The sequence below is a fragment of the Choloepus didactylus genome, chromosome 6, assembly GCF_015220235.1.
Source record: "Choloepus didactylus isolate mChoDid1 chromosome 6, mChoDid1.pri, whole genome shotgun sequence".
In the NCBI taxonomy this organism is placed as follows: Eukaryota; Metazoa; Chordata; class Mammalia; order Pilosa; family Megalonychidae; genus Choloepus; species Choloepus didactylus.
In genome coordinates, this window is record NC_051312.1 from 92167382 (window position 1) to 92311560 (window position 144179).

At 38.0% G+C, this 144179-nt stretch overlaps 3 protein-coding genes, 1 long non-coding RNA gene and 1 other non-coding gene across 11 annotated transcripts in view; 2 read left to right on the forward strand and 3 right to left on the reverse strand.

Moving 5' to 3' along the window:
• Positions 1 to 1332: 1332 nt before the first annotated feature.
• On the reverse strand, positions 1333 to 1434 carry LOC119538986. Its single transcript, XR_005217761.1, has one exon. It is a non-coding gene; the product is annotated as a U6 spliceosomal RNA (small nuclear RNA).
• Positions 1435 to 37543: 36109 nt separating this feature from the next.
• On the forward strand, positions 37544 to 90747 carry AQP11 (aquaporin 11). 2 transcript variants are annotated; one of them, XM_037840808.1, is made up of 3 exons: positions 37544 to 38466; positions 50360 to 50476; positions 89723 to 90747. In XM_037840808.1, the coding sequence occupies exons 1-3, from the start codon at positions 37848 to 37850 to the stop codon at positions 89758 to 89760; spliced, it is 774 nt and encodes a 257-aa protein (XP_037696736.1). In that variant the 5' UTR covers positions 37544 to 37847; the 3' UTR covers positions 89761 to 90747. The 2 variants fall into 2 exon arrangements, with proteins under 2 accessions (XP_037696736.1, XP_037696734.1); XM_037840806.1 differs by lacking the exon at positions 89723 to 90747 and adding an exon at positions 54872 to 59558.
• Positions 60941 to 93218, reverse strand: CLNS1A (chloride nucleotide-sensitive channel 1A). The gene is made up of 7 exons (XM_037840809.1): positions 93024 to 93218; positions 74084 to 74220; positions 69695 to 69799; positions 68889 to 68996; positions 67570 to 67743; positions 64096 to 64185; positions 60941 to 61725 (listed from the first exon to the last, which is right to left on the reverse strand). The coding sequence occupies exons 1-6, from the start codon at positions 93146 to 93148 to the stop codon at positions 64118 to 64120; spliced, it is 717 nt and encodes a 238-aa protein (XP_037696737.1). The 5' UTR covers positions 93149 to 93218; the 3' UTR covers positions 60941 to 61725; positions 64096 to 64117.
• A 160-nt stretch (positions 93219 to 93378) lies between these two features.
• On the forward strand, positions 93379 to 99345 carry LOC119538075. The gene is made up of 3 exons (XR_005217507.1): positions 93379 to 93746; positions 95289 to 95402; positions 99160 to 99345. It is a non-coding gene; the product is annotated as an uncharacterized LOC119538075 (long non-coding RNA).
• A 37445-nt stretch (positions 99346 to 136790) lies between these two features.
• The window catches only part of RSF1 (remodeling and spacing factor 1), a 215829-nt gene continuing 208440 nt past the window's right edge, over positions 136791 to 144179 (reverse strand). For all 6 annotated transcript variants that reach the window (XM_037840801.1, XM_037840800.1, XM_037840802.1 and 3 more), the window contains one exon: positions 136791 to 144179. This exon is cut by the window's right edge and continues 167 nt beyond it. In XM_037840801.1, the coding sequence (XP_037696729.1) occupies positions 143781 to 144179 (399 nt within the window). In that variant the 3' untranslated portion in view covers positions 136791 to 143780.

Genomic DNA, 144179 nt, shown 5'->3' on the forward strand with positions numbered 1-144179 from the left:
TTTCTCTGGATAGTAGGTAGGGGTGGTGGGAATGTTGTTCATCCTTTCAAGCTTGTCACTAATTAGATGAGGAGGCATTTGGCTACCTTAAGAGAGTCATAGTTACTCCATCGTGTGGGCACAGCTACTCCATGAAGGGAGTCATAGTTACTCCATCATGTGGGCACAGTTGACTGCCCATGTGGCTAATTTCAGTTTCCAGACCCTCAGGAGGTGGAGCAGATAACATGTGACCCAAAGCCCCTACCCTAAATCATATTGTTGTAGCTCAAAGCCCTTTACCTAAAACATAAAACACAGTATTACTATCTGGCTGGCCCAGGGCCCTCAGGCAAACATGACCCCTCTATCAGGTATGACATTCCGAAAGCTTAGAAACTACCTCCCAGAAATGGAGGGTTAAGGTTAAAACCCTCTCAGACAAGGTTAAATTCTTTACTACACAATAGGTAAGAATTGAAGACAAAATAATGAAGTTGCCCTCTCCTAGTATTTACTAGTGAGTAAGTAACCTTTGTAAAGTTACTTAACTTTTCTGGATCTGAAATTTTCTTATCTTTGAAATAGGGACAGTAACATTCATCTTTAGTATTGCTGTAAGACCAAATGAAAAAATACATGTAAAGTTGCTGGCAAATTGTGGGCATTTGACAAATATGAGTTCCTCGTTCTCTTTCCATCTTTCCTGATCCTTCTCCCTTTTTCTCTATTTCTAAGTTCTTTCCACTTAAAATACTCAACTTGATGTTTTCTCTTCACTTTCCTCAGTATGTTCCCCATTGTTCTTTCAGTTTCCTGGTTCAACTTTTTCACTGCTTCACCCACCCACCCCGCACACAGGGGTGTGTACACACACATGTGGATTGACCCTTATCCCCGGCCTGGTAAGCTTTTCTACCTTATCTGAACACTGTCCATTGTCCCTCCACTTTAACATTTGTGCTGTTGTGGGTATTGCAATACAAAACACCTCCCAGTGGATTTTACTGAGCAGTTTTCCCATTACTAACAGTATTCTATGATCCTGTCAGCTGCTGCTCTCAGCTTTTGCATGTCCCTTATCGCTGACCCTTTTTAGTCTTTTTCTTTTTTTTTTTTTTGACTTTTTTTTTACATTTTTTATTGTGAAATGTAACATATATACAGAAAAGTGATAACTTTCAAAGTTCAATTTAACAAGTAGAGAGCAATTTTCAAAATATATTATGGGTTGCAATTCTACAATTGTAGTTATTGCCTTATTGTGGAACATAACATATATGCAGAAAGGTGATAGCTTTCAAAGTACAATTTAATGAGTAGCTACAGAACAAATTTCAAAAAACGTTATGGTAAAATATGGAACGTTTCATGAATTTGTGTGTCATCCTTGCTCAGGGGCCATGCTGATCTTTGTATCATTCCAATTTTAGTATATGTCCCACCAAAGTGAGCACATCCCTGACCCTTTCACTGTGACCGAGGGTTGACCTCACACACACGTCTCACCCCATCCCTGACCTCGTTTCCCACCACTCTCCCCCTTGCTCACCCTGCTCTCCCTCTGGCCTCCCTTTTGCTGCTCCCTTTTCCTGAAAGGTTCCCCCAGATAGCCACATGGTTTGCCACTTCCACAAATTTCCACTCAAATATCACTTTAAAGAGAACTTCCTCAACACTTTATAACTATATATAACCGTATAAAATAACACAAACACACAAAATTCCAGTCATCCTCTACTGCCTTTACCCTGCTTGGTTTTAGTTTATAGCATTTCTTACCATCTGTCATATTATATATTTATTGTTTATTTTCTGACCCCCTGTCCCATGTAGACTCTAAGTACCCTGAAGTCAGGGACTTTATCTGTCCCTAGAACCTAGAACAGTGCCTGGCACAGAATAGGCATTCAATTAATATTTGTTGGGAAAATGAACACACTCTCCAGGTAAGGGAACCAAACCCATCTCTATTTTGACCAAGGGAAATTTTCTGGAACACTAGTTCCCACTTTTGGAAAAGCCACTGGGAAACTTCTGGAAAATGTATATTTCAGGACCCCATCCACAGAGGTCTGAGGTAGGTCAATATGTCAGCATCTTAAAGGACACCCCACGTGAGTCCAGTGCAGGGGTGCTGTCTGAGGCCTCTTTTGAAAAACAGTGCTCTGGGGGAATGGGTTAGCCTAGGCAGGAGTTCACTAGCAGGGCTGCCCTTAGGGCAGGGATTCTCAGCCTCTGTACTGTTGACCTTTTGGGATAATCCTTTGTTGCGGGGGACTGTCCTGTGCATTACAGGATGTTCCACAGCACCCTTGCCTTTACCCACCAGATGCCAGCAGTACCACCCCACAAATTGCAACAACAAAAAGACACTCCAAACAATGTCAAATGTCCCCTGGGGGCAAACAACCCCATCTCCCCTCAATTGAGAACCACTGTCCTCGGGTGTGTGAGGCCTTCATTAAATATGTGTGTGTGTGTGTGTGTGTGTGTGTTATGGAACTGTGTATATAAACAATATGGTTTAAAATATATTATAAATTCATGAGCTAATGTTAGGTATAGCAGTGTATTGATAGAGATTTATAATAATGGGCCAAGAAGGGGAATTTATATATTTGTTTATTGTCTGGTCAGTGAATGTGAAGAGTCTTTGTAGTATAGTGTCCAGGAATCATTTCTTCCTGTTTGGGGGTCCAGGAACCATCTCTTTATGTTCCTTCTTGTCAAACATACAATTCCAGGCTAATTTCATATCTCCCACTCGTGAAAAAGTAGCAACGCTGTTCTGACACACAATGCCATGACTCTTTGGATCATGTTTGCATTGAAACAATGCAGATCTTCTTGCCTCTGCTGATTTCTAAAACCATTTAGTCATGATACCTTGACACTGCATCCTCCATCATGCTGCCCATGCTTCCAATCATGAAGTTGTAGTTGTGCTTCATTGATGATGATCACAAATGCAGGTTTTACCTAGAGTCTGTTGAGACACGTAGATGATCATTCGTTTCCTGGTCACATTAAATTACCGTTTGGGATTTCATAGCATAAACACATAAACACATCTTCCAACCACATTTTCTCTTGCACTCTGTTTTTTTAATTCATTTTTATTGAGATATATTCACACACCATGCAGTCATACAAAACAAAGCGCACATTCAGTTGTCCACAGCACTACCACACAGCTGTGCATCCATCACCAAAATTAATTTTTGACATTTTCATTACCACACACACAAAAACAACAAGAATAAAAACCAAAGTGTAGAAGAACAACCAAAGCAAAAAAGAACACTGGGTGCCCTTCTTTCTTCTCCACCCCCCCCACCCCCATTTTTCTACTCCTCCATCCATAAACTGGACAAAGGGGAGTGTGATCCATATGGCTTTCCCAATCACATGGTCACCCCTCATATACTACATTTTTATACAATTGTCTACAAGATTCATGGGTTTTGGGTTGTAGTTTGATAGTTTCAGGTATTTACTGCTAGCTATTCCAATTCATTAGAACCTAAAAAGGGTTGTCTATATTGTGCATAAGAGTGCCCACAAGAGTGACCTCTCGGCTCCTCTTGGAATCTCTCTGCCACTGAAGCCTATTTAATTTCCTTTCACATCCCCCCTTTGGTCAAGAAGATGTTCTCCATCACATGATGCCGGGTTTAGATTCCTCTCCGGCAGCCACATTCCACGCTGCCAGGGAGATTCACTCCCCAGGGCATCAGATCCCACGTAGTGGGGAGGGCAGTGATTTCACCTGCCAAGTTGGCTTAGCTAGAGAGAGAGGGCCACATCTGAGCAACAAAGAGGCATTTGGGAGGAGGCTCCTAGGCACAATTATAGGGAGGCCTAGCCTCTCCCTTGCAGCAACAGTCTTGCCAAGGTCAAGTCCCGTGGTAGAGGGCTCAGCCCATCAAACTGCCAGTGTGACCACATCAGCAACCATCGAGGTGGGGAAGCCCAACACCCCCGCATTTTCCACCAGCTCCTCAAGGGGGATCTGCATATTTTTTTCATTTTTTTTTTAAATTAACTCTTTTTTTAAAAATTAACTATATAAAAAAATTTTTTTAAAGATATACAATAAAAAAAATTTCAAAGAAACATAACAAGGGAGCAAGAAAAAGACAACTAACCCAAAACAACTACTTTAGCAACATTTCTGTGAACTTCTTCCTACCATACCCACCAGAAATCTACAAACCATGGACATTCCTGGGCATTCCCAGAACGCCAAACTCACCTACAATAGCCTATCTGTTCCTACTGGGCCATCTTTCCCCTTTCATTAATCGCTCTCCATCGCTAGCTCCCCCACACTCCACACCATAAACCATCTATTTTAGGAGTGTGTTGTTTAACCTCCAGGTGTTTGTGAATTTTCTAAGTCTCTGATGGTTATTGACTTCTTTTTTTTTTTTTTTATTTTGAAATAAATTCAAAGTTACATGAATAGTTGCAAAAACAATACTAGCTCCATACACAGAATTCCATCATACCCTGACACCCCTCCCCCGATAGCTCAATTCACCAACTTTAACATGCTGTCACATCACTATTTCTTTCCCTCCCTATCATCCATCATATATTTCTCTGTCTTCTGAATATATGAGAGTTAGCTGCACACATCCTTGAACATACACTATAATTCACGTATGTACTTCCCATGAACAAGAACATTCTTTTATGTAATTCCATTAAGCACAGCTAAGAAGTATAAGAGATTCAACAATGATACAATGCTTACATTCTATATTTCCTTTTCTTTATGTCTCAACTGTGTCCCTTCGAGCCACCTGTCCTCCACCCTCCAATCCCATCCAAGTTCATCCTTAGCATTCAATTGTCTAGTTAGACTGTGTTTTTTTTTTTTTTCTTTTTTCAATTGTGGAAACATATATACAGCCTAAATCTTACTATTCCACCCCTTTCCTAGCCTTCCATTAGTGGGATTAATCACATTTAGAATGATGTTATGCTCTTTCCCACCATCCATTACTAGAAATTTCCCCTCACCTCAAACAGCAACCCTACACTCCTTTCTTAACTTCCCATTTCCCCTTCCCCCTTTTCTCTTAACCCAAACTCTACTTTTCATCTCTATGGTTATATTCTCTGATAATTTCTTTGTGTTTACTGTGGGGCTTAAAATTAACCTCTTAAATCCCTATCAATCTTGTTTTTCTTTGATACCACCTTCACTTCAATAGGGCACGTAAACTATGTTCCTATGCTCCTTCATTCCCCCACCTTTATATAGTTGTCTAAAATTACATATTTTACATTGAGTTCAAAACCATTGATTTGTCCTTAGAGTTTGTGTATTTTTTATCATGTAGGAAGTAAATAGTGGAGTTATAGTTAAAAAATTATTGGCTTCTATTTGTATTCCATTGTGTTTGGAGAATGTTCTTTGAGTATATTCAATTTTTTTTTTTTAATTTCTTGAGGCTTGTTTTATGTCCCAGCTTATGGTCCCTTCTGGGGAAAGATCTGTGATCACTAGAGAAAAATGAGTGTCCTGGTGATTTGGGATGTAAGGTACTATATATGTCTGTTAAAATTCTCTATATCTCTTTCTCCTTTCTTTGTCTCTCTGTTGGTAGGGCTTCCTTTAGTATCTGAAGTAGGGCAGGTCTTTTATTGGCAAAGTCTCTCAGCATTTGTTTGTCTGTGAAAAATTTAAGCTCTCCCTCAAATTTGAAGGAGAGTTTTGCTGGATAAAGTATTCTTGGCTGGAAATTTTTCTCTCTCAGAGTTTTAAATATGTCATGCCACTGCCTTCTCGCCTCCATAGTGGCCACTGAGTAGTCACTACTTAGTCTTATATTGTTTCCTTTGTATGTGGTGAATTGCTTTTCTCTTGCTGCTTTCAGAACTTGCTCCTTCTCTTCAGTATTTGAGAGTCTGATCAGAATATGTCTTGGGGTGGGTTTATTTGGATTTATTCTATTTGGAGTTCGCTAGGCATTTATGCTTTGTGTGTTTATATTGTGTAGAAGGTTGGGGAAGTTTTCCCCAACAATTTCTTTGAATACTTTCTAGACCTTTACCCGTCTCTTCCCCTTCTGGGACACCAATGAATCTTAAGGGACATTTTATTTTATCTGTCATATCCCTGAGATCCATTGTGATTTTTTTCAATTTTTTTCTCCATTCTTTCTTTTGTTCTTTCATTTTCTGTTCTGTGGATTTCTAGGACACTGAGATGTTGTTCAGCTTCCTCTAGTCTTGTATTGTGAATATCCAGAGTCTTTCTAATTTGGCCAACAGTTTCATTTCCATAAGATTTTCTATTTTTTTATTTACTCTTGCAATGTCTTCTTTATGCTCTTCTAGGGTCTTTTTTTATGGTGCTTATATCATGGGCCATGGTCCTCTTGATGTCCTTTAAATCTTTTGCCATGTTTTTGTTCTTTGATTGTAGTTCTTTAATTAATTTTGTGAGGTATAATGTTTCTTCCGAAATCTTGATTTGTGTGTTTGGAGCTGGATTCTCCGTATCATCTGGTTTTATCATATGCATTAAGATTTTCTGTTGTTTTTGGCCTCTTGGCATTTGTTTTGCTTGATAGGGTTCTTTCAAGTTGTATCAAAAAAAAAAGTATATCAATCTAATTTTTCAGAGACACAGTTTGGTGACGTACACTTTCTCTAAGTAACCAGCAGATGGCATCTGTGAGCCACCTACATCCCTCCAGTCAGTTCTCAACCTTTTTTCCCGTGTAGTGTGGGGAAATGATTCTTGTGTGTTCAGTTGGAGAGCTCAGCCTGGGCGCGCCGCTGGAGTCGCCCACCCTGAATGTGGGGTGCACACACAGGTGGTCAGGGAGGAAGGGCAGCTCTCTCTCAGTGTCCCATAAACCACTGGACTTGGCGTAGCGCCCCTGGGTTCTCCGAGCGGATCTCCCCTCCCAGCTGCGACCCTCCCTCAGCCGAGCGAGATGCCGTGCTATGTCATCAGTGTGTGCCGTCCCTCTAGGGAAGCCCTGGGCCACTTGGCTGTGCCGCGGGGCTCTCAGCTCGTTTCAGAATGCAGAATGTGTGAGGCTGTCTTTACTGCAACACCCTGTGGGCTGAGAGCAGCTGAGGTTTTCTCCACAGAGAGAGAGCGAGAGACAGAATATTTCCCCCGATTCTCCCAAGGTCAGTTGTCACCAAAAGCCTCTGTCTGCTTGTTGAGGATTCACTGTCTGTATTGAGCAGTTATTATTAAAAGCTCACTTGGAGCTGGGCTGAGAAAGTGCATGGCACGGCTTCCGTGGGTGGGGGGGCTCCCGGCTCTAGGTTCTCGGCTCTCAGCGCGGGTCCGCAATTTTACTTACAGATTTTATGCTGTGATCTCGGGCATTCCTCCCAATTCATGTCGGTGGAAGTTGAGTGTACTGTCACGTTTGTCTCCCCGCTACCATTCCAGGTTATTTACTGGTTTTTTGTTCATTTATGAATTGTTCTGGGGGAGACTAAGTCATCCACTTCTTTCTATGCCACCATCTTCTCAGAATCCGGTTATTGACTTCTAATTGTATTCCATTGTGGTCAGAGAATGTGCTTTGAATACTCTCATTTTTTTTTAATTTATTAAGGCTTGTTTTATGTCCCAGCATATGGTCTATTCTGGAGAAAGTTCTGTGATCACTAGAGAAGAATGTGTATCCTGGTGATTTGGGATGTAATGTTCTATATATGTCTGTTAAATCCAATTCATTTATCAGATTGTTCAGGTTTTCAATTTCCTTATTGATCTTCTGTCTGGTTGATCTATCTATAGGAGAGAGTGATGTGTTGAAGTCTCCCACAATTATTGTGGAACCATCCATTGCTTCCTTTAGTTTTGCCAGTGTTTGTCTCATGTATTTTGTGGCACCTTGATTGGGTGCATAAACATTTATGATTGTTATTTCTTCTTGTTGAATTGCCCTTTTTACTAGTATGTAGTGGCCTTCTTTGTCTCTCATAACATCCTTGCATTTAAAGTCTGTTTTATCTGAGATTAATATTGCTACTCCTGCTTTCTTTTGGCTGTATCTTGCATGAAATATTTTTTTCCATCCTTTCACTTTCAATTTTTGTGTCCCTGTTTCTAAGATGAGTCTCTTGCATGCAACATATTGATGGTTCATATTTTTTGATACATTCTGCCAATGTATATCTTTTAACTGGGGAGTTTAATCCATTTACATTCAATGTTATTACTTTGTGGGCATTTCTTGAATCAGCCATCCTATCCTCTGGTTTATGTTTGTCAGATATAGTTTTTCCCTCTCTCTCTTATTGTCCTTTAATGAACCAATATTGAATCTCTTTAGTACTGAAGCTTTCTCTATATCTCTCTCTCCTTTCTTTGTTTGTCTGTCAGTAGGGCTCCCTTTAGCATCTGAAGTAGGGAAGGTCTTTTATTAGCAAAATCTCTCAGCATTTGTTTGTCTGTGAAAAATTTAAGCTCTCCCTCAAATTTGAAGGAGAGCTTTGCTGGATAAAGTATTCTTGGTTGGAAATTTTTCTCTCTCAGAATTTTAAATTTGTCATGCCACTGCCTTCTCGCATCCATGGTGGCCGCTGAGTAGTCACTACTTAGACTTATGTTGTTTCCTTTGTATGTGGTGAATTGCTTTTCTCTTGCTGCTTTCAGAACTTGCTCCTTCTCTTCAGTATTTGACAGTGTGATCAGAATATGTCTTGGAATGGGTTTATTTGGATTTATTCTATTTGGAATTCACTGGGCATTTATGCTTTGTGTATTTATATTGTGTAGAAGGTTTGGAAAGTTGTCCCCAACAATTTCTTTGAATACTCTTTCTAGACTTATACCCTTCTCTTCCCCTTCTGAGGCACCAAAGAGTCTTATATTTGGATGTTTTATTTTATCTATCATATCCCTGAGGTCCGTTCCAATTTTTTCAATTTTTTCCCCATTCTTTCTTTTGTTCTTTCATTTTCTGTTCTGTGGTCCTCAAGGTAACTGATTCATTGTTCAGCTTCCTCTAGTCTTGTACTACGAGTATCCAGAATCTTTTTAATTTAGTCAGCAGTTTCTTTTATTTCCATAAGACCATATATTTTTTTGTTTACTCTTGCAATTTCTTCTTTATGCTCTTCTAGGATCTTCTTCATGTCCTTTATATCTTTTGCCATGCTCTCGTTGCTTGTCTTTAGTTCTTTGATTAATTGCTCCAAGTACTGTGCCTCCTCTAATCTTTAGATTTGGGTGTTTGGGTTTGGGTTATCCATATCGTCTGTTTTTTTCATATGCTTTAAAATTTTCTGTTGCTTTTGGCCTCTTGGCATTTGCTTTATTTGATAGCGTTCTTTTAGGATATGCAGGATTATTCAAAGACTAATCTCTGATTTGTTAGATCTACAGCTTGGTGGCATATACTTTCTCTAACTAACCTGCAGATGAGATCCACAAGTCACCTATTCCCCTCAAGTCAGTTCTCCCCAATTTTGTCTTTGTGGTGTGTGGGGATCTGATTCTTGTGGGGTCCAATTGGTGCACCAAGTTTGGGTGAGTTGTTGGTGCTGTCCGCTGTGAATATGGGGCGTGTGTCTGAGCGATTAGGGAAGGAGGGCAGCTTTAATAATCAAACCTCCCAGGTGTTCCTGGAGATTTAAGACTGTTGAAAGAGTCTAAGCCTTCATTTCAGTCTCACCACAGATTGTCTCTGCTGCTGACCCACAAGTCCTTGGTATTGGCATATGGTCCCTGGGATTTCCGAGTGGGTCCCTCTTCCAAGCTGTGCCCTTCTAGGGCCTCTGCTGAAGGAAGGTTGTGCTACATCACAAGTGCACACCATCCTTCAAGGGAAGTTCTGGGCCGCCGGGCCATGTAGGTGCATTCCCAGCCTGCTGTAAGGATGGCTGTATGGGGCGTGTTAATTTCCCTCTTTTTGCACAGCTCTGCCTTCTCAGCTCTGGGACAATTAGCTGTGGGTGCGCGAAAGGCTATTGTCCATGCCCGATGTTGTGACGTGTGTGCGTATTGCTAGAAACAGTTCCTGTCACACTGGGTTTTTTGGCGTGGCTCTGGGCTGTGGCACCAGCGCGGGCAGGAGTGTTCTCAGCCCACCAGGAAGATGGCTGCAAGGAGCATGGTTATTTTCCCCTTTTGGCTCACCTCTGCCTTCCTCGCACCGAGACAATTAGCAGTGGGTGTGTGAAAGGCTATCTTCCATGCCAGATATTTAGGCATTCGCACAGCCCGTTCCTGCCGCACTTCACTGTGTAGTTCTCACTGCCGTATCTGCAGCCACTTTTGGGGTTTTTAAAAAAGAACTAGCCTGCCTCCAAGCACCAACCCACATTTTCCCCACATCTCAGTGTGGCTACCAGGTATTCAGCAAGCTTACTGACTCATTTCAGAACACAGACTCCCAGTTTCACCAAGTGCATGGTCCTTGTGGATTTAGCAGAACTTGCCCAGCTGGTGCATCACTGGAACTGGTGTTCTGGGTCATTTTTTGGCTTTTATCTAGTATTTTTCACAGAGGTGTTTTTTTGCCCTGTCTCTCCTAGCCGCCATCTTAGGTTCTCCACCTATCTTGCACTCTTTAAGTAGCAATCACTGCATTCTTAGAATGTGATCTCTTTCAATGTTGATCATAGCTCTTCCTTCCATCAGTGAAGAGAATAGATGAGTGGCCCATTGGCATAAGGAATGTTCATTGTCTGTCAAGACTTAAAGCCAACCCGAGGGAGCACAAAATCACCAAATTGATTGGAGGCAAGAGATCAGTCCATTTGAAGGGTCTATTGATGTTGCCAAGCAGCAGTTTCAAAAGCTTTCAGAGGAGCTAAGTGCAATGATGCTTGGATGACTGTCTGACAAGAGGCGTGGACCTTGCAGAGGGAGTGAGGTGACTGCCCTGGATGCCAGCAGTAGGGGTCATACAGGGTGGAAGATGCCTGCCCCTACAATTGTCACCCTTGGGTACTATAAATAGGAGGTGCCATCATGGTCAGAACACAGAAGAGTAAGAGTCAATGCACCCATGACTACCATAGGACTGTACAACACAAACAGTGAACCCTAATGTAAAATAAGTACTATAGTTAATAGTTTGATTATAATAATATTCTTTTAACAACTTCTATATTTTAAAAAATGTATGAAAAAGAGTCAATGCGTAGGCCCACATGTTCAGCTCAAGCCCAAAGTTCAGCTCATCCTGTACCTGATTGAGCCACACAAAATCTGTGTCAGTACCATCCTGGTGGACCAGTATCACATGATCCTTCAAAAGAAATATTGCACTGGCCAGCAGAAGGTCCACTCACCAGGTCATTTTTTTGGCTCTTGGATACCCCCATAGGCACAAGTCTGAGAGCTCCTCGGGACATCTTGTTGACCTATCCAATGAGAAGAAGGTTGGAGAGCACCTGAAGGGGAGAAAGTGGATCCAGGGCCTATGTGAGTCCTGGTCTGGAGAACACTACTGGCCCTGGCCTGTCCTGGCCAACAAAGAGGAACTTAGAAAATTTCAAGGAAGGCCTTTTAAAGCAGGGTAGAATGTTGGCAGGGCCCTCTGGCCCAGGTCAAGGCAGTAATTCATCAAAGAAAAGATGAATGAATCAATTGCTTCTTTTTTTTTTTTTTTCCAATTGCTTCTCAAAGTGATTTTCTATAGGAGAACAAGGTTCTCCTATGGGCCCTCTGTATTAGACTATTCCTGGAAATAGATCGATTATTATGTGCTAACCAGTGATAACACATATAAAATAAATCTACAGAAACTTATTTTTCATTCTTGCTGCTGCTATTCCTTAGTACTTAATTGTGGAGGCCCAGGGCCCACCTCCCCTCCATAGTGATTTCACATAGCCACCTCCTTGACCAGGACAGATGTCAAAAGTCATCAGATCTCCACAGGAAGGAAAAAAATGTGTTGTTAACAAAGCACTGAAACTCCCCTCTCCTGATCACTATTGATAATAATCTCCACATCTTTGTGTCACAAGACACTGACAAAACTCTGTTCTTACACCCTCCTTGTCCTAACCCTTAGAAACCACCTTCTGGCACCCCCTGCTTTTGCGGAATGCTAACTTCCATGTTTCCTGGCCCGTGGCCGCTGTGGAACCATGACTCCCTTATTAAACTCATGTCTGACTTTGTGCCTGGCATGTTCTTGGTCCTAGGGCTAAGCTGGGTTGTGACAATTGGCAAGCACAGCCAGCTGGATCTAAGAGCTGCTGGCCATAGCAGGCATGAATTCTATAGGAAGGGAGAGTCCATGGTGGGGGGGGGGTGTCCCAAATTGTCCCATATGATCCATGTGGGGAGGGGTGGCTGCCCTTCTAGGTGAATGGGGACTGCCACAAGAGTATGAGGATGCCCTGAAAACTCCGGCGGAGTTGCAAAGTGCTTTTCAACAGATAGCACACCGCTGTTTAAAAGAGAAAGGAAAACTAGAGAGAGAGATGTGCCTTGCCCTGGCTGAAATGAAGGACTCTCCGACTGCTTGCTCTGAGTGGATGATCAGCTAGAGGCTCTGGCATGCAGATATGCAGGAGTCAAAGCCTGTAAGTTGCCTTGTGCTCCAGTCCAGAGAATTTTAGCTACTTCCAGGATAGAACCCCAAAGCATGGGACCCCATAGACTCCTCCTTGGAAGAGAAAGGAGAGGAAGAATGGGAACCTTTTGGCTGAATTAAAAAAAAAAAAAAAAAAACTGGAAATATTTTGGTTAAGAGCCTATGAGAAAAACATTTATTTCTATAACACAATCTGACCTCAATATGATTTAAAATCAAGAAAGAAATGGCTCTATGGAAAGTGTTACCAGACCAAGGTGGTGGATTCTCTTGCCCAATGTGCTCAAATGACCAATTTCTGAGACACTGGGACTTCAAAGAGAGAAAGAGTTTTATTGCTAGGCGTGAAGCAGGAGAGCAGATGGCCTGTCAGTCCAAAATTTGTCTCCCCAAACTGCAACAATTCTGATAGTTTTGTATTATCAAAAGATGGGCAGGTTTTAGGATAATGAGTACAATGGCCCCAGATGATGTAATTAGAAGTGATCTAATTATTGCAGATTCATTACATGCTTAGTCACAGAATGTGTGTAAGAAAATAGCAGCCTTAATATGATGATGGGCATGATTTTTAGTATTCTAATGAGGTATAGGTGACTTGTAGTTAAAGTCTAAGCTACTGCACATGTCAGGCAGGCCAATTTTGGTTAGATCCAGCTTCAGTTATCCGGATAACTTTGGACTTGGGATGGGTTCATTCTGGGCTGACCCAAGACCCTTCATTAATAAACATTAGGGGCTGACTTTGGTGATCATAAAAATTTAAAGTAAAAAAACCTGGATAAATGGGTACAAGTGAAGTTTCCTCACAAGGTTTTTACAATCAAAAGGGCACAAGATAAAGGCTATACAATCATTATCAGAGATCAAAGCAGCTGGATTATGGTTCAGGTTTCAGATATTTCCCTCTGTCTATTCTAATATACCAGAAAGTAAAAAGGAATATCTATATGATGATTCAGGAATCATAATCAGTCCTCAAATCCCAACTTCTTGGTTACAATAGAACAAGGTATGAACTTGGCAGGTGAAATCACTGCCCTCCCCCCTACATGGGATCAGACACCCAGGGAGTGAATCTCCTTGGCAATGTGGAATATGACTCTCAGGGAGGAATCGAGACCCAGCATTGTGGGATGGAGAAAATTTTCTTGACCTAAAGGGGGATGTGAAAGGAAACAAAATAAGCTTCAGTAGCAGAAAGATTCCAAAAGGAGCCGTGAGGTCACTCTGGTGGGCACTCTTACACACAATATAGACAACCCTTTTTAGGTTCTAATGAATTGGGGTAGCTGGTGGTGGATACCTGAAACTATCAAACTACAACCCAGAACCCATGAATCTTGAAGATGATTGCATAATAATGTAGTTTATGAGGGGTGACAATGTGAATGGGAAAGCCATATGGACCACACTCCCCTTTGTCCAGTGTATGGATGGATGAGTAGAAAAATGGGGGTGGGGGAAGGCACCCAGTGTTCTTTTTTACCTTAATTGCTCTTTTTTCATTTTAATTTTTATTATGGTTGTTTTTGTGTGTGTGGTAATTAAAATGTTCAAAAATTAATTTTGGTGATGAATGCACAACTATATAATGGCACTGTGAACAACTGTATACCTTGTACTCATGGTATGTGAATATATCTCAATAAAATTGAATTTTAAAAAAAGAACATGGTATTAGAATTGTTCTGAAAAAGGGTAAAAATGGGATGAAATGATGTATATTCAATCCTCTATTTGCCCCTCTCAAAAGTATTTCTGTTTCTTGTGACTAACTTTCTATTTGGGTCTTATCTGCCTGTTCAATGTATTGTTGTCTTGGTCTGCTTGTTTAATGTACATTCTTATACCTCTGGATGGTAATAACAAATTAACAAAAATTCTTAAAGAGCTCTATTTGAATTGCTTAAAAATAAATAAATGCTTTTATATACATATTAGTACCCTGGAGTCCCAAAAGAAAAAACAAACAAACAAACAAACAAACAAACAAAAACCGGAGGCGGGGCAAGATGGCAGACTGGTGAGCTGTATGTTTTAGTTACTCCTCCAGGAAAGTAGGTAGAAAGCCAGGAACTGCGTGGACTGGACACCACAGAGCAATCTGACTTTGGGCATACTTCATACAACACTCATGAAAACGTGGAACTGCTGAGATCAGCGAAATCTGTAAGTTTTTGCGGCCAGGGGACCCGCGCCCCTCCCTGCCAGGCTCAGTCCCGGGGGAGGAGGGGCTGTCAGCTCCGGGAAGGAGAAGGGAGAACTGCAGTGGCAGCTCTTATCAGAAACTCATTCTACTGATCCAAACTCCAAACATAGATAGACTGAGACCAGACACCAGAGAATCTGAGAGCAGCCAGCCCAGCAGAGAGGAGACAGGCATAGAAAAAAAACAACACAAAAAACTCCAAAATAAAAGCGGAAGATTTTTGGAGTTCTGGTGAACATAGAAAGGGGAAGGGCCCTGAGGCGCATATGCAAATCCCGAAGAAAAGCTGATCTCTCTGCCCTGTGGACCTTTCCTTAATGGCCCTGGTTGCTTTGTCTCTTAGCATTTCAATAACCCATTAGATCTCTGAGGAGGGCCCGTTTTTTTTTTCGTTTTTTTTTTTTTAATCCTTTTTTCTTTTTCTAAAACAATTACTCTAAGAAGCCCAATACAGAAAGCTTCAAAGACTTGCTATTTGGGCAGGTCAAGTCAAGAGCAGAACTAGGAGAGCTCTGAGACAAAACGCAATAATCCAGTGGCTGAGAAAATTCACTAAACACCACAACTTCCCAAGAAAAGGGGGGTGTCCACTCACAGCCATCATCCTGGTGAACAGGAAACACTCCTCCCCATCGCCAGCCCCATAGCCCAGAACTGCCCCAGACAACCCAGTGTGATGGAAGTGCTTCAAATAACAGGCACACTCCACAAAACTGGGCATGGACATTAGCCTTCCCTGCAACCTCAGCTGATTGTCCCAGAGTTGGGAAGGTAGAGCAGTGTGAATTAACAAAGCCCCTTCAGCCATCATTTCAGCAGACTGGGAGCCTCCCTACACAGCCCAGCAGCCCAGAACTGCCCTGGGGGGCACTCACCTGTGACATAGCACAGTCATCCCTCAACAGAGGACCTGGGGTGCATGGCCTGGAAGAGGGGCCCACTTGCAAGTCTCAGGAGCCATACGCCAATACCAAGGACTTGTGGGTCAGTGGCAGAGACAAACTGTGGCAGGACTGAACTGAAGGATTAGACTATTGCAGCAGCTTTAAAACTCTAGGATCACCAGGGAGATTTGATTGTTAGAGCCACCCCCCCTCCCTGACTGCCCAGAAACACGCCCCATATACAGGGCAGGCAACACCAACTACACACGCAAGCTTGGTACACCAATTGGACCCCACAAGACTCACTCCCCCACTCACCAAAAAGGCTAAGCAGGGGAGAACTGGCTTGTGGAGAACAGGTGGCTCGTGGACGCCACCTGCTGGTTAGTTAGAGAAAGTGTACTCCACGAAGCTGTAGATCTGAGAAATTAGAGATAAGGACTTCAATTGGTCTACAAATCCTAAAAGAACCCTATCAAGTTCAGCAAATGCCATGAGGCCAAAAACAACAGAAAATTATAAAGCATATGAAAAAACCAGACGATATGGATAACCCAAGCCAAGCACCCAAATCAAAAGACCAGAAGAGACACAGCACCTAGAGCAGCTACTCAAAGAACTAAAGATGAACAATGAGACCATAGTACGGGAGATAAAGGAAATCAAGAAGACCCTAGAAGAGCATAAAGAAGACATTGCAAGACTAAATAAAAAAATGGATGATCTTATGGAAATTAAAGAAACTGTTGACCAAATTAAAAAGATTCTGGACACTCATAGTACAAGACTAGAGGAAGTTGAACAACGAATCAGTGACCTCGAAGATGACAGAATGGAAAATGAAAGCATAAAAGAAAGAATGGGGAAAAAAATTGAAAAAATCGAAATGGACCTCAGGGATATGATAGATAATATGAAACGTCCAAATATAAGGCTCATTGGTGTCCCAGAAGGGGAAGAAAAGGGTAAAGGTCTAGGAAGAGTATTCAAAGAAATTGTTGGGGAAAACTTCCCAAATCTTCTAAACAACATAAATACACAAATCATAAATGCTCAGCGAACTCCAAATAGAATAAATCCAAATAAACCCACTCCGAGACATATACTGATCACACTATCAAACACAGAAGAGAAGGAGCAAGTTCTGAAAGCAGCAAGAGAAAAGCAATTCACCACATACAAAGGAAACAGCATAAGACTAAGTAGTGACTACTCAGCAGCCACCATGGAGGCAAGAAGGCAGTGGCACGATATATTAAAAATTCTGAGTGAGAAAAATTTCCAGCCAAGAATACTTTATCCAGCAAAGCTCTCCTTCAAATTTGAGGGAGAGCTTAAATTTTTCACAGATGCTGAGAGAATTTGCTAACAAGAGACCTGCCCTACTGGAGATACTCAAGGGAGCCCTACAGACAGAGAAACAAAGAAAGGACAGAGACTTGGAGAAAGGTTCAGTACTAAAGAGATTCGGTATGGGTACAATAAAGGATATTAATAGACAGAGGGGAAAAATATGACAAACATAAACCAAAGGATAAGATGGCTGATTCAAGAAATGCCTTCACGGTTATAACGTTGAATGTAAATGGATTAAACTCCCCAATTAAAAGATATAGATTCGAAGAATGGATCAAAAAAAAATGAGCCATCCATATGTTGCATACAAAAGACTCATCTTAGACACAGGGACACAAAGAAACTGAAAGTGAAAGGATGGAAAACATTATTTCATGCAAGCTACAGCTAAAAGAATGCAGGTGTAGCAATATTAATCTCAGATAAAATAGAGTTTAAATGCAGGGATGTTTTGAGAGACAAAGAAGGCCACTACATACTAATAAAAGGGGCAATTCAGCAAGAAGAAATAACAATCGTAAATGTCTATGCACCCAATCAAGGTGCCACAAAATACATGAGAGAAACACTGGCAAAACTAAAGGAAGCAATTGATGTTTCCACAATAATTCTGGGAGACTTCAACACATCACTCTCTCCTATAGATAGATCAACCAGACAGAAGACCAATAAGGAAATTGAAAACCTAAACAATCTGATAAATGAATTAGATTTAACAGACATCTACAGGACATTACATCCCAAATCACCAGGATACACATACTTTTCTAGTGCTCACGGAACTTTCTCCAGAATAGATCATATGCTGGGACATAAAACAAGCCTCAATAAATTTAAAAAGATTGAAATTATTCAAAGCACATTCTCTGACCACAATGGAATACAATTAGAAGTCAATAACCATCAGAGACTTAGAAAATTCACAAATACCTGGAGGTTAAACAACACACTCCTAAACAATCAGTGGGTTAAAGAAGAAATAGCAAGAGAAATTGCTAAATATATAGAGACGAATGAAAATGAGAACAGAACATACCAAAACCTATGGGATGCAGCAAAAGCAGTGCTAAGGGGGAAATTTATAGCACTAAACGCATATATTAAAAAGGAAGAAAGAGCCAAAATCAAAGAACTAATGGATCAACTGAAGAAGCTAGAAAATGAACAGCAAACCAATCCTAAACCAAATACAAGAAAAGAAATAACAAGGATTAAAGCAGAAATAAATGACATAGAGAACAAAAAAACAATAGAGAGGATAAATATCACCAAAAGTTGGTTCTTTGAGAAGATCAACAAGATTGACAAGCCCCTAGCTAGACTGACAAAATCAAAAAGAGAGAAGACCCATATAAACAAAATAATGAATGAAAAAGGTGACATAACTGCAGATCCTGAAGAAATTAAAAAAATTATAAGAGGATACTATGAACAACTGTATGGCAACAAACTGGATAATGTAGAGGAAATGGACAATTTCCTGGAAACATATGAACAACCTAGACTGACCAGAGAAGAAATAGAAGACCTCAACCAACCCATCACAAGCAAAGAGATCCAATCAGTCATCAAAAATCTTCCCACAAATAAATGCCCAGGGCCAGATGGCTTCACAGGGGAATTCTACCAAACTTTCCAGAAAGAACTGACACCAATCTTACTCAAACTCTTTCAAAACATTGAAGAAAATGGAACACTACCTAACTCATTTTATGAAGCTAACATCAATCTAATACCAAAACCAGGCAAAGATGTTACAAAAAAGGAAAACTACCGGCCAATCTCCCTAATGAATATAGATGCAAAAATCCTCAACAAAATACTTGCAAATCGAATCCAAAGACACATTAAAAAAATCATACACCATGACCAAGTGGGGTTTATTCCAGGCATGCAAGCATGGTTCAACATAAGAAAATCAATCAATGTATTACAACACATTAACAAGTCAAAAGGGAAAAATCAATTGATCATCTCAATAGATGCTGAAAAAGCATTTGACAAAATCCAACATCCCTTTTTGATAAAAACACTTCAAAAGGTAGGAATTGAAGGAAACTTCCTCAACATGATAAAGAGCATATATGAAAAACCCACAGCCAGCATAGTACTCAATGGAGAGAGACTGAAAGCCTTCCCTCTAAGATCAGGAACAAGAAAAGGATGCCCGCTATCACCACTGTTATTCAACATTGTGCTGGAAGTGCTAGCCAGGGCAATCCGGCAAGACAAAGAAATAAAAGCATCCAAATTGGAAAAGAAGAAGTAAAACTGTCATTGTTTGCAGATGATATGATCTTATATCTAGAAAACCCTGAGAAATCGACGATACAGCTACTAGAGCTAATAAGCAAATTTAGCAAAGTAGCGGGATACAAGGTTAATGCACATAAGTCAGTAATGTTTCTATATGCTAGAAATGAACAAACTGAAGAGACACTCAAGAAAAAGATACCATTTTCAATAGCAACTAAAAGAATCAAGTACCTAGGAATAAACTTAACCAAAGATGTAAAAGACCTATACAAAGAAAACTACATAACTCTACTAAAAGAAATAGAAGGGGACCTTAAAAGATGGAAAAATATTCCATGTTCATGGATAGGAAGACTAAATGTCATTAAGATGTCAATTCTACCCAAACTCATCTACAGATTCAATGCAATCCCAATCAAAATTCCAACAACCTACTTTGCAGACTTGGAAAAGCTAGTTATCAAATTTATTTGGAAAGGGAAGATGCCTCGAATTGCTAAAGACACGCTAAAAAAGAAAAACGAAGTGGGAGGACTTACACTCCCTGACTTTGAAGCTTATTATAAAGCCACAGTTGCCAAAACAGCATGGTACTGGCACAAAGATAGACATATAGATCAATGGAATCGAATTGAGAATTCGGAGATAGACCCTCAGATCTATGGCCGACTCATCTTTGATAAGGCCCCCAAAGTCACCGAACTGAGCCATAATGGTCTTTTCAACAAATGGGGCTGGGAGAGTTGGATATCCATATCCAAAAGAATGAAAGAGGACCCCTACCTCACCCCCTACACAAAAATTAACTCAAAATGGACCAAAGATCTCAATATAAAAGAAAGTACCATAAAACTCCTAGAAGATATTGTAGGAAAACATCTTCAAGACCTTGTATTAGGAGGCCACTTCCTAGACTTTACACCCAAAGCACAAGCAACAAAAGAGAAAATAGATAAATGGGCACTCCTCAAGCTTAGAAGTTTCTGCACCTCAAAGGAATTTCTCAAAAAGGTAAAGAGGCAGCCAACTCAATGGGAAAAAATTTTTGGAAACCATGTATCTGACAAAAGACTGATATCTTGCATATACAAAGAAATCCTACAACTCAATGACAATAGTACAGACAGCCCAATTATAAAATGGGCAAAAGATATGAAAAGACAGTTCTCTGAAGAGGAAATACAAATGGCCAAGAAACACATGAAAATATGTTCAGCTTCACTAGCTATTAGAGAGATGCAAATTAAGACCACAATGAGATACCATCTAACACCGGTTAGAATGGCTGCCATTAAACAAACAGGAAACTACAAATGCTGGAGGGGATGTGGAGAAATTGGAACTCTTATTCACTGTTGGTGGGACTGTATAATGGTTCAGCCACTCTGGAAGTCAGTCTGGCAGTTCCTTAGAAAACTAGATATAGAGTTACCATTCGACCCAGCGATTGCACTTCTCGGTATATACCCGGAAGATCGGAAAGCAGTGACACGAACAGATATCTGCACGCCAATGTTCATAGCAGCATTATTCACAATTGCCAAAAGATGGAAACAACCCAAATGTCCTTCAACAGATGAGTGGATAAATAAAATGTGGTATATACACACGATGGAATACTACACGGCAGTAAGAAGGAACGATCTCGTGAAACATATGACAACATGGATGAACCTTGAAGACATAATGCTGAGCGAAATAAGCCAGGCACAAAAAGAGAAATATTATATGCTGCCACTAATGTGAACTTTGAAAAATGTAAAACAAATGGTTTATATTGTAGAATGTAGGGGAACTAGCAGTAGAGAGCAATTAAGGAAGGGGGAACAATAATCCAAGAAGAACAGATAAGCTATTTAGCGTTCTGGGGATGCCCAGAAATGACTATGGTCTGTTAATTTCTGATGGATGTAGTAGGAACAAGTTCACTGAAATGTTGCTATATTATGTAACTTTCTTGGGGTAAAGTAGGAACATGTTGGAAGTTAAGCAGTTATCTTAGGTTAGTTGTCTTTTTCTTACTCCCTTGTTATGGTCTCTTTGAAATGTTCTTTTATTGTATGTTTATTTTCTTTTTAACTTTTTTTTTCATACAGTTGATTTAAAAAAGAAGGGAAAGTTAAAAAAAAAAAAAAAAAGGAAAAAAAAAAGATGCAGTGCCCCCTTGAGGAGCCTGTGGAGAATGCAGGGGTATTTGCCTACCCCACCTCCATGGTTGCTAACATGACCACAGACATAGGGGACTGGTGGTTTGATGGGTTGAGCCCTCTACCACAGGTTTTACCCTTGGGAAGACGGTTGCTGCAAAGGAGAGGCTAGGCCTCCCTATATTTGTGCCTAAGAGCCTCCTCCCGAATGCCTCTTTGTTGCTCAGACATGGCCCTCTCTCTCTGGCTAAGCCAACTTGAAAGGTGAAATCACTGCCCTCCCCCCTACGTGGGATCAGACACCCAGGGGAGTGAATCTCCCTGGCAACGTGGAATATGACTCCCGGGGAGGAATGTAGACCTGGCATCGTGGGATGGAGAACATCTTCTTGACCAAAAGGGGGATGTGAAAGGAAATGAAATAAGCTTCAGTGGCAGAGAGAATCCAAAAGAAGCCGAGAGGTCACTCTGGTGGGCACTCTTACGCACACTTTAGACAACCCTTTTTAGGTTCTAAAGAATTGGGGTAGCTGGTGGTGGATACCTGAAACTATCAAACTACAACCCAGAACCCATGAATCTCGAAGACAGTTGTATAAAAATGTAGCTTATGAGGGGTGACAAGGGGATTGGGAAAGCCATAAGGACCACACTCCACTTTGTCTAGTTTATGGATGGATGAGTAGAAAAATAGGGGAAGGAAACAAACAGACAAAGGTACCCAGTGTTCTTTTTTACTTCAATTGCTCTTTTTCACTCTAATTATTATTCTTGTTATTCTTGTGTGTGTGCTAATGAAGGTGTCAGGGATTGATTTGGGTGATGAATGTACAACTATGTAATGGTACTGTGAACAATCGAAAGTACGATTTGTTTTGTATGACTGCGTGGTATATGAATATATCTCAATAAAATGAAGATTTAAAAAAAAAAAAAAAACCCTCTTTGCAGCAGGTTTAAAGCTTCAGTTCTATAAGTACTGTAAAGAAACCTGGACATTGAAAACAAACTGCCCCTGGAATTTCCCTATGGCAGCAGGGCATAGGGCATAGAAACTCCCAAATCCCACCTTCCTGATTCAAAACTTTCAAATCCAAGTTCAACAGGATAAGTCTCTTTCTTTCTGTCTCACCTATCCCTGCCCTCAAGACCTAAGCACCTAAGGCAGCTATGGGGGAAGGGCTGGGTGCAGAAAGATGGGGGAGGAGTAGTTTAAAAAATTAAAAAAATGATTTTTTTTTAACTGGGTCTGGAAATCAGAAAAGGTAGGCATAGAAAAATGCTGCGTAATAGGTCATGTTTGTTAACTTTTTTTTTTAGTATCTCCCTAGGAAAATCATGCCTGCCTTCATTTGCCTTCTCCTGGAGAGGCCCACAATGGACTTTTACTGTGCTTCCCCAAGGCTATGTACATAGCCTGACCATCTGCCATGGTCTGTGGCCAAGGACTTGGCTAAGTGGTAAAGTCCCACTAACCAGTAACTTTCTTTAAGGTACAATGTTTCCCGACACTGCAAATACCAAAGCAACAAATGGCTTTATTGGGATCATTGTGGTATTGGAGACCTTTGTTCCTCACTTAGCACAAATGTTAAAACTTTTGTGTGTCTTGACTAGGAAAGGCTATCCTTGGGTGTGGAGCACCTCCCAACAGGCTGCATTTAAAAAGGCAAAAAGGGCAACAGCACAGGCACAAGCACTGGGAGGGCGTAGATCCAGACCTGCCCTGTGAGTTGGATGTAGCCAGCACTAATATTGGCTCTGGGTGGGGCTGTGGCAGAGGCAACATTCTAAACGAATGCCCCTTGGCTTTGGTCACCATTATGGAAAGGGGCAGAACTGAGATACAGCTCCCTGGAAAAGCAATTGTGTGCTGCATATAATACCTTATTGCAAGTGGAGGGACTGATGCAAAAATGCCCAGTCACCTTGAAAACGGCCAGCCCTATTCAGGGGTAGATAACCGACATGGCTTCCATGCTCTGGCAGTGCCCAGCTGAGCACACTGACCACATGGAAAGCTTACCTGCTACAGTGCAGCATATTCAATACAAGTCCTCTGAATGCAGACAAGCATGAGATTCTCAGATTAGTGTCCTATATAGAGGATTCAACAGCTAAAGTTGCTGCACCTGAGGTAGCTATTGAACTAACAAGACTTGTGGAAAGACATTTGGGACACCTGCCAACAATAAAAGGTACTTGTTGCCAGCAGCTAGTGGACATCATTGAAGAGTGCCCTTCTTGCTCCCTGTGTCAACCATGTAGGCTCCCACACCAGACGGGACACAAGAACTACATTGGCCCCCTTCTGTTCTCGAGGTATGGTTTTACTGCCATGGACATGGCTACAGAACTTTTGTTAGCTTTTCTGGTGGGGAAGGCAAACCAGTGGGCCACCATCAGCTGTTTGGAATGAGTGTGCACTCTGTATGGCATATCTACACAAATAGACAGTGATCCCTTTCACTGAACAAATGACCCAAGCATGGGCTATCGACTATAAAATCTCTACAACAAAAGGTTTTATCAGGCCCTAACCCACCTAAATTCCACACCTAGAGTTGCAGCCCCAGCTCCTATTGAAATACTAACTCGTGGGACCAATGCAAGCATGGAGAATCCAAGTTAAAGGGCCAGCCACTTTACAGCCTAAGGGGGGAAATCGTAATAATTTGTTGTTGCCTGTGCCTCAGACCATACAAAACAGGAAAAACAAGGTTAACTGGACTTGGCACTGGCTTATGCTGCCCCATTGGTTAGGAATCCTAAGTCCCTGGGGAATAGGAGTGTTCTGGTTTGCTAATGCTGACATTATGCAAAATACCAGAAATGAATTGGCTTTTATAAAGGGGGTTTATTTGGTTACAAGGTTACAGTCTTAAGGCCATAAAGTGTCCAAGGTAAGGCATCTACAATAGGGTACCTTCACTGGAGAAAGGCCATTGGCATCCGGAAAACCTCTGTCAGCTGGAAAGGCACATGGCTGGTGTCTGCTCTGGAGTTCTGGTTTCAAAATGGCTTTCTCCCATGACGTTCCTCTCTAGTTGTCTGCTTGCTCCTGGGTTGTGTTTTCCAGAATGTCTCTGTAAGCTGCAGCTCCTCCAAAATGTCACTCTCAGTTGCTCTCCAAAATGTCACTCACAGCTGCTCTGTATCTGGGTCTGTGTGGCTCTTTTTAAAGTACTCCAGTGATCCAATAAAGACACACCCTGTATGGGAGGGGCAACACCTCCACAGCAATAATCCAATGAAATGTCTCACCCACAGGTGATTGAGTCACATCTCCATGGAAACACTGAACCAATAGGTTCCAACCTAATCAACCCTAATTCGTCTGCCTCTACCAGATTGATTCAAAGATAATGGCATTTTGGGGGACATAATACATCCAACTTGGCACAAGGAGTTACCCAAAATATTGTATTAAGACCTAAATGCCTGTTAAAATCTTTATCACCAATCCAGGGCCTCCTATTCCCTTGCGAACTTTATGCATCACTATGTGGGCCCTTCTTATGCCCAGATTAACAATTAATCTAATGGTAGAAAACTCTCAAGATTTGCAGAGGGAGAATATATAGTATTTAAAACCTCTCCATAATGTTCCTCTGCCTGGTACCTTGTTATCAACCAATGGAACTCTACCATGCATATTGTTAAATCAGCAGAAATTACCCCTTATAGTTCCCCATGTACATTTTTCTTTTCACCTAGAAAACATCTTCCTGCAGTGGGCCTCAGAAGTAACTCATGCCCACAGCTGAACCCAGTGTTGGGTTTGCATGGACTTGCTACATTTAGGTGCTTCTGGCCTTCCTTGGATGTGACCCCTGCGAATTGGACTGTGTATAACATCCTACTGGCCTGGCAGAATACAGCAATTATTAGTAGACCTCTTGTCTAAATGGTTTAATTCCCTTTCTTGGCTATGGTGGCATCTCTGTGAATTTGTCATCTCTGGTGGTGGTGATGGGGACTTCTAGTGTTCTGTTGTCTATGGATGCAAAGTTTGTCCTATGGTCAATGCAGTCTGCCACATGGGGGTGGATTGTGGGGGCCCAGGGCCCAGGCCCCCTCCCCTCCATAGTGATTTCATGTAAGCTGCCTACTTACTTGGGACAGAGGTTAAAAGTCATCAGGCCTCCCCAGGGGAGGAAAAAGTATATTCTTAACAAAGCATTGAAATTCCCCTCTCCTGATCACTGTTGACCTTCCTTGTCCTAACCATTAGAAACCACCCCCTGGCACCCTCTGCTTTTTTGCTATTGTTGTTATTGTTTTTAGTTTGTTGGTTTGGTTTGGTTTGGCTTGGTTTGGTTTGGTTAGGTTTAACAAGAATTTATTGGCTTACATTTTTGAAGTTGGAAGAAGTCCAAAATTGAGATATTGGCAAGGCCTTCTTTCTCCTGGAGTCTGTATATTCTGGTGCTGGCTACCAGCAATGTTTAGGATTCCTTGGCTTGTGTCTTTGCCACCCATCACACAGAGATATCCCTCTTTTTATCTGCTCTTCCAGTTTCCACTAATGTTGGGCTTCTCCCTTTGGCCTTCTCCAACTTCTGGCTTCCAGGTTCTTCTCTTTATAAGGCCTCCAGTAATATGGTGTAAGACCCATTCTCATTCAGTTGAGCCAACCTTACTGTTCTGATTTGCTAATGCTGCCGGAATGCAAAACACCAGAGATGGATTGGCTTTTATAAAAGGGGGTTTATTTGGTTACACAGTTACAGTCTTAAGGCCATAAAGTGTCCAAGGTAAAGCATCAGCAATCGGATACCTTCACTGGAGGATGGCCAATGATGTCCGGAAAACCTCTGTTAGCTGGGAAGTACGTGGCTGGAGTCTGCTCCAAAGTTCTGGGTTCAAAATGGCTTTCTCCCAGGACATTCCTCGCTGGGCTTCAGCTTCTCTTCAAAATGTCACTCACAGTTGCTCTTGGGGCATTTGTCCTCTCTTAGCTTCTCCAGAGCAAAAGTCTGCTTTCAAAGGCTGTCTCCAAAATGTCTCTGTAAACTGCAGTTCCTCTCTCAGCTCCTGTGCATTCTTCAAAGTGTCCTTCTTGGCTGTAGCAAGCTCACTCCTTCTTGTCTGAACTTATACAGTGCTCCAGTGAACTAATCAAGGCCCATGCTGAATGGGCAGGGCCACACCACCATGGAAATTATCCAGTGAAAGATCTCGCCCACAGTTGAGTGATCACATCTCCACGGAAACGTCCAATCAAAAGTCTCCAACCCAATTGTCCTAGTTTGCTAATGCTGCAGAATGCAAAACACCAGAGATGGACAGGCTTTTATAAAACGGGAGTTTATTTCACTACACAGTTACAGTCTTAAGGTCACAAAGCATCCAAGGTAACACCTCAGCAATTGGGTACCTTCACCGGAGGACGGCCAGTGGTGTCTGGAAAACCTCTGTTAGCTAGGAAGGCAGCTGGCGTCTGCTCCAAAGCTCTGGCCTCAAAACTGCTTTCTCCCAGGACGTTCCTCTCTAGCAAGCTTGCTCCTCTTCAAAACATCACTCCCAGCTGCACTCTCTTTTCTCTCTTTGAGTCAGCTCATTTATATAGCTCCACCGATCAAGGCCCACCCCGAATGGGTGGGGCCACGCCTCCATGGGAACATCTCATCAAAATTATCTCCCACAGCTGGGTGGGGCACACTCCAAGCAAATCTAACCAACACCAAAAACGTCTGCCCCACACAAGACCACAAAGATAATGGCATTTGGGGGACACAATACATTCAAACTGGCACACCAATCAACACCAATACTTTTCCTGCCCACACAAGACTGCATCAAAGATAATGGCGTTTTGGGGGACATAATACATCCAAACCAGCACACTTACCTAAAAATATCTTCTTCAAGAGGTCTTATTTATAATGGGTTCATGCTCACAGGAAAGCAGATTAAGATTAAGAATATGCCTAAATTGGGGTACATAATTCAAGGTTCCACACATGGCATTGAACTTTTATCTGAAAGCAAAATCAAATCTCTCCCATGTACTCAGGTCATCAGCAGCAGAACTTATTTCAGGCCCATTTTGTCTGACCACAATATCAAACCTCTTTCTACAGTGTCTTATTCTAAAACTGATAATGAATCTGCAAGTAAAGAGGGACACACAATGACTTTTTATTAAGTGAAACAAACTCTGTTTCATTGGAATGTATTTTTAAAAGAAACTATGTCACCCAATAATAATCAATAAACAATTCTCTTATTTAAAGAGAAACCATTCCAACAGGAAGATCTCAAACCAAAGTAAGAGTCTCAAATGGTTAGTAAATTGCATTGACTTAAAAAGGCCATTAAGATATTTCCAAAGGGGAAGTAACAATAATTGGTTGACAATTAGGTTTCCTAAATACAAAGAAGGGTCATTAAAAGCAGAGAATGATTATAGATTGATTATTATACCACACTTGTCTATTTCTGATAGGTTATCTCTACTGGACAAAAACCAGCTTATTTTTAATTATTGTTTAAACTGCAACTTTTGCACTTATATTCCATTTTTCAGGAAAGCCTGTGCCGGTTTGTATATTTATGTCCTCCAGAAAAAGCCATATTCTTTAATGCATTCTTGTGGGGGCAGACATATTAATGTGGATTGGGTTGGAACCTACTGGTTCAGTGTCCATGGAGATGTGACTCACCCAACTGTAGGTGATAACTCTGGATAATTCCCATGAAGGCGTGGCCCTGCCCATTCAGCGTGGGCCTTGTTTTAGTTTACTGGAGCACTATATAAGCTCAGACAGAAGGAGCTCATAGTGAGCTGGAGCTGAGACAGACATTTTGAAGATGGCCATTGGAAGCTGGTGCAGACATTTTGGAGAATGCCATTTTTGAAATGCAACCTGGGAGCAAGCAGACTCTAGCCAAGTGCCTTCCCAGCCAACAGAGGTTTTCCCGATGCCAATGGCCTTACTCCAGTGAAGGTACTCTTTGTTGATGAACACTTTATGGCCTTAAAACTGTAACTTTGTAACCAAATAAACTCCCTTTTATAAAAGCCAATCCATTTCTGGTATTTTGCATTCTGGCAGCATTAGCAAACTAGAACAAAGCCCCACTTTTCTTTTTAACTGTTTAGAAAGTCCCTGTCACTTCTTGGAAAAGGGGGTCTCTCCCAGCAACAGCACTTTAGGTAGCCAATTTATTTTACTTAACAATACCTAATGTGAACTCTGAGTTTTCTAAGAAAAATGGTCCTTGTTTTAAGCAAACCTGGCATGTGATAATATATGTTTACACACAGATACACACACATAGGCACACAATCATTTTTAACAGCTGAAGGGAATTTAGAGATATCCTGGCCAACCCCTTACTTTTAGAGCTGAAGAAATTGAGGTCCAAAGTTGAGAAGTGATTTGCTTAAGGTCCCATAGATAGTGGTAGAATTTAATCTGGATCTCTGACTTCTAAAATCTAAACTTAAAATAAGTCAGTTTGCCATTCAGACTTACGGGGTGAGACAGAGGGTGGGGAGATGATTATTAGCTTTACTAAAAAAAAAATTATGTATGAAACCAAATCAAATTGTTTTAGATAACTATTTCTCATTTGATTTCCAAAAATTCAACTAAACACACATTTTCAGAAACATAGCTCACATGTAAAAGCTAAGAACACATGTAAACAGAACTGTATAAAAACCACCTTCCATTCCCATCCCACATCAGTAAACATTATGATTTAATAAATGATCAATAAGAAATTCAATAAACCAGCAGACTAAAAATCTACAGTGCTAAGAAACATTTAATAACATAATGTGATCTCAAGCAAAACAAAAAAATCTCTCAACACAGAGATTGGCATCACTTTAACAATTTCATCAGAAAGTGATTTTTATAAGCATTTCTTTCTGTGCTTATCTTTTTATAGATTCAATCAGCACCAACTCCACAGAAATCATGTATAGAGATTCCATGGCAACCGCCAAATTCTGCCCAAACACATGCACCAAATCGACATGCTTAAATCACTGTAACTCACGCCACTTAAGGGCACGCTCTGCTTTTGCAGAGCACTAACTTCCATCTTCCCTGGCCCGCTGCTGCTGTGGAATTATAACTCCTGTAAGTAAGCCCTGTTAAACTATGTCTAACTCCGTGCCTGGCGTGTTCTTGGTCCTAGGGCTAAGCTGCATTGTATTAATCTATCATCCCTTCCATGAATCTTGGAATTTCTGCTTCTGGTTTCATCTGATTTTGGTACTTATCATTTAGGGTGGGAGTTCTAAATCTGAAATCCAAGAAAGGGCTTCAAAGGATCTATGTACGAATAGAAATTATTTGCCAACTTTTTGACATATGTTTCCTGGGGCACGGGTCCAAGACATTGCCCCAGGGGTCCAAGGCCCCTAACAGGTTAAAAACCATAGTTTTAGGGATGATAGCATAATACTCACCTATCCTAATACTCATCATAGTTAATCATTGTTTAAAGTTAGCCTGTCTCTCAATAGTTTAAACTCCAAAAGGTCAGGGATAGTATTTATTCATTACCATATTCCAGTGCCTAGCATAGTAGCTGGCACCTAATTGATGCTCAGTAAATATTTGTTGAATGAATGAAGATTTCGTGAGGATCAGAGCATGCTAATTAGTCATTCTGCCCATTTCTTCATTGAACAAAGCTTGTGCTGCTGTTCTGGTGCGTCTTGATAGATCAAGTTAGATTCTGTTCACCAGTGGGAGAGAAGGGAAGAATTAATCCTACTAAAACCCACAGATCTCATGACACTAATGTTTAACATAGAAGAGCCAGTCATGATACAGACTGTAAAAGAAGGTGAGTAAAGACAGAGTAGTTTGTTGACTATCAAAAAAGGAACAGTGAACAGGAAGTTAGGTGGAGTGAAATTCAGAAGGAGGTAGCTCCTCTGGTTAGAATTCAGAGTTGATAATCCTGGCAAGGATCCAGGTTCACCCAGTTAGATTCAAAACTGGATATGTAGATGTGGGTTCAAAGCCACCAAACACCAACCTTATTATTAGAGACAAATGGAAGTTGAAAAACGAGTTGGTTGGGGTTTGTATTTCTAATGGATTAGGTATAAAGAAAAAGATCTTCTGGCTTCTGTGTACTGAATTCGATTTATGTTTTATTTTTAAAAAGTCTATGCTTTAACTCAGGCTATTAAATTTCATTTGATATATACAAATACGTATTTACATATTTTATAGATTTTTATATTTTTTACTTTACATGTAATAGATTTTAAAGAGATACCTTAAAGGTAAGTCCCCTCATTTTGTAGCTCACAGCCTATTCCCCAGGGATGACAATCACAAATAATTTTTTGGCTCTGCCTCCACTCATTCTGCAGAACACCAGACTTCCTTACTTTCTCCCAAATAGTTTATGAAGTCCTGCAGAACACCTGCGGAACAGTCTTTGTTGCCACCATTTTCCACCAACCTGCTCCAGCTATGGCTCTCAGTAGAGACATGTCTGTTTTTGCTGAGGCTTAGAGGAGCAGATATGCCTCTGGTACCTGCCTGAGGAACTCTGCAGTTGCTGGTGTGCATAGGTGCCTGCCCCAAGGACTGAGGTCCTATGCAGAGACCTATTTTTCCTTAATGGTTGCTGAGGTCTTCACCATCTCTTATCATTGACCACTGGCTTCTTTCACTTAGCAATATACATTTAAGATTCATCTATGTCTTTGCATAGCTTGACAACTCATCCCTTTTTGTAGCTGAATAGTATTCTATTGTATGGATGTTTCTATTTAGTTTGATATTTTTAGGGAATCTTGATTTTATTTTGAAATAATTTCAAACTTACAAGTCACTTGCAACAATAAAACAAAACCCACATACAGAACTCCAACATCCCCACCACCTAGATACACAGTTACACCAACTTTTAACATTTTACCACATCTGCTATGTCACTCTATCTACAATCAATCTGTCTGTTTCCTAAACATTTGAGAGTAGGTTATATACATCATGCTCCTTGAACACTTAATACTTCTATGTATATTTCCTAACAAGAATATTCACTTATGCAACCTAAGTACAGTTATCAAGTTCAATAAATTTAACAATGATATAAAACATAAAATCTATATTTCATTTTTTGTCAATTATCTTAACAATGTCCTTTTGAGCATTTTCTCCTCCATTATTAGATCTAGTCCTCCAGATCATGTATTGCCTTTCATTGTCATTGTCATTTACTCTCTCTCTCTCTTTTTTTAATTGTGGAAACATATGCAACATAAAATTTTCCATCTCAATCACGTCCAATCATACAATTCTGGCTCCCACCATCCAATTCAGTGGCATCTATCACATCCACAATGTAGTGCTATCCTCATCACCATCCATTACCATAAACTTTTCCATCACCCCAAACAGAAACCCTGAACCCTTTATACATCAATTCCCCATTCCCCCTACTCACTTGCCCCTGGTAACCTGTACTCTACTTTCTGTCTCTATGAATTTGCATATTCTAATTATTTAATATATGTGGAATTGTACAATACCTGCTTTATGTGTCCAAGTTATTTCACATAATATGATGTTTTCAAGGTTCCTCCATGTCGTAGCATGTAACAGAACTTCATCCCCTTTTATGGCTGAATGATATTCCATGGTATGCATATACCACATTTTGTTTATCCATTATGTGTTGATGGACATTTGGGTTGCTTCCAGATTTTGGCTATTGTGAATAATGCTGCTATGAACATTGGTGTACAAATATCTGTTTGAGTCCCTGCTTTCAATTCTTTGGGGTATATACCTGGAAGTGGCATTGCTGGGTCATATGGTAGTTCTATATCTGGCTTTCTGAGGAACTGCCAAATTGTTTTCCAAAGTGGCTCCACCATTTTACATTCCTACCAACAATGTACTAGGGTTCCTATTTCTCTGCATCCTTTCCAAAATTGTTCTTTTCTTCTCTTTTCTCTTTTTAACAATAGCCATTTTAGTGGGTGTGAAGCATATCTCATTGTGATTTTTGTTTGCATTTCCCTAATGGCTAATGATGTTGAGCATCTTTTCATGTGCATATTGGCCATTTGTATATCTTTGGAGAAATATCTCTTGAAGTCCTTCACCCATTTTAAAATGGATTGTTTGTCTTTTTGTTATTGAGTTGTAAGAGTTCTTTATAGATTCTGGATATTAAAGTCATTATCAGATATATAGTTTCCAAATATCTTCTCCCATTCTGTAGTTTGTATTTTCCTTTCTTGATAATGCTCTTTAATCCACAAAAATTTTAAATTTTGATGAAGTCCAATTTCTCTTTTTTTTTTTTTTTTTGGCAATCATGATTCTGGTGTCATATCTAAGAGTCTATTGTCTAATACCGGTCTTGAAGATACTTCCATAACTTTTCTTCTAAGAGTTTTATAATTTTAGCTCTTATATTTAGGCTATTGATCCATTTTGAGTTAATCTTTGTATGTGGTATGAGGTAGGGGTCCAATTTCATTCTTTTGCATATGGCTATCCAGTCTTCCCAGCCCCATTTGGTGAAGAGACTGTTCTTTCCTCCTTTGAATGGATTTGTCTCCCTTGTCAAAATTCAATTGACCATAGATGTATGGGTTTATTTCTGAACTCTCAATTCTATTCCAGTGGTCTACCTATCTGTCTTTGGGCCAGTACCACACTGTTTTGATTCCTGTAACTTTGTAATACATTTTGAAATTGGAAAGTATGAATCCTCCAACTTAATTCTTCTTTTTCAGGATGGTTTTGGCTATTTGGGGTCCCTTGCCATTTCACATGAATTTGATAATTAGCTTTTCCATTTCTGCAAAGGTGTTGGAATTTTAATTGGAATGTTGCTAAACCTGTAAATCACTTTGGGTAATATTTTCATCTTGAAGTTATTAAGTCTTCCAATCCATGAGTATGAACTATCTTTCCATTTAGTTAGGTCTGCTTTCATTTTTTTCAGGAATGATTTGTAGTTTTCTACATACAAGTCCTTTACATCCTTGACTAAATGTATTCTTATACATTTGATTGTTTTCATTGTTATTGTAAATGGAATTGTTTTATTTCCTTTTCAGATTATTCATTGTTGATTCTTTTTTATCTCCTACTTGTAGCCCTTTCTTCTTCTTTTTTTTTTTTTTAATTTTATTTTGAAATAAATTCAAACTTACAGGTACAGTTGCAAAAACAATACAAACCCCAAACACAGAACTCCCTCCCGACCCCCCTCCCCTGATACCCCAATCCACCAACTTTAACATCCTGTCACACCACCATTTCTTTCTTTCCCTCCCTCCCTCCCTCCTTCCCTCCCTATCATCCATCATCTATTGCTCTCTCTTCTAGAACATATGAGAGCAGGCTGTACACATCCTTGAACAAATGATACAATTCACATATACATTTCCCATGAACAAGAACATTCTTTTATGCAATCCCATTAAGCGCAGCTAAGAAGTTCAAGAAATTCAACCTTGATACAAAGCTTACATTCTATATTTCCTTTTTTTTTTTTTTCTTATGTCCCAACTGTGTCCCTTTGAGCCTCCTCTCCTCCATCCTCAGATCTCATCCAGAATCATCCCTGGCATTTAATTGTCATTGTCTATTTAGACTGTCTTTTTTTTTTTTCCCCACTTGTGGAAACATATATACAGCCTAAATCTTCCCATTCCTACCCCTTCCTAGCATTCCATTAGTGAGATTAATCACATTTAGAATGTTGCAATGTTATCACCTTCCCACCATCCATTACTAGAAATTTCCCTTTACCCCAAACAGAAACCCTACACTCATTTATTAACTCCCATTGCCCCTTCCCCCACTTCTGATAACTCATACTCCACTTTTCATCTCTATGGTCATATTCTCTGATACTTTCTTTGTGTTTACCGTGGGGCTTAAATTTAACCTCTTAAGTCTATAACAATCTTATTTTTCTTTGATATCAACTTAACTTCAATAGGACACATAAACTATGTTCCTTTACTCCTCCATTCCCCCACCTTTATGTAGTTCTTGTCAAAAATTACTTATTTTACATTGAGTCCAAAACCACTGATTTATCATTACAGTTTATGTATTTTAGATCCTGTAGGAAGTAAATAGTGGAGTTACAAATCAAAAATACAGTAGTATTGGTATTTATATCTACCATGTGATCTTTATTGGAAATCTTTATTTCTTCATGTGGTTTCAGTCAGTTGTTTAGTGTCCCTTCCTTTCAGCCTGCTCAATTCCCTTTAGAATTTCTTATAGGACTGACCTACTGGTGATGAAGTCCCTCAGCTTTTGATTATCTGGGAATGTTTTCATCTCCCCCTCATTTTTACCCTCCAGGTGTTTGTGAGTTTTCTAAGTCTCTGATGGTTATTGACTTCTATTTGTATTCCATTGTGGTCAGAGAATGTACTTTGAATAAATTCAATTTTATTTTTAAATTTATTGAGGCTTGTTTTATGTCCCAGCATATGGTCTATTCTGGAGAAAGATCCATGATCACTAGAGAAGAATGTGTGTCCTGGTGATTTGGGATGTAATGTTCTATATATGTCTGTTAAATTTCTCTATATCTCTCTCTCCTTTCTTTGTTTCTCTGTCAGTAGGGCTCTCTTTAGTATCTGAAGTAGGGCAGGTCTTTTATTCGCAAAATCTCTCAGCATTTGTTTGTCTGTGAAAAATTTAAGCTGTCTCTCAAATTTGAAGGGGAGTTTTGCTGGATAAAGTATTCTCAGGTGGAAATTTTTCTCTCTCAGTATTTTACATATGTCATGCCACTGCCTTCTCGCCTCCATGGTGGCCACTGAGTAGTCACTACTTAGTCTTCTGTTGTTTCCTTTGTATGTGGTGAAATTGCTTTTCTCTTGCTGCTTTCAGAACTTGCTCCTTCTCTTCAGTATTTGAGAGTCTGATCAGAATATGTCTGTAGCGACTAGAAGAAAAGTGGCAGACACACAGCCACTTGCAGGGAAGCCGGACGTTTATCTTCCCCATGTATATAAGTTATTCTTCCAAATGAAAACACTGGCTTTTTAAATTGTGCTAAAATATAAATAATAAAATCATTTAAACCATTTTAAAGTGTAAAATTCTGTGACATTATGTACGCTGGCAATGTTGCATAAACACCACTATTTCCAAAACACTTTCATCATCCAAAATAGAAATTCATACCTATTAAGCAACTCCCCATTCCTCCCACACCCCACCCTCTGCTAACTACTATTCTGCTTTCTATGAGTTTACATATTCTAGTTATTTCATGTAAGTGAGGTCAACAATATTTGTCTTTTTGTGTCTTGCTTATTTTACTCAACGTGATATAAAGATATTTTTTGGAGAATGGGAATTTTGAGGTCTGGATTTGCAGATGCAGTTCCATCACCCATATCAAAAAAACATTTATTCCTTCTTATGCTAAAGGAAAAGTTGGTGGTTTCCTTCCCACAGAGGTCTTGACCCATGATGTCACCCTGAAGAGACTTTAATGATTTTATGCTTCTGAAGATAAAAGATTGATTTATTTGATGTGAAATACTAGATGGCCAGTAATTAATTAAATTTGTTTTGGTCTTGTCTTTAATTGAAACATTGTCCAAATTCCCTTTAATGACCTTGTACATTATAATAATATTAACATTTATCAAAGTCTAAAAGACTAGTTTTCTTTCTACATGGCTTTTGCTAGTAAGAGTGAACTATCAGCAGAGCGGTAAACAAAATTTATTCATTTTAACTAATCATCAAATGACTTCTAGTAAAGGGGAGAAATGAAAGGGTTATACTTACGGAATTAATTTAAAAGGAACCTCTTCAAACCACAGTTTTAATTTACTCTAATTTCTTGCTGGTCAGGCACCAACACAGGAAAGAGAAAAAAAGTCTTCCTTTCTCTACATGGTATGTTTTATGTATGTGAAAGAATTGTGTTTTTTTTTGTTTTTCTACTTCAGAGAATGTCTACTGGTACCACAGGAACCTTGAAGTTATTAAAGGAAACTTTTATTAGGTTATAAAAGAGCAAGTTGAGATTGCTAAAGAAAGCTGAGGAGAACCAGCAAGAACTCCTTCCAAATTTGCTATTGAAGCTCTGGGCAATTGTTTCCCCTCGTTTTTTGGTTCGTTTGTTTTGTTTTGTTTTGTTTTGTTTACTACTTATTAATTTATTTTACAAATAATATGTGAATTCACGGCCATTTTTAAAGACACAAATCAGAAGTTTATAAAGCAAAATTTCAAACTTCCCTTCACAGGCCCTGCCTCCACCACTGGTAAAACACACAGCTCCCAGTGTGTATATGCTCTGATTATTTCTCTAGGTATTTACGTGCATATATGTCCACGTTCTCTTCGTTTTTGTTCCTCTCTCCCTCTCCTCCAATCCTATGAGATGTGAACTTGAGATTAACAGAGCCGGGTGGAAGCAGATTGGACTGGAGAGTGCTGTACACAGCGAGCAGCCCCACTAAACCATAACACCATACCACCGGCCAAAACCTCGCTCGGTGCGAGGAATCCCGGACACACTCTGCGACGCTGCACCCAGGGTGGATGAGGACCCTGAATTCGGCATCATCAGACCTGTTGTTTCAACCTTAAACTACCACTTACTGAAAACTTCCTACGTGCTAGCCTCCTACTAAGTTTTCACGCTTTTCAAAACTAGTCGACGACATGGGTATTAAGACCCACAAAAACTCTAAGTAGGCGTTTAGGCAAGTGAAGAAACCAAGGCTCAAAGAGACCCTGTGGCTTGCCCTTCGTCACACAGATTCCTCACTAAACTACCCCCGTCCCCGCGCTGCCTGTCCCTCACCTCTCGTCCTCCCAATCTCAGCCGTCCCGTTAATAAAAACGAGGTGGTTGGCCGAGATAGTTAAGCAGTCTTTCCAGCTCTATGGTTTTACAGTTTCAAATGCAGGAAAGAAGAACTTCGAGCTCCTCGATTCAAAGCAAATGCCAAAAGCCACGGGCGCCCTCCTTCCTGCTCGGCGAGGGAGCAGTGAGCGCCCCGCCCCAGTATCAGGTCCTGGGTTCCCACGGTTCCCGGGTCGCGCCGCCAGCTTGGGCGCGCGGGCTGCGAGACGCGCGTGCGCAATGGGCTGGGGCCGCGCGGTGTCGTTCCGCTTCCTGCCCCATTCTGCGCCTTCTTCCAGAGCTTTAGGGACACCACGGGGAGGCAGGTGTGTGTCTGGCTCTGACTGACCGCTGGCCCCTCTGACGGTGCCCTAGCAGAGGCTTCCTCGCCGCTCCTCGCCTCCCCTCCTCCCCGCTCTGCCCCAATACCCAGGCGGCGAGCTGAGGTGGGAAGGGAGGAGTCCTCCAGCGCGGCGCCCCCGGGGACTCTGACTCCTCTAGAGTCGGCCCGCCCCGAGGGGTGTGAGGAGGAGGCGGGACCATGGACTTTGGACTCAGGACCATAACCGCCCCCTGCCGGGACCCAGCAGACAGCCTTGTCAGGCGGTGATAAAGCCATGTCTGCGCTACTGGGGCCCTGGCCCGAGGTCCGGGACACCGGCACCTCGCTGGGGCTGATGTTGTCGGTCGTGCTGTTCATGGGCCTGGCCCGCGTCATCGCCCGGCAACAGCTGCACAGACCCATCGTCACTGCCTTCGTCTTGGAGTTTCTGGCCACCTTCCAGCTCTGCTGCTGCACCCACGAACTGCAGCTGCTGAGCGAGCAGGACCCGGCGCACCCCACCTGGCCGCTGGCGCTTATTTACTTCTTCTCGCTGGTGCATGGCTTGACTCTGGTGGGCACCGCCAGCAACCCGTGCGGCGTGATGATGCAGATGATGCTGGGGGGAATGTCCCCCGAGACGGGGGCGATGACGCTGTTGGCCCAATTGATTAGTGCCCTGTGCAGCAGGTACTGCATAAGCGCCCTGTGGAGCCTGGGTCTGACCAAGTATCACGTCAGCGAGAGGAGCTACGTTTGCAGGAATCCCATCCACGTCGACTTGCTCAAAGCGGTCATCGTAGAGACCATCTGCTCCTTCATCTTTCACAGCGCCTTGCTGCACTCCCAGGAAGTTGGAACTAAGCTCCGTATCCACTTGCTGGCAGCACTCATCACCTTTTTGGTCTATTCAGGTTTGTTACTCACACACACACAAAAACACTTGGCACATGAGAAGTGGCTCAGTTCTTTACCAAGATACATTTGGAACCACTACACCTCTGTAATGTAAATATTGGTATGTCCCCTTAATTCTATCCATGTTGCAGGCTGTTCTTAACCGATAACGCCAATATAGAGATCCCTTCTTCATTGCTTTTTCTAACACCTAGAGAAGGAGCCGCGTCTGTGTTGAAACTGAGATCTTGTAAGATGTAGGGTTCAAATATCCTACAAAGGGGTTGTTTTAATGGAAGAGAGAAAAGATAACTTATCAGCTACCTCTTTCCTCAAGCCAATACGATATCCTCTTCTGATACTCTCACTGTCACTGAAAAATGATCCTGGGTTTTAAAAGTTCCTTGCAATTAGCACAAGGCGGACAATTGGTCAGTGATGCGAGTTTCAGGAATAGAAGTTTTATAGTTTCATTTCTTAGATTTTATACAAAAATTAGTCATTTTATTTTCTTAATAATCCATTTTCAGTTATAAATGAACTTTAAAATGGCCTATTAAGAAACATGTGTTCTAAAGTTAAACTTGCTTGAAATGAAAGATGCTTTTTAAAAACTAGTAACTTAAGAAACATGTTTATATCTTTTTAAACCATTTGTTTACCTTGACAGATCTCAGATGTAGTGGATAATCTAGATATATTATAAATGGGACAAGGAAATCCCCGAAACAAAAGTTTCATAATAAAATGTGCCATTTTAAATAGTTACAACAAAATAAATTCCTTGGGACTAAATCTGAATTATAAAATAATTTGGAAGCAAGAATCTAATGAATGGAAATGTATACTAACAGTCTATCTTCTGCCCATTAAAAGTGAAAGTAGAAGCAAATCTTAATGGACTCCTAATTGATAGGTTTGAACCCTTCCTCCAGGGTGAAATGAAAGACTTCTCAATTCATTTTTCTTTCTTTAGATCTAGTACTATTCTTTTAGTAGAAACAGATGGAAAGAAATGGTATAGGAGAGACAGAGGGTCTATGCAAAATTTGAGGGGTTGCTGAGTAGTTGCTTATTTAGTTATTAAATTTTGGCATTTTGGCTAAAGCAGAAACATCTCCTGTATTTGAAGAAAATCATCCCAGGCAAAAAGAGTTATGGCTCAATTTAGCTCTGTACTTATACAATTACATTTTAAAAGATTTAAAAAAATAAAGTGTTAGGTACAGTTGGATCTCTTTCTGTACCTATGCCCCTCCTCCCTCTCTTCATTATCCTGAAGTTGGTAATTCTTCTTCTTGTCTGTTTTTATACTTTTAATACATATTTATGATTTCATAAATAACACTGTATATAATACTAGCCAAGTCTTATTTTATAAGTGACAAAATTTTAAGAGAATGGAAGCTAGATGATATTTGAAGTTATAGATAAATATAAGGAAAATTATTGGAAAGAACCATGAAATATCACTGGTCTTTTTTATTCCCCTTACATTACAGACATTGAAATTGTTGAAAGAAGGATTCTAATTATGGAGGCAATGGAAAGAATAAATGGATCACTAGAGCAGTGGTTCTCAAGCTTCTCTCTGCATTAGAATCACCTGCGGAGCTTTTTAAACATACCCAAGCCAAAGCGCAGAGATTAAGATTTAATTGCTCTGGGAGGCATAGGCAGTGTTATATTTTAAAGTTCCCCAATTGATCTCAATGTGAAACCAGTGTTGAGAGCTGAACTGTGCAGTCTAATTCGGTAGCCACTAGCTACATGTGGCTATTTAAATTTAAATGAACCAAAATTAAGTATTCAGTTCCTCAGTTGCAGTAGCTACATTTCAAATGCCAAATAGCTGTATGTGGTTAGTGGCTACTGTATTGGATGGCAATGGAGACTGTTTGCAGGGGCAGAACCAAATAGGCAATAGACTAGTAAATTACTACTAGTTTCAGATTCCTAATTTGTTATGATCTTCCTTTTCATCCATTTTACTACTAAAATAAGGGAAATAAGGAATTAATATTTATTGGGCACCTGTTATGTAGAACATTTGCTAGAAATTTATGTAATCTTTAGAACCCAATGGAGAATACATTATTCTCATTTTAAGGAAAGTGAGATTCAGAAAAATGAAATGACTTGTCCAAGGTCACACAGCTAGAATGTGGTGGATCCATACTCATTTCATTATCAGCAGTTCTACAGTGGGCTCCTCAAAAGTTACAAAAGGTTTCTGTTACCAAATAAATTTTGCAAACACTAGATTAAATAGGTTTTCTAATTTTAAGATTTCATAGAACCTTTACTTTGTTACTATATATTGCGGAACTCCAAGAAGAGGATGTGGAACAGTTTTTCAAATTTGTGTAATCCTTTTGTCTGGAGTATGTAGCAGAAGAGAACATACTTTGGGAAATGCTATAGTATGCCATACCATTCCCCATTAGTTTCTATAGATATGTCATAATTCTGGAACAGAATTGTCCCAAATAGAATGGACTATCTTCAGACTAGTTGAGTGTCTGTCCTATCAGGCAGAGACGAGGGTTTTGTAGGAAAAATTTAAGAATGGATATGGGCCCTGCTCTGATTGGGTGGAAGGGGAGGCTTCGGGATTCTGTCCCCCCATGTAAGCCTCGAACAGCCAGTAGGGACTGGTGGGGGCATCATTCTCAAGGCTCCAGAAAGCAGTTGGGGAATTACAGTAACAGGGTAAGTGCTGAGTGGGAAGGGGGCTGCTTAGAAACAGTTAAGATTTCCTGGTGCCCAGGTTGGCCCCTCCTCTAACCCCTGACAGGCTCTGCTTGGTTCCAGAGGGAGTAGAGTAACCCCAGTGTGGGTCCTTGGTCTGCTCCCAGAGACAGCAGAGTAACCCCATGCACATACTGGAAACATGTAAAACTGGCCCAGTCTTGTCTGGTGATAGACTGAGGAACTCGCTGTCCCAGAACTTGACCTATATACAGAAAGCAAGTCACAGCGCTCTACTACAAAATGCTATGGGAGAGTAATCAAGTGGCTGCCAAGAGCAAGGATTTGCTGGCTGTCGGATATACAGCACAGAACCTGGGACCATGAAGAACTAGGTCCCTAAGGAAGAGAGGACATTTAGCCTGTAAAACGGGAATTCCTAGGGCCAAATGCGCATGCCCAAAACAAGATGCAAGCAGAGAAAGGACTTGAGAGGCCTCTCTACTTTGGCCTGGAGCTATCTAGAAACTGATTGTATGGATAAGTTCTGAAGGAGACTGGGAAAGGTGGTTTTGTTGTTGTTAGCTCCTGGTATTCAAGGAAAGGTTTCTCATAACATTAGCTACATACAAGTTTAAAGAACAGATGCCTCAGAGTCTAAATTCCAGCGATAACACATTAAAATATCAGGTTTCAACAAAAGATTACAAAACATACAAAGAAAGAGGAAGCAATGGCCCAGGCAAGGGAGAATATTAAAGCTTTAGACACCATCAGTGAGAAGGACCAGATCTTGGACATTCCAGACAAAGACTTTGAAAAATGGTTCTAACTATAATCAAAGAACTAAGGACAAAACATGGACAAATAGCTAATGGAAATAGAAAAACAATAGATGGATACACAGATAATATCAACAGAGCATTGGAAATTATGAAAAAGTACTAGAGTTGAAGAACACAGTTACAGAAATTTAAAATTCCCTAGGGGTGTTCAACAGCAGCTTGGAGTTGGCAGGAAAAAGAATCAGTGAACTTGAATATAAGACAACTGAAATCATCCAGTTCAAGGGGCAGAAGGAAGAAAGAATGAAAAAAAATGAACAGAGTATGCACAGCTATGTGATGATACTGTGAGTCAGTGATTGTATATTTAGGATGGTTTGTATGGTTTGTGAATATATCTCAATAAAATTGCATTAAAAATAGGCATAAAAAAATGTGAACAGAGCCTGAGGAACCTGTGGGACACCATCAACCTTACCAATATATGCATTGTGGGAGCCCCAGAAGGATAAAAAAGAGAAAAAGGGGCAGAGAATATCCAAATTCTCTTCAAATTTAATGAAAGACATGAATATACATAGCCACAATGCTCAGCAAACTCCAAACAGGATAAACCCAAATATAACCATGGCCAGTTATACTTAAACTTGATTGCCAAAGAAAACGAATTCTGAAAACTGCAAGAGAGAAGCAATATGTCACATACAAGGAGCCTCAATCTTATTAAGTGCCAATTTCTCATCAGAAACCATGGGGGCAAGAAGGCAGTGAGAAGACATATTTAAGGTGTTGGAAGCAAAAAATTAGCACCCAAGAACTCTATATCCAGGAAAACTGTCTTTTAAAAATAGGAGTGGGATTAAAACATTCCCAGATAAACAAAAGCTGAGGGATCATCACTACTAGACTGACCCTACAAGAAATACTAGGGAGTTCTGCAAGTTGAAGGAAAGGACACTAGACAATAGATTAAAGCCATATGAAGAAATAAAGATTTCTGGTAAAGATGATGACATGGGTAAATATAAATACCAGTAGTATTGTATTTTTGATTTGTGACTCCACTTTATACTTCCTACAGGATCAAAAAGCAAGTGCACAAAAAGTAATGATAAATAAAGGTTTTGGACCCATAAAGTATAAATATGCAATTTGTGACAAGAACTATATAAAGGTGAGGGGGCAGTGGAGTATTGGAACATAGTTTACGTATGCTACTTAAGTTAAGTTAGTATCAAAGCAAATGATTGTTATAGATTAATTAAGATGTTAAATTTAAGTCCCATGCTAACCACAAAGAAAATATCTATGCAAACTCATAGAGACAGAAAGTAGAGTACAGGTTAGCAGGTGTGGAGGGGCAGGGACAATGGGAGTTAATGCAAAATGAGTGTAGAGTTCCTGTTTGGGGTGGTGGAAAAGTTCTAGTAATGGATGATGGTGAGGGTACTGCAACATTGTGAATGTGATTAATCTCAAACTGAATGATATGCTTGGGAGCTGTTGGGATAGGAAGATTTATGTTGCATATGTTTCCACGATTGAAAAAAAAAAGAGAGAGAGAAACTGAAGGGAGAGTGACAAATGCAATACATGATACCCAGCATCTAAGAATGGAGGAGAAAAGGCTCAAAGGGACGTCATTTGGACATAAAAAATTGGAATGTAGAATGTAAGCTTTATATCAATGTTAAATTTCTTAAACTTGATAACTCCATTTAAGGTGATCACGTAAGTGAATACCCCTCTTTGAAGGAAATGTACATGGAAGTGTTCACAGAGTACAACCTGTGCAACCTGCTCTCAAATGTTCAGAAATTACATAGAATGATATGGCAAACGTGGTCAAATGTTAAAATTGATGGATCTGGGTATCTGGGGAGATGAGGTATGTTGGAATTGTCTTTATGGGCTTTATATTATTTTTGTAACTGTTCTGTAAATTTTAAACTGTTTCAAAATAAAAAGTTAAAAAAAAAAGAATGGGTGTTGATGTTGTTACAAACATTGAGACTGGCAGTTTGATGTGCTGAGCCCTCGAGCATGGGATTTGCCCTTATGAAGCTCATTACTACAAAGGAGAGTCTAAACTTGCATGTAATGGTACCTAAGAGTCTCCCCCTGAGTACCTCTTTGTTGCTCAGATGTGGCCCTCTCTCTCTCTAACTGAGCCATCTTGACAGGTGAACTCGCTGCCCTCCCCCCTACGTGGGACCCGACTTCCAGGGGTGTAAATCTCCCTGGCAATGCAGAATATGACTCCCGGGGATGAATGTGGACCCGGCATCGTGGGACTGAGAGTATGTTCTTGACCAAAAGGGGGATGCAAAATGAGACGAAATAGTTTCAGTGGCTGAGAGATTTCAAATGGGAGTCGAGAGGTCACTCTGGTGGACATTCTTATGCACTATATAGATAACACCTCTTAGGTTTTAATGCATTGGAATAGCTAGAAGTAAATACCTGAAACTACCAAACTCCAACCCAGCAGTCTGGACTCCTGAAGACAATTATATAATAATGTAGATTACAAGGGGTGACAGTGTGATTGTGAAGACCTTGTGGATCACACCCCCTTTATCTAGTGTATGGATGAGTAGAAAAATGGGGATAAAAACTAAAGGACAAATGGGGTGGGATGGGGGGATGATTTAGGTGTTCTTTTTTCACTTTTATTTTTTATTCTTGTTCTGGTTCTTTCTGATATAAGGAAAATGTTCAGAGATAGATTGTGGTGATGAACGCATAACTATGTTATCATACTGTGGACAGTGGATTGTATACCATGGATGATTGTATGGTGTGTGAATGTATTTCAATAAAACTGAATTTAAAAAAAAAAAAAAAAAGAATGGATAAGGAAGGAAAGGCAGAGGAAGAGTTGCTCAAGACAGACTTCATTATCAGTTACTTTGATATATATATATATATATATATATTTAACTTCTAAGATACTATTAGTACAGGTTGGACAAAGGTTCCATGCTGAGAGATTTATTTAATTATTTGTAATAAAGGCACTCAGAAGTCAGCAACATGGGTGGTCATATTGAAACAACTGAATAATTTTGAGATTACAGAACATAACTGTCCTGCCAAATAACCACAGGCTCCTAGGATAGCCAGTGACCAAGGAGATGACAACTGTTTGTGTATTTATTGATTTAGCACCCTACACTTTGATGTGCAGATGGAAGCCATTAATGTCAATACCACTTATGGCTGCTTCTAATCCATTAGCTGGGATTTATTGGCTTTCTAATAAAGTTTTAAAAAAATCCACAATTTATTAACGTATTAGAGCTATAAAACTATTAATGCATATTTCAAGAAAACCTTTTTTAATTTAGGTTTTTGGGAAAATTAGTTCAATGTACAGGATAAGAGAACTGCATGCATTTTTTTATGTGTGGTTAGATATTGAAAAATGTTATTTTACACTTCTAAGTCTCCCTGTTTTTGTTTATTGCCATACCCTGTTCATTTCCTTCATAGAATTTTAAATTGTACATTTGTTTTTTGTTATAAGACTCGTCTCCCTCCATGAGTCAGTAAGTTTTATGAGTATAGAGACCAAAGTAAATTTGTTTCATTCATATATAATTTATAACCAGAACTTAGCATGATGTCATGTGGCACAAAGTAAAATACTCAGTAAATATTTATACAATGAGTGAATGAATGACTTAGCAAATATCCTATTTGCTTTAAAAAATCTGAGTGTTCCATATTTTATGTCTAAGGGCTTCCAAAATAAGTCTGAAGAAATTTAGTATTTTCATTTCATTTTTGATACTCTTCTAAGTTGTGAATAATATAGGTAAAATTTTAGGTAAGATTATCTGTTGAAGGAAAAAGGAACTAAGTCCTTTCCATACGTTCTCTTTTAATACAATGATCATATGAGGTAAGTGCTGTTACTGCCAATTTATAAATGAAAAACAGCTTCAAACAAAAGTCTGATTAACTCCAAAACTATTTTACTATGCCAGTATAATAGAGTGGTTGAGAACACAGGTTTGGACTGTACCCTTAGGCTCGAAACTTAGTTTGGGCCTCAGTTTCCTTAACTAAAAAATGTATAATAATGCTATATACCTCCTAAGACTATCATGAGGAACAGAGTAGGGTATTTCAAATTTTTAGCTTAGTACCTGGCACTTAGTAAGTGCTTGGGAAATGGTATTACTGTTATTTTACTTTCCTAATTTCCCACAGGCTCCCAGTATAATAATCATTGCATAATTGATACTCTTGTTGTGTTCATAATTTCTTTTGTGATAAGTTCAGGAAAATATAAGCTGTAACTTTTATGCAGTAATCTGTCCATTTGCAAATAAGTCAAAGGCACTGTTTTTGTACAAAATCCCTAGGTGCTCCCCATAAAATTTGAGAACAATCTAATGTCATTCTTCTACATTTATAAAACAACTAGTCTGGAACAGCTTACTAGCTAGATTAGTTAGTGACAATAGTGTGTAAACAGAATGTAAACCAGCAATGAAAAGTGGAGTATTTTATAAATGCAAACTTTGGGGGTATCTGCCCAACACTCTCCAGTGGGGAGAGACTGGTTCTAAGGAACACAAGCGGCCTTGTCATTAGAGGTATTTTCAGCTGTAGATAATGGTGTTTTATCAGACTTCATCATGGTCTGATGGCTCTGCTTTTGCTGTGACTACATGTTCACCAAGTAACTTTCTGATCATGGAATTGGCTTCCCGGAGGATACTTACCAGGAAATGGGTGCCCTGGAGAGGGAAGCCAGAGTTCTTGTCATTGGAAAGGGTTAGCTCCTACTATAAATTAGTAAATCACCATTCTGGTTTATACATGAGCCTTATGTGATTTTAATTAGTGCCATTCTAGCACAGAGAAATTGAGCCCCTTTAGGAGTGCTGAGAAACACTAGTGCCTAGAATTGCTGGGTTTGGGACTAAGTCTTTGACTGGTAATTCCATCATCCTCATATCGTTCTCTAAGACTCTTTGCAGTCAGCCAGCTGGACCTCTCTGGGCGATTTCTTTTCTTCAATATGCATTATTATGTCTTCTGCCCTTCAAATGTCAATAAATAGTAACTTGTTTTTCAAAGCCATTTTCTGATAGCTCTGTGCCAAACAATCCTTACTTTTTAAGTAATTTATGTTTATTTATACAAGAATATGTTCTTGTAAAAAATTGAAACACTGCCAATAAGACTAAAGTGTCTTTTCACTGCCATCATCCATGGCTATGTCTTCTCTCTGCCTACTGTAACCACCAGGGTAATCCTGTGTGTGTGTGTGTGTGTGTGTGTGTGTGTGTGTGTGTGTGTGTGTGTGTCTTTCCAAACTTTTTGGTGCATTTATTATACACATAGATATTATCTTATAAAAACTACATATTACTATTTTGTGTTCATATTAACATAAAAGATATCACAGCTTATTTATCTTTCTGCAGTTGCCATGTGTGTGTGTATATGTGTGTGTGTGTGGTTGTTCAATTATATATCTTAGAAAATTACCCATGCTAGAATAGATTCCTCTTTGTGCCAGTTTGAATGTATTATGTCCCCCCAAATGCCATTATCTTTGATGTAATCTTGTGTGGGCAGACCTATCAGTGTTAATTAGATTGTAATTCTTTGAGTGTTTCCATGGAGATGCACCCCACCCAACTGTGGGTGATGACTCTGATTGGATAATTTCCATGGAGGTGTTGGCCCACCCATTGGGTGGGTCTGAATTAAATTACTGGAGCACTATGTAAGATCAGACAGAAAGAGCAAGCTACATACAGCCAAGAGGGACACTTTGAAGAAAGCACAGGAACTGCAAATGAGAGACAGTTTGAAGACAACCGTTGAAAGCAGACTCTTGCTCTGGAGAAGCTGAGAGAGGACAAATATCCCAAGTGCAACTAAGAGTGATGTTTTTGAGGAACTGCAGCTTAGAGAGGAACATCCTGGGAGAAAGCCATTTTGAAACCAGAACTTTGGAGCAGGCACCAGCCACGTGCCTTCCCAGCTAACAGAGGTTTTCCGGACCCCATTGGCCATCCTCCGGTGAAGGTACCCAATTGCTGATGTGTTACCTTGGACACTTTATGGCCTTAAAACTGTAACTGTGTAACCAAATAAACCCCCTTTTATAAAAGCCAATCCATTTCTGGTTTTTTGCATTCCGGCAGCATTAGCAAACTAGAACACTCATTACTTCAAAATGCTGCATGGTATTCCAAAGAAACAATGCACTTATTTAGCTATTTCCTTATAGATGGACATTTAGATTTTCCCCAGATCTTTGCTACTGTAAATAAATAGCCTTGTTATGTCTCCTTGTACACAAGTACCAGTGTTTCTCTATAACAGTGGTTCTCAACTGGGGGCAGTTTTGCCCCCAGGGGAAATTTGGCAATGTCTGGAGACGTTTTTGGTTGTTACAATGGGAGGTGGGGATGGGAGAGATGTGTGTGTGCTACTGGCATCTGTTGGGTAGAGGTCAGGGATGCTGCTAAACATCCTACAAAACATAGGACAGCCCCCAACAACAAAGAATTATCCAGTCCAAAATGTCAAAGCCAGTGCCACATGCTTTAGGCATTTTTTAAGACAAACCCACTCTGGGTACCAATTTCTGTGTCAGTAACTATTGCTATGTAACCACCCCCAAATTTATTCTGTGTATTATTAGATGGGCAGTTTCTCTGAGATAACTCATGCAGCTGCATTCGGCTGGACAGTCGGTGCTGAATGTCATCTGGGGTGTCACAGTTCTCCTCCATGTGGCCTAGACCAGCTTACTTATATTCCTAAGGGCATTGTTCCAAGACAGCAAAAAGCAGAAGCTGAATTCTAGGCCTGGACCTAGAATTCACCAGTCATTCCCACCATGTTCAGAATTCACACAGTGTCACTTTTGCTACATTTTATCAGTCAAAGCAAGTCACAAAGCCAGCCCATATTCAAGAAGACTCAGCATCTTGGTGGGGAGGAGCAGCAGTCACACTGAGCAAAATGGATGATGTGAAGATAAAAAGGTAAGGGAGGTGAAGTAGTTTGAGTATTAGGCTGATATAAAACTGATGGAGTCTTTGTTCTTAGGCCTAATGGAAAGTCCTCAGTATATCACAGCCAGGAATACTTAATTATAGGGGCATGCTTAGTCCACTTTCACTGTAAATACCTACGAGTCATAGATCACTTATTGTATATCATAGCTCAGATTATGGTATATTGTAAAGATGTGTGTGTGTGAATCCTTACCTTTCTGCCCATGGTGTCTGGTACACAGGATCTCAGTAATTTTTTGAGGAATATAATCATCAGCTGTCAACCAAAGTATTCTGTTGACCCCTGACAGTAACAGGCTTCCATTCCAGGATTTGACAATTTAGTAATGATTCTGAAAGTTCATGACATGATATTATTTAAAACTGCTGAGACATGAATATGAATCATCCTTTAAGGCTGGTGTGCCAGGAAAAACTCTTAGCCATTGAGTGAGCTTAGTTGATTGCTCAACATCTTTCAACACACTCCACTGTTCTCAGCCTATCAAGAATGAAATCTCATTAGTGAAATCTCATTAAAGGGTCACTTCATTTCCAGTTTTACCTTGCTGCATTTTATGAAGACAGTATGCTATATAGTAGCATATGTCAATGTAAAATTTGAGAAAATCTTGGTATCTATCTCAGGGTGAGTATATGCCCAAGCTTCCACTTCCTATGAATCACCAAAAATGTCACCATCTTAGGGATGTTAATAGGGTGTTTTGAAAGTACTATTGAACAGGCAGTCCAGCCTCCTCTGCCTCAGATCTGCCTTTCCTTATTGCTGGGTGGCCAGAACTGTAAATTTCTAGGCCCCATGTTAGAGACATACCCTAGAGGCAGAGCTGGAACATGAATTCTCGAAAAGTGGTCACTAGTTAAAATGTGTGCTTATCTTTCATGACTATTCACTGTCACTTAAGGGCTCTGTTGACAAGTAAACATACTTGTCAAAGTATGCTTTGCTCCATTTTGCTTTTTATTTTCAATATAAAGGTATGCTTATACTTAAAGAGGATCTGGGATATTGATTCCAGTTTAAATGCATCTTCTTTCATTTCATTATTGTTATTCATTTAAAGTGATGAATGTTAAGAAGGGCAGCCAAATCTCCTGTTTCATAATGCTGTAGAAACAATAATATAGAACATTAACTTTCAATGTACATTTTATAGTATATAGAAAAAGTGCTGGGTTTAAATTCTTAATGTCCTTTTTATGCACATGGCATATTATAATCTATTGCTATATAATATGCCAGGTGATTCTGCACAGGAAAATCTTAGAATAAGAATACTATAATAACTAAAATAAAAGTCACATTTAGTAATCCATGTATTTCCAGTTACAATGTAAGATATATGGTTTGATATCACTCTGCTTAAAATGTATTACAGGAGGAAGTCTAACAGGAGCTGTATTTAATCCAGCTTTGGCACTTTCACTGCATTTCAAGTGTTTTGATGAAGCATTCCCTCGTTTTTTTATAGTATATTGGCTGGCTCCTTCTTTAGGTAAGTCTGTTTTTATTTAATATGTTTGAAAGATTATGAAATCTTAAAATATGATATGGAATGTCACTGTAACATGTCAATTTCCAAAGCAAAAGTAGGCAGAAAAAAAGGAGATGAAAAAGGTAGCTAACATGCTTGAAATAACATTTTGTGTCATATCCTTTAAAACTTTTTATCTTCAAAGAAAGTTATCTGGTGAAGGGTGGTTCAGTTTCAGGATGATACCTGAGATATGAGGATTGAGGAGTGAATACGTCTACTAAAACATATTCCTTTTGCTAAAAGAATGTTTCTTCAAATTTGTGAGCTTCAAATAAAATAGCATTTAGTTTATGTGACTCATTTTGCAGAAGAGCATCTCATGAAACAATGTATACCTGTGATAAGTGTAGTTTTAAAATTATCTAAAAGTTCTATTCCTGTTATTTCTACATGAATCCAATATATAAAACTCTTCTATAAAGATGGGTAATATAATGCAAAAAATTATACAATAAGTATAATAATATGCATTTCTTTATACAAAGTATCAGCATTCCTTGCTTTCCTCAATCATCTGTTTTAAACTTGTGATTATAATTCATGACTAATAAATGAATATGAGGATTCCTGGCCCTCCAATAGTAACTGCTCACCCTTCTTTTTGTTCGGTTAGCATTATCTGTTTAAAAGAAAAAAGGTTCATAAAGGAATATTGGAATAAGAGGGGTGAACAGCCATCACATTTTACTTTTCCCATTCAATTCCTTTCCTTTAACTCACATTTATTATCTGTTTTATCCAATGATAATATCTGTAGGCCTAAACATTGTCAGAGAAAAAGCTACATTTTAAAATGCTAGTAGTGCTTTTTTCTTTTTTTAGTTCTACAGATTGCTGTTAACTTCTTTAAAGAAAAATTTTCTCTATTTTTTATTTTTAAGATGTTAAGAGGTCATTGAAGGCTAATCAGGCAGGTCTATTGGTAGTTCTATATGAAAAATTGTGAAACCAGTATTTATCAGGGTCCATGTTTGTTAATGTGCTTCAGCTACAATTTTAACAGTAGGCCCATGATACTAAGTAATTATTTCATTACCTCAAAGAACATTAAAAAGTAGTCCTTTCCAGAAAATTTTTAAAAGAAAAAAAATCAGAAGTAATGACATTCTCTGTTAAAGGACCAGGAGTTTTTCTTAAAACAATAATTTCCAGCCCAAATAGTGTAAAAGAACTTGGAAGAACACACTGGAAAAAAGTCTCATAAGACAAAAAAGAAATAATAACACCTCCTCTTTCAGGAAACATACAGAACAGAAGGTGTCAGGGTGGGGAACGGTTCTCTTCAGGTTAATATAGTTCATACTGGAAGATAACATATTACTTGTGGCCATCACCAAAATATTTTAAAGAACCATTACCCAAAACAACCCAAACAGCTAAACAAAAAACAAATATACTTTTATTCATTTCTTTGCAAGGAATCTTTTACAAATGGAATTGGGATCAAACCTTCTTGCAATTATGTATGGCCCTATTTAGCCTGTTGAAAATATGCATTCAAAGATTCATTCTTAGTTGGCCTAAGAAGTCCTAGCTTTTTTCCTAAAAAAGGCGCACCATAAAATTTCTGTTTTAGTTTTTGGTTTAAAGAGGCATGTTCCTATACTGCTTTAAGAGGTTTATGAATGAGAAATTATAAAGGTAACCTTTCTATCTGTGGATAAAAGATATATATGTGAATAAATGGCAGTTTTTAGAATACTGAATTCTAGCTTACCATTGAATTTTGTCATAAACTGAAGTGATATTCCCATTGGGAAAAAATGGTCCCAAATGAAAATAAGTCACAATTATTAAATCTAAGGATGGGAAGTAGAGGAAAAATAAGGAATTATATTTCTAAGTAAGAAATGAGGAATCCAAAAAGAAAGAAACAAAAAACCTGCCCAAGTTAAATTAAGCAATGCAATAGAAGTGAGAGGGAGAGAAGTACAATCTTAAAATAGATTCTATCTTCTTTCCCTTACTGACCAAGCAGGAAGCTATCTATATTGGGAATCATGGTCCTTGTTCTCTTTTTCCTTTTCATAGCAGATATAATTATAGTTCCTCAAATGGTCCATGCCATTTCCTGAAATTAAAAATGTTAGAAATGTGACTATTTGAGGGTATACAGAATTAATTCTCTGGTTTATATATTTCATGCAATGAAAATTGGCATATTCTATTTGTTTCTATAAAACTGTAATTCCATTTTTGGAAAAACAATTTTAAATGTAATGTCTTACTTTCCAGCTCTTACTTTATAAGGACAATGACAAAATTAGTGGGTCAGTTAATAGATTGTTTCTGATATTTTTTTCACTTAGAGCCTTTGGTCACAAAACAGATTCATCTTTTAAAAATATGTTAAAGCTATCTAAATGCTAGCCAAACTTTAAGGTTTTCTGTTGTTTCCAAATAAAAGTAAAATAATTTCAAATTTGCATGTGACAAAAACTCATTCTTAATCTGAGTTTAAACTGACCTAGAGCTTTAAACCAACTACATTAAGAAAAAAATTAACCATTGCAGACTTCCCTGTCAAATTAATGATTTAAGCCCTTTTGTCTTACTCCCCTCAGTCCCCATTTCCCACTGAAAAATTAGATAACTGCTACACACTAGATTTGTCTAATGTGACCTCAAAAATGAAGATTTACTAATACGTGATTTTTTTTACAATTGTATATTTAAGATTTAAAATTTGAGTATTGAAATTTTGCTTTAAATGTTGTGCTTGATACATCTCTCAAAGCTATTAACAGTTGAGATTGATGAAAAAAATGTGAGAAGGGAGAAAGTAATCTAATGTATTGTTCTTTTTATTTTTGGTTTTTGTTTTTATAATTAAATTTGGCTTTATGGAGATATTTTCACATACCATACAGTCATCCATGATGTACAATCCAACTGTCCATAGTACCATCATATAGTTCTGCATTCATCACCCCAATCTATTTTTGAACATTTTGCTTACACCAGAAAGAATACGAATAAAGAATAAAAGTAAAAAAGAACACCCAAATCATCCCCCCCATCCCACCTGTTAGGTTCAGAGCCATTCAGGAATCCACACAATGCAGCGAGTCAAAGTTTAAGTATAAAGTTTAAGATTTATTAGAGGAAGAAAGCAGGTGGGAGCCCCTCATAAGCTACATTTTTATACAATTGTCTTCGAGATTCATGGGTTCTGGGTTGTAGTTTGATAGTTTCAGGTATCCACCACCAGCTACCCCAATTCTTTAGAACCTAAAAAGGATTGTCTAAATTGTGCGTAAGAGTGCCCACCAGAGTGACCTCTCGGCTCCTTTTGGAATCTCTCTGCCACTTTCTATCTGAGAGCAGCATTTTTTAATGAAAAAAGGAACCCACGTTGGGTAGGGTGTCTGCTGTGATGTTCTATGCCTCGATTGGGTAAGTGCCTATCTAGTTTTGGGCTGATTAGTTGCTAGAATTCTGAGACAATACTCTTTTTAGGAAAGCAGCTGCGTAATCTAACTAGGGAAAGCAGGCCTTTTTGGTTGTTCGTCTTATGGATATATCTGACCTTGCCTCACCCGCCTTTGAGGGGCTTTGAACAGCCATCATTCTTTAGTTTATGGGGCACCTGTTTTCTGTGAGATAAGCTGTGGGGCCCCTGGGTTAGAAACTCCTACATGTTAGTTTCTTCTTCTGGGATCTAACACCACCCTCTTTCATTTAGTTTTGTCCCCATTTTTCTACTCATCCATCCGTACACTGGATAAAGGGAGTGCAATCCACAAGGTTTTCACAATCACACTGTCACCCCTTGTAAGCTATACTGTTATATAATCGTCTTCAAGAGTCAAGGCTACTGGGTTGGATTTTGATAGTTTTGGGTATTTACTTCTAGCTATTCCAATATATTAAAACCTAAAAAGGGTTTTCAGTGTATTGTTCTTATCTGAACATTCCAAGTAAAAACTCAAGAATGCTTTCAGTTGCTTTCTTCTCTGGGTACTTCCCTGGGGCATGGAGAGATAGTGTTACCATTTTAAAGAAAAGCAAACAGAGACCCAAGTCCAAGGTTTCTCACTTAGCAAGTTGGTAATAGAGCCAGAACTAAAACTACAAATCTTTGGATTTTGTTTATCCTTGGAATTCACTGCTAATAGATCCTACTGGTTTTAATAAGTATGTATGGTTTTTAAGGATTCAGAGTTGAAGAAAAACAATGTGAGAACATATTTTTAAATAGCTGCGTTTTTCACATGGCATTAAGTAGATAGTTCACAGCTTTCCAAATCTCTAGGTATATAATTGCATATAGTTTTAAATTATACCCACTGAGTGATTATGAACTTCCTTAAAGATTGTTTTGTTTTTGTTTTACTATATTTTGTCTTTCAGGTATATTGTTAATGGTTTTGATGTTCAGTCTTTTCCTTCCATGGCTGCATAACAACCATACAATTAATAAAAGGGAATAACTATTCCAAAAGACTCAGACTAAGTTACATGACAGTCAAGCTGGAGGATAAAGATTTTATCACCTCATTTGCAACACACTGGCTGCACTGGATTCACCAATGTTAGCTTCCTTTGAGGAAGCTGCCTTATAGGTTTCATCACTGGGACTTAAATTACTGTGAAACTGAGGTACCTCAGTTTCTCAGTTAAGACTTGTTCTTTTGAGTGATGTATTAAATGCTACTGGAAAAGTCTTATTACACTAAATATAAAAATCAAGTGGTAATTGTTAACTTTGATGAAAGTAATGGGTTTTTCTTTTAAACTGGTTTCTTGCCATTCCCTATGTCTCTTCCACACACGAAGCTGAGTTTGACTTACTGTTTCATGGCTGTTTGTCTTATAGTATAGAAATACTTTTAAAAATTCATGTCTCTATTATGTAGCTTAAGTAAAACGAGAGCATTAATTTGTGAAAATATCCAGCCCCCTAAATTTCACCTGTCAGTATTTAAGTTTGTGACTTCTGATGACATTACAGCCTTTCAAGTGGTGGTTGTTTCCCTGTTCTTCACTGCTGCTTCCTGGCTGTTCTCCTTCACTCCCTCCATCCATTAAACACATGTCATCACACCATGCCATCTGCTACCCAAGTCCTTCTTGTTTCAGTCATCTACCGTACCCGCCCCTCAATTTCCCCTTGTTCTTTTAAGATCTCAGTTCCTATCTCACTCTCACTCCCTGTAACACTACTCCAGTGATATATTTTGGTGATTTCAATACCCATATAGGTGATCTGTCCAATGTCTCATCCTCTCAGTTCCTTGACTGCCTCTTCTTCGATAATTTTGTCTTTTCTTGTGCCTAAGCCAAAACTTTGGTCATATCCTTGAGCTTGTTGTTACCAATAACTGAAACTCTTCTATGATCTCAAACACCTCCTCTTTCTTCCATTTCACTCACTGCAGTGCCCCATCTCCAATGATTCTTTCACCCCATGGGAACTTTTTTCCATTAGTGCACCACTTTTTCATATCTCTCAAACCCCTCAAGTACTTGCTTCTCCTTAAATAGCTTAAATTACTTGACCAGTCATCATGACATGCTTGCAGGCACTCTTAATTTTGTCTCCTCTATCTCTTCATCATTCTCACATGGCTTAACCACAGCTTGATAATAGTCATTTCATGTTGATACATGCAAATCTACTTAATTCTAACTGCAGTTTATCCATTCTATTCATGGACATTTCTAGTTATTCACTATTAAAACAATACTTTGGCAAACATTCTTGGGCATGTCTTCTTGGGCACATGTGTGTTTCTCCAGAGCAGTTGACTTTCAGACTTTTTATTCTGGCCTACTAGCACAGTTTGGTCCAAGTCACCATCTACTCTTGTCCAGAGTACTGCAGTAACTTCCTGTTTCTACTGCCTGAGTAATCCTATTAATCAGATCATGTCACAGCTTCCCATTTCAGACTAAAAGACTTGTATTCCTCCAATTAACTATTACAACTAGCAATTGGTGGTGCAAAATATTAGCATATGAACTAATGTGAATTCTGGGTTATGATGACATCAATCCCATAATTTACAATTGCTTATGAGCTAATTTCTCATTATGAGAAACCACACTGTAGCAGAACTGACTGTACTGGAATGCTAGGACTAGCATAACTACTATACTTTAAGCCATCCTCCATAATGAATACTTTTCCCCATTTCTAAAAGCATACATGAAATTTCTGCAGCCTTTTGTGGAAACATTCTTCAGCTTAACCACAATTCCAGATAATTACTACTACCACATTGTAGGCTCGCAGACCCTAGGCACCTTCTATTTGCAAGTACTCTCTAAATTAGTTTCTTTGCCTTTAGTCCACCTCCCTGCCATTCTACAGATTCTGTATATTCTGAACCAAACAAAAAAGCATAAATCAAGATTGACAATAAGACAATATTATTAAAAATTGTGCTTTTTAAAGACATAAAGTGAAGACAAGTCACAGAATAGGAGATTAGTATGTAGTATATAAAGAACAAATCAGTAACAAAAATTAAATTGGGCAAAAAATGTGAAAGAAGTATGCAAAGGAGGAAGGTGTTCAACCTCACTAGTAATCAGGGAGGTAGAAATTACATTCATAATGAAATATCACTTCATTTGTCAGATTTGGCAAATATTCAGAAGTCTCGTAATACCAAATGTTGGTGAAGATATAGAGAAGCAGGAAATCTCACTCCCTATTTGTAGAAATGTAAATTGACAAAGGAAACAATTTAGCAAAATCTAGTTAAGTTAAAGATTTACCTAAGTATTTTTAATGAACTTTTTTGTTTCAGGATTGGTATAAATGAATGAATGAATGAATGCAGGCTTGTGGTTGCTGATGGAAAATATATTTCTTATGGTAGACCATAATGAAAAGTGTGAAAGCTACTGTGATAGAGAAACACGCGTTACAGTTGTAAGAAGACATGTACAAGAATATTCACTGCAGCAGCGCTTTAATAGTGAATACTGAAAGTTCAAATGCCTTTCACTGGAATGAATAAACTGTGCTATAGAGCTATACAGCTGCCTGCATCAACTTGGATTAAAAAAAAAACTGCTAAGTAGGAAACAAGGTAGCACAAGGAATCAATTAATAAAAGTTTTAAAACATGCAACCCAATACCACAAACTGTTTATAGGATACATACATATGTAGCAAAAGTACAAATGCATACATGGTTATGATAAATACCAAATCTGGGAGAGTGGTTACCTCTAGAGGAAAGGACAGAGACTGGGATCAGGGGGGTACAAAGGAAGACACAATTGTACTTGTATTATTTTATTTCTTAAGCTGGTTTGAGTATGTGAGTATCTGTTACATTACTCTGCTTTTCTTAATATGCCAGTAATATAGCAGAATACAAGTTTTTTTAATAAAGTTAGTTAATTATAACCAACTTTTCCTCAATCACTGTAGCTGTAGAGTTTTGCATTTAAACAATGGATGCTAATTATAAAGTTTTTAACCCAATTCCCTATTCTTCAGGTAAAAAATGTGACGATGAATATTTCAAAGTAGAATGAAAAAAACCTGAGACCTTCTCCTACCCTCGTCTCCCATTTCCTCTTCCAGAGACAACTGATACCAGTTACTTATGTTCTACTAGGGACAATTTATGCCCATACAAACATATGAGTATATACGACCCTCATTCTAACCTCCAGCCCCTTTTCTTTTATAAACACCTCTACATACTGTATTTTTTTTTTTTTTTGGTACAGCTGTACTGTAAATAATCGAACCAAACCTAATGATGGACATTGAGGTTGTTTTCAGACTTTTGTTTTTACAAATTAAGTTGCAATGAATACTCTTGATATATGACTTTTTCTACAAAAAAAAAAATGTACAAATTTATCTCCTTTAAGGGGAATTTCTGGGTCAAAGAATATGTGCATTTTTAATTTTGACAAATATTGTGCCCCACAGTTTTTATAAAAACCTTTCTTAATATTTGTACACAATTCCAACTTAGTAAATATTTTATGGAAAATGTAACAACTTTTTATTTTAAGATTTGCAGTTGCAGTAGAGATCTGTAAATTTTTAGCAAGCCAGCATCCAAACAGCTGTCCTATTTGAGGGTTAATCTGCCACTGTGTGAATCTAGGCAGGGGCCGTGTGCCCTCCTACTACAGAGGTTGAAGGGGCCAGACACTCCTTTTCCTGCCCCTGGCAAATACGACACACAGTGCCAGCTAGGACTTTGAATCTCATGTGTGGTGACTCAAAGACACAGGGGCAATTAAGAAGTCAGTCTGGCTGCAGCACAGCAATCATGACATCCTATGTAAACCACTTCTAGGTCCTAACCTTTTTTCTGAACCTGGTTATACATTTTGTGAACTAACAGATAGCCTTCCAATAAATTCTTTTTCTGGTTAAATTAGCCAGATTTGAATTTATTTTCAACCAGAAGGTGGAATGATACAGGATCATTATTTTATGAACATAAATTGCTGCATCATCCTCATACTATACACTATATAGGATTAGACAGCTGTATTTGGGGGATTATCTATTTGCTTTTCTTCATAATTCTGCCAGCTATTTACTGCTGCCATTGATATGCCTAATGTAACCACCCCTTCTGCCTTTTCTAACCTGTTGCATGTTTGCAAACTAGATACTCAAGTACATTAGACCTTTTTGTAAAGCAGGAACAGAGACTTGCAGTGAAGGCCTGAAAGTTGATGAGAAAAATGGATAGACTACATGATGTCTATTGTAATTGTCCGGTAGATTTCTGAATTTCACGCTTCTCAGATATAGTCTAAGAGATGAGTTAATATTGTATGTGTAGCTTTTTTTGTTATGAAAATTAACATCTATTAAGATGACTGTTTCCTAGGCACTGTTATTCTAAGTGCTTTATACATATTCTTGATTCATAATCTCCAAAATAATAATAGTTACCCTGCATATGCTTTTAGTTATTGCCTTCTTATTCCCAGGTATGTATCTCTATTTTCTTTATTGTTTAAAAATTGAATTAAAACAAACAAAAATTCTGACCCAGTTCAATGCTCTCTGAAAAGCTTTTCATTTCTCATCTGAAATTATGAACACCCAATTAAATATTGGTTTATGCTTGTATTTTAAGTGTGTTGGTTTATGTGTATATGATAAGACAAAGTGAGATGCTCCTTCCTGGAGAGATGGGCTTCTATGGTCACCTGTGCATAATCTCTCAGCTATACCGATACTGAGGAACATCCTAACAGGATCTCAAAAAATATATTCTACAAGTATTTAAACAGGCTTATCTGAAAAGTATAAATGTTTGACAAACTGATCTGAGGGAGGAGGAAATCCACTGGGACCATATTTTAATGAATGCATTTTAAAACGACTGAATGATTTAGAGCAGAGGAACACTAGCCTTAGTTTTTAGAGATATTTTAGATGGCTCACATTTAAGGGGGAAAACTGTCTATGCCTTTTCTTTAAAGTTTTCCTACACTAAGAAGCAACAAACAAACAATTCCAGCAACCCCAAAATTAAGCTCAAATAGAATCAATAAATGCTGGTCACTGTGAATTTCATTTTTTAAAGTATGACCTATTCTTAAAAAATTAAACATACAATTATGACATGACTCAGCAATCCCACTCCTAGGTACAACATACCCAGAAGAATTGAAAACAGAGACTCAAACAGATACTTGTACACACCAATGTTCATAGAACCGTTATTCTCAGCAGCCAGAAAGTGGAAACAACCTAAGTGTTGTCCATTGACAGATGAATGGATAAACAACATGTGGTTATATCCATTCAATGGAGTACTGAATATTTTTCAGCCATAAAAAGGAATGAAGTTTTGATAAGTGCTACAAAATGGATGAACCTTAAAAACATTATGGTAAGTACACAAAGCCAGACACAAAAGGACAAATAATATGTATGATGACACTTATATGGAATATCTAGAATAAGCAAATCCATAGTCAGAAAGTAGACTGAGGTTACCAAGGGATAGCGTGGGGGTGGGGAAGAAGGGAAGTAGGGAATTATTACTTAATAGGTATATAGAGTTTCTGTTCTGGAAAAAAGTTTGGTAATGGATGGTAGAGATGGTAGCACCACACTGTAAATGTAATTAATGCCACTGAATCCTACACTTAAAAATGGCTAAAATGGCAAATGTCATGTTCAATGTTATTACCATAATTTAAAAAAAAAAAAAAAAAAAAAAGACAATTTTCTAGTGGCTCCTATTCCAGGTAGAGAAGCAGAAATCCCTTGAAATGTGCTAAACCTTACCCTACTAAATACTTTCCAGACACTCTGACTATACATTCTATTACTCATTTCATATTCACATCCTCATATACCTCAACAAAAGTGAACAAAAATAAGACCAACAAGATTCTCAACTTGTGCCAGAATTTTTAAGAACAGAGACTTCTCATTAATGGTTTTAGTCAAGAATGAGAGCACAGTAATATAGAAAACTCAGATTTATTTGTTAGGCTATTACAAACACAAAACAATTCTTCTTTGAAGTACTTTGAGTACTTTAACTTGTTTCACTTGTTCTGTTACACAAAATCACCTAAGGGGTTGGAAATTGAAGGATATAACCTAAGAGATTATAACAGAAAAGACGAGAATTTTGTGAGCTAAACATGGTGAAAAAAACAAAAACTAGTCAGAATGACAACACTTGTGTGTTTTAGTGGAAGTATGTGTGGCTGGGATGTTTCTGAAGACTACCTAGAGATGACTGAATTAATTAACCCTGGGCCCCAAATTAGTAAAAGACCCCCATCCCTGTAGAGAATAAACAGAGAGGCTAGGAATCCTCTGAGGTACCTTTCTCTTTTTTTGTCTCTCTTTTTAGATCCCCAAAGGATAAATTCAGCCTCTGTCTTCCACACCTAGTCTACCTCTACCTCCAAGTTGCTGGGTATTTTCACCATGTAGGCCCGCTAGCTTACAAAAGAACCATACAGTGAAGGCAGGAATTATAGGCCTGCTCAGAGAATACACAGACACTGAAAGTTTTAGACTCAATGATAAACTACAAATACCCTCTTGATTAAGTTAATTCACCTTTGTTAATAAAGGTCACAAGTTTCTTCTGCTGGTGACAACTTGCTGTCTCAGTATAGTCTGTCCCAAGAAAGAACTGATTCAGGTGAATTTTGGAGAAGGAAAAAGATTTTCATCAATCCCCACTCCACTGTATAAGAAGAACCAAGTTCTCTTCTACAATAATGGTCCAAATCTGAAAAACAAAAGGTTTACAGTGTTTATAGTAACAGTAATTATTTATTGAATGTCTACCCAGAGAGCTAGGGGACTTAAATATCATTATTTGCAATAATCCTACAAAGGAGTTATTGACCCCATTTTACAGATGAGGAAACTGAAGATCAGAGAGGTAATATGCCTTGCCCAAATGCACACCATCAAAGAGCAGTACAGTGTGATTTCATGTGCCTTCTCCTTTACTCCATATCACACATTGAGAGGTCCTAGTTGGTTAATATAAAATTTCCATTATCTTGAAATTTTTAATGGTTGCTTAAACCTCTAATTATTCCTTAATTCATACAATTTTAAATGATCAAAAATTTACAGACATTGTTTGGAATTCAGGGTCAATTATCCAGATGATGAACGTATATAAACTTTATGAATAAAATCTCTGCCCCTCAGCTCTAGTGTAAATAAACAGAAAACAAACCATCAGCTCATTAGAAAGTCTGTGCCTATTTTACGGTTCTTGCACCATTACAGAATATCCTGAGAATTCTCCCCAGGAAATCAGTAACATTCCATTTGTGTAACCGTTAATGACATAGCAAATGAGTTTCTCAAGATTCTTGTTAGAGTCACTGGTGTTCTTTGAAGAATCTATTTTTCAAGAATTAATATGTGAAAGCCATAAGATCAAAAAATCTGGTTTCTAGTTTCAATAAAACAACTACTAAATAAGTATCAATGAATTGAACAAATCAACATGCTATAAAGAATGAGATTAGCTTTCCCACGAGGTAGAATAGTAAAGTTACTGACTTATGGAACTACGAGAGCTGAAAACTGAAGTTAACAGAGCTCCGGTGATGAATGTGTGATTTTCACTACTTCAGATGAGATACTGCTAACTTTAAAATATAGAGCTACCAGGATAGAAGAGAATGTTGTAGAAATAAAAATGAAATATTTAGGGAAAGAGACATAAATTGCAGAACGCTAAGAGGTTATTTTCTGATAGTTCCACTGACAGGATCTGAGAGGAAAGCAAAGATACAGTGTCTCAATTCATGGGTGGTATAAGAAGCAATGTTATAATAGTCAAACTGGCAATAATTTGGAAGGTAACTGGAACTTAGAAGACTGAGTCTAACGGATATAAAATGGAAGATGAGTACAGGAATTAAAACATGACTGGAAGAAAAACCAATGATTGTTTAGGGTTCAGAACTCAAAATATACCAGAACAGAAGAAAGGGAATTTTGAAATATTTACCATAGCAGAGAATAAAGAGGGATCTCACAACTTAATTGGATGACTGACAATGGTAGAACATTCAAGTAAAATACATAAATCTTGCCATGATATTATTATGTACTTTAATAAAATAAAAGGATGTGAATATAAGTGACATCTCAAAGACTAGGTTGGGAACATAGCTAATATTAAAGAAAATAATGCTTTAAAGAAACATTATAGGAGGGAAGAGGCACAATTTAACAATATAAAAACAATATGATATGATTCATACATCTAAAAAACAGCTGAGATTCTCAAGCTGGTAGAGAACAATATACTTCTCAGAGTGATGAAGCAGAAAATAAATACTTAGGTACAAACTTTAGGCAAAGCTCATGAGAATGTGTGAGAGAAAACTGGCAGTGAGTTCTTATGTGGACCAAGAAAAGATGACAGTAAACAACTTGGGAAATAATGACTTTTGGACAACTGTACCAACTTACTATAGTTTGGTAAATTATCCTTGTACACTAAGGTGTCTGAGACCTCTGTGTCCCCCATTATTTTCCAGAGGAAGGAAATCAACATAAGATTATGATTATAGTTCTTAAACTCAGTTTGGAATGAATTCTACTTTCTCCCTAAAGTGAAAAGCAGTGAGTTGCAGCAAATCTCTGCTTTGTGTTTTTTGATGAATGTGTTAAGGTTTCAAACATCACAAGTGGGAGAAGGTGACTCAAGAGCAGACCAGGACATGATCTCAGGTTCTGCTGCTCCCATCCAAGCCAACCAGGGATCTCTCCATTTTTGAACAAAGGGCTGATATCATTCTTGAAAGTTCACTGAAGATGAGTCTTTGTCTCTTTCTTCTATGGACTCTGAATGCCTAGCATAGTGCTTGTCAGATGGTAGGAGTTCAGGAAATGTTGAACATCACCATGTTTGCAAACATTCATTTCTTAGGAAATTTAGAAAAAGTAAAAACTTGATAGCAATTTAAATTGAAAAACAATTTTCAATTAATTTCAGAAATGGAAAATAACATTTTTCCAAACTGCTAACTACATAGAGCTAGCTCTCTTGATTTATGGGGAAAAAAAATTAATTATATCACATGATTTTCATGTTTAGGGACAAGGGAGAAAATCAGCTACTCACCTTAAAGCAGCATAAGTCATTTTCAGTGATCAACATCTGCATCCTCAAATTGTCCAGCAACGGTTGGTGTAGTATCTACCTCCATACCATCTGAAGAAAAAATTAGTTTCTGATCAACACTATACTAAGCCCTTCAGATTAAGCTGTCAATTTATATTTCAACTAGAAGGAAGCTAGTGCCCTCTGCTGGTAAATGTTATTATTTTCTTCTATCAAGAATAACATGGCACAAACTAAGGAAAATGCTACTTGTGGATTTAGGTCTAGCTAAAATTAGTCTATATATTTACTTCTCAATCTCAAACTAAAAGAACACTAGGTAGGAGCTTTCAAATGCAGTAACATCAATAATTCATTCTTCACAGAACTGCGCTAAATATTTACTGTGAGACTTTTTTAAAGTCCTGTATGAGTCCTGTCCTCATACAGCTTACAAACAACATAATTCAGGAGAAAAAACAATAAAGGTTCTTGCTTAGCTTACCTGTTTTTCTCAACTCATTAAAAAAAAAAAAGTGGGGAAAGGGAGACAAGAAAAATTAGCTGCTTTCTCAATTTCCTCACCTCCCATTTCTCAAACCTCAACTCTTCAACCCACCACAAACTGGCTTCTGCCATTCCCTTGGTTCCCTACCACCTGGACATACACCAGGGCATGCAAATATAACACACATGTCTAAACTGAACCCATCCTTCATGTAAAACCTGCCTGTCTTTCCAAACAGTCCCCATCTTGCTTAAGGGTACCACTCATTTGCCCAAACCAGAAACCCCTAAATTTTGTTGCTTCTATCTCTTAAATCTTTCAATTCCTTTCACCTTCACTGCCACTATCAAATTCAGGACCATCTCTTCTAATTTAATATGCATTTCACTTAACAGTGTTTCTGTTCTTTCCTCCTCCTTCATTATTTTCCCTCTCTAAATAGTTCTTCATATTACAGCCAGTGTCATCTTCTAAAACACTAATCAAACTAAGATCTGGCCCCAGCTCACCATTCCAACTTTATCTGTTGCTGTAATAACCATCCGTTGCACTCAAAGTTTCAGCCATATTGAACTACTTTCAGTTCCCCAAAGCCAAATATCTCTTGAACCTTTGCATGGCTGATCCCTTCTCCTCACCCTGTGTCTCTCCCTGTATGCAAGCCCCCTTTACCTGGGACATTCCTATTCATCTTTCAGATCCATGTATAGATGCCACTTATGCCAGGAAGCTTTGCCTGACTATCCAGGCTGGGTGGAGGACCCACCTCTAAGATTGCACGGTTTCCCAAGCTTCCCCTATATCACTTTGTACTTTAACTGCCTAATTAGTTAATGTATTTTTCTCTCCACTAGAATGTCATTTATATGAAGTCAGTAACCTCACTCTCTTGAGCACTGCTGTATTCTATGCACCTAGCACAGTAGCTCAATAAATACCTCTTACATAAATAAACATCTGAAGCGCTGAAATGCCATTAGTAGACAGTGTGTGTTTAATTGGCAAAATGAGTGATGTAGATACTCAGGACCTCAGAGGATGGGGATGCCATAGGTTGAAGAAGTTTTATATATAGGCAACTCCCAATGTGCTGAAACATGAATACAAAATCCAAACAGCTCACTTTAGCAAGTTTACAAGGTATAAGACACATTACATAAAAAGTGTTGTGATCTTAAAATCATCTGCTAAATCATTAACTCAGGACTTTCACAATTTAAAAACAAAAAAACAAAAAAACCAAAAAACACCATCTATGATGAAAGGCTTTTCAATATCCCAGAACACTCTCCAGTTTATCACAGAGTTTGGTATACCACTAGAAATCACCCGAGCTATCTCATTCTAAAGCCTATGTTTGAGGCTCATCAGCTAGGGCTTAAAATGGAGATAAACCTAAGGGATAATAGTGAGACCCAAGGCTCAAACTTTTCCAAATTCTCCCAGAACTTCAGGACTCCCTTAACAACGTGTTATGATGAGATATTGATCTCATCAGCATTATGAGAGAAAACGGAATGTACCAATGAGAGAAAAATTGTTAAGTCTCTTTACAGAACATCCTTCAGTCACTGAAGTGTAGAATTGTTAAGATATTGTAACAACATAAAAAATACATACACATATTTGCACATATGTTTATATATACATACATATTTATATACATGAAATACATGTAAGATGCAAGAAGCGCTTTCAAAAGTGTCTGGTATATATTATTTATACATACTCATTCATTGAATCCTCTCACCACTTAATAGCTGTGTGACTTCAAATTATGTAGCTTCTCTGCTTCAGCTTCCTCATTTGTAAAATGGGGATCATAATGGCATCTACCACATAGAGTTCTTGGAAGGATTAAGTGAGTAAATATGTGTAATTTGCAAATGCATAAATTAGGTTCTGGAACATAATCAGCACCATCTAAGTATAGTAGGAAAAAGACAGGGAACACTTGAGGCAAAGACAGAGTTGTCTCTTCAGAGTCAGAGTAGAGAGTTGAATTTTATATGGTACGCATCAAGGGTCATTCTTATACAGGGGGTAACATATAGAGGGTTCTCAGAAGATTAGTATGGCACAGTGAACTGGAAGAGGGGCTGATGAGGTGAGAAATCAAGGAGGAGGCTACTATCAAACCAGTAATGAGAAGAAAAGAGCCCAGGTTACGAGGACAGAGGTAGCAATAACAAGGAGATATGAAAGCCATTTCAAAAGAAAATTCCATGGAATTCAGAATTGGACTAGATAGGAAAATAAATGATGAAAGTTGAGTCTAAAAGGTACTTCAAGGTTCTAACAGAAACAGGATACTTAAAATGGGAAGCGTGTCTGATAGGGAAAATAGTCACACACAAGCTTACAAACAAAAAAAACTGGAATATAAACATTTAATGCCACTTGTTCAAGGTCCATAAGTTTGTGACAAGAAGGGAACCCAAGTTGCTTGAATGCCACCTCCTGCCTTGCCCTTTAAATCAGTTGACTATCCTTGTTTTGTATATAATCACTCAGGAATTCATTTTTAAAACGAAAATGATAGTAATGGTATGTGTACATATACACACATAAGCAAACAGGAAAAAAAAGACTCAAAGGCTATGCAACAGAAAATTAACAGTTCTCTCTCTCGCTTTGATTTTTTTTTTTTTTAAGTAGTTATCTCTTGGTTAGAATTCTACTGGTTTTTTTTTTTTCCCCTTTTCTTCCCTGCCTATGCACATTTTCTAAATTTTTGACTATGAACATGGACTATTTTTGTAGTTAAGGAAAAAAGTCACAAAAAGAAACTACATAAGAATTCCCATTCTATATAACTCTACATTTTCCTCCTACACTATAAAACGTTAATTCTAAGATTTCTCTTAGAATTTCCAAGATTTCTCTGTCTTAAGACTTTCCAAAAGAACCTATATATCTCTCCATAACTTCTCTTGTCCAAGTGCCCATCTGACTGTTCACAACTGAAGAGAAAGAAGGACACTCACCTTCATAATCTCTTATTGAGTCTTCTGTCCGGACCCCAGCCATGTTATACTGGCTGCTCACAGACTGAGAAAGCATTCCTTCTAATCTCTCTAATGTGGCTTGGCCTTCTGCTGTTAAATGTGATAGTCCTTCTTCATAGGTGTAAAATGTAGGGATGTCCCCCTGCCCTTGTTCTAAACAAACAAAAAACTTTTTAAGCTATTATAGAACAATTGAAAAAAAAAACAACGGATAATCAAAAATGTGTTTACTGAATATAAGGCACAGTGATAATAGGCTTCTATGAAATACTTTTCAACATTCATTTAACACACATAAACAGGTCATCTGTTGGAGATAGAGATGCAAAGAAAATGTCCCTACCCTCAAAGATGAGAAGGGATTCCAAGAGATAATGAGCCAATAAACAGCAATTCCAAAAGAGTCACATGTCCAGGGATTAGAAGGAAAAGAGGGTGTTCCTGAGGTCAGGGAGTCCTATATTTTCCCAGGGTGGGAATTTTACAGGTTAAACGCAAATTAATTCAATATTAATTTGTATTGAAGGAATTTTTTTCTGATTAACATACATGCTCCTTTTAGAAAATCAGAAATTCTGGAAAATATAAAGAGGAAAAAAGAATAAAAATCTCTCAAAAATCTCAGCAAAGATGAGGATGTATTTAGATACGTGACCAGGAATCCCAGAAATGAGTCTGTCTCAGGCTAGGAAGTGGGTACATATGGAGAAAAAGCTCAGGATACCCAGACTGTTATGTGTGAGACTAGTGGGGAAGGAAAGGGATCAGCAGGCACCTCAAGCTATAAGACTGTCCCAGGCCAGCTGTATTCTGGTCTGGGGAGGCAAGGGGAAATATTCTTAGAGTAAATCAAGTATGGTTCTGGGAAAAAGAAATGACCTTGGCAGTGAGCAGTGAGAAGAAATATGTTAAATAAAGACACAGATGATACAAGTTCTCAAGGGATAGAGAGGGCTTGTTTTCTGGGAGTAACTGCCTTAACATACTCTCCTGCCTACCCACTTCCTTATTTACCATTTTCTTTCCATCCACTTGTCTCTATCTGTTTTTCTCCTCCAATAATCTCTATTTTTTACCCTCAAGCTTGAAAAGCCCATACATTTTCCCATTTGTCTGTTCCAAAGAGTTTAGACATAAGTTGTGCCATTCACTTTTATGAATAACCACACCATATTGGGTGTTTTAGAGAGATATAAAGAACTATATCTCTATCTCTAGTACAAACAGATGCTTAAAATGAAACACATTTTTTAAAAATGAAAATGAAAAGAAGTCTTTAAAAAATCCATTTCACTCACCATGTGCTTCCACATCATACTCTTCTCCATCATAATCATCTGAATCTTCATCCTCAGGATCTGGATGTAAAGCCTGGCATTCACACATTGCAGTGAACATTGCTTCCACTGGACAAGTAAATGAAACTGTAACTAGTATTTTCTCTGATCAATGTACAATAAAAATTTAATAATCATCAGTGCAAATAAATTTAATGGGTAGACAAGAAGTATACTAGAGTCACAGTATTTATAAAACTTGCCAAATTCTAAGTAGGATTGATTGCTACAATACTTGATGGCAATGGACAAGTCACAAAATAAATATTTGAAATATTATGGAGATCTTTTCATGGCTGCTCGAAATATTATGAAATATTATGGAGATCTTTTCATGGCTGCTCGGATTTTCAGAGAAAAATGATCAGAGTCCTGGTGAGATAGCTGGTATCATGGTGAATGAAGCCCCTCTCAACTGTAGGCTCTCCCAGCTATCCTGATATCATCTATTTTGGAATTGCTTTGACTCCTCTGCCACCCATCTGATGAAACCCAAAGCACATAGCATCCAATCAATAAAAACAACCAGAGTCCTACATCCATACATACACCAGGTAGTGTGATGTTTACTATACTCTCATTACATTCACAACCTTTGATATTAATAATTATCTAGTCCTCAATGATATTACAGATGCTAAAATAAAGAAAAAGCAATAGAATGGAAGTAATGGTAAAGGTGAGTGTTTGTGTGCATGTGTGTGTGTCCTGATGGAGGGAATACTTGGTACATAAAGGGAAAAAAATCAACACCACAGAATACTCACATGCTGATTTATCACTAGGCACAAATCTAAACTCAGCAATAGGTTCATCATCATCATCACTGTCTTCCTCTTCTTCATCAGCAACAGATTCTTTTGATTCTTCTTCTAGAGAAGGAATAAAAGTACCTTTTAATGATGTTGTTTGATTTTTTTTTTTAAACAAGCCTCAGAGGATTTCCTTAAGGACACTACTGAAATCTCTAAATACAGCAATTCAATTTTTACTCCCAAGTATAAGAACATAGTTATGCTAGTGATAAAAGAGGCTCTGGATAGTCTCTTGTCTGGTTACACTGTGCTTCACTGAACTCTAGGGACCCCAGGGTACCATCAGGGGCCATGGTGGGTGTGTGGAGAAGCCCAAACAGTCAGGGCTCTAGTAAGGAGAGTTCCACTGTCATCTGTTTTATCTTTCATCTTGAAATAAAGGGTTCGGCAACAGCTTGTAAACCACTGATGTGATTCATCATCAGCAATTTGCAGATGAGAAAACTAAGGTCCATAAAAGTTAACTGACTCAACAGATAAATTAACAAAGGCTGTAGACAAGAAAAAAAGATAAAAGTGTTCAATAAAGCACATGCTGCTGGTGAAAGTTGAAACAGCTTAAAACCATTCTGGAAACCTGCATATCCTACTACCCAGCAATTCCTCATCTAAGCACATATTTTGTAGAAAACTTTCATAGAACATAAGGAGTTTGCACACAAATGGATAGTATATTAAAGTACTGTATATATTTATGATATGAAAATATTTGATATGAAATAGATTTCACAAAGATTTGATGTGAAAATAAAAAAACAAAATTAATGTTCATAAAAAAGAAAATAGGTATTATAACCTGGTCATATTACATACTGTTATAAATAAAGCAGTTAAAAATGAACATGATCTATATGTATCAATATGGATAAATTTTTAAAATATAACTGAATGAAAAAACTAGTCGCAGAATATGATACCAAGCAAATTTTTAAATATGAAAAACTATTACAGGGAGTTTGGAAATGGATGGTAGTGATGACAGCACATTATTGTGAGCATAGACAACAGCACTGAACTGTATAGGTGAATGCAGTCAAAAGGGGAAACTTTAGGATGTGTATGTTACTAGAATAAAAACTGAAGGATAAAATATAGGACTATACAACATGCCCTAGTGTAAATGAAGGACTATAGTTAATAGTACAAGTATAAGAATGTTCTTTCATGAATTGTAACAAATGTATAACACTAATACAAGGTGTTAATGATAGGGAGGTTTATGGGAAAAAAATAAACCTAATGTAAATTATGGATGATAGTTAATACTATTTTAATAATCTTTCATCAAATGTAACAAATGTTAACTACTGTTAAAAAAAAATAGAACAATTATAGACAAAGTGTTATCTACAATTGTAAAAAATGTTCCACACCAATGCAAGGTGTTGGTGGTGGGGTGGGGTATGGGAATCCTTATTTTATGCATGATTGGTCTGTAAACCCACAGTGTCTCTAATAAAAAACATTTAATTAAAAACATTATATTGCTTATGGATAGACACATATTCAGCAAAAGTATAAGAGCATGGACAGGAAAGACAGACCACCTTTAGGATAATGTTTAGCTCTGGAGCCAGAGAACAGGGAATGAAATGGAGAGGGGTACAAAAAAAAGATTTCAACAGTATTCCTATAGAGTAATTATGAAAAAAATGTTAGAATTTATGCTGGATATTGGATAATGGAAAAATTTTTTATTCCTCTCTATGCTTTTCAGTATGTTTGTATTATTTCATAATGGAAAAAAACATATAGGTCAGCAAAACATTTAAATAGATCCCCACAGCATGAAAAAAATGTTCAAAGGTTTATTAATCTTAAAAATATAAATTAAGTGTTTTTATTAAAGTTACCATTTAAAAAAATGTTAATAATTCTCCATGTTGATAAAGATAAGGTGGAAAGGTACACTACTACTGAAAGTGTAAACTGATGCAATTTGACAAAATATGTTACGGGCTTTAAAAATGTTGATTACTTTTAATGAAGTAATTCTACTGACAGGAATCTGTTATTGGGGGGTGGGGAGGTTAGCCACTAAATCTTTTTGTTTTTAAACTTTTTTTTTTAACTTTTATTTTTATAATATAAAAGACATACAAGTTTACTGCAGAATAATTAGAAAATATGGATAAAAGGAAAAAAACCCAAATGGTCACTATTAACAGTTTTAAATAACAAATTAGTAGGACTTTTTCTGTCCTGTGTGCGTTATTATATTGTTAAATTAGACAAAGTATGTACATTCTCTGTATATAAGTAAAATAGTAAAAAAATACTAAATTCTAAATAATTGAATAAAGTATGGTTCGATGCATTTTAAAAAACAAAAATGGTATACTGTTAATTATTTTATAACTGAATGAACATAATTTTTTAAATTATAAAAGTAAATATGCTGCTGTAAAAAAAAAAAATCACTAGATTCAAAGGAAAAATTAAGTCCATGCCCCTCAAGTTTCTCTCTCCAGAAAAAAGCACTATTAACAATTTCTTTTATATTCTCAGGAATCTACTGTAAGGCAATAAATAGAAATGTAATATAGTAGTTTTACAAACAGGAAAAGAAAATACAACCATCACCATCACTTGACATTTCATGCTTGATCATAGTAGTGGCTGCTATCCTTCAGTCTCTTTAAACCTTTCTAATACAATCCCCCTCTTTTTTTTAAAAAATGAAATTGAGGTCAGAGATGAAAATTTCTTAACTAACATAGTCTTTTTATTCAGTGTACTTTTCCCCTTAATTAGTATTTATTCAGACTCTATCTTCCTAGCCTTTTCTCTTGACATGTACCTTTGCCCTATGCCAATGTCCCGGCCTTTCACTCCAGTATTCGGTAATTGACTGACAGGAGTACCTCTCAAGTTTTCCATTTCTATGAATGAATGAATGCTTTATACTAAACATAACATAAAATACTCTTGTTACAAAATCACAGTTGCACTTACACAGATGGAAAGGGAACTTTGTGCCTACCACCTCCTCATTTGGAAGTCTTATTTTACTCCAAGGGCAAGAGCCTGGAAAATGGATATTTATTTTTCCTTACCCTCTCAAACTTCATTAGATTTTTATCTATGTTTGGTCTCTTTCCAATGGCAAGAATTTGAAATCTTACAACAAAAATATTTTCAGAGAGCTGAAACAGTCATTACCACGAGGTGAGGAGGCAGGGCTTGCCAAAAGCCCTAAAAATTACTAAACAATTAGTGTCATGACTGAATAAAAATGTCAGATTATATCAGTCATATTAAAATTCCAATTTGAAGGAACAACAGCTCAACAGGCAAACTCATGGGATTGTCTCTTGTACACTATTTTGAAGAAAAGCAACCCATTATTTTAAAAGCTAAAGTTTATTAAAGATATGAAAATATTCTTTCAATCCCAAAGTTCTGCATTTCTATGAAAGATGAACATATTAACTAACACAATATATTACATAAACTTCTCATTTAGTTGCACTTATAAAATCAAAAGCAAGTTTATATTTGGTATCTAACTGTTTCTCATTCGGAATTCCTACAACCCATGGTCAACTTGAAACATCAATTTTTTTCTATCTTTCTTACCCATTTTTTCAACGTCTTCACTAGATTTTTATGAATCTTTGGATATCTCTAACAGCAGAACTTGGGAATTCTATAACTCATAGTTTCCCAACCTTGGTACTACTGTGCTGTTGGGCCAAATAATTCTTTGTTGTGGGGGCTGTCCTATGTATTGTAGGATGTTTAATAGCATCCTCGGCCTCTACCCTCTAGATGCAGAACACCCCTCCCCGAAGTCATGACAATCAAAAATGTCATTGTTGACTGTCTCCTGAGGGGCCAAAATCATACTCCATTGAGAACTACTGCTATAACAAAACAGAAAATTGTTCTATGCTAAACTCTAGAAAGCACTAACAATACTGAACCAAGGACTTAAAGGTGCCAAATATAAATGCTTTTAAAGTGTACAATTAGTTATTCATAAACTTTGGAGAACTCTATGTTATGTAAATATATCTCAATAAAATTGCACAAAAAAATAAAAGAAAACAAGAGAATAAACATTTAAACTTAAGAGGAAAATTTAGAAATGCAAATCCACAATAACTGAAGAATTCTAAATGTAAAACTTTACAAATTAAAGGCTGACACATACAAACGAATGCCTATATAAGAACTTCAAAGTGTAGAAATTATTTCACTGGCTGAAATTCTGCTTAACAAACTATTATCCAAAGTGGGTTAATGGCTTGACAATTACCTTGCTTATTATCAAAGACTATTTTTTAATATATAATTTGCTACCAAAGAAAATGCGAGATTAAATCACATCATACATACCTCCAAATTTGGCATTCACCATAACATACAAATGCTCTCGCGGATAAGCACTTAGGTCCCTGGACACAGCATGTAAACTAATGGTGGGGTATTCCAGAGAGAATCCTAATCCAGAGCCATCTAACCAAGACAGGCGGCTGAAAAACATGTTTTCAGTAGATTATTTTTAGGAAACTAAATCCTAATTTAGCATCTCAAAGTTTATAAAGGTTAAGTTCAGCTTAGACATCTTCATGCATGTGAATAAATTTAAGTTTATCGTTTAGAATTATTCTAAAATAAGAAAATCCAGCAGTAGGAATTGGATTTTCTTTAAGACCAATGCTGTTCTCTTTTCTTTTAAGTATAAATTAGAATAGATTTGAAATGCAATCTTTCTAAGTCACATGTGTGTTTCTTTGACTTTCATGCATAATTTTGAATGTTTACAGGCTCCCTCTTTGCTTTTACAAATTCTCATCTGGCTAACACCCAGCTTCTCCATGAACCCTCCCTCCAACTACTCTAGTCCATAATGATCTCATCATTTTCTAAACTACACTTATGCTCAATAATATACCATTTAGCACTTCATTCTTGGTAATGAAATTTATATGTACCCTAATAAAATATGAGCTACTTGACAACAGAACCTGTCATATTCCTTTATATAACATTCTTCAAAACCATTAGCATAGTGCTCAGCAGGTAAATACGCAATAAAAACCTGGTAATCATGAATTTTCCCACTAATTCTACAATAAATGACATATACATAAAATCTGTAATCACTCTCATTTAGGTATTTAGTTAAGAAAATCATTATCACCTTAAAAGATAAGACTATGAAGCCTTTCATTTATTCTGCAGCTTTAGGAGAAATCCAGGGATGAGCAACCTCTAATTCTCCCTTAAATGTGGCCAAATGCAATTATCTTACTGGTATAACAGAGGAAACATATCAATCAAAATCAGTATGTTGAGTTCGAGTGGGACTGGTTAATTTTTTGGGCAATACTTCACCCATCTGGAACTGTACCACTTAACAACAACAAAGTAAGCAAAAGATCCTGAAGAAGCCACACACAAAAAATGTTAATTCAATAAAAGCTAATATAATATAGCAGTTGAATAGGGCTGGAGGGGCCTTGGGGGAAAATAGGGAGTGACTGTTAATGGGTACAGGGCTTCTTTCGGGGTAATATAAATATTCTAAAATTGATTGTGGTGATGGTTGCACAACCCTGTGAATATACTAAAAATCAATGAATTGTACACTTTAAATGGGAGAATTGTATGCTATGTGAATCATCTCAATAAAGTAGTTATTTAAAAAAAAGTTAGATTGTTAAATTACAGTCAATGTTCTAATACCTAGGCTAAATGAGAGGCTTGGGAGGATTAAGATATGGGTAAATTGTATACAACCACTCATAAAAGTAAATGCCGAGAAAGCTGCGATGGCAGACTGGTGAGCTGTAAGTTTTAGTTACTCCTCCAGGAAAGTAGGTAAAAAGCCAGGAACTGCGTGGATGGGACACCACAGAGCAATCTGACTTCGGGCATACTTCATACAACACTCATGAAAATGTCGAACTGCTGAGATCAGCAAAATCTGTAAGTTTTTGCGGCCAGGGGACCCGCGCCCCTCCCTGCCAGGCTCAGTCCCGTGGGAGGAGGGGCTGCCAGCTCCGGGAAGGAGAAGGGAGAACTGCAGTGGTAGCCCTTCTCAGAAACTCATTCTACTGATTCATACTCCAACCATAGATAGACTGAGACCAGACACCAGAGAATCTGAGAGCTGCCAGCCCAGCAGAGAGGAGACAGGCATAGAAAAAAAAAATAACGCAAAAAACTCCAAAATAAAAGCAGAGGATTTTTGGAGTTCTGGTGAACACAGAAAGGGGAAGGGCGGAGCTCAGGCCTTGAGGCGCATATGCAAATCCCGAAGAAAAGCTGATCTCTCTGCCCTGTGGACCTTTCCTTAATGGCCCTGGCTGCTTTGTCTATTAGCATTTCAATAACCCATTAGATCTCTGAGGAAGGCCCTTTTTTTTTTTTTTTTTTTTTAAACCTTTTTTCTTTTTCTAAAACAATTACTCTAAGAAGCCCAATACAGAAAGCTTCAAAGAATTGCAATTTGGGCACGTCAAGTCAAGAGCAGAACTAAGAGAGCTCTGAGACAAAAGGCAATAATCCAGTGGCTGAGAAAATTCACTAAACACCACAACTTCCCAAGAAAAGGGGGGTGTCCGCTCACAGCCACCATCCTGGTGGACAGGAAACACTCCTGCCCATCGCCAGCCCCATAGCCCAGAGCTGCCCCAGACAACCCAGTGTGACGGAAGTGCTTCAAATAACAGGCACACACCACAAAACTGGGTGTGGACATTAGCCTTCCCTGCAACCTCAGCTGATTGTCCCAGAGCTGGGAAGGTGGAGCAGTGTGAATTAACAAAGCCCCATTCAGCCATCATTTGAGCAGACTGGGAGCCTCCTTACACAGCCCAGCAGCCCAGAACTGCCCTGGGGGGATGGCACTCACCTGTGACATAGCACAGTCATCCCTCAACAGAGGACCCGGGGTGCACGGCCTGGAAGAGGGGCCCACTTGCAAGTCTCAGGAGCCATACGCCAATACCAAAGACTTGTGGGTCAGTGGCAGAGACAAACTGTGGCAGGACTGAACTGAAGGATTAGACTATTGCAGCAGCTTTAAAACTCTAGGATCATCAGGGAGATTTGATTGTTAGGGCCACCCCCCTCCCCAACTGCCCAGAAACACGCCCCACATACAGGGCAGGCAACACCAACTACACACGCAAGCTTGGTACACCAATTGGGCCCCACAAGACTCACTCCCCCACTCACCAAAAAGGCTAAGCAGGGGAGAACTGGCTTGTGGAGAACAGGTGGCTCGTGGACGCCACCTGCTGGTTAGTTAGAGAAAGTACTCCACGAAGCTGTAGATCTGATAAATTAGAGATAAGGACTTCAATAGGTCTACAAACCCTAAAAGAACCCTATCAAGTTCAGCAAATGCCACGAGGCCAAAAACAACAGAAAATTATAAAGCATTAGAAAAAACCAGACGATATGGATAACCCAAGCCCAAGCACCCAAATCAAAAGACCAGAAGAGACACAGCACCTAGAGCAGCTACTCAAAGACCTAAAGATGAACAATGAGACCATAGTACGGGATATAAAGGAAATCAAGAAGACTCTAGAAGAGAATAAAGAAGACATTGCAAGACTAAATAAAAAAATGGATGATCTTATGGAAATTAAAGAAACTGTTGACCAAATTAAAAAGATTCTGGATACTCATAGTACAAGACTAGAGGAAGTTGAACAACGAATCAGTGACCTGGAAGATGACAGAATGGAAAATGAAAGCATAAAAGAAAGAATGGGGAAAAAAATTGAAAAAATCGAAATGGACCTCAGGGATATGATAGATAATATGAAACGTCCAAATATAAGACTCATTGGTGTCCCAGAAGGGGAAGAAAAGGTAAAGGTCTAGGAAGAGTATTCAAAGAAATTGTTGGGGAAAACTTCCCAAATCTTCTAAACAACATAAATACACAAATCATAAATGCTCAGCGAACTCCAAATAGAATAAATCCAAATAAACCCACTCCGAGACATATACTGATCACACTGTCAAACACAGAAGAGAAGGAGCAAGTTCTGAAAGCAGCAAGAGAAAAACAATTCACCACATACAAAGGAAACAGCATAAGACTAAGTAGTGACTACTCAGCAGCCACCATGGAGGCGAGAAGGCAGTGGCACGATATATTTAAAATTCTGAGTGAGAAAAATTTCCAGCCAAGAATACTTTATCCAGCAAAGCTCTCCTTCAAATTTGAGGGAGAGCTTAAATTTTTCACAGACAAACAAATGCTGAGAGAATTTGCTAACAAGAGACCTGCCCTACTGGAGATACTAAAGGGAGCCCTACAGACAGAGAAACAAAGACAGGACAGAGAGACTTGGAGAAAGGTTCAGTACTAAAGAGATTCGGTATGGGTACAATAAAGGATATTAATAGAGAGAGGGGAAAAATATGGCAAACATAAACCAAAGGATAAGATGGCTGATTCAAGAAATGCCTTCACGGTTATAACGTTGAATGTAAATGGATTAAACTCCCCAATTAAAAGATATAGATTCGCAGAATGGATCAAAAAAAATGAACCATCAATATGTTGCATACAAGAGACTCATCTTAGACATAGGGACACAAAGAAACTGAAAGTGAAAGGATGGAAAAAAATATTTCATGCAAGCTACAGCCAAAAGAAAGCAGGTGTAGCAATATTAATCTCAGATAAAATAGACTTCAAATGCAGGGATGTTTTGAGAGACAAAGAAGGCCACTACATACTAATAAAAGGGGCAATTCAGCAAGAAGAAATAACAATCGTAAATGTCTATGCACCCAATCAATGTGCCACAAAATACATGAGAGAAACACTGGAAAAACTAAAGGAAGCAATTGATGTTTCCACAATAACTGTGGGAGACTTCAACACATCACTCTCTCCTATAGATAGATCAACCAGACAGAAGACCAAGAAGGAAATTGAAAACCTAAACAATCTGATAAATGAATTAGATTTAACAGACATCTACAGGACATTACATCCCAAATCACCAGGATACACATACTTTTCTAGTGCTCACGGAACTTTCTCCAGAATAGATCATATGCTGGGACATAAAACAAGCCTCAATAGATTTAAAAAGACTGAAATTATTCAAAGCACATTCTCTGACCACAATGGAATACAATTAGAAGTCAATAACCATCAGAGACTTAGAAAATTCACAAATACCTGGAGGTTAAACAACACACTCCTAAACAATCAGTGGGTTAAAGAAGAAATAGCAAGAGAAATTGCTAAATATATAGAGACGAATGAAAATCAGAACACAACATACCAAAACCTATGGGATGCAGCAAAAGCAGTGCTAAGGGGGAAATTTATAGCACTAAACGCATATATTAAAAAGGAAGAAAGAGCCAAAATCATAGAACTAATGGATCAACTGAAGAAGCTAGAAAATGAACAGCAAACCAATCCTAAACCAAGTACAGGAAAAGAAATAACAAGGATTAAAGCAGAAATAAATGACATAGAGAACAAAAAAACAATAGAGAGGATAAATATCACCAAAAGTTGGTTCTTTGAGAAGATCAACAAGATTGACAAGCCCCTAGCTAGACTGACAAAATCAAAAAGAGAGAAGACCCATATAAACAAAATAATGAATGAAAAAGGTGACATAACTGCAGATCCTGAAGAAATTAAAAAAATTATAAGAGGATACTATGAACAACTGTATGGCAACAAACTGGATAATGTAGAGGAAATGGACAATTTCCTGGAAACATATGAACAACCTAGACTGACCAGAGAAGAAATAGAAGACCTCAACCAACCCATCACAAGCAAAGAGATCCAATCAGTCATCAAAAATCTTCCCACAAATAAATGCCCAGGGCCAGATGGCTTCACAGGGGAATTCTACCAAACTTTCCAGAAAGAACTGACACCAATCTTACTCAAACTCTTTCAAAACATTGAAAAAAATGGAACACTACCTAACTCATTTTATGAAGCTAACATCAATCTAATACCAAAACCAGGCAAAGATGCTACAAAAAAGGAAAACTACCGGCCAATCTCCCTAATGAATATAGATGCAAAAATCCTCAACAAAATACTTGCAAATCGAATCCAAAGACACATTAAAAAAATCATACACCATGACCAAGTGGGGTTCATTCCAGGCATGCAAGGATGGTTCAACATAAGAAAAACAATCAATGTATTACAACACATTAAAAACTCGAAAGGGAAAAATCAATTGATCATCTCAACAGATGCTGAAAAAGCATTTGACAAAATCCAACATCCCTTTTTGATAAAAACACTTCAAAAGGTAGGAATTGAAGGAAACTTCCTCAACATGATAAAGAGCATATATGAAAAACCCACAGCCAGCATAGTACTCAATGGTGAGAGACTGAAAGCCTTCCCTCTAAGATCAGGAACAAGACAAGGATGCCCGCTGTCACCACTGTTATTCAACATTGTGCTGGAAGTGCTAGCCAGGGCAATCCGGCAAGACAAAGAAATAAAAGGCATCCAAATTGGAAAAGAAGAAGTAAAACTGTCATTGTTTGCAGATGATATGATCTTATATCTAGAAAACCCTGAGAAATCGACGATACACCTACTAGAGCTAATAAACAAATTTAGCAAAGTAGCGGGATACAAGATTAATGCACATAAGTCAGTAATGTTTCTATATGCTAGAAATGAACAAACTGAAGAGACACTCAAGAAAAAGATACCATTTTCAATAGCAACTAAAAAAATCAAGTACCTCGGAATAAACTTAACCAAAGATGTAAAAGACCTATACAAAGAAAACTACATAACTCTACTAAAAGAAATAGAAGGGGACCTTAAAAGATGGAAAAATATTCCATGTTCATGGATAGGAAGGCTAAATGTCATTAAGATGTCAATTCTACCCAAACTCATCTACAGATTCAATGCAATCCCAATCAAAATTCCAACAACCTACTTTGCAGACTTGGAAAAGCTAGTTATCAAATTTATTTGGAAAGGGAAGATGCCTCGAATTGCTAAAGACACTCTAAAAAAGAAAAACGAAGTGGGAGGACTTACACTCCCTGACTTTGAAGCTTATTATAAAGCCACAGTTGCCAAAACAGCATGGTACTGGCACAAAGATAGACATATAGATCAATGGAATTGAATTGAGAATTCAGAGATAGACCCTCAGATCTATGGCCGACTGATCTTTGATAAGGCCCCCAAAGTCACTGAACTGAGCCATAATGGTCTTTTCAACAAATGGGGCTGGGAGAGTTGGATATCCATATCCAAAAGAATGAAAGAGGACCCCTACCTCACCCCCTACACAAAAATTAACTCAAAATGGACCAAAGATCTGAATATAAAAGAAAGTACCATTAAACTCTTAGAAGATAATGTAGGAAAACATCTTCAAGACCTTGTATTAGGAGGCCACTTCCTAGACTTTACACCCAAAGCACAAGCAACAAAAGAGAAAATAGATAAATGGGAACTCCTCAAGCTTAGAAGTTTCTGCACCTCAAAGGAATTTCTCAAAAAGGTAAAGAGGCAGCCAACTCAATGGGAAAAAATTTTTGGAAACCATGTATCTGACAAAAGACTGATATCTTGCATATATAAAGAAATCCTATAACTCAATGACAATAGTACAGACAGCCCAATTATAAAATGGGCAAAAGATATGAAAAGACAGTTCTCTGAAGAGGAAATACAAATGGCCAAGAAACACATGAAAAAATGTTCAGCTTCACTAGCTATTAGAGAGATGCAAATTAAGACCACAATGAGATACCATCTAACACCGATTAGAATGGCTGCCATTAAACAAACAGGAAACTACAAATGCTGGAGGGGATGTGGAGAAATTGGAAGTCTTATTCATTGTTGGTGGGACTGTATAATGGTTCAGCCACTCTGGAAGTCAGTCTGGCAGTTCCTTAGAAAACTACATATAGAGCTACCATTCGATCCAGCGATTGCACTTCTCAGTATATACCCGGAAGATCGGAAAGCAGTGACACGAACAGATATCTGCACGCCAATGTTCATAGCAGCATTATTCACAATTGCCAAGAGATGGAAACAACCCAAATGTCCTTCAACAGATGAGTGGATAAATAAAATGTGGTATATACACACGATGGAATACTACGCGGCAGTAAGAAGGAACGATCTGGTGAAACATATGACAACATGGATGAACCTTGAAGACATAATGCTGAGCGAAATAAGCCAGGCACAGAAAGAGAAATATTATATGCTACCACTAATGTGAACTTTGAAAAATGTAAAACAAATGGTTTATAATGTAGAATGTAGGGGAACTAGCAGTAGAGAGCAATTAAGGAAGGGGGAACAATAATCCAAGAAGAACAGATAAGCTATTTAACGTTCTGGGGATGCCCAGAAATGACTATGGTCTGTTAATTTCTGATGGATGTAGTAGGAACAAGTTCACTGAAATGTTGCTATATTATGTAACTTTCTTGGGGTAAAGTAGGAACATGTTGGAAGTTAAGCAGTTATCTTAGGTTAGTTGTCTTTTTCTTATTCCCTTGTTATGGTCTCTTTGAAATGTTCTTTTATTGTATGTTTGTTTTCTTTTTAACTTTTTTTTTCATACAGTTGATTTAAAAAAGAAGGGAAAGTTAAAAAAAAAAAAAAGAAAGAAAAAAGACAAACAAGGAAAAAAAAAAAAAAAGATGTAGTGCCCCCTTGAGGAGCCTGTGGAGAATGCAGGGGTATTCGCCTACCCCACCTCCATGGTTGCTAACATGACCACAGACATAGGGGACTGGTGGTTTGATGGGTTGAGCCCTCTACCATAAGTTTTACCCTTGGGAAGACGGTTGCTGCAAAGGTGAGGCTAGGCCTCCCTGTATTTGTGCCTAAGAGTCTCCTCCTGAATGCCTCTTTGTTGCTCAGATGTGGCCCTCTCCCTCTGTCTAAGCCAACTTGAAAGGTGAAATCACTGCCCTCCCCCCTACGTGGGATCAGACACCCAGGGAAGTGAATCTCCCTGGCAGCGTGGAGTGTGACTCCCGGGGAGGAGTGTGGACCCGGCGTCGTGGGATGGAGAACATCTTCTTGGCCAAAAGGGGGATGTGAAAGGAAATGGGATGAGCTTCAGTGGCAGAGAGATTCCAAAACGAGCCGAGAGATCACTCTGGTGGGCACTCTTACGCACACTTTAGACAGCCTTTTTTAGGTTCTAAAGAATTGGGGTAGCTGGTGGTGGATACCTGGAACTGTTAAACTACAACCCAGAACCCATGAATCTCGAAGACAGTTGTATAAAAATGTAGCTTATGAGGGGTGACAGTGGGATTGGGAATGCCATAAGGACCAAACTCCACTTTGTCTAGTTTATGGATGGATGTGTAGAAAAGTAGGGGAAGGAAACAAACAGACAAAGGTACCCAGTGCTCTTTTTTACTTCAATTGCTCTTTTTCACTCTAATTATTATTCTTGTTATTTTTGTGTGTGTGCTAATGAAGGTGTCAGGGATTGATTTAGGTGATGAATGTACAACTATGTGATGGTATTGTGGACAATCGAGAGTGCGGTTTGTTTTGTATGACTGCGTGGTATGTGAATATATCTCAATAAAATGATTAAAAAAAAAAAAAAAAAAAGAGAAGGCCCGTTATGAAGAAAATAATTGCTTTGTGAAAATTTTCAAAACTATCAAGAAATAAAAATATCGTTTAGGTCTGAAAAAAAAAAAAAAAAAAAAAAAATCATACACCATGACCAAGTGGGGTTCATTCCAGGCATGCAAGGATGGTTCAACATAAGAAAAACAATCAATGTATTACAACACATTAAAAACTCGAAAGGGAAAAATCAATTGATCATCTCAATAGATGCTGAAAAAGCATTTGACAAAATCCAACATCCCTTTTTGATAAAAACACTTCAAAAGGTAGGAATTGAAGGAAACTTCCTCAACATGATAAAGAGCATATATGAAAAACCCACAGCCAGCATAGTACTCAATGGTGAGAGACTGAAAGCCTTCCCTCTAAGATCAGGAACAAGACAAGGATGCCCGCTGTCACCACTGTTATTCAACATTGTGCTGGAAGTGCTAGCCAGGGCAATCCGGCAAGACAAAGAAATAAAAGGCATCCAAATTGGAAAAGAAGAAGTAAAACTGTCATTGTTTGCAGATGATATGATCTTATATCTAGAAAACCCTGAGAAATCGACGATACAGCTACTAGAGCTAATAAACAAATTTAGCAAAATAGCGGGATACAAGGTTAATGCACATAAGTCAGTAATGTTTCTATATGCTAGAAATGAACAAACTGAAGAGACACTCAAGAAAAAGATACCATTTTCAATAGCAACTAAAAAAATCAAGTACCTCGGAATAAACTTAACCAAAGATGTAAAAGACCTATACAAAGAAAACTACATAACTCTACTAAAAGAAATAGAAGGGGACCTTAAAAGATGGAAAAATATTCCATGTTCATGGATAGGAAGGCTAAATGTCATTAAGATGTCAATTCTACCCAAACTCATCTACAGATTCAATGCAATCCCAATCAAAATTCCAACAACCTACTTTGCAGACTTGGAAAAGCTAGTTATCAAATTTATTTGGGAAGGGAAGATGCCTTGAATTGCTAAAGACACTCTAAAAAAGAAAAACGAAGTGGGAGGACTTACACTCCCTGACTTTGAAGCTTATTACAAAGCCACAGTTGCCAAAACAGCATGGTACTGGCACAAAGATAGACATATAGATCAATGGAATCGAACTGAGAATTCGGAGATAGACCCTCAGATCTATGGCCGACTGATCTTTGATAAGGCCCCCAAAGTCACTGAACTGAGCCATAATGGTCTTTTCAACAAATGGGGCTGGGAGAGTTGGATATCCATATCCAAAAGAATGAAAGAGGACCCCTACCTCACCCCCTACACAAAAATTAACTCAAAATGGACCAAACATCTCAATATAAAAGAAAGTACCATAAAACTCCTAGAAGATAATGTAGGAAAACATCTTCAAGACCTTGTATTAGGAGGCCACTTCCTAGACTTTACACCCAAAGCACAAGCAACAAAAGAGAAAATAGATAAATGGGAACTCCTCAAGCTTAGAAGTTTCTGCACCTCAAAGGAATTTCTCAAAAAGGTAAAGAGGCAGCCAACTCAATGGGAAAAAATTTTTGGAAACCATGTATCTGACAAAAGACTGATATCTTGCATATACAAAGAAATCCTCCAACTCAATGACAATAGTACAGACAGCCCAATTATAAAATGGGCAAAAGATATGAAAAGACAGTTCTCTGAAGAGGAAATACAAATGGCCAAGAAACACATGAAAAAATGTTCAGCTTCACTAGCTATTAGAGAGATGCAAATTAAAACCACAATGAGATACCATCTAACACCGGTTAGAATGGCTGCCATTAAACAAACAGGAAACTACAAATGCTGGAGGGGATGTGGAGAAATTGGAACTCTTATTCACTGTTGGTGGGACTGTATAATGGTTCAGCCACTCTGGAAGTCAGTCTGGCAGTTCCTTAGAAAACTACATATAGAGCTACCATTTGATCCAGCGATTGCACTTCTCGGTATATACCCGGAAGATCGGAAAGCAGTGACACGAACAGATATCTGCACGCCAATGTTTATAGCAGCATTATTCACAATTGCCAAGAGATGGAAACAACCCAAATGTCCTTCAACAGATGAGTGGATAAATAAAATGTGGTATATACACACGATGGAATACTACGCGTCAGTAAGAAGGAACGATCTCGTGAAACATATGACAACATGGATGAACCTTGAAGACATAATGCTGAGTGAAATAAGCCAGGCACAAAAAGAGAAATATTATATGCTACCACTAATGTGAACTTTCAAAAATGTAAAACAAATGGTTTATAATGTAGAATGTAGGGGAACTAGCAGTAGAGAGCAATTAAGGAAGGGGGAACAATAATCCAAGAAGAACAGATAAGCTTTTTAACGTTCTGGGGATGCCCAGAAATGACTATGGTCTGTTAATTTCTGATGGATATAGTAGGAACAAGTTCACAGAAAGGTTGCTATATTATGTAACTTTCTTGGGGTAAAGTAGGAACATGTTGGAAGTTAAGCAGTTATCTTAGGTTAGTTGTCTTTTTCTTACTCCCTTGTTATGGTCTCTTTGAAATGTTCTTTTATTGTATGTTTGTTTTCTTTTTAACTTTTTTTTTCATACAGTTGATTTAAAAAAGAAGGGAAAGTTAAAAAAAAAAAAAGAAAGAAAGAAAAACAAGGAAGAAAAAAATGATGTAGTGCCCCCTTGAGGAGCCTGTGGAGAATGCAGGGGTATTCGCCTACCCCACCTCCATGGTTGCTAACATGACCACAGACATAGGGGACTGGTGGTTTGATGGGCTGAGCCCTCTACCATAAGTTTTACCCTTGGGAAGACGGTTGCTGCAAAGGAGAGGCTAGGCCTCCCTATATTTGTGCCTAAGAGTCTCCTCCTGAATGCCTCTTTGTTGGTCAGATGTGGCCCTCTCTCTCTGGCTAAGCCAACTTGAAAGGTGAAATCACTGCCCTCCCCCCTACGTGGGATCAGACACCCAGGGGAGTGAATCTCCCTGGCAACGTGGAATATGACTCCCGGGGAGGAATGTAGACCCGGCATCGTGGGACGGAGAACATCTTCTTGACCAAAAGGGGGATGTGAAAGGAAATGAAATAAGCTTCAGTGGCAGAGAGATTCCAAAAGGAGCCGAGAGGTCACTCTGGTGGGCACTCTTACGCACACTTTAGACAACCCTTGTTAGGTTCTAAAGAATTGGGGTAGCTGGTGGTGGATACCTGAAACTATCAAACTACAACCCAGAACCCATGAATCTCGAAGACAGATGTATAAAAATGTAGCTTATGAGGGGTGACAGTGGGATTGGGAAAGCCATAAGGACCACACTCTACTTTGTCTAGTTTATGGATGGATGAGTAGAAAAATAGGGGAAGGAAACAAACAGACAAAGGTACCCAGTGTTCTTTTTTACTTCAATTGCTCTTTTTCACTCTAATTATTATTCTTGTTATTTTTGTGTGTGTGTGCTAATGAAGGTGTCAGGGATTGATTTAGGTGATGAATGTACAACTATGTAATGGTACTGTAAACAATCGAAAGTACGATTTGTTTTGTATGACTGCGTGGTATGTGAATATATCTCAATAAAATGATGATAAAAAAAAATAATAAAAAAAAAAAAAAAAAAAAAGAAAGCCAGTAAAGAAATATTTTACTAAACTCAAGTGCACTTACATGAGTTCTTTAATCCTGGCATGGAATGAGAAATAGGACAGGAAGGTAAGAGAGGTCTTGAATTTGGGTTGGCTTAGTTATTTGGTTTTAAGTTAATTTTGGAATGAGATACAGAAAAGTATTATTTCTAGGTCATAATTGTTTTAAATTACTCATTTTGAATTATTCAAGCCTCTGTTCCCTTCCTTATCTGGAAAAAAAGTCAATTTCCTATGAAAACTAACCTCTGAAAATAAGCCTGAATACACATCTGAGAAAGCACCTAAAACCAAATCTTACTTTGTCCCTCTGTCTAAAATCCTAAAATTGTTTTCCAAAAGCCTCCAAGGCTATGTATAATCCAAGGTCATAAACATGGCTTGCTCCCTCTCCACTTTTAATATCTCTTACCACTCTTTCTGTATCATTTCCTCAGACTCAAAAACTACTAGACTATATATACACACACACACACACTACATGCACACTGTATATGTGTGTATGTATATATTTACATATGTGCATCTATCCCGGCACACACAATACTGTTTATTACCCTTGCCTCTAAGCACCCTGTTTCTTCTAATTAGAACATTTCCCCCAGCCCCACCCCATTCACTTGGCTAACTGTTAATCACCATTTTGTCACCTTCTCCAGAAGCCTTCCCAGTTTGTTGAGACCTTGATTCTATTATGACTTGGAAATGCCAGGTGGAAAAGGATAAACAGGGAAAGGAGAACAACAAAGAAAGGCTAACAGTGGGTAAAGGGGGATGACCAAGGGTGTTCAAGGTACTGGTAATGTTCTATTTTTAACCTCAGTGGTGGATGGTTTAATCTTAATTCTTTAAATCATACTTATATTCTTTTTTGGATGTATATTTTACAAAAAATATATTTTTAAGAAGAAAGGTAGGAGATTTGTTAGAGAAATAATAAACAAGGAAATTTTTTTTAAACAAATAAGAACTTTAGAGGAATTATACTTCCTGAGAGTGATAGCTGTATTGTGGTTATACCGAAGAATGTCCTTGTTCTTAGAAGATACATGCTGAAGTATTATGGGTGATGTGGCAAGATGTTTGCAACTAACTCTCAAAAGCTTAGAGAAAAATATACAGAGAGAGATAAATGTGGCAAAATGTTAACAATTGATGAATTTTGTGATGGGTGTATGGGTATTAATTAATCACACTTGCAACTGTTCTTCAGGCTTGAAATTTTTCAAAACAAAAAAACAAGTATAGGGCTTTTCCAAAAAGTAGCTAAATCTTATAAAGAAGAATCAGTATACAGAGATACCATGTAGGAAAAAGGATTGTGAAAGAGCTAGGGATATATCTGTGCAGCACCCTCTACCACTTAAAAGAAACTACTCTCCCAAAGATCACACAAGATCTTCTTGTCAATACCTAACAGATACTTTTCAGATTCTATTTTATTTGATCACTCCTCCATCCTCTTTTTCAAGTCCCTTCTTCAAGAAGTGACTCATTTCTTAATGTAGGTATGTCTCTAAAGTGTGTTCCATCCTTAGCCCCATTTTCTTCTGGGGTATCTAAACTATTCCTATGAGTATATGCTAACAATTATGCCAGTGATTTCCAAATCTCTATCTCTAATACCACTCTCCCAAGATACACACAAATATATCTAACATCTCTATACATGTCCAAACTAAACTCATTATGTGCCTCTCACCCCAAACTTGATTTTCCTTCTATATCCCTGTCAGCAACTGGTGAAAGCCTAACCTTTGTTCACTGTCTAATTTTCCTCTTAAACCAGAGGTTCTCTATATTTTTTTGTACCCTGGACTCTGTGGTAGGCAGAATTTGGGCACTGGTGTCATGTCCATGAATATGCTACCTTACATGGCAAAAGGGATATTGCAGATCCTGAACTATCTGAGTGCAATTCCATGAGCTCTGAAAAAGCACAGAACTTTCTCTGACTGTAGACAAGAGATGCAGCAGAAGAAGTCAAAGAGATTTGAAGGCTGAAGAGGATTCAGTATGCTAACGTTGGTTTAAAGATGAAGAGGACCACAGACAGGACCTCAGTCTTAAAATCACAAGGAATTCTGCCATAATCTGAATGAGCGTGGAGGTGTATTCTAACACCTAAGCACCCAGATTAAGTGCCCAGCCTGGCCAATATCTTTTGGCCATGTAAGACCCTAACCAGAGGATCCAGCCATGCTGTGCCATGCATAAAGTCATTATGTCTGTACTTTATGTCTGTGTATAGACATTATCAGATAATAAATCTGTGTTGTTTTAAGTTGCTAAATTTGTGGTCATATAAACTAATATAGACTCCTTTGGTAGTCTGAGAAAGCCTATGAATACTGACTCAGAAAATGTTTTCTAGTGCATAAAATATATAATATTGAAATGTAATTATTAAAATACTGACATAAAAATGAATTTGTTATACAGTTATATATGTTCTTCTTTATCACTGCATTAAATAACAAATCTAGCACCAGGTCTAATAAGAACCTCACTTGCAAAGCAATGACAAACGTAAATACTATTTCAAGGTATCTATGACAACTCTAATTTGAAATGAAAATATTTCTGATTTCTATTGTTGACATAGTTAGATACTGCTATAATTACTGCAGTTTGCTGCTTACATTCATAATTTTTAAAATGTTATATTGGGTTACAGACTACTAAAAATAATGATAAAAATTTTTTTTCCCATCCTAATTCATTGAATTCATAGGTCCACAGACATGCAAGGATGAAGGACCTCTGCCCTGAACCATAAGTTCCATGGAGGCACATCTACCTTGTTCACCACTCCAGCAGTGAAATTTCTGGGAAACCATCAAATTCTGGATATATTGGGAAGACAGAGCCAACAGAATTTTCTGCAGATTGGCTATGTGGGTCATCAGAAAGAAAGAGATGAGTCAAGAATGACTCCAAGGTTTCTGATCTCAATAACTGGAAGGAAGATAGTAAAACTGAAGGAGGATCAACTAAGAAGAAAACAGGAATTTGGTTCTGGTATGTTATGTATGACAGCCTATTAGATGTAGGTAGTTTGGATTAAAAAAAAATCACATAGAACGCTGATTTTTAGAAAACTGCTGATATAAGCCAGCTTTAATGAAAACTCTTTACCAAGCCAATTTGGCTGAAAAATTCATACAGAAACTGATTTTCAGAAAACTGCTGTATTTCAGCCAGTTCTGATGAAAATTCTCATTTCAGAACTAGTTTGGAAGCAAATTCATGGGAAAAAACCACTTTTCAGAAAACTGCTCAAGAACCCAATAGATTTTGATAGTAAAGAATATTTGTATATAATATGCCTGATAGTTATAAGTACTATGGAAAAAAATAAAGCAGGATAAAGGAGATATAGGATTCTAGATATGGGAATGGAAGCTAATTTATAAAGGGTGACTAAGGGAATACTTCACTGATAAGGTGACTTTTGAGCAAAGACCTGAAAGAAGTATAGGAGCAAACCATGTGGATATTTAGGGAGATTTTCCAGACAGAGATTAAGTGTAAAGGCACCAAAATGGGAGCATACTTGGTGGAAACTTGGTGGGAGCATGCATGGCAACTTCAAGAAAGAGCAAGGAAGCCAGTGTGTCTGGAACACAACAAATGAAGGGGAAAGTAGTAGAAGAGGTCAGAGAGGTCGGGGGAGACAGAGTCAGATCATGTAGGACCTTGTAGGCCACTGTGAGGTCTCTGGCTTTTCCTCTGAGTGAGGACGGAGACTCAGGCACTCTTAACATTTAGAAGCCAGGAAAATGAGGAAGAAACCAGCAAAAAAGATGAGAAGGAGTTGCCAGGAAGGCAGGAGAATTAAAAGCCTCTACGGTCTAAATAAAGGGCCATGATCATATGGGGAAGGGATAGGAGATGGGGTAAAGTGGAAGAGAAGCTTGAAAAGTACAGAAATCTGGACCAGGAACATGGGCAATGAAATTAGAGGCTTGGAAGAGTCAAATAAAGGATGCATAGCAGGAGAGAGGGCTTAGGTGAGTTCAAAAGCATGGAAGTGCTCAAAAACCAAGCCCCTGAGAAGATCACCAAAGAAAAAAAGATAACCGTAGTTTGCTATTTAAATGTCGCCTTGAATATACCCAAAAGCGGAGGGGGAAGTGGTAGTTGGCAGAGTGTAACTGTTTTTACAGTAAAGATAAGACCAAGCAATAACGAAGGTGGCCTAATTCACCAGGATTTCCATCTATTTTCTTAAAGGACAAAAGAGTAGTAGGAAGAGATGGAAAAGATGGGATTCAACCTGTTTACACAAATATGATTTTAGAAGGCCCTTTAAATAAAGGGGTGTGAGTGTAGTCCTAGGCCTACCAGGCAGATGTCTTCCTGAGGTTCCATCTGCATGTCACAAACAAGGCCAACCAATAACCCTGAATTGGCTTTCTACCTGAACATCTCCAAGACCTTCTCCTGTTGACTGGCATTACCCTATTTCTACCTGCAATATTCACCGTCTTTTCTCTCCAACTCTTGCTTCCTTTTAAGTAAGTCCTTCTTAAGCCTCTGGGGTCACTGACCTCCTTAAGAATCTGATGCCACGGATCAGGAAAAAAAAATGCACACACAAAAATTCTACATATAACTTCAGAAATCCACAGACCCCTTGAAGTCTTGACATTTAGCTCAAATTCAGAAACCTTGTTCTACAACCTGCCCTCTCCCTACTATGATTTTCTCCCTACTCTGAACTCCCCCTCTCCTCAGCACCATTTGTACCTCTCACCTAACTATTAATCATGAACTGTCTTATTACATCCTTAACACTTGTGTTTTTTTTTTTCATCTGCACATACTAAGTTGCTTTTATTAACCCAGAAAGGCATGCTACAGATACTGTACAGCATGAACATTTATTCACTACAAAAATGACTTCCAAACTATAAAAATGAAATTGGGAATAGGAGCATAAAATGGAACAGTAACATCACAACTGTTAGGAAACATACAAAGTACTCACAAGTGTTATAGTTAGTATCTTAATAAACCAGAGAAAAATCAGAGATGGTTTTACAATGGCTTCATGTCAACTAAAATAGCAGCTTTATATATTTTGTAACATCAACATGCTTAGGTTTTTGTTTTTTTTTTTTTTTAAAGGCCACTACCTATTTTTATGTGATAAGAACACATAAAAGCAGCAGCTGGTTTTTCCTTTAAGAGTAATCTAATATACGGAATTTGGGCCCTTAAGTGTTTATACATCTTCACTGAAAATGCTTTCTGAACAATCTGCTACCAAACATATCTTGTTATAGGTGACATTAAAACTACATACACACTGTTCTCAAATAGAGAATAAACTCCTGAGGGCCAGGGGTCTAATCTGACATAATTTGGGGGTCATTTGTCTTAAAACGAGGCAAGACCCAAAATAAACATTTAAGATTTAAGACAATGGCTTTGTGACTGTGAAAATACGAAGTGTGCCAGGTGGCCAAAGAAAGAAGCAATCTCTTCCTGGACCCATATATGGGAGTCGGGACCCTTTAGATACGACCCCGGCCTGCATGGGGTTGGGAGTTCTCCGTTCCCCAACCACACCTACAGAAGACAATCTACTCTCCTTAACCAGACATTCAAAATCCTCCACAATCTGCTCCGAACGTACACATCCTGCCCAGGACAAGGTCTCCCGTACCCACTCATCGGAAAGGACTGACACATCACTGGCTCTTTAACGCGGGGCCTGAAAACTGAAAACCTTAAACAAGACTATAAGTAAGGCGCAAAGCACGCGCCAGAGCTCGGGTAAACAGACGGGTAAAAGGAACAATCAATGAGGGGAAATTCCATCTGAAGGAAAGGGACAGAAGGCTCCAGAGGAGGAAACACTGTAGAATAGCAATCTTCCCCCAGCAGAAACATCATGGAAACGATGCGGAGCACGCGCTGCACCTCCTAGCAGCCACCGAGGTCGTGGTATCACCCACGCTTCTCGATGCCGCCCGCGGGAAGAAGGATGAAGGGGCGTAATCCAGCCTTGGGAACAAGGATCCCACCTCTCAGCGATGTAAAGGGTGCCGGTGCCGAGGCCCTTCCCGTCTAGCACAGCTTCGGTATCTGGCAACTGCTGACGAAGCCCCTCAGACCGGCCAGGCGGCGGAACACTTTTGAGAAAACTCATGGCAGCAGGCAACACCTAAACCCAGGCCGGAAGGAACTAAAGCGACTGCAACCCCGACTCGCCGCGCCCCGCCCCGGAAGCAGTAGCAATCAGTCCGGAAGAACAACTTAGGCTGGACAGGAATTTCAGTGCCTTCGACCATAGAGACGAGAAAGTCTAGGAAAAGCTTTCGGAGGTCTGCGAATACCGTGACGCGTGTGTCACGTGACATTCCCTCTGCCCTCGTCATTTCTGAGGCTCTAGGCTTGAGATAATCCTTTCTCGATGACATCTTATTTCTTGATCCTTACTACAACACTGTGATGGAGGAAGCACAAAAAATATTTTCATCCCTTTTTTCTACAAAAGAGGAAACGAAGACCTGAAACGTGGAGTCTTTTGTGAGGTCACACAGGGAGCAGAAATCACACCTTTAGAGGTCAGAAGCCTCCTAACTCGGTTCAGGTCGCTTCTCACTTAGTTTTGCTTCACTCGGGACTGTTCGCATCTCAACTTTACACAGCCATGCGCCAGACATCAGTCTAGGTCCTGAAACCACCCTAGTGGAGAGCGACGTATCCCCACTTCAAAGGCGGGCCAACCAGCACAAAGAGAAGAGGTAATTGACTCAGGATGCAGAACAGCCTATGTCAGTAAGATTTGGAACTCTTGATTTATTTCTTCCGTAGGCACTAAAGAGTACAAGAATTAGGAGCAATAAAAACTTTAAAAATAATCATAATAGTAGCTAAAGTTAGCTGAGTGTTATACGCTAGGCACAGTTTTGCATTGTTGGTTCATTTACTACTTTTATAAAAAATTTTTACTTTGAAATAATTTAAAAACTTACAGGACAAATGCAAAAGTAGTACAAATCCCATATAGAGAACTCCATCATATCCCCACCACACCCCCACATAGCCAGATCCTCCAGTTGTAACATTTTGCCACCCAGTGGGATTAATAACATTCACAATGTTGCAATACCCTCACCACCATCCATTACTATAAATTTCCCTTCACCTCAAAGAGAATCCCTACATGCATTTTGCATTACCCCCCCCCCCCCCATAGCCCTTGTCCCTACCCCTGGTAAACTGTCTACTTTTTGTCTTTAAGAGTTTGCATATTCTCTGTTTTCTTTGTGGTTACCATGGCGGTAAATACCCTAAATCACACCTCTGTCCTCCACCTGTATGTGTAGTTCCTATCCTTGAACTTCATTCCTTTTTAAGACTGAGTAATATTCCATTGTATGTATATACCACATTTGTTTATTCATTGATTCACGGACACTTGGGTTGCTTCTACCTTTTGACAGTTGTGAATAATACCACTATGAACATCGGTGTGCAAATATCTGATTGAGACCCTGCTTTCTGTTCTTATGGGTATATACCTAGTGGTAGGATTGCCCATACTTCACTTTCTGAGGAACTGCCAAACTCTTCCACAGCAGTTGCACCATTTTATATCCCCTTCAACAATGTACAAGGGTTCTTATGTCTCCACATCCTCTGCAACACTTGTCATTTTCCTTTTTTTCTAATAATAGCCATTTTAGTGGGTTGTTAGTCTTTTGGTTTTTGAGTCATAGGAGTTCTTTACATTTCTGGATATTAACCTATTCTGTTGGTTGTCTTTTCACTCTCTTGATAATGTCTTAGATACATCAAATATTTAATTTTCATGAAGTCCAATTTATCTATTTTTCCTTTTGTTGCTTTTGCTTTTGAAATAAAGTCTAAGAATCGATTGCCTAATATAAGGTCCTGAATATATTTTCCTATGTTTTTTTTATTAAATTCAGTTTTATTGAAATACATTCACACACCATACAATCATCCATGATATACAATCCACTGTCCACAGTATGATAACATAGTTATGGGTTCATCACCACAATCTATCTCTGAACATTTTCCTTACATCAGAAAGAACCAGAACAAGAATAAAAAATGAAAGTGAAAAAAGAACACCCAAATCATCCCCCATCCCACCCCGTTTGTCCTTTAGTTTTTATTATTTTCCTATGTTTTTATCTAGTGTTTTATAGTTTTAGTTCTTATATTTAAGACTTTGATCCCCTTTGAATTAATTTTTATATATGGTATGAAGTAGGGGTCCACTTTCATTCTTTTGCATTTTCCCATTTTCCCAGCACCATTTGTTGAAGAGACTCATCTTTCCCCACTTAGTGGATTTGGCTCCCTTGTCAAGAATCAGTTGTCCATGTGGATCATGGATGAACCTTGAAGATACCATATTGAATGAAGTAAGCCAGACAAAAAATAACAAATATTGCATAATTTCACTTACATGAATTACCTAGAAGAAGCGAATTTCATAGAGACAGATAGTAGGGTATAGTTACAGGGGCCAGGGGATAGCAGAGGTAAGGAGAAGAGGGAGTTATGGCTTACTGGAGTCAGAATTTCTGTTTGAGGTGATGAAAAAGTGGGGTAATGGATATTGGTGATGGTAACACAAATCGTGAATGTAAATAATACTACTGAATTGTACCCTTGAAAGTGGTTAAACAGGAAATTTTCATTGTGTACATATAAGCACAATGAAATCTTTTTTAAAAAATCAGTTGGCCATAAATGTGTGGGCTTGTTTCTGCTCGTTTGATTCTATCCCATTGGTCTATATGTCTGTCCTTGTGCCAGGACAATACTGTTTTGTTTATTATAGCTTTGTAATCAGTTTTGAAATTGGGAAGTGAGAGTCCTCCAATCAAGATCCCTTGCCATTTCATATGAATTTATAATTAGCTTTTCCATTTCTGTGAAAGCTATTGGAATTTTTATTGGGATTGTATTAAATATGCATTTTTCTTTGGATAGTATTGACATCTTAAGATAGTAAGTGTTCCAATCCATGAGCATGGAATATCTTTCCATTTATTTAGTTCTTCTTCATTTCTTTCCATAATGCTTTGTAATTTTCTTAGTATAAGTCGTTTACATCTGTTCTAGTTTGCTAATGCTGCCAGAATGCAAAACACCAGAAATGGATCGGCTTTTATAAAGGGGGGTTTATTTGGTTACACAGTTACAGTCTTAAGGCCATAAAGTGTCCAAGGTAATGCATAGACAATCAAGTACCTGCACTGGAGGATGGCCAATGGCATCTGGAAAACCTCTGTTAGCTGGGAAGGCACATGGCTGGCGTCTGCTCTGGAATTCTGGTTTCAAAATGGCTTTCCACCAGGACATTCCTCCCTAGTCTTTAGCTCCTCAAAAATGTCACTCTTAGTTGCTCTTGGGGTTTTTGTCCTCTCTTAGCTTCTCCGGAGCAAGAATCTTCTTTCAGCGGCCATCTTCAAACTGTCTCTCATCTGCAGCTACTCTCTCAGCTTCTGTGCCTTCTTCAAAGTGTCCCTCTTGGCTGTAGCAAGCTCGCTCCTTCTGTCTGAGCTTATATAGTGCTCTAGTAAACTCATCAAGGCCCATGCTAAATGGGTGGGGCCACACCTCCACGGAAACTATCCAATCAGAGTCATCACCCACAGTTGGGTGGGGCACATCTGCATGGAAACACTCAAAGAATTATTGTCTAATCAACACTGATACGTCTGTTCACACAAGATTACATCAAAGATAATGGCATTTTGGGGGACATAATACATTCAAAGCAGCACATCCTTGGTTAAATTTATTCCTAGATATTTCATTCTTTTAGTTGTTATTGTAAATGGAATTGTTTTCTTGATTTCCTTTTCAGATTGTTCCTTGCTGCTGTGTAGAAACACCACTATTTTTGTGTATTGATTTTGTACCTTGCCACTTTCCTGAATTCATTTATTAGCTCTAGTACTCTTCTTGTAGCATCTTCTGGATTTTCTTTATTTATATAAGATCATGTCACCTGCAAATAGGGATAGTTTTACATATTCCTTTCCAGTTTGGAATCCTTTTATTTCTTTTTCTTGCCTAATTACTCTGACTAGCACTTCCAATAAATGTTGAACAAGCAATAGTGATAACAGACATCTTGTCTTCTTCCTGATCTTAGAGGAAAAGGTTTCAGTACTTCACCATTGAGTATGATATTAGCTGTGGGTTTTTCATATTTGCACATTATTATGTTGAAAAAGTTCCCTTCTATTTCAATTTTTAAGTATTAAGAAAGGGTGTCGGATTTTGTCAAATACCTTTTATGTATCAATTGAGATGGTCATGTGTTCTTTTCTTTCTGTTAATGTGGTTTATTACATTGATTGATTTTCTTATGTTGAACCACCCTTGCTTTCTTGGGATAAATCATACTTTATTATGATGTATAATCCTTTTGATATGCAGTTGGATTCAGTTTTGTGCCAGTTTGGATGTATTATGTCCCAAAGAAAAGCCATATTCTTTAATGCAATCTTGTTGGGGCAGAGTGATTAGTCTGTTGATTAGGGTGGAACCTCTGATTGAATTATTTCCATGGAGATGTGGACACCCTCCCCCCCCATTCAGAGTGGGTCTTGATTAGTTCACTACTACTTAAGAGAACTCAAGAGCCAACACAGATGCTTGCTGATGCTTGGAGATGCTTAGAGATGCTTGGAGATATGGACAGAGGATGTTTGGAAATGGTAAGCTAATAGATGAAGCTCAGAGTTTGCCCCAGAGAAGCTAAGAGAGGAGCTAAGACAAATGCCCAGAGACATTTTGGAGAAAGCCATTTTGAAACACAACCTGGGAGCAGAGGACCAGTAAACACCAGCCATGTACTTTCTCAGCTGACAGAGGTGTTCCGGATGCCATTGGCCATTCATCAGTAAAAGCATTGTCTTGTTGATTCCTTAGTTTGGACACATTTATGGCCTTAGAACTCTAAATTTGTAGCCAAATAAACCCCCTTTATAAAAGCCTGTTTCTGGTATTTTGCATAATGTCAGCATTAGCAATCCAGAACAGATTTTGGTATCAGAGAAGTGGGGTGCTGCTGCTGAGTGTGAAAATACCAAACATGTTGGAATGATTTTTTAAATGGATATGGGGAAGATTCTGAAAGAAGTGTGAGGAGCTTGAGCCAAAAGAGCTAGATTGCTTTGAAGAGACTGTTGGTGGAAATATGGGCTCTGAAGATGTTAGAAATGAAGAATGTGTCATTGCCAACTGGAAGAAAGGTGATCCTTGTTTTAAAGTGGCAGAGAATTTGGCCAAATTGAATCCTGGTGTTGGATGGAAGGCAGAATTTCAAAGTGACGAGCTGGGATACTTAGCTAAAGAGATCTCCCAACTAAATGTTGAAAACGCAGCCTGTCTTCTCCTTGCAGCTTATAGTAAAATGTGAGAGGAAAGAGATAAGCTGAGAACTGAACTCTTGGGTTCAAAGAAACCAGAAATTGATGGTCTGGAAAACTCTGGTCTTCCAGATAGTGAAATCCCAGAGGCTACGGCCCCACATGAGGATTTAACAAAACTTGGAACCAGCCATCCATTTTAGTACAAGCCAGGACTGGAGATGGAGTTATCCAGAAAGGATTTGTGGAAAGTCCTGTTGTCTGATGGTTTTGACCCCTGTAAGCTGCATGCCAAGCCAAAAGGTTTTTTTTTTGCAAGGTCTATAGACGTAACTACTGCCAGTCTGGACTGGAGGAGATGGAGAAAGTACAAACTGTTAGTATTTAGTTCAGGATTTTTGCATCTATATTCATAAGGGATATTGGTCTGTAATTTTCCGTTCTTGTGATATCTCTGTCTTGCTTTAGTATTAGGGTGATTCTGGTCTCATAAAATGAATTAGGAACTCTTCTCTCCTCTTAAAATTTTTGGAAGGGTTTGAGAATGATTGGTATTAATTTTTCTTTGAATGTTGGTAAAATTCACCAGTGAAGCCATCTAGTCCAGGGCTTTTCTTTGTTGAGAAGTTTTTGATTACTGATTCAAGTCTCTGGTTTTTACAGGTCTGTTCAGATTTTTATTTCTTATTGACTTGGTATTGATAATTTATGTATTTCTAGGAATTTTTCCATTTCTTTGAGGTTGTCTAATTTGTTGGCATATAATTGTTCATAATTTTCTCCTATACAGGTATAACTTGGAGATATTGAGGTTTCAGTTCCACAATAAGGCAAGTATCTCAATAAAGTGAGTCACATCCATTTTTTTGATATCTAGTGCATATCTAATTATGTTTATTCTGTAGCTATTAAGCATGCAATATCATGTCTAAAAAATAGCAATGTACATACCTTAATTAACATGTGGCACAGAGAAATGAAGTGGGCATATATTGTTGGAAAAATGAAGCCAGTAGACTCATTCAGTTCCATTCAAGGTTGCCACAAACCTTCAATTTGTAAAAAATACAAAATCTGTAAAGCATAATAAAGTGCAATAAAACAGTGTATACCTGCACTCTTTTTGTTTCTGTAGGTTGGTAGTAATGTCCCTCCTTTCATTTCTGACTTTTGTTATTTGTGGCTTCTCTCTTTTTTTTTTCTCAGTCTAGCTAAAGGTTTGCCAACTTTATTGATTTTTTTCAAAGCATCAACTTTTGGTTTCCATAGATTCTTATTTTTCTATTCTCTATTTTATTTATCTCCCCTAATGTTTATTATTTCTTTCCTTCTGTCACTGTGGGTGTGGTTTGCTCTTCTTTTTCTAGTTCCTTCTGGTGTAAGGTTAGGTCACTAATTTTGAGTCTTTTCTTCTTTTTCAATCTAAGCATTTAGAGCTATAAATTTTCCTCCCAGGATTACCTTTGCTATATCCTATAAGTTTTTGTATGTTGAATTCTTGTTGTCATTCATCTCAAGATACTTCCTAATGTCCTTTGTGATTACTTCTTTGACCCATTGATTGATTGAATGTATTGTTTAATTTCCAAATATTTGTAAATTTCCCAGTTCTCCCTTTGTCATTGTTTATAGCTTCATTCCATTGTAGTAGGAGAAGATGCTTTCTATGATTTCAAGCCACATAAATTTGTTCAGACATGTTTTGTGACCTAACAGATGGTCTATCCTAGAGAATGTCCATGTGCACTTGAGAAGAATGTATACTTTGCTGTTGTTGGATGAAGTGTTCTATATATGTATTTTAGATCCAACTGGTTTATAATATTGTTCAAGTCCTCTGCTTCCTTATTGATCATCTGTCTAGATGTTCTGTCCATTATTGAAAGTGGTGTACTGAAGTCTCCTACTATTAGTGTAGAACCGTCTATTTCTTTTTTCAAATGTGTCAGTTTGCTTCATACATTTTGGTGCTCTGTTGTTTGTTTAATACATGTTTATAATCATTACTTCCTCTTAATGAATTAACCCTTTTACCCACATATACTGCCATTCCTTGTCCGTTTCAACATTTTTTTTTTTTGACTAAAAGTACATTTTGTCTGATACTGGTATAGCCATACCTACTTTCTTTTGATTATTATTTGCATGGAATATTTTTCCATCCTTTCATCATGTTTGTGTTTTTGACTTTCAGGTGAGTCTCTTATAAACATCATATAGTTGGGTTGTGCTTCTTTATCCATTCTGCCAATCTCTGCTTTTTTTTCTAGAGAGTTTAACCCACTTTCATTTAAAGTAACTACTGATAATGCAGGACTTTCTTCTACCATTTTACTCTGAATTTGAAGTCTTAACCTTTTTTGTCCCTTAATTCTTGCATTACTGCCTTTTTTTTTTTTTTTTTTTTTTTTGGTACATAGTTGGTTTTTTTGTAGTGAACTCCTTAGAATCCCTTTTGATTTCCTTTAGTGCATATTTTTTCACATATTTTCTTTGTGGTTACCCTGGGACTTAAATTTGACATCCTAAATCTATGACAATCTTGTTTGGTTTTATACCAATATAACTTTAATAGCATACACAAACTATGTTCCTAAACCCCTCTGTTTCTCCATCTTTGTGTAGTTCTTGTCACAAATTACATATTTATACATTATGAGTCCAAAACCATTGTTTTATCAATACATTTTATGACATTTGTCTTTTAGATTCTGTAGGAAGTAAAAACTGTAGCTATAAACCAAAAATACAATAGTACTGGCACTTATATTTACCCATGTCAAAAGTTTTATCAGAGATTTTTTATTTCTTCACATGGCTTTGATCTAATGTCTACTGTTCTTTCCTTTCAACCTGCAGAACTCCCTTTAGCATTTATTGTAATGCAAATGTAGTGGTGATGAACTCCCTCAGCTTTTGTTTATCTGGGAATGTCTTAATATCTCCCTCATTTTTAAAAACTTTTTTAAAATACAGTTTTATTGAGATATAGTCACATACCCTACAATCATCCTCAGTGTACAATCAACTATTCACAATACCATCATATAGTTGTGCATTCTTAGCCATACAATGAATTTAGAGAACATCCAGATACAAAAGTGTAGGGACTCCCGTCTTTCCTGCGTGTGCATCTTGTCTTAGGCTTGCATACATGTCCTTAGGAATTCCCTTATTTACACAGATACCAATATCTTCATTCTCATAGGCAACAGTGTTTTCTGTGTGTCCCACAGCTAGCACTCCTTTGCCCCAGGCAGTTGCAATTTGTTCTCCTTCAGCATTCTGTGGGGGAGCTTGTGAACCACCTCTAGATATAATGCATACTCTGGATGGCTAGCCTATGATGCATATCCTGGTTCAGACTTTCAGGTTGCCACCACACAGATTGGCACAGACGTTCATGCACCTTAGTACATTCACAAAGGTTACTCTGTTCCCTTCTGGAACTGGGACCAGGGACCCACACCAGGAGTATATGCTGGGTCTGCTCCAACCCGGTGAAGGAATGCAGAAGGGGTCAGCAAGTGCATCAGGATATCCTACCATTTTAAAGTTCCTTTTTTCCTGATTTGACACTCAACCTGTTACTAAAATCCTTGAACTATTTTCTAGAACTTTGAGAAAGATGTTTCTGCCAGTTTTGCTTGTCATTCAGAGCTTTTTTGGGAGGGCAGAGCCCTGGAGCATCTCACTCCATTATCTTGATCAAAGCCTGGCCAGCCTGTTTGTTTGCTTTTTACAACAACTGTTTGAGGAAGTTACTATTATTGATGCAATTTTATAGGTGAGACACCTGAGACAAGAGGTTGGCCACTTTTCTTGCATTAAAATCAGTATGATTATATCTGTGCCATAGGACTGCTGAGGCTGGAGGACTAGACATATGAGAGAGTTCTATTTCTATCTATGAACAATTAGAGGGTTGTTAGATTTTTAAGCTGGTATAAATTTGTTGGTAGTGAGAGGGTAGTTTGGAGGAGGGAGATACCAAACAGGGAGGGTACTAGGAAGTAATTGCCATGGTATAAGTGAGAGAGTGGCAGTAAAGCTGGAGACGGAGACAGATTCTTGAACTATTTCAAAGTTAAAATCCTCAGAATTCGAGAGAGATTGGGGGAAAGAGAGTTGTGGGGGTGAAAACCAGGATGAATGAAGAAGTCATGGATTATTTGTAAACTTCCAGCTAAAGTGATTGGTTGCTAGTTCATTTCTCCCAGATGGAGAATTCAGAAGGAGGAGGTTGTTTTAAGAGTAGCTAACAAATTTATTTTTGAAAATGATGAATTTGAGGTTTCCCATAAGACATCTAAATGTGGATGACTAGTTAGTGAAGCAGCTAATGCTTTGCTCAGAATTGGAATCCCCCAAATAGCACAAGGAGAAAGTAGGCTAAAAGCAGTGTCTGATAATTTCATATTAACTTGACCTAGTTTTTACAGTGTTGTTTTTGAAATGTGATTGTCTAATGGCAAAACATTTTATCCATGCTTGTAACTGAAGCAAAGGGATTGTAACTATGATTAGGAGCTTTTCAAGCACCTGGTACAGTGCCAGGCTCAGGAGGCATTCAAGTAAATATTTGTCAGAGAAAATTGAGACATATCACCAAGAATTGAAAGAGCAGGGTTTGTGTCTCCTGCTTCTTATATAAATCCCTGTGGGTAACACAAGCAATAAATAAATCTCACCTTTGTATAATGTTGTACTTAAAAAAATGCTTGCTTTCCCATTACAGTAATTCTGCGGTAAGCAGGATAGCTGTTATTATGCCCATTTTACAGATGAGGAAATTGAGGATCAGAGAAATTAAGTCACTTGCTAAAGGCTGCATTGCTAATACTCAGCTAGAAATTAAATCCCAGCCTTTGTATGCCAAGCCCAGTGTTTTCACTATGAACCACCACATCTTAAAACTAGTTAGTAGAGGGTTATAAAGATATTCCCAACTTTTAGTGAGATTAAGAATTAAGCTTCCTATAAATCCATTCTTACTAGATCATGCTTTTGTTATATACACTTTAGGCCACATCCTTGAGGATGAGAAATGGAGTTGAAAGTAGAACTTGTTGAAAGTATGTACAAGGAACAGATAGACCCCCAAGATCCCCAGGCTTCCTTACTCACATATCTTACAGTTGATGGTGGCTGTCAGCTGGGACCTCAATGGGTACTATCAGATGGAGTGCCTATGCATAACCTTTCCATGGACCTGGGCTTCTACACATCATGGCAGCTCAGTTTTAAAGATGAACATCACAAGAAAGAGACTGACGGAAGCCGCATGGCTTTTCTAACCTAGCCTTGGAAGTTAGAGTGTAACCATAGGCAGGGAACTCCTGGGTTTGTGTGTGTGTGTGTGTGTGTGTGTGTGTGTGTGTGGTGGTATTGTTGTTATGAGCTTGTTCTTTGCCTTCACCCCCACTCACATAATAAAAATACAAATTAACTATGGTAGGAAGCCTCTAAGATGACCTGCAATAATCTGATATTTACTCCTTTGTGTAATCCCTCCTGCTGAGTGTGGGATGGACCTAGTGACTCAACTCTAACAAACAGAATACAGCAAAAATGATTGGATGTCACTTCTGAGGTTAGGTTACAAAGAGACTGTGCCTACCTGTTTTGTGTGCTTTCTTACTCTCTCCCTCACTCACGCTGAGGAATGCCAGCTGCCATGTTGTAAGCTGCCCTAAGGAGCGGCTTATGTGGCAGAAACTGAAGGAGGCCTCTGTCCAACAGCCATTGAAGAACTGAGACCTGCGGACAGCCATGTAAATAAGCCTGGAAACAGATCCTCCTCTTCTTAAGCCTTGCAATTACTGCAGCCCTGGCTGACACCTTGATTGCAGAGGCACCCAGCTAAATTGTACCCAAATTCATGACCTACAGAAATTGGAAGATAATAAATATTTGTTGTTTGAAGCCACTAAGTTTTGGGGTAATTTGTTACACAGCAATAGATAACTAATACATTAATTAAAGATTAAAGAGAGGAAAAAAAAAAACTATGAACAGTGTTAGTCACTGCTCTTCCTATTCACTTGGCAAGCTTATCCATGCTCATGGTTTGAATTCCACTCTGCAGATGACTCCCAAATCTCTAACTCCATCCCAGAACTTTCTCATGATCTATAGACTTTCACAGTCTGCAGCCTGCTAGACATCTCCATTTTGGAGTCCTACAGGCTCTCTCATACCATCTTCTCACCCAATTCTGCTATTTCTGCAGTGTTCTATCTTACAGAAAAATACCACCTTCCACACAGTTGCTTGAGCTAGAAACATGGGATTGATTGCGTTTTCCTTCCTCTCCCTTACTCCTCATATCTAGTAATAATAATAACAATAATAATAATAACAGCTATCATTTATGGAGGGCTTGCTATATGCCAGGTACTTTATATGTATTAAATCATTTAAATCTTTGCAACAACCTAGGAAATAGATGCTATCATTATTCCTATTACAAAGCTAAGAAAACTGAGTCACAGAAGAGTTAAGTTACTTGCCCAAGTTTCCGCTTCTAAATGGCAGCGCTTGAATTAGAGCCAGTGTGTTAGGCAGCAAAGCCTGTGTCTGTAACCACAACACTATACTACCTCCAATCAACCAGGGTTTAGCAGGGAGGATGGTGAATCTTGGAACAGGCCCAGGATGTGATCTCATTTAACAACCACTGGGGTCCTTCTTCTAATTAATAGTTAACAGAAGACAGGCAGGTCATAAGTTTACTATGTCAGCAGACATTCATTCTTTTGGATGCCTGAGTCTGAATAAGACAGCAATTTAAACTAAGAAAGCAGCTTCGGTTACAACATATGGTGCCACAGATCTCCTGACCAGAGGTGGCAATGTAGGAAACAGTAAGTCGCAAAGCCTGCCTAGTAAGGTCTATGGCCAGGATAATACCAACTCTCCTACTGCTGCTTCCTTTGCTGCCATTGCCTTCCTCTTTTGAAAACCTCGAATGTTCCTTTAGCTGCCACTGCTGACCCAAGAACAAAAATTCTGCTCTTCATTCTCCCTCAAACCTTCTTACATGCCTGGGTCATCCAGCTTTTAAAAATTATGGAGTATTTTGTTTGGTCTTACAAACTGTCAAATTTAATATGAAGGATTTTATTCAGAAAGAGCTTCCATTAATTTTTAAAATCTGCAAATAAAAATACTGAAGGGAAATTTTCACTAAAATATTGAGTGGTTACCTCTGAGTGGCGGGGCTATAGTGTATTTAATGTTTTCTTATTCTTCTGTTTTCTGTGATAAGCATATATTAATTTACCACTAAAAGAAAAAACCCTTATTAAAAAAGATTAACAATGGGTAGTTAATGCTTAATAGGTACAGAGTTTCTGTTTGGTGGTGATGGTAGCACAACTTTGTGAGTGTAATTAACACCACTGAATAGTATGTTTGGAAATGGTTAAAATGGGAAATGTGTATATATGTTACCACAACAAAAATTAAAACAAAACAAAGCTTAACAACAGGGGAAACTCTTGGACTTAGGGAATTGACCTTTTATGTTATGGTTTTCAAATAGAAATCTAAAATGACTAGTTGGAATGGTTAGGAACTTCTTACCCAAGAAACAGTGAGGCTGAGTGCTTACTTAGCTTAGTATGGACACACATTACCTGCATCTTTCAATTAGGAGAAGCTGTGATAGAAAGAACACTGACTTGGAGCCTTCAGAAAGCTACTTAACCTATGATCCTCAGTTTCTACATCTGCAAAATGGGAACAGTAATGTCTTCTTCATGTGATTGGGTAAGTAACAAATGAGATTTATAATTATTAAATGGTTTATGTGTGTAAGGCATTTTGACAGGCATTAAGGATAGAGAACTGAGTAACACTTAACTCTTGATTTATTTTAAGGTGCTCAAATAGAGGGAAAGACTATTCCTATGTTGTCTTCTAGAAGCTTTATAGTTTAAGTTCATTAAGCAGTATGATACGGAATATGCAGCATGATACAGGAGCACCCAACTCAGACTTAGGGATTAGGAGAGGCTTCTTGGAAAAGGTGTGCTTGAGTGGCATCTTAAAGAATTAGCTCATAGAATTAGCTGGATGAAAAGATAAAAGGTGTGTGATGTGTATGATGAATTGTAAACTGCTGTAAAATTTAAAATCTTATTAAAGATTCAGTTTTTAAAATAATTTTTAATAAGGTTTAATTTACATGCTGAAATGCACAGATCTTAAATATTCAGTTTTAACAAATGCATGCACCCCTACCAATACAGACAACGTTTCCATCATCCCAGAAAATTCCTTCAATCACTTTCCTAGCAATTCCCCTTGCCAGAAGCAACCACTAGTGTGATTTTTATCATCACAGATTACTTTTGCTTATTCTAGAACTTTATATGAATGGAATTATGCACTATGCACACATTTTTGTGCAAGTGTTCTTTCTTTCAGTGTAAAGTTTTTAAAATTCATCCATGTTGTGGATATCAGTAGTTTCTTCTTTTTCATTGATGAGTAGTATTCCAGTTTCTTTATCCATTCTCCTTGTAATAGCTATTTCTAGTTTTTGGCTACTATGAATAAAGCTGTTATGAACATTCTCATACATGGCTTTGTGTGGACATATATTTTCATTTCTTTTAAATAAATACCTAGGAGTGGAATTGCTTGGTCATAGGCTAGATGTTTTCTTTACTTTTTAAAAAACTGCCAAACAGGTTACAAAGTGGTTTTACCATTTTACATTTCCACCAGTAAAATTTTGAAGAGTTCCAGTTGCTCCATATTCTCATCTACATTTTGTATCATCAGTCTTCTTCATTTTAACCTTTCTAGTGAAAGCATCCTCTCTAATAAATCTTTGGCTACCCCAAGGTTGTGAAGATATTCTCCTGTGTTTTCTTCTGGAAGCTTTATAGTTTCTGCTCTTCCATATAGGTCAATGAGCAATCATGAATTATTTTTTTGTGAATGGTGTGAGGTAGGGGGTCAATACCTCCCCCCCACCCCACCCATGGATATACAGTTGTCTCAGTACCATCTATTGAAGAGACTTTCTTTCCCCCCTGAATTGCTTGGGGCCTTTGTTGAAAATCATTTGACCATGTATGTGTGGATGTACTTCTTTCCATTTTATAGATCTGTTTATCTAACATGCTTTTTGCTGGTACCACAGTATCTGGTAGCTTTATAGTAAAATTTAAAGTTAGAGTAAGTCTCCAGCATTGTTCTTCTTTTCAAAATTGTTTTGGCTATTACAATTTTAAAAGCAACTGTATTATAAAGATTATCATAGAACTGGATAATGTCTCAGAAATCATGTAATTGGTACACTTACTTTTATAGATCATAAAATTGAGTTGAAGAAGAGAGTTGATCAAGATCACATAGCTAGAGGTTTCTAGGCTGATTAGATGTTGTGAGGAAGGGGAATGGGTAGAAAAAGAAGAGCCAAGGATAAATGATTAAATAATGATGATTTGGAAGAATGAAAAACTCTAAGCAGAGAGCAAATTCTCTTTTGCTTGGAGAAGCCAAGTTCATGTTTAAGTAGGATTTCAGATGGCATCATAATCCAGAGGAAGTCTATTAAGGGAACAGCATGTACAAAGGCTCTACCAGTTTGAGAAACTAAAAGAAACATCCTGTTGCTGGAGCATAATGAGTGAGAGGAAGAGTAGAAACAGGCTAGGGCCAGATCATGAAAGGCCTTGTAGGCCAAGGTAAGGAAGTTAAAGGCATGGAAGTGGTATGCTTACATATGCCTTTTATAAAGAGCATTCCAAAGGCTGTATGATGAATGAATTGGAAGGACAATGGAAGAAGCAGGAAAATAGGCTCTTGTAGTAGTCCAGGTGAGAGATGATGGCACCCTGGACTAGATGAAGACAGTGCAGATTAAAGGTAGAAAAGACAGGACTCAATGACTGATTGAATGTGAGAGGGTAAAGGAGAGGGAAGAATCGTGAATGACTTCCAAGTTTATGACTTGACCAACTGGGTGGCTGTTAGTGCATTTTGCTGAGTTGGGAAGAGCGAGGGACGGATTAGGAAGGAACACATCTAAGGAGTTCATGTGTATGAGGCTTGTGGGAGTTGGAGGTTAGGTGTCAAGATTTTAGACTAAGAAATCAAGGGTTAAGCTTTAGAAATGTTATGCCCGAGATGCCTATGACACATTTAAGTGTTGATGTTAGGTAGGCCATTAGATATACTTTCTGGGACAAGGAGATCAGTGTTGAAATTACCAATTTGGGATTAGTTAATGTGAATGGGAATGGATGGGATCATAAGGAGAGCTTGTGGAGAGAGAAGAAAAGCATGTCTAGAACTGAGCCTCAAGTAACGACAACATGTTGAAGATAGGTAGAGGAGGATTCCATAAAACATTAAGGAGAAGAAGGGATCATAGAGGTAGGAGGAAAGTCAGGACTGATGTCACAGATATCAAAAGAGTAGTGTTTCAGCAAGGGAGTGGTCAACTATATTAAAGACTGCTGAGAGATGGAGGCTAGAAAAGTATTGATGGTCATTGTTAATAATTTAGAGAAGAACTATTTTTTGAAGGGACAAGGGCCAGAGCTAGATTAGAGGGGTATAAAGAGTGAATTGGAGGCCAGATGATTGGACAATGTGAGGTTAATTAAATTATGTACCCCAGTAATACATGTTCTTAATCTTTTGTCCATGTCCCTATTGGTGTGAACCCATTGTAAATAGGACCTTTTGAAGATGTTATTTTTAGTTAAAGTGTGGGCAGACTGAATGAAGATGGGCTTAATTGGGATTATTGGAAGCCTTATAAAGAAGACTCATAAGTCACGGAAGGCAGAAAGGAGAGGATGTTGCCATGTGATGGAAGGCAGAAATATAAGCCAAGGAATTCCAAGGATTGCTGGCAGGCAACACCAGAGCATTACTGACCCCAGGAGAAAACATGGTCTTGCCAATGCCTTGATTTGGACTTCTGCCTTCTAAAAATGTGAGACAAATAAATGCTTGTTGTTTAAGCCAAACTGGTTTGTGGTATTTGTAATAGCAGTTCTGGCAAACTAAGACACAATATATGAGTCTCACTTACACCCAAGAATACAAATAGGTTAAAAGTGAAAGGCTGGATCATTCTGGAGGTAACTCTTATGCATTATATAGATATCCCTTTTTAGTTTTTAGTTTATTAGAATAGCTGGAAGGAAATACCTGAAACTGTTGAACTGCAATCCAGTATCTTTGATTCTTGAAGATGATCATATAACTATATAGCTTAAATGGTGTGACCATCTGATTGTGAAAACCGTGTGGCTCACATTCCCTTTACCCAGTGAATGGGCAGATGAGTAGAAAAATGGGGACAGAAGGTAAATGAATAATGGGGGGTTTTGGGTGTTCTTTTTTACTTTTATTTTTACTCTTATTTTTATTTTGGGGGGTAATGAAAATGTTCAAAAATTGACTGTGGTGATGAATACACAACTATATGAAGATACTGTGAACAATTTTGTACACTTTGGGTGATTATATGGTATGTGAATATATTTCAATAAAATTGCATTTAAAAAAGTGAAAGGCTGGAAAAAGAGATTCCATGCAATCAGTATCCAAAAGAGAGCTGGAGTGGCCTCTAATATCAGTCAAAATAGAGTTTAAATGCAAATCTGTTATTAAGAGACAGAGGGGAAGATGGCAAAATAGGAGAGGCAGAGCTAACTTCTCCACCATGGAATAACTAGAGAAAAGGCAGAAAACAACCAGAACAGCAGCTCCAGGGTACAAGTGGCCAGAGAAGGGACTTCTATATTACATAGGGAAGAGTGGGATGAAAAATCAGGGAAATTATGACTGAAAGGAGGGGGTGAGTTTATTTAATCATGACCACCTCTGGGGCTTGCTGCTAAGTACCAGCTGGAACAGGTGAGGGAGAAACTGCTCACTCCTACACTTTCATTTCCACAACCAGCTCTGGAGAGCACCCTTCTCAGTCCCACAGCCAGCAGCACCCATGTGGGAACTCAGGAACCAACAGACTTATTTTAGCCTCTCAAAGAGATCTTGCTGTGGGGCACAGTGCCTACCCCCCACATACACCCTGAGGCAGGCCACTCAGGAGGAGAGGGGACACAGAGCAAAGCAGAGCTGATCTGACAAGTAGCAGGTGAGAGACACACTCTCTGTTCTATAGCCAGCATCCTTTCTTCACAGAGGACTGTGGTGCATGGACAGAGAGGCAGAGAGGCAGGGACAAGGGAGAGAGCCACATGAAAGCTGGCAGGTGCACAGTGTGCAGGGATCTCATGGGCTACTGAATAGCAAGGCACTTCCCAGCTGGCTGAGGGCGGGGGAAGGTGAATCTTCCAGTTGCACAGCCTGAGGTTACTACATTTAGAAACTGAAAATCACAAGACCCATTGTGCTCTCAAGTGGATACTCCAGTGTGTATGCCCATCCCCCACCCCCAGGGCTGGCAGTCTCCAGCATGCATTGTCTGGATTTTCTCCTGGTTTGGACCCCACCCAGTGGGCTGCTCTAGTCAGGAAAAAGCAGGCTTGAGGGGAAGAGGTGGCCCAAAAGCAACATTTGCGGGAACACAGGGAAAGTGCACTGTGGCAGACTGCTCTGCCAAATGCTCTGCAGGTGTCTAAATAGACCTTGGATTTGATCTGGCAGGGAATTACTGATAAATCAAGTGCCAAAGGAGACCTTAAATGCAAACCCAAGCAACTATAAAATCTTAGGCAAGCAAGGGAAATCAGCTTTCAAAATAACTTCATCAAGATAATAAAATGCCAAAAAATCAGCAGAAAATCATAAAAGACATGAAGATGCAAGAAGATATGGCAAACCAAATGAACAAATTAAAAATCCAGAGGAGAATCAGGATTTGGAACAACTCATCAAAGAAGTACATACAAACCTTCAAAATAACTTTAGTGTCTTGTCTAAAGACATAAAGGATATCAAGAAGACACTAGAAGAGCATAAAGGAGAATTTGAAAGGCTGAATAGAAAAATAGCAGATCTTATGGAAATGAAAGATATTGTAGCTCAAATTAAAAATAAAATAGAGACACACAACATATATGAAGAGACAGAAGAAAGAATAAGTGAAGTAGTTAGTTGTTTTTCTTATTCCTTTGTTTGAAAATTTTTTTAATTTTTTGATAAATAAAGTTAAAAAAAATAAGTGAAGTAGATAACAGAGCAATTGAATGTGAATGCACAAAAGAAAATGGTGGCAAAGACAGAAAAATTTGAATTGGATCTCAGGGAAATGATGAACAACACGAAGCACACAAATATAAGAATCATTGATGTCCCAGAAGAAGAAGAGAAGAGTAAGGGGTTAGGAAGAGTATTTGAAGAGATAATTGGGGAAAATGTCTCAACCCTTATAAAAGTCATAACTATGCAAATGAAAGAAACCCAATGAACTCCAGATAGAATAAATCCAAATAGACCCACTCCAAGAAACATACTAATCAGATTGATAGAAGGAGAAAAGTCCTGAAAGCAGCAAGAGAAAAGCAATTCATCACATACAAGGGAAGCTACATAAGACTAACCTCGTAAGACTGACTACTTAGTAGGCACCATGGAGGTGAGAAGGCAGTAGTATGACATATTTAAGACACTGAAAGAGAAAAATTGCCAGCCAAGAATTCTTTATCCAGCAAAGCAGTCCTTCAGAAATGAGGGACAGTTTAAAATTTTCATATACAAACAAATGCTGAGAGAATTTGTTAACAAGAGACCAGACTGTGAGAAATACTAAAGGGAGTTCTGTTGGCTGGAGGAAAAAAAAGAGAGAGAGAGAGAGAGAGAGAGAGAGAGAGAGAGAGAGAGAGAGAGAGAGAGAGAGAGAGAGAGAAAGAGAAATCTGGAGGAAGGCACAGAAATGAAGAGTACTAGTAAGAGTAACTTAAAGGATAAAAAGAGAGTGAGGGAAAAAATAGATCTGACAACTAAAAACCAAAGGTTAAGATGGTTGGTTCAAGTACTGCCTTTACAGTAATAAATTTTAATGTGAATGGACTAAACTTCCCAATTGAAATATACAGATTGGTGAATGGATTAAAAAGTATGATCAATCTACATGCTATTTACAAGAGACTCATCTTAGAACCAAGGATACAACTAGATTGAAAGTGAAAGAATGGAAAAAAATATTCCACGCAATCTGTAACCAAAAGAAAGCAGGGATAGCAACACTAATATCGGACAAAATAAACTTTAAATATAAAGATGTCATAAGAGACAATGAAGGACACTATATATTAATAAAAGGGACAATTCAACAAGAAGAAATGACAATCATAAATGTTTGTGCACCCAACCAAGGAGCTCCAAAGTTCATGAGGCAAACATTGGCAAAACTGAAGGGAGCAATAGATGTTCCTATGATAATAGTGGGAGACTTCAGTATACCACTCTCTTCTATAGATAGAACAACCAGACAGAGGATAAATAAGGAAATAGAGAACATAAACTTTGTGATAAATGTATTAGACCTAACAGACATATATAGATCATTGCTTCCCAAACACCTAGATATACATTCTTCTCTAGTGCTCACAGAACATTCTGCAGGATAAAGCAGGTCTCAATAAATATTAAGAGATTGAAATTATTCAAAGCACTCTCTCTGACCATAATGGAATGAAGTTGGAAGTCAATAACCACCATAGAACCAGAACTTTCACAAGTATGTGGAGGTTAAACAACACACTCTCAAAGAGTTTGTCAAAGAAGAAATTCCAAGAGAAATCAGTAAATATTTGGAGATGAATGAAATCAAGAGTACAACATACCATAACCTATGGGTTGCAGCAAAGGCAGTGCTGAGAGGGAAATTTATAGCTCTAAAAACATACGTTAGAAAGGAAGAAAGAGCTAAAACAAACTGGACAACTGAAGAAGCTAGAGAAATAACAATGAACTAACCCTAAAGCAAGTAGAAGAAAAGAAATAACAAAGATTAAACATAAATAAATGATCTGGAGAAAATAAAACAATAGAGAGATAAATAAAACCAAAAGTTGGTTCTTTGAGACCAAAAAGTTTGACAAACCCTTAGCTAGACTGACAAAGTAAAAAAGAGAAGATGCATAATAAATAAAATCAGAAATGAGAGGGGGGCCATTACCATGGATCCGGAAGAAATTTAAAAAAAAATCATAAAAGGGATACTATGAACAATCGTATACCAAAAACAAACAAACAAACAAACAAAATTAAACAACTTAAAGGAAATGGACAATTTCCTAGAAACACATGAACAACCCATACTGACTTGAGAAGAAATAGAAGACCTCAAAAAACCAATCACAATTAAAGAGATTCAATCAGTCATCAAAAACCTTCCAAGAAAGAAAAGCCCAGGGCTTTACAGGGGAATTTTATCAAACATTCCAAAAAGAACTAACACCATTCCTGCTCAAACTCTTCCAAAAAAAATTAAGAAAAGGGAGAATACCTAACTCACTAATGAAAGTAAACATCACACTAATACCAAAACCAGATAAAGATACTACAAGAAAGGAAAACTACAGGCCGAACTCCCTAATGCAATTAGATGCAAAAATTCTCAACAAAATTCTTGCAAATTGAATCCAAAGCCACTTTATAAAAGCATTATATCCCATGACCAAGTGGGATTCATTCCAGGCATGCAAGGGTAGTTCAATATAAGAAAATCAATCAATGTCATACAACACATTAACAAATTGAAAGGGAAAAATTATATGGTCATCTCACTGGCACCGAAAAAGCATTAGGCAAAATTCAGCATCCTTTTCTGGTAAAAACACTTCAAAAGGTAAGAATCAAAGGAAACTTCTCAATATGATAAAGGGTATATATGAAGAAGCCACAGCTCGCATCATACTCAGTGGTAAGAGACTGAAAGCCTTCCCCCTAAGACTGAGAATGAGACAAGGATGCCCACTGTCACCACTAGTATTCAACATTGTGCTAGAAGTTCTACCTAGAGCAATTAGACAAGAACAGGAAATAGAAGTCATACTAATCAGAGAGGAAGAAGTAAAACTTTCATTATAGGACATGATCCTATATTTGAGAAATCTATGACAAAGCTACTTGAGCTAATAAACAAATTCAGCAAAGTGGCGGGATACAAGGTTAGTGTGAGAAATCAGTACGTTTCTATATACTAGTAATGAACTAACCGAGGAAGCAATTATGAAAAAATTCTGTTCACAATAGCAACTAAAAGAATCAAGTACCTAGGAATAAACTTACCCATGGATGTAAAGGACCTCTACACAGAAAATTACAAAACTTTGCTAAAAGAAATCAAAACCTAAATAGGTGGAAAATATTCCGTGTTCATAGATAGGAAGGCTAAATGTCATTAACATGCCAATTCTACCCAAATTGATCAACAGATCATCACAATACCAATCGAATATCCAACAACCAACTTTGCAGACTTGGAAAAGCTAGTTATCAAATTTATTTGGAAGGAAAAGGAGTCTCAAATTGCCAAAAAAAAAAAAAAAAATCCTAAAAATGAAGAACAAAGTGGGAGGACTTAAATTTCCTGACTTTAAAGTTTATTATAAAGCCACAGTAGTTAAACCAGCATGGTATTGGCACAAAGATAGACACATTGATCAATGGAATCAAATTGAGAGTTCATGAATAACGCCCCCCCCCCAGATCCAAGGTCAATTGATTTTTTACCATTTTAGGTACCCTAAACAGAACATTGCACCCTAAAACAGCAGGATGTAATTTCCTCAAATATCCATGGCTTATTCTCTAGGATACACCACATGTTGGTTCACAAAACAATGCTTGATAAACTTAAAAATATTGAAATTATACAGAGCACTTTCTCTGGCCATGGGGGAATGAAGCCAGAAATCATTAACAAGTAGAGAACTGGGAAATTCACAAATATATGGTGGTTAAACAACACATTGTTAAACAATTAGTGGTCAAAGAAGAAATTTCCAGAGAAATCAGTAAATATCTTGAGATAAATGAAGACAAGAACACAACATATCAAAATTTATATGATGCAGCAAAAGCAGTGCTGGGTGGGAAATTTATATCCCTAAACACCTACGTTAAAAAAGAAGAAAGAGCTAAAATAAAAAACATAATGGCACACCTGGAGGAACTAGAAAAAGAACAGCAAACTAATCTAAAATCAAGCAGAAAGAAAGAAATAACAAAGATTAGAGCAGGAAAAAAAATGGAATTGAGAACAAAAAACAATAGAGAGAATTAACAAAACCAAAAGTGGGTTCTTCAAGAAGACCAATAAAATTGAAAAACTCTTAGCTAGACTGACAAAGACTTAAAAAGAGAGAAGATGCAAATAAATAAAATCAGAAATGAGAGGGGGCATTACTACTGACCCCATAGAAATAAAAAGGATCATAAGAGTATAGTATGAACAAGTGTATTCCAATTAGACAATTAAGATGAAATGGATAAATGCCTAGAAACACATGAACAACCTACCCTGACTTGAGAAGAAATAGAATACCTCAACAGACCAATTACAAGAAATGAGATTGAATCAGTCATCAAAAACCTCTGAACAGAGAAAAGCCCAGGACCAGATGGCTTCACAAGTGAATTCTACCAATCATTCTAAGAAGAATATGTACCAATCCTGCTCAAACTCTTCCAGAACATTGAAGAGCAGGGAACACTACCTAACTCATTCTATGACGCCAACATCACCATAATATCAAAGCCAAATAAAGTTATTACAAGAAAAGAAAAGCACAGACCATTTTCTCAAATGAATTAGATGCAAAAATCCTCATCAGAATACCTGCAAATTGAATCCAACAGCACATTAAAATAATTATACACTATGATCAACTGGGTTTTATCCCAGGTATGCCAGGGTGGTTCAACACAAGAAAATCAATTAATGTAATACACCACATTAACAAATCAATGGGGAAAACCTACATGATCATCTCAATTGATGCAGAAAAAGCATTTGACAAAACCCAGTATCCTATCTTGATGAAAACACTTTGAAAGATAGGAATAGAAGGAAACTTCCTTAACATGGTATAGGGCATATATGAAAAACCCACAGGTAACATCTTATTCAAAGGTGTAAGACTAAAGCTCTCCTTCTAAAGGACAATAGAAAGATGCCCACTGTCACCACTGTTATTCAACATTGTGTTTGAAGTTCTAGCTAGAGCAATTAGGTAAGAAAAAGAAATCTAAAAGGCATTGAAAATTGGAAAGGAAGAAATAAAACTTTCGCTGTTTTCAGATGACATGATCCTATGTATAGAAAGTTCTGAAAAACCTGCAACAAACCTACTAGAGCTAATAAAGAAGTTCAGCAATGTGGCAGAATACATGACCAACATTCAAAAATCAGTAGTTTTTCTATACACTAGTAATGAACAATGTGAGAAGGAAAGCAAGATAAAAATTCCTTTTACAATAGCAACCAAAATAATCATACCTAGGAATAAATTTAACTAAGGATGTAAAGGACCTGTGTTCAGAAAACTACAAAACATTGCTAAAAGAAATTTTAAAAAGTCTTAAATAAAAGGAAGGACATTCTGTGTTCATGGATTGGAAGATTAAATATCTTTAAGATGTCAGTGCTACCCAGATTGATTTACAGATTCAACACTATCCCAATGAAAATTCCAACAGCCTATTTGAAGAAATGGAAAAACCAATTATCAAGTTTATTTGGAAGGGTAAGGGGCCCCAAATAGCCACAAACATCCTGAAAAAGGAGAACAAAGCTGGAGGGCTCACACTTCCTGACATTAAATCATATTACAAAGCTACAGTGGTCAAAACAGCATAATACTGGCATAGAGATAGATATTCTTACTAATGGAGTTGAATTGAGAGTTCAGAAATAGTCCTCACATCTATGGCCAATTGATATTTCACAAGGCTACCATTTCCACTCAACTGGGACAGATAGTCTTTTCAACAAATGGTGCTGGGAGTACTGGGTATCCATATGCAAAATGAATGAAAGAGGAACCCTATCTCACACCTTATACAAAAATTATCTCAAAATGGATCAAGGACCTAAATATGAGGACCAGGACCATAAAACTCCTAGAAGAAAATGTATGAAAGCATCTTCAAGGTCTTGTGGTAGACAGTGGTTTCTTAGATTTGACACTCTAGGCACAAGAAATGAAAGGAGAAATAGACACTTACGTGCATCAGAGAACTTTCTCAAGAAAGTAAAAAGGCAATCTACTCAATGGAAGATATTTGAATACCACATATCCAATATGGACTTAATGTCCAGAATATGTAAAGCAAGTCTACAATTCAACAATAAGAAGACAAACCACCCTATTAACAAATGAGCAAAAGACTTGAATGGATATTTTTCCAAACAGGAAATACAAATGACTAAAAAGCTCATGAAAAGATGCTGAATATCACTAGCTATTAGGGAAATGCAAATCAAAGCCACAGTGAGATGTCACTTCACACTTACTAGAATGGCCAGAATTAAACAAACTGAAAACTACAGGTATTGGAGAGGATGTGAAGGAATAGGAACATTTATTCACTGCTGGTGGGAATGTAAAATTTCAGCCTTTCTGGAAGACATTTTGGTGGTTCCTCAGGAAGCTAAATATAGAATTGTTATATGATTCATCAGTTCCACTGTTAGGATACACCCAGAAGAACTGAAAGCAGAGACTTGAACAGACATTTGCAAATCGATGTTCACAGCAGCGTTTTTCACAAATTGCCAGTCAAAGCAACACAAGTGTCCATCAACCAATGAATGGATAAACAAAATGTGGTGTATGCATACAATTGAATATTATTCCGCTGTAAGAAAGAGTGAAGTCCTGATGCATGAGACAACATGGATGAACCTTGAAGACATTTTGTTGAGTGAAGTAAGCCAGCCATAAAAGGACAAATATTCTATGATCTCATTCATATGAACTAATTATACTAGAATATAGGTTATCAGGGGATAGAATGGAGGTAGAGAAAGGGGAGCTGATGCTTAATTTGTGCAAAATTTCTATTTATGTTGATTGCAAATGTTTGGAAATGGACAGTGGTGATACCATCACATTATTGTGAGTGTAATTAAAAGCACTGAATTATGTTGGTGAATGTAGTTGAAAGGGGAAACTTTGGGCCATGTATGTTACTAGAAGGAAAGTTAGAGGATATATGGGACTGTATAACACTGTCAACCTGGTTGTGGACTATGGACTGCGGTTAATAGTACAAATGTAAGAATGTTCTTTCATGAATTATAACAAATGTGTGACACTATTACAAGGTGGAAATAATAAGATAGTATACAGGAAGAAATATACTTAATGTAAACTAAAACTTAAAAATGGCCCCAAATTGTGGGACAGCTTGGCAGCCACCAGAGGGAGAACAGAGCTGGAGCTCTTTCAAAGTCTCATTCTCAAAAACAGTAATTGTTTGACCTATCTTGTGGTTCCCTGGAAGACCCCACTTAAATGGCCACCTGTATTTGACCTACCTGAAGTTCACCCAGTGAGAAAAGCTTTTGCCCCAGAGGCATTTGTTAAGAACAGTCACAGGTAAGTGTTTTTTTTTTTTTTTTAATTCAATTTTATTGAGATAGATTCACATACCATACAGTCATCCAAAGTGTACAATCAGTTGTTCACAGGACAATCATATAGTTGTGCATTCATCACCCCAATCTGTTTTTTGAACATTTTCCTTGTACCAGAAAAATTGAAAACAAGAATAAAAAATAAAAGTAAAGAAGAACACCCAAAACACCCCCCCACCCTATTTTTCATTTAGTTTTTGTCCCCATTATTCTACTCATCCATCCATACGCTGTATAAAGGGAGTGTGATCCACAAGGCTTTCACAATCACACTGTCACCTCTTGTAAGCTACATTGCTATACAGTCATCTTCAAGAGTCAAGTCTACTGGGTTGGAGTTTGATAGTTTCAGGTATTTACTTCTAGCTATTCCAATGCATTAAAACCTAAAAAGGGATATTTGTATAGTGCATAAGAATGCCCACCAGAGTGACCTCTCGACTCCTTTTGGAATCTGTCAGCCACTGAAACTTTTGGTCAAGAAGATGTTCTCAGTCTACGATGTTGGGCCCAGATTTCATTCCCTGGAGTCATATCCTGCATTGCCAGGGAGATTTACACCCCTGGGAGTCAGATCCCTCGTAGCAGGGAGGGCAGTGAGTTCACCTGCCAAGTTGGCTTAGCTAGAGAGAGATGGCCACATCTGAGCCAAAAAGTGGTACTTAGGGGGAGACTCTTAGGCACAATTATAAGCAGGTTTAGCCTCTCCTTTGCAGTGACGAGTTTCATGAGGGCAAGTCCCATGATAGAGGGCTCAGCACATCAAACTGCCAGTCCTCAATGTTTGTGAGAACATCAGCAACAATCCAGGTGAGGAGCCCAACACCTCTGCATTTCCCCCAAGCTCCTCAGGGAGGCCCTGCATATATACTTTTATTCTCTGTCAAAATTGCTTTGGGATGTTTCCCAAAGGTAAGGTAAGTGTTTTAACTTTGTGGATAAGTGTAAGTGTTTTAACTTTGTGGATGGCTGAGGCAGTGGATAAGAGTTGGGGCAAAGAACAGACTAATCAAAAAGCTTAAATGAAAGTACTAGAGAATGAAATATCCATAGGAGCTTTGCAATGCTCTGACATACTTCTGGGAATATAGAAGTTCATCCATATGTGTAGGACTGTGCACATACTTAAGAAAGACCTGAGGAGGCCCTAAGCTTTTGCCTCTGGCTGACCTCAAGGATCTTCAAAAGAGGAAGTAAAGGCTAAGGCAGACTTGTCAAGTAACCTGGGCAAGTATCAAAGGCATACCCCAACATATACACAGAGTCCCTGAGCAAAGACTAGAAGGTTTATTGGTTCCACATGTTTAAGGCAATCTCTGTCCAATCATTAGCTGGTTACTGTGCTAGAAAATTAGAGACTTCAGTGGCCACACATAACAAATAATACAGACTTCACAGAGTTAGCTGACATAAATCACCAAACAAATAACAACAACTACAACAAGCAGCAGCAACAAACCTTGGGATGGAGAGAATCTGATTTCCAGAGTTGCTATGTTATCATGTTTCAAATGTACAGTTTTCGACAAAGATTTACAAGGCATGCAAAGAAACAAGACCGTATGGCTCATGCACAGGAAAAAAAGAAATTAATAGAAACTATTCTGAGGAAACCAGACATTGGACTTTCTAGAAAAAGACTTTAAATCAATGTTTAAAATATGCTCAAAAAGCTAAAGGAAACTATGAGAATGTGTTCTGATCACCTCCTATTCTCCCTGTTGGTGAAGGAGGATCCCCACCCCATTCCAAATAGTACAAGATGTCAAAACACAAAACACCTGACACTGGACAGAAATCAGAAGCAGTTTATTAGTTACGTATACTCACAGCTTGGGGAGGAGGACATTGCTGAATACGTAGGGCCAGATGTGGGTTGTAATTGGAAATCGAGTGTACCAGCAGTTGCTGTGGAAGGTAAGCTTTGTAGTAACTGGGGGTGGGAGTAGGGAGTGTCCCCTGGTTCCTACAAGAAGATGTGATTGATTTTTTGGAATAAATCCATAGTCTGGCAAATAACTGAAGCCCTTTAGTTTGAGGACCAGATGGAGTGCAGCTGGTACAGCTGATAGGGGAACTAGCTAGGTGGGAAGCCCTTCTCTCTTGTTGGGAGCATATCTGCTAAAAGCCTTTGGGGCCTTGTGAAATTCAAAACATGTCAAGGCAGCATTTGAAGTTTTAGGTCTTATGATACAGAATGATATCTCACCCAATAGTGAATATCAGTAGAGACAGAAATTGTAAAAAGGAAACAAATAAAAATTTTGGAGTTGAAAAGTGCAATAATTGAAATGAAAATGAAAAAGCAGATTTGAGTAGGCAGAAAAAAAGAATCAATGAACTTGAATATAGGCCAATTGAGATTATTCAGTTTGAGGACCAGAAAGAAAAAAGAATGAAGAAAATGAACATAGCCTAAGAGACGTGTGGGACAATATCATATATGTAATGGGAATTTCAGAAGGAGAAGAGAGAGAGAGAAAAAGAGGTAGAAAAAAGAAAGATTATTTGAAGAAATAATGTCTGAAAACTTCCCAAATTTGATGAATGATACGAATCTACGTATCTAAGAATCTCAGTGAATTTCAAAGTAGGATAAACTCAAAGGTATCTTCTAGGCTCTTTATTCTCAAACTGTCAAAAGACAGAGAGAGAGAGAGAATCTTGAAAGTAGCAAGTGTGAAATGACAAGATCTTCAATAAGATTAACAGCTGATTTCTCATCAGAAACCATGGAGGGGAGAGGGCAGTGGGCTGACACAGTCTATGTATTGAAAGAAAAAAGAATTCTATATCCAGAAAAATTATTCTTCAAAAATGTATATCCTTCCCAGATACACAAAACTGAGAGAATCCAATGTTAGCAGACCTGCCTTACAAGACATACTTAAGGGAGTCTTTCAGGTTGAAATGAAAGGGCCCTAGGCAATAACTCAAAACCACATGAAGAAATAAAGAGAACCAGGGAAGGTAACTACATAGGAAAATATGAAAGATAGTATAAATATATATTTTTGCTTGTAATTTTTTCTATCTGATTTAAAACATAACTATTAAAGCAATAAATATAAATCTCTGTTGTTGGGCACACAATGTATAAAGTTGTAATTTGGACAATAAGAGGATGGGGGGTCAGTACTATAAGGAACAAAGTTTTTCTATGTTATTGAAATTATGTTGGCATTAATCCATACTACATTGTTATGAATTAAAGATATTAAATGTCATCCTGAGGGTAACCACTAAGAAAATAACCCAAAAATGTATAGTAAAAGAAATGACAAGGGAATTAAAATGCAGTTAGAAAAGATCTATTGAAGAAAAGAAGGCAGTAATGGAGGAGTAGAGGAATAAAAAAGATGAAGACATATAGAATACAAATAGAAAAATGGCAGACATATATTCTACCTTATCAGTAATTACATTAAATGTAATGGATTAAATTCTGCAATTAAAAGAGAAAGATTGGCTAATGGATAAAAAATATGATCCAAATGTAGGCTGTCTACAAGAGACAGAGTTTAGATTCAAAGAAAAAAGTGGGTTGAAAGTAAAAGGATGGAAAATATATACTGTTCAAACTAACCAAAAGCAAGCTGTAGTGGCTATACTTACATCTAACAAAGTGGACTTTATGAGAAAAATTGTTACTAGAGACAAAGAAGGACATTAAATATTGATAAAGGGTTAATACATCAAGAAGATACAATAAACATATATGCACCTGATAACAGAGCCCCAAAATTCATGAAGTAAAAACTGACAGAATTGAAGGGAGAAATACACACTTCAACAATAATAGTGGAAGACATCAATACTCCCACTTCCAATAATTGGTAGAACATCTAAACAGAAGATCAACAAGAAACTAGAAGACTTGAACAAAACTATAAACCAACTAGATCTAATAGAAGCCTATAGAACAACCAACAACAGCAGAATACATATTCTTCTCAATTGTACATGGAACATTATCCAGGATAGACCATACATTAGGCCATAAAACAAGTCTCAATACATTTGAAAGGATTGGAATCATACAAAGTATGTTCTTCAACCACAGTGGAATGAAGTTAGAAATAAAGAGCAGAAGGAAATTTGGGAAATTCACAAATATGTGGAAATTAAACAACACACTCCTGAATAACCAATGGGTCAAATAAATCACAAGAGAAATTACAAAACACTTGGAGATGAATGCAAATGAAAACACTAAATATGAAAACTCATGGAATACATTTAGAGAGAAATGTATACTGTAGATGCCTACATTAAAAAAAGAAGAAAGAGCTTAACTTAATAATCTAGCCTCCCACCTTAGGAAGCTGGAAAAAGAAGAGCAAACGAAACTCAAAGGAAGCAGATGGAGGGAAATAATAAAGATAGATTAGTGGAAATAAATGAAACAGAGACTAAGAAAACAGTAGAAAAATTCAATGAAACCAAAAGTTGGTTCTGTGAAAAGAGCAATAAAATCAACAAATCTTTGGCTAGTCTGACCAGGAAAAAAAGAAAGATGACTGAGGAATGAAAGAGAAGAGATTACTACCGACCTGACAGAAATATAAAGGAGTATAAGGTAATACTGTGAACAATTGTATGCAAACCAAATTGGATAACCTAGATGAAATGGACAAATTCCCAGAAACACAGAAATTACCAAACTGACTCGAGAAGAAATAGAGAATCTGAATAAACCTAAAAGAAGAGATTACATTAGTAATCGAAAAATTTCCCATAATGAAAAGCTCAGGACCAGATGGCTTGACTGGTGAATTCTACCAAACATTTAAAGAAGAATTGACATGAAACCTTCACAAACTTTTTCACAAAATAGATGAGGAGGGAACATGTCCCAACTAATTTTATGAGGTCAGTATAATCCTGATACCAAAACTAGACAAAGACATAACAAGAAAAGAAAACTAGACCCCAATATGCCTTATGAATATAGACATAAAAATTCTCAATAAAATATTAGAAAACCTAACCCAGCAGCATATAAAAAGGATTGCATGCTATGACTGTGCAGAAAAGTTAATATAGCTGGCCTGAAATTGCTTATCCTTAGAAAGGTCTGCTTGCATGATTGGTCCTTGACTGGCACCTGAGAATCTGAATTTCAAGAGGGTTCCACCAACCTAACTGATAGGAGTGACTCACTGTGCCTAAACTTTGCAAGCAATATCATTAATGCTGAATACCTGCTTTCCTTCTGAAGGTCTGGATTGGTATATGCTAGGTAGAGAGCATCTGTGTAACCAGCCCCCAGTAAAAGCCCCAGGCACCACGTCTCTAATGAATTTCCCTGGTAGACAGCCTTTTAGCTTATCACACGTGTTGTCATGTTGGGACTTAAGCATATCCTGTCTTGTCTTGTCTCCGTTAGGAGAGGACCAATGGGAACTTGTGCCTGGTTCCTCTGGACTTTGCCCCATGTGCTATTTCTCTTTACTGATCTTGCTTTGTACCTTCTGCTTTAGTAAATCATAGTCATGAGTACAATAATTGCAGAGTCCTGTGAGTTCTTCTGTAAATCATTGAACTTGTGGGTGGTCTTGAGGACCTCTGACACAGTAGTGTGAAGAGTGGGATTCACTAAAATGACTCTGACTCAATGAAATATGGTGAAAGCATTGTTTGGGAAAAGGAAGGATGAAGGGTCAGGGTATGGAAAGCTTTGGTGTCTGCATGGTTATGGAGTCATGCATGGTGTGATACAGCAGCTGAGCTGCTGTCTATGTAGGGAATTTGAAAAGGATAGCTCTAACTCCAGGAGAGTTGGCTCACTGGATTCCCTGGCCATTTTGACCAAGCTGGCTAAAGTGAGGGAAGAAAAAGGGCAGCATGCATGATGCCTTTGGTTTTGTTCTTTCCTCTAGGTAGGAGGGGAAAAAAAGTTTAATCAGTTACCAGGACTGGAGCAAAATTTTAGTTAAACCAGAGGGGAAACAAATGGTAAAAACAGTCTGTCTAGCTGTTTCTTCACCCTTACTGCTGCCACTGCTTAGCAGTCCCTCTACCCTCACCCTTGCATTCCAGCTGAGATCATCCCTGGCAGCTGTAATGTTAAAACTCTGTAAATGCTGAATTTTCTACTAGGGGTTTGAGTAAATTTGCAAAGAGAAAAAAAAAATGGGGAATTAAAACAGTGGCTTTGTATTTTCTGGCTATTGCATCTGGGTATATAAAAATTGATGTAAAATATTATATGCCTACAATTTCATAGATGCTCGAAGAATCATTCTAATCAGGGAAAGCTGAAAAGAAAAAGTTTTTAGTGGGACACAATTTCCTTCCTTTTGAGAGTGTGTTAGAATTTAAACTCTTTGAGTCTTGGAAACAGAACAGGTCTCCATAACTGATGATTTTTACTACAATTTTGCCTGTTGGAGTCTTAGGGAAAAGGGAGACAACATAAAAAGAGACAATTTCCAAATGGAAATACACTTTTTGAATTTTAAAAAGTAGCTTTTAGTTTGCTAATGAGCTTTTCTGAAATCACATGTAGACCTGTAGAGACTGGTGTTTTTCTGACCTGATGAGCTTATTTTTGAGTGAGTCAATTTGGACTGCAAGTCTAACAAGACCAAAAAAAAAAAAAAAAAAAAAAGGTTTAGGAATGCCCTGTTTATCAATTGGACTAAGAACACAGCTGCCTAGCCCTGCCATATCTTGGCTTTGCTGCTGCCAAAGAAAAGCCACTGGCTTTTTGTGTAATCCTGTATTCACAGGTTCTGATTGTCTGGATCTGTCTCTAGGCTAAAACCTGATACTGTCTGCCATGGGCTATTTCAGCCTCAGCATGAGCTGTGCTAAATTGACAGCAGACATAGACTCAAAAAGCAGGACTTCTGTTTGGGAACCACTGCAGATTTAAAACACTCCTTTGTGAGGTCTAAACTGTGAAAACATCATGGATGCTGGCTGGACCATTTGGGTCACTTGCCCACAGGAAAGGGCTTATTCTCAGATGGTACCATCTGAAATTGAACAGCTGATCTGCTCTGTATTTCAGATGCAGAGACTGATTGGTCGCATTCCTAACCTGTGATTTCTACCAAAAGCTGCAAATTGGGGAGGGGCACATCACCAGGATTATGGCCCCTCTACCCCTTCGTTAGACTCTCTACTCTTGTCTCAGGGATGTCTCGCTGTTGTTGAGTTGTGTTCTACTTTCTGGATTACTTGCAGTTTTCAACAATGGACTAGCCTGATTCTGCTTTCCTCACTGTTCTCTTAGTACACACACTTCAGTGCTATTTGATTGTTAAATGCAGCTTTCCCTGAAAGGGTGAGGCTTTTCTAGGCTACTCACTGGATAAGTGATCAGGAGGAAAAGGGTGGGAAGTTATGTAACCCCATTTTGAAAATGTTTGAAAATTCAGGATTTCGCCCTGACAAATTTCAGAACATGATGTATTTTTCCAGTTAAATTTATAAAAATGTTTTTCTGTGAAAATGCTTTTGTCCCTCTTGCATATATCCCTTCTGGACAAAAGGTCTGGATGAGAGTTTGGGATGATAGGAAGAAATGTAGTTTTGATTACTGAATGGAACATGCTGATTTTAGAAAAATGGGAAACTAATCAAAGCCCTGGCATCTGGAGAGAGACGAGGCAGGGTAGAGGGAATTAATGAGCTTTGTTTTTCTGAACTGTTCCTGGAAGCTTTTCCCTCTTCCTGAAGGAAAACTTCCCATCCTGCTTTTCCAAGCTTCTGTGAGAGCTTTGAATTCAAACAGACTTCTGAGCTATGATCACACCTGATAGTGCTGACAAAAGATAGCTCCTGTACTTTCCAAACAGATCACCTACAGATGTCCTCCGCACTCATGAGGCTGATAAACCGATGTCATGGACAAGCAAAACTATTTGCACTGACTTCAGTGACTCTGAAACAAAGGACTGAACTAAATTTATTTAGACTGGACTGGGAACCTAATGCTAGAGGCCCATGGTGGAAGGCCACTCTGGGGGCCCGCCTAACCTGTACTGCCTGCCTAATGTAGGTCCTGGTTTGGGTGCCTGAACAGTTATAAACTCTTTGTTTCCAGAGGCAACATGTACACCCCTTGGGAATATATTTCTTGGGTTTGTAATCGGACTATGCCTCAGCTCTGGAAAGCAATAGTCAACTTCAACTTATTGGCCAGAATTGTTCATACCTGAATTGATGCCTCCGGTCGGGTGAAAAAGGGTAATATAGAAACTTAAAGAGGATGCCCCCTGGCTTTCTAAGATAAACTTTTTGGTAAATGGGATTTGTTTTAATTGGCTAAGTTCAGGACCTCTAAAGGGCATAACTGAGGTCATTATTTTATTTTTATTAAAAGAAATTTTTTATTAAAGAAGTTGTGGGTTTATAGAACAATCATGCATAAGATACAGGATTCCCATACACCACCCCACCACCAACACTTGCATTGGTGTGGAAATTTTGTTACAATTGATAACAGTTTTTTTTTTGTAATTTTACTATTTTTAACATAGTTACATTTGTTTCAGATGATGAAAGATTATTAAGTAGTACTACAGCTATTGTCCATAGCTTATGTAGGGGTATTTTTTCCCATATTCCTGACTGTGCCAGTTTGTATATAGTATGTCCCCCAGAAAAAAGCCATATTCTTTAATGCATTCTTGTAGGGGTAGACATATTAGTGTGGATTGGGTTGGAACCTATTGGTTCAGTGTCCATGGAGATGTGACCCACCCAACTGTAGGTGATAACTCTGATTGGATAATTTCCATGGAGGTGTGGCCCCGCCCATTCTGCATGGGCCTTGTTTAGTTTACTGGAGCACTGTGTAAGCTCAGACAGAAGGAGCTTATAGGAACTGGAGCTGAAGATAGCCATTGGAAGCTGATGTAGACATTTTGGAGAATGCCATTTTGAAACTCAACCTGGAAGCAAGTAAATGCCAGCCACGTGCCTTCCCAGCTAACAGAGGTTTTCTGGATGCCAATGGCCTTTCTCTAGTGAAGGTACCCTTTGTTGATGGACACTTTATGGCCTTAAGACTGTAACTTTGTAACCAAATAACCCCCCTTTTATCAAAGCCAATCCATTTCTGATGTTTTGCATTCTGACAGCATTAGCAAACCAGAACAGATTTTGGTACCAGGAGTGGGGTGCTGTTGCACTTGCAAATACCAAACATGTTGGAACGGCTTTTTAAATGAATAAGGGGAAGATTCTGGAAGAACTGTGAGGATCTTGATGGAAAAGGCCTAGACTGCTTTGAAGAGACTATTGGTAGAAATATGGACCCTAAAGATACTTCTGATGAGGCGTTGAACAGAAATGATGAATATGTTGTTGCAAACTAGAAGAAAGGTGATCTTTGTTTTAAAATGGCAGAGAATTTGGCAAAATTGAGTCCTGGTGTCATAGGGAAGGAAGAATTTGATAGCGACAAGCTGGGATACTTGGCTGATGAGATTTCAAAACAAAAAGTTGTGGATATAGCATGGCTTCTCCTTGCAGCTTATAGTAAAATGCAAGTGGAGAGAGATAAACTTAGAACTGAACTCTTGGGTTCAAGGAAACCAGAAACTGATGGTTTGGAAAATTCTGGGCTTCCGGGAGTGGAACCCCAGACTCCATAGCCCCACATGAGGATTTAACCAAACATGGAACCCAACCACCATTTCAGTACAAGCCAAGATTGGAGATGGAGTTATCCAGAAAGGATTTGTGGCTTTGACCCCTGTGTGCTTCAACCCCTGTGTGCTTCATGCGAAGCCAACAGAATTTTTGTGAGATCTTTATAGATGGAGCTGCCACCGTTCAGGACTGGAGGAGACAGACAGGGAACAAATTGAAGGAAAAAATTCTTCAAAGACAGAGCCATGGAGGTTGAGGTCTGGAGTCAAGAGATCTTGGGCTGGGAGAGCAGAGTGGCCCACACACCCCAGAGTTTTGAGGGTGGACCTTCCACCTCAATGTTCAGGAAGAGTTCTGCCACCCCAGGCCCCAAAGAGGGTGGAGCACATTCCCAGGGCATTGGGGAGAGTCTTGCCACCACCCCACTGTTCGGAGAGTGTAGAGCCTTTGCCCTGGAGAGGCAGAGTCCAGGTGGCACTCCAATGTTTGAGGAGGGTGGGGCTAAAAAGTAGTCTCCCCCATGTGTGGATATATTGGAGCACGCAACCCAGCATTTGGAGAGAAAAGGGCTGCCATGAAAGCCTTTGGAAAGGGTTGGACTCCTGCTCTCTCAAGCCCCAAGGAGACAACATCATTCAGTTAATGACTCTCAGACCTTGAAATCTAATGGAGTTTGCCCTGCAGATTTTAAAACCTGTTTGAGTCCTGTTAACCCTATTTTCCTTTTAGTTTCTCCTTATGGCAGTGGGAATGTTTATTCTATGACTGTCCCTCCTTCCTATATTGGAAGCAGATAACTTGTTCTAAGTTTCACAGATACACAGCCAGGGGGGAATTTTTGCTTTAGGACAGACCATTCTCATAATTGATTTTGATGGGATCTTGTATTTATCTATTGTTACTGAAATGATTTGAGTTTTTGTGATATTGTGATGGAATGATATATTTTGTATTTGGTAAGAATATGTTTTTCTGGTGTCCTGGGGGTGGAATGTGACGGTTTGTATATATTATGTCCCCCAGAAATAGCCATATTCTTTAATGCATTCTTGTGGGGCCAGATGTATTAGTGTGGATTGGGTTGGAACCTATTGATTCAGTGTCCATGGAGATGTGACCCACCCAACTGTAGGTGATAATTCTGGATAATTTCCATACAGGTGTGGCCCCACTCATTCAGTGTGGGCCTTGTTTAGTTTACTGGAGCACTATATAAGCTCAGACAGAAGGAGCTCATAGGAGCTGGAGCTAAGACAGACATTTTGAAGATGGCTGTTGGAAGCTGATGCAGACATTTTGGAGAACGCCATTTGGAAACACAACCTGGAAGCAAGCAGACGCCAGCCACGTGCCTTCTCAGCTAACAGAGGTTTTCCAGATGCCAGTGGCCTTTCTCCAGTGAAGGTACCCTTTGTTGATGGATACTTTATGGCCTTAAGACTGTAACTTTGTAACCAAATAACCCCCTTTTATAAAAGCCAATCCATTTCTGATGTTTTGCATTCTGGAAGCATTAGGAAACCAGAACACCAACCTATTATTTTTTTTTCATTCATGTCTTGATTTTATTATCCGTCTACCCATACACTGGATAAAGGAAGTGTCAGTCACAATGTTTTTATAATCACATAGTCACATGATAAAAGCTATTCAGTTATACAATCATTATCAAAGATCAAGGTTACTGGATTACAGTTCATCAATTTCAGGTATTTCCTTCTGGCTATTCTAATATATTAGAAACTAAAAAGAAGTATCTATGTAATGAATCAGTAGTCATAACCATTTGTTAAATCCTAATTTCTCAGTTAAACCTCTTCCCTCTCATTTGATCATTCTCTTACTCTTCATGGATATCTGGGCATTGGCCATTTTAACTTCTTCGTGCTGGAAAGGGGTGTCGACCTTATGGGGTAGAGGGATGAAACTTTGAGAGACTGCTACTTCTGGGTTTCAGGGCTTATCTGGCATAGGAACAATCTAAAAATGTTTCTGAAAAAATAAACTTACTAAGTAAAACTTTTATAGAATCTTAGATAGAGCCCAGGCTATTCTTTAGAGTTTTCAGGAATAGTGTTGGTTAGGGCTTGGCATACTATGGCAATTTGCAACATCTAGCTGGAGGTTGCATAAGAATAACCTCCAGAATGACCTCCCAACTCTATTTGAAATCTCTTAGCCACTGAAACTTTATTTTGTTTCATTTCTTTCCCCGCTTTTGGTCAAGAAGGCATTCTCAATCCCACGATGCCAGGGCCAGGCTCATCTCTGGGAGTCATGTCCCACATTGCCAGGGAGATTTACACTCTTGGGAGTCATGTCCCACATAGAGGGGCAGGTATTGAGTTTATTTGCAGAGTTGGCTTACAGAGAAAAGCCACATCTGAACAACAAAAGATTGTTGTGACTCTTAGGCATAATTATAAGTAGGCTTAGTGTCACCATTGCAGAAATAAGTTGCATAAGGGCAAGCCTCAAGATTGAGGGCTTGCCTTATTAAATCGGGAGTCCCTAATGCTTGAGAGAATATCAGGAGTTTCCCAGGTGGGAAAATTTAATAGTTCCACATATTTTCCCCAGTTCCTCAAGGGGACTTTGCAAATACTTTTTTTTTTCCTGCCCAAAATACTCCAGAATATCTCAGGTTATTACATTAACCTGTACAGAATAACAAGCTCTCATTCCCTCTTCTGGGTTCCATGTAATTCAGTTGTTTAAATGAACTGTGAGGTCATTATTGAAGTTTGATCTCATCCTGCTGTGTGGAGTCCTACTGATTAATAATTTTACAGTAAAGATGTCTTGGCCAAGGGCCAAGGGAGTGGATTGTGCAGAAAAGAGTTAACATAGCAGGCCTGAGACTGCTTATCCTTTGAAAGGCCTGCTTGCATGGTTGGCTCTTGGTTGGTATCTGGGAACTTGGATTACAAGAGGGTTCCCACCAATCTAACTAATAAAAGTGGCTCACTGTGCCTAGACTGTGCAAGCAATATGGTTAATGCTGAATACCTGCTTTACTTCTGAGAGTCTGGAATTTTGGTATTTGTAGGCAGAAAGTGTCTACATGACCAGGTGCCAGTAAAATTCATAGGATAAATATTCAACAAACTAGGAAAGGGAACATCCTCAACCTGATAAAGGGCATCCATGAAATAACCACAGCTAACATCATACTTGATCATGAAAGGCTAAATGCTTTCATCCTAAGATCAGGGTCAAGACTAGGATGTCCACTTCCACAACTTCTATTCACCATTATACTGGTGGTTCTATCCAGGGCAATTAGGTAAGAAAAAGAAGTAAAAAGCATCCTCATTGGGAAAGAAATAAAGCTCTTTCTATTTGTGAGTGACATGATCTTGTATAACAGAAAATCCTAGGGAATCAACCTAAAAACATTTAGAACTAATAAATGAGTTCAACAAGCTTGCAGGATGTAAGAGCAATATACAAAAATCAGTTGTATTTCTATACACCAGCAAAGAACAGTCCAAAAATGAAATTAAGGTAGCATCAAAAAGCATAAAATGCATAGATAAAATGCAGAGATTGACAATGTGATCCTAAAATTCCTATGGAAATGCAAGGAACCCAGAATAATTGAAACAATTTTGAAAAAGAGGAACCAAGTTGGAGGACTCACACTCCTCAATTTCAAAGAGTAGGTAAGACTGTGTGGTTCTGGCATAAGGATAGACATATAGATTAGTGGAATAGAAAGTGGACTTCAGAAATAAATCCCATACATCTATGGTCAGTTGATCTTTGAGAAGGATGCCAAGACAACTTAATGGGAAAGAATAGTCTTTTCAACAAATGATGCTGGGACAACTGGATATCCACATGCAAAGAAATGAATTTGTATCCTTACCTTTCATGACATACAAAAATTAACCCAAAAGGGAACAACTTTTAGGATCAGTTTTTCAATCTCTGCAAAAAAAAAAAAAAAAAAAGGCAGTTGGAATTTTGATAGGGATTGCATTGAATTTGTAGATCAATTTGGGGAGTATTGCCATCTTAACAATATTATGTCTCCAATAATAAATACAAGATGTCTTCCCCTTTATTTAGGTCTTCTTAAATTTTTCAAGAATGTTATAGTTTTCCAAATACAAGTTTTGTTCTTTTGTTAAATTCATTCTTATGCATTTTATGCTTTTTGATGCTATTGTAAATGGAATTGTTTTTTTAACTTCATTTCTGTATTGTTCACTGCTAATGTACAAAAATACAACTGATTTTTGGATCTTGATCTTACTAGCTATAATTATAAAGCTCTTAGATGAAAACATAGGTGTATATCATTGGCACACTGGATTAGTGTTTTTTAGATACAACACTTTAATCGATAAACAATCAAAAAATAATAGTAAATAGGACTTTATCAAAATTAAAAAGTTTTATGCATCAAAGGACATTAATCAAGAAAGTGAAAAGACAACCAGAGAATGGGAGAAAATATTTGCAAATAATGTATTTGGTAAGGTTCTGGTATCTAGAGTATATGAAAAACACAACTCATCAATAAAAAGACAATCCAATTTAAAAATGGGCTAAGGATTTGAATAGACATTCCTCTAAAGAAGATAAAACAAATGGAATCAGCACATCAAAAGATGTTCAACATTATTAGTCATTAGGGAAATGCAAATCAAAACCACAATGAGATACCACTCCATACCCACTAGGATAGCTATAATAAATATAACACAGATAGTCATAAGTGTTTTTGAGGATGTGGAGAAATTGGAACCCTCATACATTGCTAGTGGGAATGTAAAATGGTACAGCTGTTGTGTAAAACAGTTTGGCAGTTCTTCAGAAAGCTAAACATAGAGGTACTCTTTGATCTATCTATTCCATTTCCAGATAGGTACTTAAGAGAAAAGAAAACATATGTCCACAAATGCTTGTACACAAAATGTCATAACAGCATTATTCATAATAGCCCCAAAGTGGAAACAACCCAAATATCCATCAACTGAAGAATGGATTAAAAAAATATAGTATATTCATACAATAAAATGTTATTTAACCATAAAAAGGAATGAAGTACTGATTCATGCTATAGCATGAATGAACCTTGAAAACATACTAAATGAAAGAAGCCAGACACCGAAGGCCATACATTTTATGATTCCATTTATATGAAATGACCAGAATAGGTAAATTTATGGAGACAGAAAGTAGATTAGTGGTTGCCAGGGGTTGGGGAAGGGGAGGCTGAGGAGTGAGCTAATGGGTATAAGGTTTCTTTTGAGGGTCGTATAAACGTTCTGGAATTATAGTGGTGATTGTTGGCCAACCTTGTGAATATACTAAAAGTCACTGAGTTGTACACTTTAAAAAGGTGAATTTTGTGGTCTGTGAATTATATCTCAATAAAAAAATCAAGATCTAAAATGTTTGTAAATAAAAGTCACAAGTACTTTGTTTCTGATACTATGACATAAGTACATCCAGATTATTAAAATAAATGTGTCTGAAGACACCGTGTTGAATTAAATAAGCCAGACATGAAAGGACAAATATTGTATGATCTCACTGATTTGAAATAATGAGAATAAGCAAATTCATAGAGTCAGAATCTAGAATAAAATTTACCGGGGGATGGGGTGGAGATAAGGAATGGGAAGTTAAGATTTAAAATGCACAGCGTTCCTATTTGGAATGATGGAAGTATTTTGTTGATGGATAGTGGTGATGGTAGCACAACATTTGTGAACATAATTAACAGCACTGAAACATATATCTGAATGTGATTAAAAGGGGGAAATGCTTTGATTATATACATTTTTTAATAAATTAAAAAAAAAAACCCATGGAAGTGCACTATACGAACGGTGAACTCTATATTAAACCATGGACTATAATTAATAGTACAGTTTTTAAAATGTGCTATCATCAGTTGTAACAAATGTTCCGCACTAATGCAAGGTGTTAATAATAGGGTGGTATATGGGAATCCTGTGTTTTATGCATGATTGTTCTGTAAACCTACAACTTCTCTAATAAAGAAAAAAAGGTATATGTATCAAGGAAAGGACAGCCATCCTAAAAATTGCTTCTAGCATTCTGTCTCTGTTCTCCCATCTGCTTTTCCTGGTTGTGGATCTTTGCCTTTCATCCTTGGCTCTTCGACACTGGCTTGATTCTGCTCACAGCACCTCCCTGTAAGATTTCAGCCCTGCTTACTGGATCAGTCTGAATCTGCAGCTCACTTTCTAGCCTTGAGCCAGTGGGTTTCTTTTTGTTGTTGCTAAGCCCTATTCATCATCAAAACTCATCCTTATAAAGAAACTAGATATGCTTTTATGGTTCAAACTAAGGACAGTAGTGTTTCTAATCAGGTTCTATCATAATCAGTCAAGTCCTTCCTCTAAATTTTTTATTGCAAATGGTAGAGTAAGAACCGTTTAGTTGCATGATTTCCCGGTGTAATTACTGGTGTCACAGTAACAGGCAGTAATGCCCAAGAGAAGATAGATGGACATTTCACAAGAAAACCTTGGAACAAGTGCAGGGGAAAGGGAAGACCATATCCCTTTTTGTAAATTTCAGCTTTCTGAAATGGTTGTTCTTAAGGATGGAGTTCTTGCCCTTTAAATTCACTTATGCTGCTGAGAAGCCTACTGGTTTCCCAAATGTAGTTTAACATTCATGTGTTCTATTTATTTTTAAAGATTGGAGATCAAATCATAAATAATTGGGAAGGAGATTGAATAGGAGAAAGGATCAGATTTTTGTTTTCCAGGATAGGGAGAGCTTTGCATGGAGATGAGTGAGTGTAGAGGGCTGGTGATCAGAAAGATAATTGAGATGTGAAAGTCCCAAAGGAGGCAGGAAGGGAGGTCAGATCGAGGACACAGGCAGAGGGCTAGTGGCAAAAAATGGGAGCAGGCTGAAGTGAAAGAAGGGTGCTTGAGCATGGAGCAAAAGGCCCTGAAATGGGCAAGAGGAATGATAAGGAAGCTATCAGTACCGTATACCATGAACAAACAGGTTCCCAGTTAACTTTTCATTCAGAATTTAACTCTGCTAAACTGATGTTGCAAAATAACATGTCACATAACCTTAGAGCGTTCTTTCTCTTTGGTTTGCGTTTAAACTTAGGACCCTCCTTAAACAGGTCATGCAGTCATTTATAAGAATCAAAATGATTTAAGTACTCATTTCATTCAGAAGGGTCACAATATTTATTTTTGCTTCACGAGAATATTTTCATATTTTAATAATTCTACCTCTACTAAATGATGACAGTATAATAAAAACAATTCTCAGCTTTTAAAAGAATTCTACACCTTATGGGCTCCGTATAATAAGAGATATGGGCTAATGCCCATGTGTTCTAGGCCCCACTCTCAGCTCAGAAAAGACTCCTTTTAACTCTCTCAAGACTGCCAGGCACCAGCACCTTTAGCTTCCAACACAGCATGTCATCTCTATTTGACTGATCGTTTGAAGGAAAAATTCAACTTTATCATTGAGAAGCACTGTTACTGGTCATTTTCTTGCCAGCATAGATCAGCTTTTATTCTGTGAAGGGAAATTAAAGCTCTTTAATTGGTAAATCAATAATATGGATGAACTCCACAAGTGAAATTGGATTTGGATTTACTTTGGAGTCTATGTGTGGGTTTGTAGGTAAAAACTTGAGTTCAGTGGGAATTTTACTGTGTTCCCAGAGTCTTTTAAACCAGCATTTGTAGATGAGAATCATACTCCGGATTGGAAGGGCCCACAATCACCTGGCCTTTTTGACTGTGTGGCTCTCTTCTACTGTAGCCTGCCAAATGGCAGTTTGTCTTATGAATGGCAGTTCATCCTTGTTGATAAGAATTCACTCCCAAGGTTATTATGAGACCTCTGTAAAAAAGTTCTTTTATAGGATACACTAAAAGCTTTTTCCCTATGGCTTCTGCCTTCTGGTTTAGTTCTATCGTCCCATGGGGCCACACAGAACCCAAGCCTTCTTTGATGTGTCAGTTCTTCAGCGGCTAAAAGACAGAAATCAAGAATAGTTTTTTTTATAGTCACCTGGTTGGCAAATAGCCTTAAAAATTATTCTGAGGAAATTGCACTTGTAAATTTGCAACAGCTCATCTATTCCTGGGTGATAAAAAATGTTAATCTTCATCAACTGCTAGAGGAAATTCTTAGCTTTCCATGTGCCAGAAAATTTAAAATAAACTGTTTGCAAACACATCATGCTAAATACATCAAATTATTTAAATTTTTTATTATGACAATTGACATAATATTAAGTGAAAGAAATGACAGAAGCAGTATTATAATAAAACATTTTGAAAGAAAAAGTTACATAATAAGGCCGATAGCTATAAAATGGCATTAGGCCTGGCTTATAACACCAAGAGTTCTGATCAGACTATAGTGAGACAACATTGAACATTTCATTAACAAAAATATTGGCACCAGCTGCAACATATTTTTGTTTTTCACTCACAAGGAATATTGTATTTAAAAAACTGTGCATTGCAATTCTAACATACTAGGTATTCATAAACTGCAGTTAACCCCTGAAGCTTTGAAGTTGCCAGGAATTCCCATATTTTTTAATGCACCAAATTTACTTTATGTATTATCGGAACCACATTTCCAGTTTTCAAATCTTTTCCCCCCTCACACATGCAGTGTATTAGCATATGGCAGAGAGCACTCCAGCTTCCCCCTTTGACTATCAGTATGGTCCTGATTACCTCAAGACTAAGATTCTGGCATCTTGCAAGGTTAAGTTTTATGCTAATTTTGTAGCTTCCACTTTAACTTTCATTTCCTAGAAACAAAATAAAGCATTCTGAGAACGTATTCCAGGAATATATTTTTTTATGCTTAGGAAAATAAAGCATTTCACGTAAGTGTGTCTGAAAATCCATGAGGTGTTACGATAAAACATGCCCTGAATCCCAGCTGCCTACCATCTACAAATTACCTGGAATTTGAATTCTTCACCTGGAAATTCACATCCCCAGGCTTCACCTCTGAACTGGTAAGGATAGCAAAGAGACTGACTTCCCACATTAGTTGACAACAGCTGAAGGTAGTTTAGATAGAAATAGGACATACTTAGATGAATTTAATCCTCATATTCTTGTACTACAAAGGTGAGAAATCAGAATAGTAAAATTAACAAATGGCAGAAGTACTGGCATTTAAACAAATGTCTCTTTAATATAATTTATGGTAAAAAAGTGCCATTTAGAAGACTGCTAGAATCAGCAGCTCTACAGGATTTCAAAATATTAAATGAGGAAATTGAAATTTGAATCTGATTTCCCTTCCTACCATGCTTCCAGCAGACAAATACTCCTGTGGAATTAAGTCTACTGAATAAAGAGTACCAAACTGAGCAATTTCAGCTTTTCCTTCTTTTATAGATTAACCCTCTCCCTCCCCTGCATCAGCACAGGACATTATTTTTCAAAGTTGTACACAAAACTCTTTTTTTGTGGCAGGTTTGGGCAAGCTACAATTCAAATACCATTATCAAGAAGCTACTTTGATAAAAGAACAAAACACCAGACCAACACTGAAAATACCCTAGTTAGTATCACGAAAAACACACATTGTAAGATGCTGTTTACGGTGCCAAATTTGGGCTATTATAGCTGCTCTGATCCTGAAAATCCATTTACACTAATATAAACTAGAGCTGTGTCTGTGTGTTTATGTATGTACGTATCTGTGTAATGTGTGTATATATATTATGTATATGTATGTGTGTGTGTGTATATATATACACACACACACATATACATATATACACATACAATTTTCATGCAGTGATCTCCAAGCATTGGGGACAGGGGTTGTTAGCCTAATTTCAAGGCTTGTCCATATAGCGGTATTGACATGCATAAACTCTGCTAAAAGCTAAGAGAATGAAAAAGACCTTGGCACAAAATTTTAAATAATTTTAGGTTTAATTACATAATGTACCTGTAGATGTTCTAGCATAAACACAATTGTAAAAATCTACATCCTATTTCAGGGTATTTTCCCACCTCCCATCCCTTAAAAGCTGTACAGTTATAAAAAAATGTGACTCTCAAGCAAAATAAACTTTTTTTTTTTTTTTTTCAACATACAAAATAAGTTAAACGATTCAGGTCTTGAGCCATTAAGTTCCCCGATGACTGTGGTCTGGCTGTCCATAAGTGTGACATGTAGCTCCTGGTGCATAACCAGAACTCAATAAATACAGATCAAACAAAACCCCTAAACACTTAAATTATATATTTTTAGAAAGTGATGAAAGTCAAGAAAATATATAATTAGAGTTAACAATTCCATTCTCAACTTACATCATCCAGTGGCAAAAAGAACAAGGCAGATTTAATCAGTCCTTAGTGCGTTTTCCACTTACACCGGTTTGGCAAAAAATACAAGTGTAGTTTCTTTAAAAATGTATCTGTTTTTCTTGTTCAAAATGTCTCAGATGCTTAATAGATTTCTACTCACCTAATAATTTGTTATGCCCTCTCATATAGGATAGGCATACCTTAAAAGTTATTAAAATGAAATAACACCTTCATTAACTGAAGTCACTACAAGTGCCAGAATTGGTTTACAGCATTTCCCCAAATTAAGTGGTATGAATATACAATTAAAAAAAAAAAAAATTGAGCTTACATGACCAAAATGAGGGAAAAATCCACTAAAGGGATCCTATTAGTTCTAATCAATTTCTGAGGTTTGTATGAATAAAACGTTTTGAGTGTGAAAATATGAAGTCACTATATTTTGGCTTATCTGCCTGCTGGGGAATGACTCTTCAATATGTATTTCATAGTTACTTAGCAATTCCTGGCACTCAAAAAAATGTTAAACGATAATTCAAGTTGGAGTGAAGTATATTGAAACAAATTAAGGGTATACATAATGCAGTAACCCAGTTAAAAACTATGATAGCATTTTGGGTGTCTTTAGGATTAGTATAAAAACAAAGAAAATCAGCAGTTAACTTGCCACTTCCAAGATTAAGATTCACCCAGGTACACACTGGGAATGGTGGATGAAATAGGAATGGGTTTTATTGTAAAAAAAATTTAATAATGGATCATGTTTAACAGTCAGGGGCCAGGTAGAGGATAGCAGATACACAGTCTTGGCAGCCTCTGCTTTTTGGAGAACCAGGAATGTATTTTGAGCATGCCAAACCAAGAATAGTAATTTCACTATTTTTCTCTCGACTTTCTGTAAATAATTGATGTTCACAATATCCTATCAGTTGCAATATAATTATTTGCCATTTCTTTTATAATGTTAAATAATGATTTCTAAGGATTTATTTTTATTTGTAAAGTATATGTGTGTGTATTCCATTAAAAAAAAAGATCTGGGTCTTTGAATAGTTGTTGAAAATTAACTGGATTCTGTAATTGAGGCAATGCCTTGAGATCTGGACCTGTTCCGCTGTGTTGGTGAAGAATGAAGTTTAAAACTTTATTTTCTGAATAGTTATTTACATTGTATGGTAGAGCAAACTAGCACATGGTTAACACCTCTTATGCCCACATAAACTGAAAAGGCATTTCTTGTGACAAAGAGAATTCCATCAGTCCCACTTAAAAATAGCTAGCATTTTCCCATCATTTTAACTCTAAATAACAAGGTTCACATTTATCTTAATATATGTTCTTTGCTCAAATGTTTATTATGGGATGGATTATATCAACCAAAAGTGAAAACTGGATGGATATAATATATCCCTTTATAATTAATTTGTTTGGAAATATTTTTTTCCACAACTTCTTTAACATTTAAAGTCTTTGATACTTTGGCAGGTCACTTAAAAAAAAAAAAATAAGGTTATCAGTAGACATGAATTTGTTCTAAATGAAATTGTCATTTACTCTCTGAACTTGAAACCCTGACCAATTAGAATGAGACATGTCATGGAAACCCACATATATTCTTGAAAATACCTCTGCCATCATTTTGCAGAAATGTGCCAACAATGGAAAAGGTTTTACACTAAACACTATTTCATCAGTACAAGTCTATAAAACCAAAATGTGTATTTTCAGTCTGAGTTTTTCACATACATTTTAATTCAAAGCTTCTGGTTTCTGAAAACTTAGCTAGTTCTCAAACTTTTATAGAAATTGCACACTAAATATTCTGAATACTAAACTACATGTCTGGAGTTTGATATTGGGGTTTGACTTATATTTTTAAAAAAGGGAGATTAAAATACTAAAGGGTTCCAGGATACAAAAGCTTTTCTGAACTTCATAGTTAGTGCTCCAAGATGGTCTAAACTCTAGATGAATTGCTGCTTTCCTATGCCTTTTCCAGTTCCTATTGACTGTACTAAGTATTTGGATACAGAACATTTACTTTTTTCTAAGTTTTCTGAGTTTATAACTTCTTCAAAGCACATTCAGAGTGAATATTTCACTGAACATAGACTCTTTGAAGGACTGAATCTAAACACCATGTAGCAGAACTGTTTTTGAACTGATCAAAAGCTAATTTCCTATAATCAATATATCTGCATAATATTTTGTATCAGCTGCTTGGATTACATTCTTGGCAGATGAACTGTAGTTAATTGGTTTAATCAAAATGCAAGATTAGAAGGGATATGCTATGAAGTTCACCAACACTTTTTAAAATTTGGTAAATATCAGGCAGCGAAAGTGGCATCATAACCCATTAGTCAGTGGGACATTTGCTAAATGGAATAGTCTTCAGTTTGATAAAAATTACTTTCAGTTCTCTAGAGCAGAATAAAAAGAATTCCTTATTTCACTTCAGGCATCCTGCTAATAATCTACCTATTTAATACTTCTTCTGTAACCGAGGAGTAGATCTAATAGTGAAAGCAGGAGCTGGTGTGTTGAGGTAGAGACAGGGCACCTGGGAGAATCTCTACACTGTAGTGGCTTTACCTGGCTGCAGGACTAAAATGGTACGGGAAGATGGAGTGGCAGGAAAGGCCACTTGCACATTCTAACCACTTACCTTGGTCTAACAGGAACCCTTCTACTGCTTCCTGCTTTAGATAGCTAAAAAGGTTAAAGTTCTTAACTGACTTTCAAATAAATGAAACAAGGGTAAAGGTTTTGTAGGAAATGTGGTTCCTTATATAGCTCAGTTTTCCTGTCTGTGTGAATATAAGCCCTTCCCTCCCTCCAATGGAACATTGTTTCAAAATAAAAATCACAACTTGTTTGGAACCACATGCTATTGGTGCATCCTATTTTTAGGCTGCTTTCATTATTTTATTTTTTTGTACAGATACATATACATTGCTAGAATCAAAGCAAAAGTATTAAAGGGCAGATACTACAGAACTAAAGTGAAACAAAGCAAACAAAAGAACCAACATCAACTGAAAAACAAAAGCTATAATCTTCCAAGGCCAAAAGATTTAAGAGGCAACACCTATTAAGGAAGGAAAAGGAGTATAAGGTTTCTAGAGAGGTATTTATAATGCAAGTCTAATGCCAGCTCTTTAATAATAAAAAAGAGAAGTGCCTTACTATACACTATCACATATAATGCTTAATTTGGGAAGAAAAATCAACAAAGTTTCTTGGGCCAGCAGCAGATATGTTGTGTCCAGTGCCGGCAATAGACACAGCACAAGAATAGAAAAACCCAAATCCCAGGGCAAAAGTTTTCACAGAAGTAATGGTTGAAGGTTTCAAAATCTGACAGGTAATGTTTAATCACAAGTGCTATACTTTGTACAATGTTACCGTTCTGCCTGAAATTTTATAGCTCTAACAGAAACTAACTTAAAAAAAGTTTGTTTTAGTGTCAATTATTTATAAGATATTCAGTTAGTTAAAAGTCCTCTTTTTCTTAAACAAAGGGCTTATCTTTCTTTAACTTGTTAAGGTGTTTGATATAGATGTCATGTCTATTCATTTAAGTATATTGGTGGTTCTCATTTAACTCTATGTCGGTCATGTGAATATTGATGAATTTTAATAGAAGTCTAATGGCCAAAGGCCAAAACTGCATTCACAATCTGCTAATACATCCAGGCAGATAGGAAATTTCAACACACACACACACACACACACACACACACACACACACGTGCACTAAAACTCAAAACTAAAAACCTCCCAAAGGAACTGCTTTTTTTTGTAGACTTCAATTTGAAGTAGATACTAAAGGCAAGAACAGACCAGTTAAAATTCACCTGAAAATCCCTTCCCTGTCTTCAAATGTGCTAAAATACCATTGTCAGCTTAGCATCTCTTCATGTATGTTATGTGTAGATGTATTTCTTTCAAGATGATATTCCAGATATTTAAACATCAAGTGGCCAGAAGACAAGAGTTATATACTATCTGCAAAGCTTATTGTCCACTTGGGCCTTAAGAAAGACCACAATTATTTGACTATTAAATCTCCACCAGACATAGTACAATAGAGGCCACCTCATTACCACTGCATAAAACTGTTTTTAAAAATCTGTTGCTAGCACAATCTGGTTGTCAAGCTTCATTATACATTTTACTGTACAAAAACTTTTCAGATGATTAAAAACAACACAACAAAACAAGAAACTCTGCTACAACAGAAACTTAGGTTAGAGTTCTTTATGATGGTACTTTCTCAGTCTCTTCTTTATTAAGTGTGGTTATCTCCAATAGTAAACAGATTGAATTCATGAAGGCTGTTACTAAATGATTTATGTATGATGTTATCTACAATTCACAAACTGCAACAATACAGACTTGGACTTTTTAAAACAGTCTGTTAATGATCATCTATGCCATGAATGTTTAAATATAATATATATTTAATATGAAAAAGCTAAAGCACAAGTGCTTTCTCCCACCCTAAATTCTATTTTGGGCCCTCACAGATTTGGAATGCATTCTTATCCACCCTTTGCCACAGTCAGGAGAGCTCAGGAAATATAAAGTCAAAAATATACAAATCTTTTGTTGTTATTATAATAAGATATTTTTTTTTCCATGAATGAAATTTCCAAGGACCATGAACTTGGAAAAAGAAAATCAAAAGGAATTTACAGCAATTATTTGTCTTCAAAGTTCAAAACTGGTTACTTCACAGAAAGACTTCCAGGTTTGTTGAAATTTTCCTCTAAAAAGTCATTCTGTAGTGGAGTTTTCTAGGAAAAATAAAACAGCTTTTAATAACTGGCCCGCTGGTGTGAGAGCTACCGTGGAATAAATTAGCACAAAAATGGAAAAAAAGTCTTATAACTGTTCACTGTTACAGACATAATCAACAAGGTCAGTCACTCTCAAAAGCTCATCTTCCTCCTCTTCCGGTGCCCCTGCCTCCTGCCCACCACTTGTCCCATTGGGAGCCAGGCTTACACTGGCTATGCTGTTGTCTTTGGAGGTCTGAGGCTTTTCACTTGGTTTGCCAATCAAGTTCTCAATGGCTTTGCCAGGACTCTGTCCATTGGTGGAAGGTAAGTCCACTAAGCTATAGTCCAATGGGCTCCCCACTTTGCCTACATTTTCAAAGTCCTCTTCCTCATCACTTTCTATCCGGTAGGGTTTCTTGGTGCTCTCTTGTTCTGAGGGCATGGCCCTGTGCTGGCTCCCATGGACAGGCTGATCTGCATTTCCATGAGCATTGTCACAGTT

Bases quoted from the DNA above. Each gene is read 5' to 3' on its own strand.
- CLNS1A (XM_037840809.1), bottom strand. From the start codon at position 93,148: ATGAGTTTTCTCAAAAGTGTTCCGCCGCCTGGCCGGTCTGAGGGGCTT. The intron at 74,221-93,023 runs GTGGGATCCTTG...CATGTTTTTCAG, and splicing joins ACCCTTTACATCGCTGAGAG to CCGCCTGTCTTGGTTAGATG. The intron at 68,997-69,694 runs GTGAGTATTCTG...TTACTTGTCCAG, and splicing joins GCCTAGTGATAAATCAGCAT to TGGAAGCAATGTTCACTGCA.
- AQP11 (XM_037840806.1), top strand. From the start codon at position 37,848: ATGTCTGCGCTACTGGGGCCCTGGCCCGAGGTCCGGGACACCGGCACC. The intron at 38,467-50,359 runs GTTTGTTACTCA...AATGTATTACAG, and splicing joins CACCTTTTTGGTCTATTCAG to GAGGAAGTCTAACAGGAGCT. The intron at 50,477-54,871 runs GTAAGTCTGTTT...TTTGTCTTTCAG, and splicing joins TTGGCTGGCTCCTTCTTTAG to GTATATTGTTAATGGTTTTG.